Here is a 142,941-nt window from a genome sequence, read left to right as displayed (position 1 = left end):
GAGACCATCACACATGGAATCTTCCAGAAACACGATGCCGTCCTCCTTCCTCATCGCTGTTTCTCTGCCCAATTCTCTTTCTCTGTGTGAATGTTACTCTGGTCACCAGAAAGGCAGGCTTTCTACAAATTCCAGCTTGCTGCTTTGTCATTCAAATAACCCCAAAGTACACTCCACCTTCTCTCCTTATATCGACCAAGCACAACCTAGCCACCTCCAATGAATACCCAATGACATGGCCAGATTCTGTCAGATTAAAACATGAGGAAAATTAACTCGCCTTAGGTGATGGCACCTGCCCCCTTGTCTGCCAGCAGTGGGCCAGCAGCTGGCCGTCCCAGGCCCAGGGGTCCAGTCATTAACCTCCCGCTGGGCCCCTCAGAGCAGGTAGGGAAGGCAAGGTGGGCGGTTTCTCTATTCTAAGTGTATTTGCATCGTAAACTCAGGGAAATTTGATTTGATTTATTGTTATTTTTTAAAATGTATTTTTATTGATTTCAGATAGGAAAGGAGAGGGAGAGAGAGATAGAAACCACTCGCCTCCCCAAATCCCACGCCCCAGGTTCACGTCTCCACGTCAAACCAGAGCTGGCTTGACTTTCACAAAATGTATTTCAGAGGAGGAAGGAGTCTTTCCTCATCATAGTGCTTCCTGCCAGCCAGCCTGTGATTTAGGGCCGCAGGCTGGAGCTCCATTTAAAGGCTCTGATTACCTAAGCCTCCACTGGACATCTAAGATCTCAGCACATACCTTGTCATTTTAAGTAAAACTAGAGGCCCAGTGCATGAAATCCATGCATGGGAGGGTCCCTAGGCCTGGCTGGCCATCAGGGCCGATCAGGGCCTTCTGGTTGCCAGCAGGGGCCTTCCTTCGTTCCGCGCCGCCCCCTGGTGCTGGTCAGAGCACGTACATCATAGGGAGCAGTCGAACTCCCGAGGGGACAACTTGCACATTAGCCTTTTATTATATAGGGTCCCCTTATTTTCCTTCTGCGCATCCCAACACACTGAAGCTGCCCCCCAAAGACAGCCACATGAGCACTGGGCACATGGCTACCTACGTGCTGTGCCGACGAGGGGCCTCTCTGAGTCGGAACAAAATAAAAGAACCCAAATGCATGTGAACTGTTTTCTGGGTTTCAGTGTTCCAGTTCCTCCTCCCCTTGCTCCCCAGCGACAGCCCCTGCACAAACCTAATATGCCTTCCCGGAGCCTGGACCACTTGCTTTATTGTCTGAAGGTCAATACCGTGATAAACGTGCCTGTGACGGGCTTTGCTCAGATAACTGGAGGGCACTTCTTCTTCGAAAGCAATAAAATCAGCCTTCCTGGGATGCTTCCGGGATGAAAGTAATTACGAAGGCCCGAGCAGAGTGCCTGGGAAGCCGGCGTCCCTTATTATTGTTTAATTCTTTGAACAGGAGGACCTGGCTGCCTTCAGTCTCATGCCTGCCTTCACGTCCAAGACCACAAGAAATGACACTTGGGCCAAAACCGGTTTGGCTCAGTGGATAGGCCGCAGGAGCGGGCGGCGGCGACAGGCGGGCCGGGGTTCTGACTGGTGGCGGAGCTGGGACAGTGGAGCTGGATTTATGGTCATTGCGTCCTACGGAGCCTCACGCCGAAGCGACGGCGCCTGGAAGCAAATGTCACTATGACAACCATTTATGTGGCTGAAATGGAGAAGCGAGATTTGATGGGAGGAAAAACGCAGGCACCTATAACGAAAATATATGGCGAGTTTTATGTGTGCGCTTTCCAAGGCTCTCCCAGCACCTGCTCCTCCCCTCCGCCGCCCTGGATGTGTGTGGGAATAAAAGGGGCCATAATGAAGCCATGAATAATAAGTGAGGGGTTTCGGAATAATACCGCGGAGCCTCCAAATATTCTCATTTACATCCATAAGCAACGCACACATGTCCTAACTGGCCATCCTTCACAGGAAATGCATCTCTCCTCCCCGCTGTCGGCCCCTCCCTCTGACGTGCCCTGCCAGACCCCCTCGGCAAGCGATGCCAAGCGTCTCGATGCTGCTTTTCAAAAACAACAGGTAGAACAAGTCGTGGGCTCTTCCGGCGTGTGCTGACGACTCACCCGACCGCCTCGGGGAGCTGAGAGGCCGAAGCTCCTGACCGGTTGGCCGCGGCCTCTGGGACCCGGCAAAGGTGTCCCCCGCAGTGACCGCGGGCCCAGGCTTTCTGGGTCACTCCCTCGGCCTGAGTGTCACAGGCCAGAGTCCGCGGGAGGAGCAGAGTCTGCCGCTGGCCGATGGTGCGGAATACCAGTGTTGCTCTTAAATAAAAGTTTCGGCAGCTTTCAATGTAAACTGAGCAGCCCAGACCTTGCCAGCATGAGCACCAGAGAAATCGCCGACATCAGAAGTGCTCACGGTTTAGCCCTGGCCGGGCGGCTCGGTGGGTTGGAGCATCGTCCTCTGCACCAAAAGGTGGCGGGTTCGATTCCTGGTCAGGGCACATCCCTAGGTTGTGGGTTCAATCCCTGTTTGGGGCACGTCTGAGACGCCAATTGAGGTTTCTCTCTCTCTCTCTCCCTCCCCCTCTCTGTAAAATCAATAAAACCATATCCTTGGGTGAGGGGAAAAGAAAAAGTGCTCACTGTTCAGCAAAGTCCTTTTCATGTATCTTTCTGCTCTGATGTCCTGGCTGGCACCCCACGTGGAGGAGCCCCACCTGTCCCCACTGCATCCCCACTGCTGTCGGGCCAGCTGGCTCCCTGCCTCGGGGCAGTGCCCTCTGTGCTGCCAAAGATGAAAAGAACCAATGGACACAGACAATAGTGCAGGGAAGGCCTGGGGTAGGGCAGACGCTGGGAGGGGGGGAAGGAGAGAGGAAATTGGGGGGCATCTGTAAGACTGGCAATAAAATAAAATTTAAAAATAAATATATATACTTTTTCTAAAAAGATGAAAGCGCCTCACAGAGGAGGAGCTGCAGAACCCCGAGCTCCTCGGTCCTGGCTGCTCAGAGCCACACGGCCTTCCGGGCCCAGGAGGAAGAAGGTCCCTGTCGCCGGGTGCAGGCAGCCAGCCTGGGTCCCGAACCTCAACAGCCCCCAGACGAGGGCTTTGGGCAGCTGCGGCGAACAGTCCGATGTTGCTTCAGAGACTGAGCTGGAGAAGAACGCCTCTCGCTTCCTCCCCAAGGTCACTGGGCAGGGTCCATGCCACACACATCGTCAGGAGATCACAATCAGAATGCTGGCTGTGCCCTCTGCTGTGGGAACAGCCGTCCATGCGGCAGCCACATCCCCAGCGCATGGCCTCTCCTGCCCGGCCACAGCCCATGGCTCTGGGGAACATGTCCGCTGGGCTTGGTCATCTCTCCTCTCACACACAACTAGAGGCCTGGTGCATGATATTCGTGTACTGGGCGGGGGGGGGGGGGGGGGTGTCCCTCAGCCCAGCCTGCGCCCCTTTGCAGTCCTTAGCACTGCTGCTGCGCTCACCAGCCATGAGCCTGGCTTCTGGCTGAGCAGCGCTCCCCTGTGGAAGCGCACTGACCACCAGGGAGTGCATCATAGTGACTGGTCATTCCACCGTTTGGTTGATTTGCATTTAGGGTTTTATTATATAGGATGTGCTACAGTCTCTCCTCAAAGGCTTATTCCTCCCCAACTGGACTGCGGTTATAGACGATGTTGCGTATGGTCAGTGCAAGTGGAGTAGAGATATCAGAACCTTCTCTGTTATTTTGTACCTTTTCTGTAAATCTAAAATACGTTCAAAAAATAAACGTGTGTACGTGTGTATTTAAAACCACAGATTCATTTACACGGGCTGGAGTCCCACGGGGCTTCTAGCCGTCGTCATCATCACGAGGCAGGTTGGTACACAGACGACTCCAAGGAGCCTTTTCTGGGAAAACAAAGGCGGGAGGCCTGCCGCCTGGACACGCCAGACAGGGAGGCTGTTGTGAGGGCCGCGCACGGGGCAGGAGCGCTTCACAATGGGGCCCAGTGACAGGGAGGTGAGGGCTCCCGGAGACCAACACTGCGGGCTTCCCAGTGCCGCAGGGACCAGCCGTGTCCCACGATGGAACAATAGCCTCGTCCAGCCACCCACCTGGAGCCAGCTCCCAGCACCAGCCCCTCCGTCATCCCGCCTCCGCCCTCACCTGCCTGTAAATCAGTCATCGGGTCTGCCGCTCCGTCCTCACATTCTCCCACCCTCCTCCGCCTCTTCCCGGGCCTCCCCTCCACCGGTGCCTGTTGCTCTCCTGTGGTTAGAGCCGCCCGGCTGGCCATGAACGGTTGCCAAGTGCTGTTAGTCAGGATGGGAACTTGCGGTGCTTCCAGGGGACCGAGAGCCCCGCTCCCCCCCAGGTGGCTTGTCCCAGGTGCCCCCGTCTCAGGCTGGATCCCACACATGCCAGCAGGGCGTGGGGAGCCACTCCAGCTGCCTACACCGCGCCCCTGCTCCCAGGCGGCGGGGACCGTCAGAAAGCACTTGCTGTGGAAGAGTCGCCGAGGTTCACGCCACGGGGTTCTGAGGGCAGGTCCACCTCCCACGAGGGACACTTAGGCATGGGAGTCCTGGCTTAAGCAGAGGCACGGGGACCCTTTGGACTTCCCCACCTACATCACTGGGTCTTTCCACCCAGACTAAGACTTGCCTGACCAAACTCTAGTCGGGCTCCGGACCTCCCTCCGTGCCCCTCGGTCAGGGCCCTTTTGGGTAAAATCCTTTCACCAAGAACCCCGAGGGGTCAGTTTAATCAGAAGCGCCTCCCCCTAGGACAGAGCGCAGCACACGGGGCGGCTCCGTAAACACCCGGCGACAGGGACCTCTGTGGTCCCAGAGGGCAGACGCGGGTTCGAAGGAGGTGGACTCCCAGCACCACCACCGGGCACGCTGCCCACCCATCCTCCTCGGGCCTCAGTGTGTCTTTCGAAAATGGGGATATTATGGCCGCCTGCAGAGACTTCTGGGAGGATTCACAGGAAATGAGATGAGAGATTCCCACGCCCTCCGGAGTAAGCACTCCGTGAAGTTTAAGTTACGCTTGAACAAGGCTTTGCTTTCTTACCCAATCGGAGACGCATCATGCCCAAAGCCCAGCACACAATGAGCGGTTCTTCCTCCCACAGGCCTCTAGAATAACAAGGGCTAGCTGAGCTGACGCCACCGCGGGCGGTGTGAGCGGGGGAGCCTGCCTGTGATTCCCAGGCCTGCGCCGGAGAATTCCCGGGCGTGTGAGGCCGTGCGGCAGGTGGAACCCACGCGGATGCCTGGGAAGTTTTGGTCTCTGGCCCTCTGTTGACGAGGCTTGTTTTCCCAGCTCCAGGGACTGACCCCAGATCATCTTCAACTCACACCAAGTTCCACGTCATCTTCCCAGCATCGGGCGTCTGCAGGCCACACCTCAGCGCAGCTAATTAGGAATCTGTTTGCGTTCATCACCTGCCCTCGAGGTATACGCTCCCGGTCCTACAAGTAGGTCTCACTCCACATGGAACGAGTCAGGAGCAGGCCTTGCACTTCAGACCCCTGTAATACAAGGCAGCAGCGAAGGCAGTGGCCCTCTCAGAAGTCCATTTCTAACTTTTTTTTTAAAGCTCTCTGTTTATTATTATTTTTAAATATATTTTTATTGATTTCAGAGAGGAAGGGAGAGGGAGAGAGAGAGAGAGAAACATCAGCGATGAGAGGGAATCATGGATGGGCTGCCTCCCACGCCCCTTACTGGGGACCGAGCCCACAACCTGGACATGTGCCTTGACTGGGAATCAAACCGGGGCCTCCTGGTTCATAGGTCGATGCTCAGCCACTGAGCCACGCCGGCTGGTTAATTTTTAACATTACAGCAACTGGTGCCAACTATGAGCATCAGAAGCAATAATAAGCGCCCACGATGGAAAATGAAAACCTCATGCGCTGCCTGCAATACAAAAAGGAGGAGAAACAGTCATTCGATGTACAAAATAATCAGTAATGACATCTCTTACCAAAAAAAGAGAGAAAGATCTGGTGTAAAATTTGAGTCCAATAGCCTTCCTGGCAGAGAAATTGCCTGTGACTATTTAAATGTAAGTGAGTCATGAAGGTTGTGTGACAAATATTTAAGTCAACACCAGACCCAATGCAGCAAGAGAGAGGACAAAGCCCAACCAAGCCAGTGGAAATAAAAATGTTTGCGTCTCCAGGTTCGGATAACTTTATGCACCTAGAAAGAGAGGGCAGTGACAGATGGGTACAATTAAGACGCGCCGCGTGCCATTTATTCAACACTGTGCGGCGTGCGACTCTATGGATTTCTAGCTTAACCGATCACAGACTTAATCAGAACATTTAACACTTTGTCCTGATGGCGCTTTGGGAAAATTCAACGATCGGTTCAGACATTTACGTGTCCTTTCACAACGATACGTTGGAAGAGACTTCGATTTTTTTTTTTCCTCCAAAGAAGAAGGGGGAGAAAGGATGTTTAATTGTGACCTCGACGTCTTAAGGAGAAACAGAAGCTTGAAATCACCTCTCTGCTCGATCCAGTGGAGCACACATGCAATTTAGAAGAAGGGAGCAGAATTAATCACAGCTCTGAGAATGTGGTCTGCGGAGGCTTTTATTTAACCCAATATCCATGCTATTTACTCAGCTAATTCTACGCGTTCGGCAGGAAAATGTCCGCATAGACCTGCAACGGAAGATAAGCACTAGAATTTGTTCAAAAATAAAAACAGCAATAGCGGCGGCCGTTTATCGCACACCGCCGGGACGCCGGGCCCCCGTGCTGAGAGCTTCCCTGCGGATCCTGTCCTGTGGCTGTGTAGGTGTTGTGGGCCGTCGGATTACCATCACTGCCCTCCTTTTCCACGCAACTTTCCATGCCTCCCGCCTCCGAGGACAGAGGACATATAGGGTCCTGCCTACTGGGGGCTCCCAGGCCTGAGGCCCTGAAAGGCTCTCCGTGAGCGGCGGTGTTTGCTTGGGCTCCTCCCCTGCCTCTTCGGGCGGGTGGGGGCGGGGGACGACACACGCCCCAGGGAGCTGCCAGTGCCAGTCACGGGCACAAAGAGAAGATGGGAACCCAACCGGCCCAGAGTCTGGGTAACGGCAGCAAACCCACAGGCCCTGAGCAGGCGAAGAAATAAACAGTTCACGGTGCCCGCAGGCTGGCACGTTTCTGCCCAATGCATGGCCGGGGATGGGCCGAGGGGGAGGGGAACGGGTGGCCCACCCCGGGCCAGTCAAGAAGAAAAGGGGGCATTTTCTCTAAAAAACGATCCGAGTTAGATACGCTCAGCACCCCAGCACCCATGTCTGCTCTGACGCAGCGATTCTCAGCTCCAGGGCAGGGAGAAGCCAGAGACAATCCTTCCTCTGCAGCAGCCCCAGTCGCCCCCAGTCCTTCCCAACGGCGCGTCCGTCACAGCGTTTCCACAAGTCGGCTCTGACACTCCATGAGCTCCGGGCGAGAAGGGCTGCCCAGCGCTCTGCTCTCCCGAGAAAATCCCACAGCGAATGCCCTCCACGTCCACTGTCCCTGAGGCCACGACGGTGGAGGGGGCCTGGGCCAGCCTCTCCCACGCCGCCCCTCTTCCCGCTGCTGGACCCAGCCCGACAGCCAGGCCCCTGCACGCGAGCTCGGCTCCCACGACGGCGCCAGGGCTGGTCTCCATCCAGCTTCCTCACTAACTGTGCCCAAGGCAGCCTGCCTGGGTCCCTCCTAATTTCCCGAGGGCCTGGGACCCAGTAAAGCCCAGTTTGTGAGCCAGACACCAGGCAGAGAAACTGACCACATACTGTTCAGCCCCGTGTCTCAGACCCACGGGAAAAGGAGGGCAATTAAAGGCCACGGCAACTCTTTGGGGAGACGTTTCCTTTACTGGCCATTCCTGCCGAACGAGGCGGCTGTAGCCCAGCTCGGCTGCTCGGACGCCGTGTGTGCCCGAGACTTCCTTTCCCTTCTCCGCCTGTTCTGCTCCGTGGTTCTCTGGTCATTAGGAAAATCAGGAGTGGCTTGGAACCAAGAAATCCAATTTAAGTAAAGCTCATTCCACATGTATAAATATGAGCAAATGACATTTAAAACAGACAAACCAACGGGGGCAGCTCTCAGTGTGAAATTGCTGCTCGGCATAACGCACGGCCGGAAGGAGGGAGAGGTGCGATGTGTGGGCTCGCTAACAAGCTCGGGGCGCTCGGTGCGATCCGCGCAGGGCCGCGTGCGGATGCGGCACGGCATTTATAAACGAGGGAAATGCAATTCTTTTACGCGCCAGTGTAATAAAGCGTAACTAGTGGTTAGGGTGGCGGAGATGATGGCACCAAATGCAAAAGAGTGAAAAAAAGCGGAAATCAAAACGAAAGAGCCACCGCTAATGCGGCAGTCAAATTGGATTTTGAAGTATGATCGGAGAAGAGGCGATACCGCCGGGGAGCAGAGCCTGTCACTGGAGAGGCCGTCCTGGAGGCGGGCCCCCCAGCTCCATCGAGGCAGCGGACGATGGTCCATGAGTCAGACTCAAACTGCCACCAAGTCCTTCCCAAATTCCTGCTCCGAAAAATAAAAGCAACATAAGGTAGTGATTTTAAGCTACAGATTGGATAGCTCTGTCTGCAGCGATAGAAAACCAGAACGTTAACCTTCCGTGTTGAACTTCACCTAGAAGATATGTACTTTGCTCACGCTGAATTCTGTGGTTGGCACCATTCTCTGGAACACGGAGCCAGGCTCTTCAATGTTTCTTCAGGAATCTCAATGCCGCCGGTTCATTCACTATTCAGTTTTCTTTTTGTTAATGAATTGTGGCGGCGGTGGCGGGGGTGGGGGGGGGCGGGGGTGGTGTGTGTGTCAGTTTCTCAAGCTGCATTCTGAGGACCACCGTCATCTCAACAACTGGGGTAGTTTGTTTCGTACGCAGATGCCTGGGTCTCACCTCTACCGCCCTGAACACTGATCTGTGCAGGTGGGGCCGGACACAGGTGTCTTTCAACATCCCCACCCCCCTCCATCCTGGTTTCATGACCCTCTTCAATTCTAACCCTGCTATTTTCAAGGCAATTTCCAACATCATCCTAGAGGCGTTCTGGCAGCTGTGGTAGGAAGACATTTGGACCTGTCAGTGCCCTGATGTTGTCCACTGGGCCGTGCTCTTTGGTAAATCAGATATTTCATAAGATGCACGCCTTGTACACACTCTCTGGAATTAAACAACCAATTTATCTGCAAAATACACGAATACCAACAGCTCATAAGTCTCCCAGCCATTCTTTCTGGAGCCGCCCAGTCAGTAGTAAAATTCAATTCAAACCCGCTGCGTTGGGTAATTACAATTTGCGAGATATCTTGCCAGGGGGTGTTGGTGATGCCTCAACGTAGAGAGGGGCCCTGGCCCCACACCTGGCAGGGGAAGCAGCCAGTTACACAAACAGCTACAGAAGGAGCCTTCTGCTCCCCTGGGCACCTGGACCTACAGGCCTTGAGCAAGGGAGGGACTGCATTTGCAAAGCAGGTGAGAGAGGAGCTTTTATTCTCAGCAAGAAGAACTCCCCCCGCAGGGCAGAAACCCCCAGAGTCATCCACCCTTCCACAGCAGACCAGAAAGAACAGCGATGGACTGACTGACGTGCCCAGGGCCACCCATCAGCCGAAGCAGCAAGGCTGGTAGCCAACTATTAATGACACAGGGGCATTGTTCAGTGACTTCTGTCAACAGATGACAGGCCAGACTCCTGTGTAGGAGTCAAATCCCCATGAGGCAGGAGAGCGTCCCAGGCCACATGCCAACAAATAGCCCATCCGTGCCTGGAAGGCCTGGTGTGATGTCACGCTGTTTGTGGAGGCTCTCACGACTAGACAAGGTGAAGTAGACGATGCCTGGAGTTCGAGGCAAGCAGAGCAGATCCTAGCAATTAAGACGGTTTACACTTGACCCTCCGGTGCCCATAACTCACCACAGGCTCCCAGCATTTCCCGCTAATCCTCATGGATCCGTGATGGCGACCCAGCAAGTGGTTTTGATTTTTAAAATTCAAGTTCAAGGGAGGTCAGGTGACTTGTCCAAAAGCACATAAGGATGGCGGCTCAAAAACCGGATCCCGGGTGTTGACAGTCCCCTGCTCTGTCCCCAGGACCCAAGGAGCCACAGCTGGGCCGAGAGCAAAGAGCGGAAGTTCACTGCCCATTTGGGTCAGGGTGGTTCTGACTGACGGAGAGGCACTCACACACGCTGGACTCTGGCCGCCAGAACCTGGCCCAGGCCAGCCTCTATGAGTGCGATTCTGTCCACATCCCTTCGTCTCCCAGGCCTCGGTCTCCCATCCAGAGCATCCGCCTGCCACACCGGAATCGGGGCTACAGATGTGTTTTTGAGTTTTCCCCGCTCCCCGCTCCTGGGAGGTAGGCAGGCTCCTTTCAAACTGCTTCGGGAACTTTTGGGGGGAGAGCAGACGCAGGCTGATGTCTCCACTTCCCTTTGTTTTGCAAAAGCCCCACTCCATGGAGCCCTGTGAGCCAGGGAGCCGGCCCTTTGAGGGAAAGGAGAGGGACGAGGGACTCCCCAGCCTGGGAAGGGCGCCGGGCCTTCAGGTCCTAGGATCAGTCACAGTCTCCATCGCAGAGAGGAGAACCTGCTCCCAGAGGAGTCCAGTCACCTCTTGCTTCCTGAGACCCCAATCAGCATCAGCTGCCGAAAAGTCTAATTCCTGCTGCCCTGGCAAGGGAGGAGAGCGGGTCCTAGCTGTTTCGCTAGGACCACCAAAGAATTTTTATACTATATTTTTATTGATTTCAGAGAGGAAAGGAGAGGGAGAGAGAATCATTGAAGGGTTGCCTCCTGCACACCCCTCCTGGGGATCGAGCCCACAACCTGAGCATGTGCCCTTGACTGGAATTGAACCTGGGACCCTTCAGTCTCCAGGCCAATGCTCTATCCACTGAGCCACACCGGCTATGGCAGGACCACCAAAGATTTTTATTAGCGGCTCCATTACGTTTAACCAGCTCCTATAGCGACATAAAGAACATCTACGTCAGGGATTGTCAGCCCTGGTGGATGGTTCATTCCTGCCGTGTTATTGGTACGCTCCTTGCACGGCTCGGCCGCAGGGGCTGAGCCTATGAGACCCACGCACCACCCAGCACTGTGCCCTGCAGCTAGAACCAACCCGCTTCGCGTCACACGCCCACTGAGCACAAAGCCGGAGACAGTCACAGGCAATCCCGAGCTGCTCGCCGCAGGTCTGCACTCCCAGGAGGACAGAGAAGCATCCACGGGGTTGGCCAGCCAGGCGCTGAGCCTTGCTCTGTCCCGAACGGCCTGGCTCCCTTCTCATCAAGGCTCCGAGAGGCTCGGGGATTCGGGCGAAGAAACACACCGTATACTGTCGTCTCTGGTCCTAAGGTTCTGCACAAGGTCCTTTCTATCACAGTTGCTTTGCTGTTAATTTTAATTTTTATTAAAGCAACATGTTCTCTTTGGGAACATCAGGAGGGCACATCATGTATGTGAGAAAGGCGATAGGTGTCAGGCTGAGCCTCTGTGTCAGTGTGTGTTTTCTAAAGGTGGCCACACAAACACACACACCACACACACAATACAACACATATACACTCACCCACAGCACATCACACACTCACAACACACACATAACCCACACACACTCACACACTCACCAACACACAATACAACACATACACACTCACCCACAGCACACCACACACTCACACACACAACATAACACACATACACTCACACCCACAGCACACTACACAATCACACAACACAACACATACACACTCATCCACAGCACATCACACACTCACACAACACAACACATACACACTCACCCACAGCACACCACACACTCACACACACAACCTAACACACATACACTCACACCCACAGCACACTACACAATCACACACACAACACATACACACTCATCCACAGCACACCACACACTCACACACACAACACATACACACTCACCCACAGCACACCACACACTCACACACACAACATAACACACATACACTCACACCCACAGCACACTACACAATCACACAACACAACACATACACACTCACCCACAGCACATCACACACTCACACAACACAACACATACACACTCACCCACAGCACACCACACACACACACACACAACACACACATACTCACAGCACAACACACACACAACACGCACAATACACACTCACACACACAACATAACATAGTCACACACACAATACGTACAATACACATCATATACACAACACAACACACACTCACACACACAAAACACATACACACTCACCCACAGCACACCACACACTCACACACACAACACACACACACAGCACAACACACACACAACATTACAGTCACACAAACAACACACACAATACACACTCACATACACAACACAACACACACTCACCCACAACACATACAACACACCGCACAAACCGCACAGACACACACAACGCACGTGACATTGACACCTGGTATGGAGAGCCCCGTTTGGGGCTTTGAAACTGCAGTGACCTAGAATTCAGAGGATGTGCTGCTGTGTGATCCCCGGGACAGGTCACCCAAGGCCATGGCCCCGCCCCGCCCCCTGTCCTGCCTTCTCCCCTCCCCCCTCAGCCTCCCTGGGGAGCCCTGAGCTGCCTGCAGGAGCCTCCATTCGGGAGGGAGAGACAAACAGGAGACCGAGAGGCTGAAGCCAGCGGTGCAGTCCGGGCTGTGGTCTCCCAGCTCAGGAGCCAGACACGAGTGACCCTGCCGATGAGGACAGCTGTCCGCCCACCGATGGCGCACAGAACGAGCCGCCCCACCCAGCACCCCGCACTCACGAGTCAAATAAACACCATTTTTAAAAAAGGCGCCGAGGTTTGGGGGCGGCTTCTTGCACCGCGTTGGGTACCCACAAAGCCTCACCTGCTACAGAAGAATCAGTTACCACGTTGGCTGACGTTTCTCCCAAACGATAAGCAAAGAAAACACTTCTGCAGCCAGAGCTTTGGCTCCAGATGACTGGCTTCACCGAGTTCCATTTTTAACTGGAACAATTGCCCCCAACCGGCTGGTGCCGCCAGGGCCGGCCTCGGAGGCCGCAGTGTGGGCTCAGCACCCGTCCTCCGACGCGGGAAACGTCCCTTTCTCTTGTGTTTCAAGGATGGGCTTTGCCTCAGGACGTTTCAGTGTCTGTGCGTTTCACCCTCACAAACAACGGGGTGTTCAGTGAGCGCCAGGCCACAGTGGAGCCGAGCGGAGCTGCTGGGAAAGTTTCCTGCAAGTCAGGACGTGGGCTCCCTGGGAAGAGAGGCCGATAGGAGAGCCTGGGCCACTCTTTCCCTCCCGGCCCGATCATCACCCCGCTGGTTCCCACCCTGAAATGTTACCGGAGACCCAGTTACTCCAAGTGCGGTGCACAGACCACGGCGTCCCGGGAGCACAGACCATAGCTCATCAGACATGAGAACTGCTTGCTCCAGAATGAAAACAAGAGCAGGAAGCAAACAAAGCAAAACCCGTGAGTGAGCCATGGCCGCAGATCTGAGGGGACTGGAGAGAGGTGTCACCCAGCGGCTGGCACGGGCACAGCAGGAATGACAGCTCAGGGGACAAGGACAAGGAGCTGCACCTGAGACATGTCATCCAAAGACCCTGTGCCTGTTGGGTAGCTGAGGAGGGAATGGCTCCTTCAAAGTCCTGCTTTTCAAGGTGGTGATCATGTGTGCAGAGCTGGGACTGGATTCATGGCCGTGGCCACAGGCCTACATCCGGCCCTCGCTAAGGATGCTCAATGCAGCAACGCCGTTTTCGCTGGGACATTCTGGGCACCATTGAGAGAACGAACGCTCAAGGTCTGAAGACACGGTGGGGAGGAGAGAGGCGTTCACCCCGCAGGTGAGGTGCGCCGGGGTTTTTCTCAAGTGTGTTGCCAACAGTCTCTTCCCCAGAGGTACCACGTGGCAGGGAGAGAAACGGGCACAGAGCAGGTTGGCACTAGGCATGTGAGTCAGCACCTACCACTGCCCAGGCTGCTGTACTATGGCCGCCGATGCTGCAGGTTAGGGGTCGGACGCATTACAGTCGCCCTCATCCATCAGCCCCCAAATTTAAAGCCCATCACTGGGATGAAGAGGAATTTGCATGCGCCCTCTCTGGTTTCCAATGAACGTGCGGCTCCTTCGGGAGCAAAACCAGTTTGTCTTCTCTTACTATTAACCAGTCATCTTGTAAGGAAATACCATTTCTAGAAATTTCTTTTCATCAGATGCCTAGGCCATCAAGTCAGGCAGCATTTTAAAATTCACTAGAATCGTGTGTGAAACATATGTCTTTGAGTTCTCAAAGCTCCCACAAGCAACTAGACATTTGAATTTTGAAGAAAAATAGAAACACCTGTATCTGGTGAAGAAAATGGCTGGAAATTCTATTGAAAAACCTTTATTTCAATTGCATTATGATCACATCAATATGCATCTGTATCTTGGGTTTTTATTTATTGCAACTGTCTTCTACTAAGGTTAGTATAATACAATAGATTCAAAACAAAGGTGAAAAATAATGCATGGACGTGGAAAACAAAGCCAAATCTTGACAATCAGATTGTAGCCAATATGAAACAAATGTACCTACTATTCTACCTGATACTAAGAAGTGAAAGTTCTACACGTTGATGAATAATTAAACTAACTCAAAATCAAGCCAGAGGGGGTGAGGGCAGCGTTGCTTTAAAAACATCCCAGAGACTTCAAGGCATAAATCATGATTTATAACCCATCCCAACTTTGACCTCATAGAAAGCAGGGAAGGTCAAAGGTGATGCTTCATTATGTATTTATTGCTTGGCCCAACCATTATTCATCGGTCTTCGTTTTGAAGGATATATATGGAGTGTGTACAAATTCTCTCAGATAGGACCCTTGCAGGGGGTTTTTTATGTGCAGGATTTATCACGAAATCTGCAGCTAATCGCGCAATATGCCTAATTTGTAATTTGCCTGTCTCTTTCCAGATTTACGGCATCACGGTTTTATAGCCAAAAGATGCAGGCTGCCATGTATCACGGGAAGACGGCTGATGGTTCACATATAATCCCGGCAATTCTGTGGAGGCCCGATTCCTTAATTCTCTCGATGACGAAGATGCCAGGAAAGCCCACCAACGCCACCACCCCGAACACAGCCACCTCCCCTAACACACGGGCAGCCAGAAAACGCCACCTGGATGACTGTGCTCATTTCTAAAATGAGGTCAAGTTCTAGAACCCTCTCTCCTAAGTGCCGTTGTCAGGAGAGCCTAGATGGCATCCGGAGTTTGCTTCTAAGCCCAGGATTCATTCATCTATTAACTAAACAATGAAGCCAGCGCTGACCCCAAAGGTAGTTTTAAAATACCCAGGTGACCTCTCGCCACCACAGCCGGTGTCTAACCGTCCCCACGTCTATTTTATCTCAAGTGGGACGCACTTGCTGCATTTAGCATTTCTACAGTCCACGCAAAATCTCCCAGAAGTGCTGGAAGCCAAGGAGGACAGGCAGGCCTTTCCCGCCTCATCAGAAGGGGCATGTTTCCGAGAGGCTGTGTCATCTGCAATGAGGATTTCCTCAACCACATTCAATGCTCATTGTTTCTCCAGGGGAATTTCTGACAAGACTGCCCTGCAAAGGGACCGTCTCCTAATGGGATTAGCCGCTCACGCGTGCTGTGCGGCAGCCCTTGCAGGAGAAAACGCAGCCAGGAGACGCAGCAGGGGACGCCCTGGCCAGCACAGCCCGGGCCTGGGTAACGCTATTTCTGCCTCGGGCTCAAGGGAGAGGCCTGTACGCTGGTTCTGAAAGAACCCGAGTTAGAGAGACGTGCAACCTCGATACAGACAGACCAGGTACTTCTCTGTCCCGGGGTCACAGGGCATTCCAGCTGTGGTGACACCCGTGGCCTGCCATCTCCCGGGAGCCACCCCGGCTCCTGCTCTGAGCTGGGCAGTGGGCTCACAGGCAGACCTGGGGTGTCCCCCACCAGGAACCCTCCTCCAGGAGCAGCCAGAGGGTGGGGAAAGAGAATCACGAAATGGATTAGAAATAGCTCAAAGCACCTGAAGCCAAAGCAGTCCTGGGAGCGGGGACCTGGGGGTTGAGGGGGTGTGGCTCTCCCCACCGCAGGAGAAAAAGCCGGGCAGTGGTATGGCAGATTTTCAAACAACAATCGAACTGCCTAGTCATCAGGCTCCATCTGATAACCGCCCTGAGCCGACATTTCTAAAAGAGGGCGAATGAAGACAATTACTCCTCAGAAAAACCAAACAAATAAACAAAAAAAACCAATAACTCTTTCATTGGCCCAAGTTCTAAACAATTGCTCTGGTTCCTCAGTGCAGTTGCAGTGATATATACGTAAGCTCCCAATTAGCACGGCTTTGCTATGTGTCCTGTAAGAAAGGTTGTATTCTACACGAGAGCAGATTCTGAGACCTAATTACACGGTCGGCCCTCCTCCCAAACACAGGGCCCCGACTGCACGTGCTGGTTCCAGGGTAAGTTCCTGGTGGTGTGAGCCTGCCTGGGGCCCCGTTCGTGTTTCCAGCTCCCGCCGTACAACATGTTTCTGTGTTTAAACAGGAGGGTCAGAGACCAAGAAACAGAATGTGAGTTACTTCGCTTGCCTCATTTGGTGTGACCCCTGGGGTGTTTGTGTTTATATTTCTACAACTTCAGGGACGTTCGAAAGCCCCTAGAATCCATCCTGGGGAAGAAAAGAAAAAAAAAAAGAAATGAAGACCTGGGCAGTGTTGTGAGTTCTAGAATTTGTGGTGAAATAAGAATTTTATGGACCCCTGCCAGTTTAGCCTCCTGCTTAAGGCTTTCCCCAAATATTTATGCATCCGTCACTTCATGCGAAAGAAACATTTTAAAATTATATTTAAAAATGTGCTTTGAGCCACCACAGGCAAAGACAAATTCGCAAAACCGACCACAACCATCTGTTGAACGGGAACGTGTTGGAATTTGTTGAATTGGCAAGTTTGCAGAAGCCTTGAAAACAAAACTATGTATTACTGCAAGATAACAGAAGGATTCCCCCTTTTGTAAATACAAGACGACACCACAGTGATACAAGGTAAGGTTTTCCTCCCTTACCTTCCCCCTCTTTGGGACGGTAATATTTCTTTTTCTTTCTCAATAGGATGATTACATCGCAGGTGAATAGAAGAAAAGCTGGTCTGTATCCCTTCTCTGTCGGTTGCACTTCTTGGTTTCATTTCATAGTTGTTCCTGAGAATGATGCTGCGTGGAGAAGGGGGTGCAGACACAGACAAGGGGGCTCTGCGTCTTTCGTGGGGAGGAGGGTGGTTCCCTTTATTCCACCCTCAGCCTCCAAACAGCCTGAACGAGAGCTTGGGTTCTTGGTGGTTGTTGTTTTCTCATGAAACTGAATTTGACCAAAAGCGAACTCGGGTCCGGCAGGTTCTGCGGGCTGCCTGAGGGACCACATTCGGGTATCCACGTCCCCCCTCCCGGGATGGACTCCCCAGACTCCGGGCTACACCTCCGCCTCCGTCACCTAAAGACCTTCGCTCTTTCCAGGCGGGAAAAGGACCCGATCGCGTATCAGCAGCTCATGCCGTGGCCGCGATGTCCTCGGCAGACCGGCGTTTGCGCGGCATGCCCTGTCTCGGCCTCGTGATGAGCCAGTCAGATTTCCTGAGGACGGGACAGGGAGCCCGTTGGCTCAGGTGGCAGCAAGAGCCTCGGGCAACATTGAAGAGGCCAGCGCCTGGGGCGTGAACCTGAAGTCGGGAATGCCCTGGGGGAGAGGCAGGCAGGCCCTTTAGTGACTCCGTCAGGACCTGTGACAGCCCTGGCAGGCTTTTAAAAAAATATACTTTCATTGATTTCAGAGAAAAAGGGAGAGGGAGAGAGAGTTAGAAACATCAATGATGGGAGAACCATTGATCGGCTGCCTCCTGCATGCCCCCCACGGGGATCGAGCCTGCAACCCAGGCATATGCCCTTGACCAGAATTGAACCTGGGACCCTTCATGCCACAGGCTGACGCTCTGTCCACTGAGACAAACCGCTAGGGGCTGGCAGGCTTTTCATTGCCCAGAACCTCCCAGCAGAACCAAGTCCTGCTGCTCTGTGAAGTCCCTCCTCTGGCGGACATCTCAGTGCCATTCTAGAAAGTTCCTTCAGTTGACGGAAGACCGTTTGATTCATTCACTGACTTCAACCTCCAAGAAACCAGCTAGGTTGGAACCCTCGCTCCGCCACCTCAAAGCAAGTTCCTTAATCCCTCTGAGCCTCGCTTGTCAAGTCACGATGCCACCACTGGCCTGGCAGAGGGGCGGGAGGGTTAGGTGAGGGAACGTGCTGTAGCCGCTGCCCCTGTGCCTGGCCCACCGTCAACGCTCAGTAGCTGATGGATCCGTGCCGCTGTGAGCATCTGTGCAGAGGTTGTGACTGAGAGAAGATAAATGCGCTGCACAGGATAAAGATCAGTCATGTGACAAAGGATGTCAAATAAATGTCATTTAACCAGAAGAAAACATGTGGTGGCTATTGGCATGGCAAGTATCAAATTACAACAGTCACAACCCAAAGTCTACATCTGTGCTGTGTCCTGTGGGTATTGATCAAAAAGACCCCATGGGAAGGTCTGTGTGTTCACCCAGAATAGAAACAGCAGAGGAAAAGAAGTGAGGGGCAGAGGGAGATGAGGAGGTGAAAGTAGAGAGAGAGAAACTTCCTTCACTCGTCCCCAAACTGGATCTCATAAACACCCAAGAGGACCCGGAGGGAGGACCGGTTTGAAAGGCGCCAAGAGCAGATGGTTGTGGGTCGTGTGAGGCACCTCCAAGAACCATGCTGGGCTCTCCACAAGGCATGGCTCCAGAAGAAATGTGGGCGTACAGATGAGATGTTTCTAGTAACTTCCTACGACAGGGTACTGGAGAGTTTCAACCCTGAACAAAATCTAGATCTGAAAGACTCCAAGCCAACTTGGCCAAAATAGTAACCAACCTATGTCAGGGTAGTAGAATTGAACAATTTTTTTCTCTCCTTTGACCTTTTTATACCTTTTAAGGATTGAAAATGTGTTACTATTTGAATCAAAACTTGAGCCTCAATTTGTGAGCTGATAAGTAGAATATAAGATTTACGATATTTATCACAATATAAGATCAGTGATCCTCTTGGGTTACATATTGTGGACCCATTTCTCCAATGGGGAAAAATGAGACGATGTCATGGAACCTGGAGTTGAAGTGAAGAAGAAAATGTTTTGGCTTTGTAACCAGATAATTTGAAAATAAATAAGACATTACGGAACATCAAGAATCTAGAAACAGGGTGGGGGGCACAGTGGAACAAAGTGTAGGGCAAAGGATTTAAACGCTAAATCCCAATTAAAGTGATTAATCCTATATAATAAAAGCCTCATATGCTAAGTGTCCGGTCATCCGGTCATCTGTTCAACCAATCAAAGCATAATATGCTAATGATATGCGTAGGCCGCTCAACCACTCACTACGACATGCACTAACCACCAGGGGGCAGACGATCTGACTGGTAGGTTAGCTTGCTGCTGGGGTCCAGATGATTGGGACTGAGCGAGACGGGCCGGACATGCCCTGGAGTCCTCCCGAGGACCCTCCCTGGCTGGCCAACCTCCCGCATCCCTCCCTGGCCCCAATAGTGGGGTCCCTCGGCCTGGCCTGTGCCCTTTTGCAATCTGGGACCCCTTGGGGAATTCAGAGAGCCGGTTTCAGCCTGATCCCACATGCTAGGCTGAGAGACCCCACTGGTGCACGAATTCATGCACCGGGCCTCTAGTCAAATATCATTGTAGAAACAGGACTGACAAAAATATTACTGGAAGAGCTTATTAATTAGGATTTTGGAGCTGGGAGTGCACTCTTTCTTTGGAACTATGCTCTGGATTCTCTGGGACCACCTCCCCTCCCTTAATTTGAACTGGTGCTATGAAAATAGATAGAGATACAGTTATATACTCAATTCATGAGCCAATTTTTGCAAATAATTGCCATTTTCTAGAGTGATCTTGGGGCTACTAGAATTTGAAGATTATAGCACATTGGATGGCCAAGGAAAGAGCAAAAGGTAGACCTTCTCTATATAAGCAATCTTTACAATTTTTAGCTTGAAATTTAGGTCCCTTTGGTTAGGAACTGAGTAAAATTAAGAACGTTTATGTAACAAGAACAAAAAAAAGAAAGAAGAAGAAAGAGACAGTTTCAAGCAGAATGTTTAAACTACCAAAAGAGGCAGCGAGTGTTTTGCAAACACGGTGTGTGCGTGGGGTCCTTGTTAGTAAAGACCCTGGACTCAGCCCAAACCTGCTGAGTCCCCGTCTCCCAGAGGGGCCCAGACCTTCTGCCACCTTTTCTAGGCAGTCCTTAGGCACACTCCGGTCTGCAACCTCCGACTAGGAAATTCCCCAGAGACCATTCTGTGGTTTACTCGAGATCTGAACAGCTCTTCCCTTTCTCATTTGCAGGACTGAACCTACTGCCTCTGAGGTTGTCTGGTTGGCCTTTTGCGAACCAGGTGTCAGCAACAAGTGAGTTTGTAAAACCAAGTGAGTTTCTGTAGGGAGCAGCTCTAGAGTTAAGCCTCCGATTGACTTGTGGCAGAGCCACAAACAAGTCCCAGCTTAGAGGGCAGAGCCCTCCTAGCATAATTAAGCTTGACCTTATGGCCGCCCCCAAGTGCTGCCAAAACAAGTGAAACTCACAAGAACATTGTAACTATGGTGACCACTACCTTGTTTTGCTCTGACTATAAAATAAAGCCTCAGCTTGCTGGCTGGATCCTTCTCTGTGGCCTCATCCAGGCACAGGAGATCCACCGAGCCCCAGCTATATTCTCTTTGTCTGTCTTTTCTTTAATCCGTTGCCGCCCCTCCTCAGGCTCACCGAACCCTTGGCAGTGCTGGCACAGCACAAATCTCTCTCTCCCTCTCTCTCTGTTAAACAGTTACTCTTGAAAAAAACATTTTTATTGATTTCTGAGAGGAAGGGAGAGGAAGAGAGATAGAAACATCAATGATGAGAGAGAATCATGGATGGGCTGCCTCCTGCATGCCCCACACTGGGGATCAAGCCCACAACCCGGGCATGTGCCCTGACCGGGAATCGAACCGTGAACTCCTGGTTCATAGGTCAACGCTCAACCACTGAGCCACGCCAGCTAGGCTGAATCTCTTAACACCACACACACACACACACACACACACACAACGAGAACCCACAGCACCCTCCCTGAGGCAGGTTCCCTCTGGATGTCCCCCTAAATTCAAGGACCATTTCTCTGGCGAAGGACGTGTCTCTGGCAGACCGAGAAATTAATTAGCAGCCACCAAATGAACCACTATTTCATTCCCTGCATGAATTTCTATTTTTCTTTTACCACAACCCTTCCTCCCCCCAAAACACGGAGAAAATCTCTGCGAAGATTAGTTATGCTGCCTGGTTTCTGGTGGCTCTGCAGGGACTACCCCTTGGGCTGTGACTCACAGTATTTACTCCTTTTTTTCACTGAATTATCAAGTGAAAATCCAATTGCTCCTAATGGCATGCACTCTGGGCTCCCCATCCTCGTGTATGAGGAAGGGTTTATTACCCATTTGTAGTAATTAAGACACTGATGTGATGGAGACCCATAAAAATCCTTCATTAAGCCAGTAAAGAGCTTTTCATCACAATCCCCGTCGCTAAATATTTATTTAAAAATAAAAACTACATGAAATCGAAGAACTCCACTGGCCACAAACAAAGAAAAACGAAAAGCTCCGAGAGAGTTCGCCAGGGGCGGTGGGCTCCCCGGCCCGTTTCTGGTCCCGTCGCCGTGTTTTCTAACGGCAGGAACGAGCCTCGCCGGCAATCAGACCCGGGCAGCTATAAAGAAATGAAGTAATTAACCATAAGGAAATAATTCAGCAACATGCGAACAGTCTAATAAGACGTAAGCATTTGCATTTAGGCACGATTGTTTTCAAATGGTCTCCTAATCGTCTTCGATTTGCAGAAGGTGTGAACGTGTGAGCACACGCGCAGGGCAGGGTGTTGAGATCGATGCGGTCGCGGGTGAGCGGCAGGACGGGTGGGATGGGGAACGCGAGCCCCGTGCAGAGCAGGTCTGCGCAGTGCACCCTCCCCAGCCCTCGGAAGCTCACACACGCCCCCAGCCGGGGACTGGGGGGGGGGGGGGGGGGCGGATCCGGCCAACCTCATCCCGAAGAGAAAACCATCCCGTGCCGTCCTCACGTCGCCAGAGAAGAGAGCCACGCCGAAGGGTGGTGACCAGACTGCGTGAGAGCCCCTACCGTGCAGCGGGGGGCGGGGGTGCGTTTGCTGGAAAGGCCGTCCTTTATCTTAGGAGTGTGGCCGTCAGCACACCCCTCTGCCCGGTGGGAGCTTTCTGCGTCTCCCTCGCGAGTCTGGGAGGAAGCAGGGTCTGTTCCCATGAGAGACCAGAATACGCTCCTCGCCCAGGACAGAGGCACAGGGCCCACAGGTTCTCTGTAAGCACGTGATGTTACTCTCGCCTTAAATTCTATGACATCTTAAAAACTACCCGAGGACCGAGCACTGACACGGGGTCCCCCTGCGCTAGTAAGCGTGTGAACATATTGGCACCAGTCAGCGTAGCTTCAATGCACCCGGGTTAGTGAGAAAGCGTCATGGTAGATTCCAGATGAAAACTGTTGGTGCCAAATAAAGGCCCACGCGAACCCTGGGCCCCCGTGGGGCAGAGGCCGCCTGGTGGTGAGCAGAGCATGGCTGAGGGGTGGAGTGCCCGGCTCAGGGCCCAGAGCCACCAAACCGACCCTCGCACTCAGAGCCCAGGTCAATTTCGGCAAAAACAACGCAGCCTCAACTTCCCATTGAACGGCTCCTTTTAATTCCCTTGGTCTGACGGTTTGATTTCAATGCGGTTTGTCAAGTTGTGTTGACTTTACAGTGAGTTGTAAGCAGACGTGAGCGTTCACACCTGGAGCGGGGCTTGCCATCCTGGCCCACGAGTGAGGCTGTCCCGGCCTCGTGGGGGCTGAGCAGCAGCTCTGGACTCCGCCCACCAGATCCCAATAGCAGCCCCCAAGAGGTGGGAGTTCACGGCCAGTATCAGACATGACCCTCCCGTCTACCGGGGAGCCCGAGATGGGCATGAATGGAGAGGGATCTCCCGACATCACCTGCCTGAGGACAGGGTCACCCCATAACCGCGATGCCAGGGGCTCCCTCCACGCTGCTCCTGCAGGCCCTACGGTGTCTCTGCTCCTGTGTCTGGGGTTAGCGGCTGCCGCCTTAAACACCGTGGCCTGGTGCCTCTCTCTGTCCTCCTATTTCCACGGGGCCCCCCTTCCTGGTCCCTGGAACGCGGCAGCAGCACATGAGCTCCCCCAGCGCCTCTAGAGGCCGCCCCTGTGACTGAGAGGGGCCACGTGGCCCGGGGCTGGGCCGCTGCTGGGACAGGACAGCGAGGGCCACCTCTTCTGTCACACCACCGCCTATGAGGTCCAGGTGTGCTTGTGGTGGCAGCGATGGGAGGAGTCTCCTTACCCCTCCAAGCTCAGCTCTGAGGGACAGCCAAGCGCTGGTGGAGAACCACTGTTCCCGTGGGACATGTTCTCTGCTCACCGAGGCCAGCAAGGAGCCGTGACCTGGAGCGACAGGAATCAGGACTCTGTCTGGCCACCGAGCCCCTCACTTCATCAGGACCCACTGTCCCCCAGGAGGGCCTCAGCTGCAGGCCGATTGGCCTCCCAGGGCGCCCCTCCATCAGCACAGACAAGGGCAGACCTTCTGAACTCCTCTGATTCCATGGAGGAGCTCCACCCCATCGGTGAAATAGTGGAGAATTCCGACTCTCCCAGGTTGTCCCTGTAACACAGGGACCCGGAGTCGGCATCTAAATTTGGGTTCCCACAGAAAGCTGACCGTGGCTTCTCTGCAGAGCAGGGTCAGCAGCTCCAATGGCTCCAGGCGGGGGTGAGAGGCCCAATATTTAACAGCTGGTACCGCCGGGCACCAGTGGGTTCAGAGGAGGCCCTGGCCGCACAGACCAGGCAGGCGAGCAGCTGGGGCTTCCTGGTGGGGCCAGCACTGTCCCCTGCAGACCATGGGGCCTGGGGACCTGAGCCCAGGAGAGGGGATGCAGTGGAGAAGCAGTTAGACAACGAACAAAGCCAATTTATAAGAGAGAAAAGCTACTCTGATGAATATACTAAAATGCCTCCAGAAAACACACAGGGGCAGTATGATAACAAACTATAAAAACAAGACCTAAGACTAAAATGGAAAAAGCCCACGTGGAGAGAGATGGTTACACGCTTGGTTACCAACAACGCCTTCATTCTTGGAAATCCATAAAAAAGCCAGATGACCTCGAAGGACAATGCCAGGTCCATAAGAACACGAAAGGTATTTAAATGGAATAACTCGGAACCACTCATTAGCAAAGGAAAACAAATTGATCCAACACGTGTCAGTGACAGCCTAGCAGGTGTGAAAGGCCGGGCTGGGAGGACGTGCATGTGGGCCATGTGTGGGAAAGACAGAAAGGTTAACCTGATTGGTTCAAGCAGATAGATTAGCTTTACCCATTTTAAACACCGATAATCTGCAAGTCGGAAGCGCTGCTCCCCACGTGCACGTGCATTGACGGCAGGCTTGCTGATGGCGGCCGCACAGGTGAAACCACTTACGGGTGTCCTGCTTTGCATCCACTGTCTCCATGTCTGGAGGTGGGGCAGGAGGTGACCAAGGTTAAGTGGGGTCACAAGGTGGGCCCTCAGCCCCATAGGACGGTGTCCTGGCTGGAAGAGGAAGAGACTGCAGGGTTCTGCCTGCCCACGGCACCGAGGGAAGGCCGGGTGAGGACACAGCGAGAAGGCAGCCAGCTGCCTGCAGACAGGAAGAGGGCTCCCCACCCCCAGGTCTGCCGGCACCTGCATCTCGACTTCCAGCCTCCAGAACTGGGAGCAAATGATGTGTTTTAAGCCCCTCCTGCCCCTCCATGCTGTTGTGTTAAGGCATCTATCAGCCAATATTTGGTTACATAAATGACAGCAAATGCATGAAACTGGAGAGCTATGGAGACTTTGAGGAGAAACGGGGAAGAGCCATGCGTGGTGCCGTGGAAAGATGTCCCAACTTTATTGTGAAATTAAAAAATAAACCAAGTGGTCAGTGCCCGGGCAGCAAGATCTGAAGAGATCACAGTTACCATGAGGGACAGGTGGATCATTGGAAGAAAGAGTTACGTTCTAGGGCCGTGGTTCTCAACCTTGGCTGCACATTAGAATCTCCTGGGAATCTTTTTAAAATCCTGATTTCTGGGCCTCATCCTCTGGGAATTCTGTTTCTTTGTTATGGGGTGAGGCCACAACATTAGTAACAAAGAAACAGAATTTCCGGAGGATGAGGCCCAGAAATCAGGATTTTAAAAAGCTTCGCAGGTGATTCTCATGTGCAGCCAAGGTTGAGAACCATTGTTCTAGGGGGAAGTTTCTTTTTTCTTTTTTTTCTAAATGTTGTACATGTATATAATTTTTATGTTTTAAAAAAGAGCAGGGCTTGTAGATTTGTAAATATACAAATTAAAGACCCAAGAAAAACAAACCCATGTTTACTGGGACTTCCCCAGTCTTCAGAGGCAATTAGCACCCCCATGTTTGCCTGTAAATCAGAACTTTTATAGTGTGAAGAGCCTGGGTTTCATCCGAGTAAGAAACCTACGTGACAGAGACCTGCCTTTCCCCTCCCCGTATTTTACTGTACACATTCTCAGACACACATAAAAGTGAATCCCTGAATGCCCACCACGTAGCGTCCACCATTAACATCGTGCTAGTCTTGCTTTATCACGTGTGTATCCACTGCTCCACTCATCAATTTTTTTTAATATACTTCAATGTAAATTGCTGGCACCAGTCTACTTCCCCCTAAATATTTCCATATGCATCACATGCAAACTGCGTTTGAATATATAAATAATGAAAAAAAACTTTCACAACCAGAAGAGACCACACACTTCATGTTAGACTAGGAAGCGGGGGTTGGGGGCGTGTGCTTAGAAAGAACTGGGGTTTGGGGGAACTTCAAAAGGGCTAATTAGATTTTGTTTGCCGCCTCGGTCCAGACTTCACGGAGAAAGAACGGGGAAGCACCCAAACATCAATATGTTTGTCATTAATCAAAACTGCAGTTTTAAAAAAATCAAAGCGAAAGCAGTACCTGGACACGCTCGCTGCTGTGAGCGTTTTCCAAGAGCCGTGAGGTGGGGGCCTCAGACGGGAGGTGCTGGCCTGGGGCTCCCCGCCGCTCCCTTCGGGGACGGGAACGCCCGTCACGCACGCAGCCTTTCAAGTCTTCAGGTCCAGCCGTGGCTGTTTTCCCACAAATATTTGCGTGTGGATTTCCTTGAACGTTCTCGATTTCCTCTCAAGCGTTGTTTTAACTACAGACACATCTCCCCGAGCAGCCGACAAGGCTTTCATGTCACTGCCAGCCTACCACGTGTCCACCGGGCCTGAGAGGGCTATCGCTTCATCTCCCAGGCCGTCCTAACAGGGTTTGAAAGCCCTGCCAACACCTTCCCGGGCAGATGGGCCCGCCCGCCGGGTGGCTTATGGGAAAGTACAGCGTTTTTCTCTGAAACCAGGGAGAACACGTGCCCGCTCCTGGATGACGGTGCCCAGCGGGCACTGCCCGGATCGCACTGAGGAACTTAACTACCGATACCTGACGTAGCCCAGGTTCCTCGCTGTGGAGGCCCCATTCCAGGGTCCCAGTGAACTGCAGCTGCTGGGTGCCTGGCCCTCACTTGGGAGCGTGGCGCTTACACAATCCTCCACAGTGGTCCTGGGAACATCCAAAATTCTAAAGGTTAAAACTGCCCAAGAAATCTGGAATAAATGACTATGGTGTAGAGTGAAAAACAAACAAACAAACAAACAAACAAACATCATCACAACACCTGCCACAAAGATGAGAAGATTTCGTTATTTTCCCACCTGGCCAGGATGTCCCCGCCCCTACTGAACACTACAGGAGGTACCTGGGTGTCTGCAGGTCGGGTGTACTTATGAAAAATGAGAATCAAAGAGGAAAACAGTTTGCATGTCTTTTAAAGCACATCTGTTCTAACTCCCATGCTCGTATTTTTTTCCTATTTAAAATCCAAGAATAAGTGAAAACCTAAATCCACCTAGACACCAGTGCTGGCTGGGTCATGGGATGGAGTCCCCGCACTGGGCACGGGATAAACCTCTCCACCCCCAGCACTCCAACCCCTCCTCGCCATTCACCAGTTTAAATGGCGCGGGAGTCAGCTTTCCCGAATAAGTTCAGAATGACCGTCACGTCGGCCTACCAGGAGCGGGGCTGCGCAGAACCCAGGAGCCCGCACCCCGGGCACCGCTCACCTGGCACCGCTTGCATCCGGACACCTGCCGGAGGCCACCAGCTCACAGCACCTCAGCTCTCAGGCTGCGTTAGCCCTGGGGGACCAGTGAAAGGCCCCGCGGGGGGAGCTGGGTGATTCTCTGGTTAATTCTGTTTCCAGGTGAAACTCCTCCCAGCCCCATTTAAACAAAAAGTAGCAGGAATTCTTAATCTAAGACCATAACAGGCAGACTTTTTCCAGCAAACAAACCAACAATCAGAAAATATGTATATCGTTCTGAGCAGATTCTCAGAGATTCCTGATCCCCAACATTTCAGTATCGTTGCTCTGGAGGCTGTGCCCCATCTGGTCCTGCGGCTGCCCACCCAGGGCACCTGCAGCGCTTCTTAAGCCTCACACCCTACCCTGCGGACCCCTCCCCCACAAATATCTGCAGGCAACGCCTCGGCATCGCCCTGGGAGACAGTGTGAGTGCCCAGCTGGCCCACGGCTGAGTCTCGGCCAGGAGCAGCAAGCGTTCAGGCGCTTCCATGTCCCGGCTGCCGTGAATAACACAGCAGTGTTGTGAGAAGGGCGGATAAACCAAAGGTGGTTTACGCACTCGATGGCAAAGGGTTCAGTCTTCATAAAGAAGGAGGTTCTGCCATTTGAAACAACATGGACGAACGTTGAGGACGTGATGCTGAGTGAGATAAGCCAGACACAGGAAGGTGAATACAGTATGATCTTGTTCCTATGTGGAATCTGAAAAAAAGTTCAAATCATAGAAGCAGAGAGTAGAAAGGAGGCTGCCAGGGGCTGGAGGGTGGAGTGGAGAGAGTTGGTCAGAGGCTCAGTTATGTGATGTGAGTACATTGTGAGGGTCTGATGTACAGTGTGGTGACTCTAATTAATAATTCTGAGCTGTATATTTGAAATTTGCTAAGAGAGTTATTACTACACACACACACACACACACACACACAGTGGGACCGATGTGAGGTGACGGATGTGTTAATTTGATTGTGTGATCATTTCACAATGTATGTGGATAGCAAATCATCATGTTGTACACCTTGAATATATACAATTTGTATCGGTCAAGTACACCTCAATACTGCTGGGAAATAAAATTAAAGAGAAAAAAGAAGAAATGTTCAGAAACCACAGCATTTTCTGCGGGTAAACTATTTATAGTCTCTTTAGAAAACTCTCTGTGGTGGGGATGGGGGTGAAGAATGAAACAAAAGTCTCCCAAGAAAGGAACAAAGAAACTATTTGTTTGAAACTTTTTTTCCTCTTAAACATCAGTGTCTGGGAGTCAGGTTTTAGATAACACCAAAATTGTAATAGGTTTTTAAATGTCGTGTTCCAAGGGCAGCCGTATTCTCTAACTTTATCCACCCTTATTTGAAAACCATGCCTGACATGTATAAAGATTAAAAGGAAGTCTGATTTCTGTTTATTGATCATTCACTTAATTACTGTTATACAGTAAGTTTAAACCCAGGTCTCCAGAGAAGTCTAACAGTTTGCATTCTCATTTATTAAGAGTGTAAACCTAATACTAGCTCATGTCCAACCCGATACTGTGATACCTTCATGTTATACTGTTTTCACAGCTTTTTTAATTCCAACAACACGTCTCCTGACTGAACCTCCTCATTTGATCCAGAGGGTTTCCCCCAAGTTTCCTCTCACGGCTAAAGATCTGTCCACGTGAATTCCTTTTATATCGGTGTTTTAATTGAACACTAAAAAAGTAACAGTTCGTGGAATACAAGATTTAGTGTGGCACATAAAATCATAAAATGACAATAATAAAGAAATCTCTCACTCACATAAATTAAGCCAAAGCCCTAAAAATTCAGCTTATGAAGATCATATATCCTGCAGTTGATTTTCCATTTTCAGCCCCAAAATGCAATAAATTACAAAGTATGAGCCTGGGCATGGTGCCGCTCAGACACATTCATTCTCCCCCTGAAACATCTCGGCCGTTTCTTATCATATTTGTCTTTCCAAATCTTTATTAACTCCACCAAAAGAGCTTATTGAAGGCCTACCTTCACTGTGACCCCAGGGGCTTGCAGCCAGTAAAAAACAAAACAAATTAGAACTCTGCTATTCACATACATTCGGGGAAAATCAATAGTTTTAATTTTCACATTGAGGCCCACAATTTTCCACTGACGGCCTCAGCAGGTTTTAATGGACACAAACAATTTACTTTTACTGTTTTAATTGTTCTTAGTCAATCGCTTTTTATTGCCCTTTACATCTGACTAAACAAATGAATCGAGCTGGATTCATAAATGATGACTTGGTAACATGGCCGGTTCTGTGTATTTCACTATTTGAGTCTCAGTTGCAGGCGGCGTTAGGAAAGAGCGGGCCCCAGAGGTGGCTGCTGGGCATTAAAGCAGAAAACAGGAACCAGTCAGGAGTGAAATGGCCGAACAGTGACTCCGGAAGGTGAGGGAAGCGGCAGGGGGTTCCGGAACCTTCTCCTACCTGAATCCCAAGTGCCACACAGCGGTCCCCTGGGGCGAGGTGAGAGTTTCCGGTTGCTGGGAGCCTGGAGGAGGTGCGGTGAGCTAACCGGGTGCACAGGCTGATGGGACGTGACCCGCTGTGTCTGGAATCAGGAAGACCCTCTCCAGCGGCAAGCTGGCACCGCCAACGGGCATTTGGGGCACCTCTACGTCTAGCAGACAGACCCTTCTCACCGAGCTGCCCCCAAAGTGCCTTCTCGCTGTGGAAAGCCACAGCTTCCTGGTGTCTCACTGGAGTCTGGCTGGATCCCAGGGGGTTTGACTTTTGCAAGTTCAATTCCATGCAACGGAAATAAACAAGAGGGAGGATGGACGGGTGGGAAGGGGCATCAGAGAAACAGCGCGGATGGCTGTGCCTGTGTCCCCGGGATGAGCACGTGTCCTCCAGGGACCGAGACTGGAAATGGGACTCGGCTGCCCCCACAGTGGCTCTGAGCCGAACGGACTCGCAACCACGCCAGGTGCTCAGTGAAGCAGCACAGGCCACAGCGGAATTAGATCAAGAGAAGGGTCCTGCTGTCCCAGGTTAAAGAAGTAACTTTTCTTCTCCGGAGACCTGGGTTCAAACCTCCCTGAGGCCACAAGAGAAACAGGTGTTGTGGCTGAGTCCCTCCCACAACTGTCAACATCGGCAGGAGTGGGATGCTTCTTAGGCCATTAATTAAAGACAGTGGAGAACTGATGGGAGGCGGGAGGCCAGGCTGCAGGGGACACTGGTTAGGAGCGGCTTTCTCTCCAATCCTGGGGGCTCATTAATGAGCCACATTTCTTCACTCCTTGAGTTTCCTGTTATTCATAAAATGATGATTTCTGAGGTCTCTTCCTATTTCTTTCAGGAGTTGATTTGCTAAATTAGATTGGGGGGGGGCCTCGAATTGCATTGCAAATTATGACCAAACGTTAGTTACATGACAAAGGGATTTAAAAACAAGTTGTCCTGGGAGGATCTGGCCTTGGACTGACACGTATGTTAGTTTTATCTCCCTCCATCCCGTCATGAGGGGCACAGGGGACCCCTTCATCCAGAGGCTCACGGGGAGCACTGGTGAGCAGCCCCTCTGCTTGACCCTGAAGCTGCCTGCTCGTGAGGTGGGAGCTGTGTTCTTCCAGCCCTGTACCCCTCCCCCATCTTTAATGCGAGCAGGAGGGGAGCAAAGCTATTTCCCTAAAGACCCGCTATGTGCCTGGCAGCGCTTTATCGTTCATCCGAGGGGTGTCTGTTCCCTGGGAGACAGGGCATGAGCCGAGAGGCTGGGAGGGCGCTGCTGCTGGAAGTTCAACTGGAGACGCGGAAACCAGGCCCGGCACTCCAGCTGCGGGAGCTGCTCTCTGGAGGGCAGAGCAGGTAATGGATTACCTCTGCAGGGCCGGTTCTGGAAGAAGTGATGGGCAGAGGGCTTAACTGTGAGCTTGAGTATTCCAGTGCCTTATCTTCACCAAGTGGTTCTATTGCCAGTGTGACGACGAGGCTCCTTGGCCCCAAAGGAGAGGAGTTTGGGTTGGAATAGGAGTTTGGGAGGAATCTATGCCGGAGATGTGTGGCATCATGGCAAAGGACGCCCCTCCTCACCCAGTCTCTATTTTTTGTCTTCTCAGTAGGTGCCACAGCTGGAATTGTGGTGAGCATTGCAGCCAGGGAGAAGGCATAGCTCATTGATGATGTAGGAACCTGAAAGATAGCGGTGTTGCAGCCCACCCACTTTGGTGACCCTGCCCTCCTATGGAAATGTTGTGTGATTTTCAGATGCACCTTAGAAATGGGAAGGGGGCCCTCCTTGCCGCCAATGTGAACGACCACCACCAGGCAGGGATGGTGGCAGTCCACCAGAGGTTTCATCGTGAGCATGACCCTGACCGCTAAACACGTTCATAGTTATTCCTGTTTGTAGGAGACAGGGCCAGGTGGAGGCTTTCCGCGAGACAGACTGCCGGCAAGCAGGGTTACACCGTGAGTTTGACTCCTTACTCTTCGCCGACCGACCTTGGTTTTATATCGGCCTTTTGGTTCCAGGCAGAAGGAAGGGTTTAATGGTCTGAGTAGCAGCAGGGAATACAATGAAGGGAAAAAAAATCAACACTGCAAAGGGCTTTTATTTTAGAGGCACCACTTCAAAAATGAGAAATCACTTCAAAACATATCAAATAGAAAATAATTTATTTCAACTTCATTTTCCTTGATGTTTGTGAGTAGTAATCATGACTTTGTGAACGTGCCTGTAAAAAGAGTCTGTCCCTTCAAATCTACACAGAAAAAGGTCTGCCAGGAGAGCATTTAAAAAGTCCAGACACCGTCTCCATCGGCGACCCCCTGTGGGCGCACATTCTCCCCACCGGCTGCAGTATTTGCAAACATGCTCTCACCTTCCCTAAAGCCGCACGATACTTAGCTTTCTGCTTACACCTTTACGCTCGCTTGGGAACTTTAACCAGAAACATGTTTACAGTTGAAACATACATTTAAACACGGCTGGTTTGGTTATGTGTATTCAATCGTGAACCGGTTTGGTGGTTCTGAGCTGAAGCCCTGACCTAAATAATATATTAATGGTCACTCATAGGAAACACGTCCAGGAAAGTAACATTATAAAATAGGGATCCATTAGAAATACATAATGGCAGTTGTATTTTCGGCAGGAAAGAAAGCACGTGTAACTTTTTCCGTATGAATATAGTTTAAACACATTATCCTGTGAAAGTATGCTTAAAAAGATCTTTTTGAAATTTAAACACTTTACGTAAAAGGTAACAAAGTAAAAAAAAGTACCCTTGCTATTTGAGAAAGGCCCTGGTTGTCAATGCTGCCTCCCAAGATAGTCCCCACTTAAAATAGAGCCCTGCCCCCGGAAGTGCAGAGTGGACTATAAACACGACCTTGTTATCTTACATAGAGACTTGCCGCATTGAACGAGGCAGGGTTTTCTACCCCAACGGTAGTGCTGTCTATATACAGGACGCTCAGACGGTAGTCACTGAGAGGAAGGAATTGTACACTCTAGTGCCATCCGGGGACTTGGTGCCGTGGGTCAGGAGCTCCTGGATCGTCATCCAGTTATCCAGAATCTTCTTGTTCCTCTTCTTCATCATCTTCTTGTGGCTCAGCTCAAGGATGCTCACCTCCCTCCTGTCCTCGTCGGCGGGCTGCTCCCGGGGGCCGTCCAGCCGGCTCTGCAGCAGGAGCGCGCGCCGCCGCCTCTGCTCCCTGGCGCGGGCCACGTGCTGCTTGCGCTCCTCGCGGCTCCAGTAGCGGCCCAGCTTCATGTCGCTGGCTGCATCGTCGTCCGTGGTGACCCCACTGCGCTCCTCGCGGATCCGCAGCGCGCGCTCCCGCAGCAGGCGGTCGCGCACTGGCCTCTTGGTGATGTAGCGAGAGCCATCGCTGCGCACCTTCACCTTCCACTCTGTGCGGGGCTCGGGCGGGCCGGCGGGGCCCAGGTCCTTGCACACCCCCAGCAGGCTCACCTGGCTGTGCGCGTACTCCACAGCCGACTTCTGCTGCACCAGCTGCATGTAGCTGCGGTAGCGCCGCGCGTGCGCCGGGATGTGAGCCAGCTTGTGGGGCGCGTGCGCGTGCGCCGGGGGTGCGGGGCTGGGGCCATCCCCTGGGCTGCGCTCAGGGCTCTGCGAGGCCCCACGCAGGTCTGCCTCCTCCGTGATGCAGAGTGGACTCTCTGGCGAGGGCCCGCAGGCCCCTGTGGTCGCCTCGGCCCCTCTTCTCAAGGAGCTGTCGGGGGACATGTCCAGGGCGAGCGGGGTGCTCCGGCAGCTCTCCCCGGTGTTGTAGGCGCTTGAGCTGTCCTTGTCCGACTTCTCGGGGAGCTCGGTGATGTCAGAGAGTTCGTGACGGCGTCCGTCCGCCTCCGTGTCGCAGCCGCGGAAGCCACCGGGGTGCAGCGTCCAGGCCTCACGCAGCTGCCGAGCCCGGTGCGCGCGCACGACGCTCAGACATTCGAGCTCGATGCTGCGCAGCTCGGCGTTGAGCAGCTCCAGCTCCCTGTCCACGCTCTCGGGGGCGCCCCTGTCCGCGCCCCGCGCCGGGCACCGGAGCTCCAGCAGCTCCGTGTCCAGCAGCCCCAGCTCCCCGTCGGTGCTCTCGGCGGCGCCGAGCCCCGGGCACTTGAGCTCCAGCAGCTGCCGGAAGCTCTCACACTCCGCGTCATCTGCGTCTGCGCAGTCGGCCCAGAGCAAGGACTCTCCGCTGAAGGGCAGGTCGCCGCTGCCCAGTGTGTCCTGGCTGCCCGTGCGTGTCCTCTGCCCGGCCAGCGCGGCCGCCTCGTCGCCGTTGTTCTCCTGCTCCGAGCTCTCGTCGTTGCGCGTGCTCTCGTCCGTGCGGCCCACACCGCTGTCCTTCTCGTGCTGGTTGGACAGGATGGTGGCGGTGTCCGTGGTCCCCCCGTCTTCCTCATGCTTCTTCTGCACAAAACAAGAACTTCCGGTCACGGCGAGGGGCCTGGTGCCGCTACCTGTGACCTCTTCCTGCAGGACAAGGCTCTTCGGCGGGGGCGGGCCTCCACCACTCGGCACAGGTGAGGACTAGGACGGGGCCTGGGCATTAGCCAGACCCGCCTGGGCGACCACTGATGCCACCGGAAAAGTGAGGTGACCGTCGCCTGGCCTGGATGCATGACCCAGAGCACAGGGCCACCTCTAGCTTCCCGGTCAGTGGGGCGTGGAGGACAGTGGTGGTGGCAATGACGGGACAGGAGCAGCTCAGGGTAAACGGGGAAGGGCTGCATTTTTGAAAACGTGACCATGTCTCTGCTCTACATCAAGCCGCCCCCACAGGTGTTTTCCCCGCAACGTGGAAGGTCAGCGGTCCCTCCCCAGTTCCCTGAGTGCAGGGCAGCGCTTCCCTCAGGCCAGAAGGACAAGCACGTGTCCCTGCTGCCTTCCAGGTGGGGCCTCCCATGGTCCTTAGTAGCTTCTAAGGGAGACAGGGAGCGGTTTCCTGCAGCTGGGCCGCCCGCAAGGCTGGCGAGGGCTGGGCTAGGCTGTGATGGCTGGGCGTGGCCTGGCGAGGGCTGGGCGTGGCCTGGCGAGGACTGGGTGTGGCCTGGCAAGGACTGGGCTAGGGGGGATGGATGGGCGTGGCCTGGCGAGGGCTGGGCGTGGCCTGGCAAGGACAGTGCGGGCAGCGGGGCCTTACCTGCTGCAGCGCGTTGGCGGTGAACTGCATGGCCTGGTGGTGCTGCTCCTCCAGCATGTCCATGTGCAGGTCGTCCAGAAAGTCGTTGCGGTCGTCGTCCATCCAGCCCTCGTCCAGCTGGGGAAAAGCGGCAGCCAGCACACGCCTCAGAGGAGAGTGCTTTTGCTCTCACGTAACTCATTCATATTTTTAAAGAAAAGACATTTCCTTGGGGAAAAACATTCCCAGGGCAGTCTGCCTGTTGTTTGCTATATTCTAGGAAATGCCCCGCCTCACCCCATGTCTGGGGGGTTGGGGGGTCCCCAGTGTCTGCCGTTTCATTTTGCAGGGTGGAACCCCTTCTCTCACTCAGCTACTTTCAGGCTGAGGTGCAGGGCCGGCCCCACACAAGCAGCAGGGCCCCCTCTTTCTTGTCCAGGAAGAGCAGACTCTCCAGGGGCCTTGATCGCCAACCCATGTGCCAAATCTGGCCTTTTATATTTGTCTTAATAAAAAGTCTGTTGACCAATGTATCTCTCTCTCTCTCTCTCTCTCTCTCTCTCTCTCTCTATTTTACATGTAGGCAGCCAAAGGAAGGCAAAGGAATTTAAGCATCACCTTCTCTACTGACACCCTGAAGCCAGAGTTTATTCCAATTTGCTCCTTCCCTAAAGAGGCCACATTAAGCCCCTTGGACAAGGAATCACCTTGGTGTGGTGAGTCATTAAAAAATAAAATAAAATAAAAATTGTTCTGTTTAAGGTAGACATCATGATTTGATAAACGTAGTAAAATCCTTACAATAGTCAAGCTAATTAATGTCACCTCACAGTCACTTTTTTGCGTGATAAGAGCACCTGCAATTGACTCTCTCGGCCAATTTCCAGGCGTCAGGGCAGTATCACACATCCAGGCCCATGCGGTGCTCCCCCTGCAGGTGTGAGTGAGACACAGCGCTAGGCTGGGACCTTGGTCAGGTCTTGACCTCTAACATCTTGAAGGTCGTGACCGTGGTGTTTTCCATTCCACGTTTTCCTCTTCTCCCTCTTCCAATCCCTGCGTTAAGGCGCCTGCCGGGCCCGCAGTGGAACTGCCAGGTGGCTGCCAGCACCCTCTTTCAGCGGCGGACACGTCAAACAGATCCTGATCTCAGTGAGACTACCTTTCCAGGGCACAGGGTCTTTCACGCTCGGACCCGATACCGGGGCCGTGTTCTGCAGGGACAGGGACTCCGGGTTTTGGTTTAGAAATACAGGCCCAGCCTTGTGCTCAGGAAGCGGACCCACCTGGAGCTCGGGCCTCGCGATGAGCAAGGAGAAGTTCTTGTTTTCTTCACTGGTTAGAAGGGCCACAGCCTCTTCGTGGTTCCGTACCTCTATTCCGTTAATCTTAAAAAAAAAAAATGAATAAAAGAAGGTGGAGGGTGGACAAACGCAGAAGTGGATCACGCAGAATCACGCTGCGCTGCTCCATCTGTTACCCACTTGGGGCGAGGACAGGGAAGGTCCGCGGAGCTCGGAGAGAATGCTCATTCTCAGGGGGCCCTGCCTGGACGCATGCAGCGCTGGCCTGGGACGGAGCCCCGGTGTCCAAGGCCAGGGCACCATGGAGGCCGTGTGAACGGAGCGTGTGAAGAGGAAACAGGTGAGCAACTCACTCAGACGTGAGACTCGGGCAAGAGTACAAGGGGAAGCATGAAGGTGTTTCAGGGTAACACGGGAGAAGCAGCAGTGGCAGGTCTGATGGGAACATTATGGAAGCTGAGGGCAGAGAAGGAAATGGGATTGTAAAGGGGGTCTGGGTCCCAGCCTCAGGCAGGACAGACGGTCAGTGGGAGGGGCTCTCTCACCATCACCCCTGGTAACCCTCCCGCAAGAGTTCGGCTTCTTGTCCTGAGAATTTGGGGTCTGGAGGTGTCAGCCCCAGGGTGGGCGATTCCTCCAGGGGACATGGCTGGTCCCACTGAGCCTCCCACCAACTCCTTACGCCTGTGCCCAACAGGCCCGTGGAGGGCTGACTGGGGTGATAGATCTCGGTTACCAAGGAGAAATGGGGTGGCTGAGAGGAGGGGGCCATGCCGAGTGGTAGACGCTGTTGGTAACCCACAGCAACCACAGGAAGGCTGAGCCGTCCTGAAGGTCTGGGGGCACTCCACCAGATGGGGTCCCTGAGCAGCCGAGGTTTGGGTTGAAGTCTTGGGTTGAAGGAATGCCGAATAAGCAGTGGAAAATGACAAAATCACTCACGGTGAGGAATGTCACAACCGTTCTAAACACAGTAGCTCAGAGCACGAGGTGAGCTGGCTCCTGCTGGGGTGTGGGGCGCTGCCCTCTCGACGGGGTGCCCTGTCCCCACTGTCTCTGTCCTCACCACTCCCTGTGCATTTACTGTCCAGGGCTGGGCTTCACCCACTAAGTTAACTCGTCTGGCCTCCCTACACCCCTGGTTTGTGGGCCTCGTTCTTTAACCCTGAGCTGTCACTACAACCAGTTTGATCTTCACAGACAGGCAGGGGCGAGGCCGACCTACCTGGATGATGCGGTCGCCTTCTCGGATGCGCCCGTCCTGGGCCGCGATGCTGTTGGGGTCGATCTGGAAAAAACAGTGACTGTCTCAGCACCGGGCGGATGGTTCAATGCGCGTAGACACAACGGCCCTTCCCAAAGGCGGGCGCTGACACAGCCAGGCTCGTGCCTACACAGGACCCGAGTGATGCAAGGAAGCAAACATGGGTCGGTTCACGTCTCCAAGCAGTTTCCAGGGCGTGTCCTCCGGTCCCTGCCTGGCAACCCTGTCCCACAGCCCCATGTCCTGGCCCTGCCGGCCTCGGGGACGTGAGGCCCAGCGGACTCTTGCTGCAGAGAAATGAAAATCACTATGGTGACAAGCAACCGTGCCTCGATTATTTTACCAAATGTTTCTAATAAATTTTAAAAAATAACTTTAAAACTGAAGTGGTTTGGCTCAGTGGATAGAGCATCGGCCTGTGGACTGAAGGGTCCCGGGTTCAATTCCGGTCAAGGGCACATGCCCGGGTTGCAGGCTCCATCCCTGGTGGGGGGCGTGCAGGAGGCAGCCGATCCATGATTCTCTCTCATCATTGGTGTTTCTATCTCTCTCTCCCTCTCCCCTCCTCTCTGAAATCAATAAAAATATATTAAAAACAAAACAAAAAGCCCCCACAAAACAAAACAAAAAAACCCTGAAGTATACTTGAGACACGAGGACTGACTGTGGGAAAGAGACCCTGACGGCAGTGCTGACGGGCCCACTGGAGTGTGGTGGATGGAGAACATTAACTCAGAGTAAGGTTACTGAGCTGGACCGACACACGCATGTCCATCCCATCGAGACAAGTTCCGTTCCCGACAGAACGGTTTCCGTGCTTGCAGACGTGAGCGCCCAGCTTCGAGAGCTGGGGTCACTGGCTGTGCAGTCTTCTCTAGAAGATCAGACGACAACTGCCTACCTGCTCTGAAGTCCATGCAACTTCTAGGACTTCAACTACACACATTCCACCAAAAGGAAGGAGAGAGACAGAGAAACACGTGGGAGGGCGTGGGAGGGATCCCACCGGCCCAGAACATGAGACTGGAAATGAGCGTCGGCCGCTCCCTTGGGGCGGAGCACACACAACCATCTTATGGCCGGTCTGCAGGCTTCCCCGGGGCAATGTCACCATCTGTGCCGACATTAGAACATAACCCCAGGAAAGATGGGGCTCCATGGGGTGTGATGAAAGGGGCAGAGAAGTGTGTCTGTGTCTTTCCAAGGGACTCAGTGAGGCAGAGTTAGGCTTAGTTAACACATAAAAGGAAGAAAAACCCCCTCTCTTGGTCCCGATGTGGTCGCTGTGAAGAGCTGCCCTCCTACCTCGCTGATATAGATGCCCAGGTCGTCCTCGTCGTCCGTGCGGTAGCACACGGTGAGGCCCAGCTTGTCCTGGCTGTTGGCTCGGTACAGGTCCACCTCCTGCAGAGAGAGGCCCCGTGAGACCCCCGCCCGCGGGGCGGCCGCCGGGGCCTCAGGTGCTTTAAAAATAGTTCGTTTAAATGATGAACTGGTTTTCTTTGCAGCCGACTATGAGAGGAGTTAACTTACCAAACCCAAAGTGATTATGGACTCAGGATCAATGCACACGGCATTTTTGACCTTTCAGTCAATAGAAAGTCATTTTGGAAATAGTTATTCTATTGATCCCCCCCAAAGAAAAATTACCCATATTTCACTCGACATCAAGACGTCGGGGGTAGGGTTTTAAAAAGCATTCCTTCCACGTCTGCCACAAACAAGAATATTTCCACGTTCACGTCCCAATGCGTTTAATTCGATGACTGTAGGTTGTGTTGCCTTACTATTCACAGGGACAGAACTCTCGAACAGATCACACAGAAAGTGATCCGAGAAAGGAGGGTAACGCGATCGCAGCAATGCCTGCTCCCCACAGCAGCTGTCATAGTCATAGTCCAGAAATTACTTTCAGCCGCTAGTCCTGCAAATTAAATGAGGTGAGAGCCCGACTGTGAGACACCTGAGCACAGGGGACGCAGCCGTAGCTGCCAGTTAGTCCTGCCGCAGAGCGAAGTCAGCTCTGGTGACTGCCGGGGCCTGGGAGGAAGTACTGGGGCCCTGAGCGAGCTGGCCGGCCTCGCTGCCCTCTCCTGGGTGCAGCCTGCACCAGGCACGATTCTGCAGCCGCAGCCGCTGCCCACGGCAAGGGCTGCCTGGGGTGCTCTCCCTGCAGCAGGCCCCTGGGTCTGGATTTAGTGTTATCTGCTCAACAACCCGCGAGGAGGGGCTCTGAGTTGGGGTCTCTGAGCCACTGTCTTTGGGGACAAATTCTTCCTTCCAGGCTCTTGGTGGAGGGGGGTGAGGAGGGTTCTGTCTTTGGGGTGAAGCTCAAAGTGGTTGTGTAGCAGCTACTTCCTAACCCTCCCTGGGAAAGGCAGGGTGCCCACCACCGTGAGGCAGAACAGCAGGCACCGAGGTCCCGACGCTCTGTGTGCCAGGACCAGGGGCGGGCTGAGTGTGACGGATGGTAAGGCTGGACCAGCGAGGGCCCCGTGAAAATTCACGTTTTATTGGGGCATCATGGGAAACCATGACAAGTTCTATGAGCACTGCCACGACCTGACTATCGGACAATTTCTAACCAGACGCGGTATCGGGGGACAACTCCCCGAAGTTATCGGGGGTTTTGCACATTCCCAATGTTTCCTTCTGACGGTGAGCATGGAGGTGGTCACACATCTGTTGGTGACGACGGAGACACGCTTCCCAAGACCGTGAATCGAATGGGATGAATAATGCACGGCCCGCGCTGGGTTACAGCCCCCCCGCCCCTCGGGTCCTGTTGCTTATCGGTAGATGGATCCCTGGATAACAAGGAGCGGCTCCGCCTGACATTTCAGATGCGACTGAAATGTTGGTACAATTAAGAGAGTGAAGAGGGCCCTTCCCCCGCGGGAGCCATGCTCTCTGCGTCCCTGTCAGGCACTTTCCTGGGAGGCCCCAAGGACCAGCGTGACGGCTGATCTACCTGTAGGAAGGCGGGTCACCTTGGCACAACCCTTCCCTATTGGTCCAGGACACTGCTGTGCACGTTTCTTGAAATTATCTCAACACTTTCTCTCGGCAGGTGCTAGCTGGGATGTAGAGCTGCCTCTAAAAAGCTGCATTTTCCTTCACCTTACATTCACCTTCAATTGACCTTCCATTCACCTTCAATTGACCTTCAATTGACCTTCCATTGACCTTCCATTCACCTTCCATTCGGGATAGGGAACCACGGCCCTGATGCCTCCAATCAGCAAGTACTTGCTGGTGCCCACGCCAGGCCAGGGTGGCCCAGGCAGGAGGAGTGTGAGTGAGTCGGACCAGAGCCCAGCTCTCCTGGGCCTGGATTCCGGGGGAGCCAGAAGCAGGCAGGAGGTGGTGCCGTGGGGCCGGGGAAGGGGGCTTTGCATGGAGGGGTCGCCTCCTCGGGGACGTGCCGTGCAGGCTGTGCAGCAGCTGGGAGGGCTTGGGGCAGGTGGTGGTGCAAAGTCCCCCTGACACTGGGAGGGCACTGAGGAGGTGACGGGGTTGGTGGGGGGCGCACAGGGCTGACCAGGGAAGGGTCTGGAGGAGCCCGTGCTGTGCCTGGGAGGCTGAGGCTGGGCATCCTGTGTCCGCCCAGGATACCCCAGTGCCCTGTCACCTACTCCAGGGACCCGTGAGGAGTGCCCCCCAGGCCGTGGGGGAAGCAGCGCCCCCTGGCTGCTGTCAGAATCACGTCAGCGGAGCCCAGGTGACGGGAGGAGCCACTGATGCACCAAGTGGGGAACTGAAACAGTAGATGAAGGACAAAGCCTCCTCAGACGCCTGCTTTCTCTCGGGATTGCCGACAGGAATGTCTAGAGCAGGTGTTCAGCCCAAGAAAACTTACGGGTGAGTTTGGCAGCTCAACCCTGGGTGTGCGCGAGCATCGCCCTTTTACCCGGAAGCGGTTCCCCAAGAGCAGGGACCTGACACTGACGTGAGTAGGACATCCTGCCTGCTTTCTGAGAGAACACCCGCCCTCCTGTGCGCCTGCCCCCAGGACGCCCCCATGCGCTCCTCATGGTCCTCCTGTGGGACACCCGCGGGGCTCGTTCCCGCTGGACGCCTGGACGTGGAGCAGGCTTTTCTCCCTCCACAACGGAGCCCGGCCACCAGGCCCCAGAGCAGCATTTACGTGTGTTTTTTAATTACTTGAAGTATTCAAAAGACAGGGCAGCCAGTCCTGCTCCGGGCGTGGGAAGTGACATAATCGACCGCCTGGCTCTCGCGCACCCTCGGGCACTGCCGTGAGCGCCTCCCTTGTCCTTAGTCGCCACTCCTCACGCTCACGCTCGAGCACAGGTGACCGAGTGCAGGGGCCCGCCACGCCCCACAACAGGGCTGCCCACGGACTCGTGGGCCGGAGGTTTTCCAACACGGATCTCGCAGAAATTTGGCAGATCCACAGCTCTGCCCTTATGTGTTATCTGAGGCCAAAGAGGACGGAAGATTCTAGACGCCGTGTAATGCCAACTGGCCTCTGTGTGGCAGGTACTGAGAGGACCCCAGGCCCCGGGGTCTGCTTCTCAGATGCCTCTGGAACAGCGAGCAGTTGTTCTTCAGAAGGAAATTCGCCAGGAGCCCCGGTCTGTGCGTCTGGAGAACTGACTAGTGTTCCCGTGGCCCCCAAACCAGCGCCCTCACCTCCAGCTCCAGCTCCTCCCTGTCCAGGTCCTGGTGGGCGCCACCCAGGTAGTCGCTGGGATCGTAGTACTCGTGGGCCGAGGGGTGCCTGCAGGGAGAGGAGCAGCTGTGAGGTGCCCCTGCGGTCACCGGCCCACCGGGCAGGCAGCAGGTCCGGCCCGTCACCCACACCTCGCGCTGTTTCCCAGCTTGGGGGGCGCGTGGGTAAGCCTCTGGGGCCTCTCACTTTGTGTCTATCAGAAGCACCGCCCGCATCCCATCCCGCCGCCACTTGCAGTGATTAAATCTTATCCCGAAACAACTTTTACGACATTAGTAAGTAATTTTGCTCTTAGGATATAATTTGAATAACTCTGCTCCAGGCTTATAATAAAGTAATTAATATGTCACAGGATTCAATTTATCGCCTCCATAAACAAGAGAGTGCAGCATGGGAGCCCTGAGGGAGGCACGGGGTGCGACTTACTCCTCGGGCAGGAGGTAGGGCCCCAGCGCGGGCGGGCTGGGCGGGGACAGCTTGGAGAGGGCCATGATGTGCTCGAAGGTGATGTCGGTCTGGGTGCCCGCGTCCACCAGCTGCGCCTCCGACGGCGCCGGGAAGGCCCTGGCCCGGGGCGTCCGCCGCAGCACCTGCACCACGATCGGCTCCTTGGCCGTCCGGAACGCCTCCACGGCCTGGTCATGCGTCGCTCGGGATAAGTCTTTGCCGTTGACCTGTCGAAATATTGAGGGGGGACATGTTGCTCAGTAAGCAGAACCTGAAAGACGGTTTTCACGTGCAAGCGGCCAGCGGGAGGGCACGTGGGGGTGTCGGTCCCCCACGCTCGCTCTCCATCTCAGGTCCCCGGGGAAGAAGGCCTGGTGGGAGGGGCGGGTTGGCAGGTCTGCGGATGTGGCATCAATACCAGACCCACAGCGGACGCCCTGACTTCCTACTGGAATGTCTGTAACACCAGCGCGTCATCTCTCCCGAGAGAAGGGCCCGGTCGCAGGCTCAGCGCCGTCATCAGGAGTGACAGCGACTAGAATCAATCACACTGTCACGCGGTAATGGCGCGCGTTTCCCCAGCTTGTGCCAGGTGGCGTGACTGCTCCTTTCCTGCGAGCGACAGAGAGCTTCCTTTTGAAATGAATCCCTTTTGTTTCTCTTTAAAAGGCCAGTTGGAAATATGAAGGGACTCACAGGCCACAGGTGGATACGGCGGGTAACTCCAAGGAGCTCGGATGGCCCACATTTTGGCCGACGCTTGGGAGGCCCAGCAGCCAGTGTAGTTGCTGGGTGTTTCCGAGTGTGCGCAGCCCTGGCATCTGCCCTTCTCGCCCCAGTCCTCACCGCCCTCCCCCAGAGCAGCCGGTACCCACAGGAGGCCGCCTGATGGTTAGAACGTCGGTGCTGCGCCCCGGATCCTCTCCAGTGGCACCCTCAGAACTCACTCACCCCGGCTACGTCCAGAACAACTCACACGAGAGGACACACCGCCAGAACCGTTTCTAGAAAATGAAGTCGCTGCCAGCAACACGGAAGTCCAGCCGCTTACTTTCCCCCCACGTACCCCCCACGGCGGAGCAACACGACATCATGTCCCGTAGTTTGGTTACATCTAGTGACGGCACCGCACGGACACCACCAGGCCCCGAACTACTTCCATATCTTCCCCGAGTGGTTGGTTTGCTTCTTAAAGGCAAGTATAGGATTGTGGTATAGGGACCGTGCTGCGGAATAGCTACCTCCCCAAGTCCCCCCGCTTCTCAAACCTTCCCTGCGGAGAAACTGGCAAATTCATGTGGCTCGCACAGCAATTTAATCCTGAGTTTAAACCCCTTAGATGTCCACTACCTTCTCCCAGTAGGCATGCCGTTAGTGTTTACTCGTAAGTGCCAGGACGAACACGGACCCGTTTCCTGCCTGGCATGCACATCTCCCCCTCAGTATCTCTGACTTCAAGGCGCACACACTAGGTCCCTCCTCCACGTGCACATCTCCCCTCAGTATCTCCGACTTCAAGGCACACACACTAGGTCCCTCCTCCACGTGCACATCTCCCCCTCAGTATCTCCGACTTCAAGGTGCACACACTAGGTCCCTCCTCCACGGGACAGACAATTTCCGCTTCTCTTGGTCCGAGCAGAACCGACCTCGGATACATTTCTGCTGCTCGTGCCCTACTTTTTCCTAAGCCCCATCAGCTCCCTCCGGGGACAAGAACCCCGAGGCGGGGCCGCCTTGTAAACAGCCTGGGGTTGAGGAACGAGGAACAGACACCGGGTTCGTCCCCTGTAACGAAGCCCAGATGAACCAGGCCGGCGGGATCATGGATGATTCGGATTCAGTCTATTTAAGTAATTTCCTTACGTCACAAGGGAGTTACTCGGGCCACACGAAGATCAGGGCACCAGTGAATAGGGGAATGGCGGGGCCACCGCCTCTTAAGGCCTCCACCCTGGAGGGTGGGAACACGGGGCTTAACACACAACGGTCTTCGCTGTTCTTCCTTGAAGAAAAGAATGAAAGGACGTAAAGGAATTCTTCCTAGTTTTCTGAACCAGCGGACCATCCCGACCCCGTCCCTGCTGAATAGGGCTGAACCCTTTAGCTGGATCCTCAGAATCCCATTACTGACCACTGTGCCTGAGGGAGCAATGTCACAGCTGGAGGCCACACACCCATTCACCTCACACATTCCGATAAGCCCCTCCACACACAGGGGACCCCCTCCTTCCTCCCGGCTCTGGTGGCTGCACAGGGACCCACCTCTGGGATCGGGCCACGGCCGGCACCCTCATGGGGGCTTTGGGCAATGAAACTGTCCTCTCTCTGTCGCCCTGTCTCATCGACAACATGAATGTCACTGAAGGGTTGGGGGCTTTATGAAGCTTCATGGAATAATCTGGGTATAACGTCTAAGCCAGCGGTTCTCAACCTGTGGGTCGCGACCCCTTTGGCGGTCGAACGACCCTTTCACAGGGGTCACCTAAGACCATCCTGCATATCAGATATTTACATGACGATTCATAACAGTAGCAACATCACAATTATGAAGTAGCAACGAAAATAATTTTATGGTTGGGTCACCACATGAGGAACTGTATTTAAAGGGCCAGAAGGTTGAGAACCACTGGTCTAAGGGATAAGAATTTACTAAGAAACCAGGGGGCCGATGGGGACCCGTTACCAGGATAGTCACCTTTTCCCAGCGGGCAATCATCTATAAATCAAAGGAGCAAAATGCAGCCTCGTCCAGGGGCCTGAATAGCTTCTGTACAGGGAGAGGCTCCCTCCCTGCCCAGCTCACGTCCCCGGCCACCGACACCCACATTAACGCCTCCAGTCCTCGACTTTCTAGGGACTCGTTAGGGGCGCGGCAGATAAATGGCACCGGACTCGCCGCTTGCCGCACAAGCTCTTGACAAGGCGTCGCGGGATCATTACGCTCTCCTAACAGCCGATGAGACGAGGCAGCAGTCACTAACCCAGACGATCCATTCTTGCAGCCAAATTTGTTTTGAATTACCTTGTGCACATAACACTTATTACACTGTCATCTCGGAATCGCATCCCTGGGAGACTCGGCGAGGTGATGACTCACGCCGCCAGCCAACCGAGAAGGACAGCCTCTACTCCCGGGATGAGCACCGCGGCCTCGTTAGGGGGAGGCGGCGGCCTCCATCGCAGGAGGAAGGCTCGTCCAGGCGCGGCGGGCGGTCAGGTGCTATATCGCCCAGTGGAACAGACGGCTTTTACAACAGTTTACGCGGCTCTACGACCTAGTAAGTGGAGTGTTTTGGAACAAGAAATGCTGATTGCCAAGTTTATCTTTATTATAAATTAAAAGCTTAAGTTATTCACCGCAGGCTCTGGAATGCAGGTGCAATTACGGTGGAAATCCAATCAGCCTGTCTCTGGGCTCACATCACAGCTGCAAATACGACGCGACACTAAGGGACTCCAGTGTCCTTTAGCGGAAGGCCTCCCGAGACGAGAGGAGACCAGACGATCGGGCTGAGGGCGGGGGGCGATTCCTTCCCGGTCCCCCTGACGCCCGGGTCACGTGCACGCTGCCCCTTCCCACGGGCTGAGGACTAACGCGGAGCTGGGGGCTTGCCCATTTGGGGGTACATTTTACTGACAGCCCACCTGTCCGTCACTCGCTCCCAGAAAGCACCTGCTGTGGTTCCTGAGACGTGTCCCCTCCTGGCGTGCCCCGCGGGAGAGCTCCTCGGGCAGAAGGGAGGCCGCAGCGCGTGCGAGGCGCATGCGAGGCGCGTCCGAAGCGGTCAGACGGCAGGCACGGTGGGCAGCATTTCACTACAACAGCCAGACCACGCCTCGCCGCACTCGCTGGAACACCAGCCGAGCCCGAGCCCAGACACAGGCTCCACTCTCACCGTCTCCCGAGAAAGCCCGCGGGGAGAGGCCCTCACACACCCGGCTCACCTTTCCGAACAGGAGCCGCAACCTTGCGAAGGTCTCCAGAGCCGGAGGGCAAGCAGGGCAGGGTATGTGTAAATATGGTATTTGGGAAGGACGGTCTACTCTCTCCAAATTAAAAAATCAGTGTCTTTTTATGGGAAGACATTGGTTTCTGAGGACCCGCGCCCCGTGGTCACCATCTATTTCTATCTCACGTGCTAATGACCCAGGGTAAGTGCTAATGCAATTTCAAATCCAGCCTATTGTCAATTACGCCCCTGGATAAAACCCAACTTTTATGGGGTTCATTTAATTAAATACAGGGGCAGCGATCTCATTCTGTAAAATATCACACCTATGTTTCCAAACTAATTAAAACGTAGATTCCATTGGAAGCCAGAGATGACAATAAACCATACACTGAAAGTAAAAGGTTTTAAGGCCTGATATAGCTGGGGTTACAAAGATTCTTGGAGTGATAGCACCCCTGTGGTGACATAGGATGGGGTACCATGGGGAGACGCATGGAACTCGGGGTGAGCCTGGAGCGCCTCCTGCACCGACAGCTGCACTGGACGGGCCAGAGAAGTGCTGACCTAGAACGCACTGCCCCTCCCCTGGCGAGATGTACCGCGGGGGTCAGGTATCCCCTGAGCCTCTGGTTCCTCCTTTGGGGAAAGAGAACCCAGGGGGACAACCAGCACCCCCAGCACTGAGGGTCACTTGGTGGGAGCCCCCACTCGGATTTCAAGCCACAGGGAGTCCGTGGGCTCAGCCACTGGGAATCTGACTGAGGAGAAGGTGAAGGGACCTGCAGTGGCCACACGGGGACCTGGCAGACTGGGCGCACGCCCGCAGTGCCAGGCAGCACCCCAACCCGAGGCTCTGCTCACCTGCAGAGCCAGGTGTGCTGAACTCTTACCAGGGCCCTCGGTGGGTGCAGACCTGCCTGGTTCAGAGCCTCAAACGAGCCAGCCGTTTGGCGGCCCCGATCCCGGTGGGTCCTGCCCGCAGGGAGCCGAGGACCAGCACCACCTGTTCTAGGGAGCGCCCTGGTCCCCTTCGAACAGAAAGGCTGCTGAGCACTTGAGACCCAAGAATGAGATAGGACACTCTTGTCAGAAGAAACCACGGATCCGTCTGGCCTCAGTTTCCTCATCTGTAAATTGGGGGCGCACTCTAGACACTGAAGATGGACGGTGACTTTTAATGTGGGAATGTCACCGCGTGGTTCCCAGGGCCTTTCACCCGCTATGGAGACCCGGGTTAAAACATCTCGACTTCAGTTTCTGGCCCTCAGTTTAGTCACATGGGAGCATCACATCGGGCAGTGGGTCCTGCAGACACGCCCCTCCCCCCTCAGTCTCAGCCTCTAGCCACCGGGAGACACTTTGTTTCTGTACCTGAGCGCGTGCCAGCGCGCTGGGCCACAGAACACCCCGGCGGAAGGCTGGCCAGCGCCCAATTCTGAACGCTCTCGCTGCCGGACTGTCAGGGAGGCTCAGGGAGGAAGCTAAAGGGCCTGCTTTGCTGTCGGCAGGGGCCCGGGAATGAGCGGGTGGACGCCAGTCCCCGTGACGGAGAAGGACCGGCAGCGTTTCCTACGATGATTTATGAGACGTGGGTAGGATTTGCTAGAAACCAACCAGAAGCCGGTCCTCTGGGAAGGAATTAATGGGCCAAACACTTGGTAATGCAATTAGAAGATGAGGAGAGGTAGGGGTTTCCAGAGGGGGTGGCGGGGAGCGGGATGTGTGTGGGGTTCTGGTGATGTCACACTTAAGGCCGGGGCAAGGAGGCAGCCCGCTGTGGAAAGAGTGGAGCGTTCAGAGGGGAGAGGGCTGACCCTGGAGCTATTTGTGTTCGATGCTTCCGGAGATGGGCCGCTGGGGGGATGGGCACCGGTGGCTGTGTTTCAGCTAAACGTGTGGGTCTGAGACAAGGAACCAGGTCCCTGGCGGCAAAACCATACTTAACAAATAAAGTCAGATCCAGCCGTACATCCTATCCTATTAGAAAACAGCTGCGAAAGGCGACAGCCATGTAACACTTTTAGAACAAATGAAGGCCGAGAGCGCATGTCCTCACACTAGGAGCGCACACCGTGAGAAAGGACGGATATCTCGGACTCCAGTCAGTGACGGGACTCGGGTCCGTGGGAGACGTCATGAAGAGAAGGCAAACGCAAGCCACACACGGGGAGGGAATGTTGGCCACTCAGATCCGACGGACGACGAGAGTCCAGGCTGGAGCGTTTAAGGTCCTGCCACCAAGAGATGGAGACAAAAACCCCAACGGAGAACCGGTGGGGCCTGAACAGGTGCTGCCCCACTCGGAGGCGGCCGACGTACCGCTGGGACATGAAACAGGCACCTTCATGAGCAGTCAGGGGAAAGCCAGTGTAACCGGCGTGAGCCGCCTCTTCAGAGTCATGACGTTGGAAATGTGGAGAGCAGGACAATTCCAAGTGTTGGCAGGATGCACAGCCACAAGAACGGCTCGACCAGGACGATGAGTAAGTTGGCATGAGGAAGGCCGAAGCGGCCTGTGCTCTAGGTGCCCTCCCGTCCTCTCTCCTCCTCCCTCCTGTCCTCCCCTCCATCCACCCCCTGTCTGTGCACAGGTAACCCTCCGTGTATCTCCTAGAGCAGAGGGTGGTTCCCGCACCAGCAGCACCTGAAATCCTGGTGGAGCACAGGCTCGGGTACTGACAAGCCCTCCAGGTGTCTGCGATGCGTGTTCATGTTTGAGAACGGCTGCCCTGGAGGAATTTCTGTACCTTGAGACAGAACGCAAGTAAAAATGAGATTCCATCCCTCCACCCCCTTTTGCAATGAAAGAGGGGGAAAACGTGAGAATACCCTTAAGGCCCAATGACTCTGGGAGTGGGGGTGAGGAGAGGCGAGGTGGAGACTCATACACTGGTGGGCGCCTAGGGCATCACGGGAAGGCTCAGTGTCCAGACACAGCAGCACCCAGGGCATCATGGGAGGGCTCAGTGCTGGGATAGGAGGGCATGGGGCATCATGGGAGGGCTCAGTGCTGGGATAGGAGGGCATGGGGCATCATGGGAGGGCTCAGTGCTGGGATAGAAGGGCATGGGGCATCATGGGAGGGCTCAATGCTGGGATAGAAGGGCATGGGGCATCATGGGAGGGCTCAGTGCTGGGATAGGAGCGCGTGGGGCATCATGGAAGGGCTCAGTGCTGGGATAGGAGGGCATGGGGCATCATGGGAGGGCTCAATGCTGGGATAGAAGGGCATGGGGCATCATGGGAGGGCTCAATGCTGGGATAGAAGGGCATGGGGCATCATGGGAGGGCCCAGTGTTGGGATAGAAGGGCATGGGGCATCATAGGAGGGCCCAGTGCTGGGATAGGAGCGCCTGGGGCATCATGGGAGGGCTCAGTGCTGGGATAGGAGCTCCTGGGGCATCATGGGAGGGCTCAGTGCTGGGATAGGAGCGCCTGGGGCATCATGGGAGGGCTCAGTGCTGGGATAGGAGCGCCTGGGGCATCATGGGAGGGCTCAGTGCTGGGATAAGAGCGCCTGGGGCATCATGGGAGGGCTCAATGCTGGGATAGAAGGGCATGGGGCATCATGGGAGGGCCCAGTGCTGGGATAGGAGCGCCCGGGGCATCATGGGAGGGCTCAGTGCTGGGATAGGAGCGCCTGGGGCATCATGGGAGGGCTCAGTGCTGGGATAGGAGCGCATGGGGCATCATGGGAGAGCCCAGTGCTGGGATAGGAGGGCATGGGGCATCATGGGAGGGCTCAGTGCTGGGATAGAAGGGCATGGGGCATCATGGGAGGGCTCAGTGCTGGGATAGAAGGGCATGGGGCATCATGGGAGAACCCAGTGCTGGGATAGGAGTGCATGGGGCTTCATGGGAGGGCCAGTGCTGGGATAGAAGGGCATGGGGCATCATGGGAGGGCTCAGTGCTGGGATAGGAGGGCATGGGGCATCATGGGAGAACCCAGTGCTGGGATAGAAGGGCATGGGGCATCATGGGAGGGCTCAGTGCTGGGATAGAAGGGCATGGGGCATCATGGGAGAACCCAGTGCTGGGATAGGAGTGCATGGGGCATCATGGGAGGGCCAGTGCTGGGATAGAAGGGCATGGGGCATCATGGGAGGGCTCAATGCTGGGATAGAAGGGCATAGGGCATCATGGGAGGGCTCAGTGCTGGGATAGGAGCGCGTGGGGCATCATGGAAGGGCTCAGTGCTGGGATACGAGGGCATGGGGCATCATGGGAGGGCTCAGTGCTGGGATAGAAGGGCATGGGGCATCATGGGAGGGCTCAATGCTGGGATAGAAGGGCATGGGGCATCATGGGAGGGCCCAGTGTTGGGATAGAAGGGCATGGGGCATCATAGGAGGGCCCAGTGCTGGGATAGGAGCGCCTGGGGCATCATGGGAGGGCTCAGTGCTGGGATAGGAGCGCCTGGGGCATCATGGGAGGGCTCAGTGCTGGGATAGGAGCACATGGGGCATCATGGGAGGGCTCAGTGCTGGGATAGGAGCGCATGGGGCATCATGGGAGGGCTCAGTGCTGGGATAGGAGCGCCTGGGGCATCATGGGAGGGCTCAGTGCTGGGATAGGAGCGCCTGGGACATCATGGGAGGGCTCAATGCTGGGATAGAAGGGCATGGGGCATCATGGGAGGGCTCAGTGCTGGGATAGGAGTGCGTGGGGCATCATGGGAGGGCTCAGTGCTGGGATAGAAGGGCATGGGGCATCATGGGAGGGCTCAGTGCTGGGATAGAAGGGCATGGGGCATCATGGGAAGGCTCAGTGCTCAGAAGGGCACCTGAGCTGGTGTGGTGGCTCACAGGCCTCCATCCTAAGGGAAAAGCGGAACTCCTCTTGGTCTCCAAAGCTTCCTACCTGAAGAAGCGACAGGTAGACAGAGGGCAGCAAGCCCTGGTCTAACCCTCCTTCAGCATAAGAGTGGCCTGTCTCCCACTGTTCACTTTGTTCACTGAAGAGCAAGCAATAGGTGGTGACAGAGAAGCGTCCACATTGAAAACAGCGACTTTCTCGGCCACAGACGGGCGCCAGGCTCAGGAATAAGGGCCCCCGGGTTGTCAGGGCGGGAGGAGGCACCTGCTCGGCCTGACCTAATTCGGGACGCAGAGCGGCTCTAAAACAAAGCTTTCAGAGTGGACAGGCTGTTTACACAAACACACTCCTCCTTGCAAGCGCACTAAACCAGGTTTGACACTGCTGTCTGGAGGTCAAGTTTAGGTCCATCCAATTACCCACCGTCCCTCTGCCCACGCGAACCGGGCCACACGCTGCTGCATCTCCGCAGCCGCACAGCCGCTCGGCTCGCAGGCAGACACGCATCTAGCATTGCATGGCGCTAATTGAATACGAAAATAGGGTTGTATACAGTCAGGCTTCCAGAACCTTCCTTAAACTTGATTACCATTTTAGGAAGCTGTGTTTTCCTGACCAACTGGCTAACGGATAGAGCAAGGGTCACAAATACACACATCTTCGTTTCTGGCAAGTTACAGTTATTGGGCAACGTTTTTTTGTTTTTTTTTTAAACCAACATTAAGTGGCATGCGAGACACAGATTACTCGTAGCTGCTGTGCTAGTTACTATCAATAGGCATAAGAATGTGAGCTTTCTCAAGTCATGTGGTCGTCACACAGCCTGGGAGGCCAGCGGGGCTCTGTGCTCCCGGGAGCGCACATCTGTTTGCCACCACCCTGTCCCCCGACTGAGGGCAGAGGCTCCGCGGGAACCCCTCGCATTGGTCGGGGAGCAGACCCATGTCCTCTCAGGCTGATGGAGGTGCCAGCAAATTTTTTTAAAAATTTTAATCCGTGTTCCCCATAATGTCGGTGATCTATTCACTGGCTTTGATGGAAATGAAGAATTCTCCAGACATGGGCATCATAGCACAGACAGCATCCCAGCCCCATTTAGCATTCCTTTGTGCCTTCGTTTCTTCATCTTTGAAATGGGGATAACCTCACCTCCCTCTTGGTGCTACTGTGAGGGGACGCGTGTGGTAGGCACTCAGCACAGTGCGAAATGCAGCAGGTGCTCAATTCACATTGTGGTTGCTGCTATGAATGTCACGGAAGTCGAATCAATATGTTTTCCTTGCCTGCAGACTTTGGGGAACATGTTTTTTACCACAGTTTCGAATCTGAAGCCTCCATCCCAACCAGAATGACTTCCCTGTGGCCAAGTCAAACCAGGGAAGTCACCCTTGTTCTCCAAGAGTCTCTGGCTGACCTAGAGGAGGTGGAGGGAATGAATGATACTGACCAGCGTGTCGCTTCTTTCCCCCACCCAGGCCTCCATCGGAAGACCCTCCTCACAGCCCCCACAGATCGGCCTTGTCCCTGTTCTGCGGGAGGGAGGGCTGGAGAGCTGGAGAGCTGGGCCTGCATCGAGGCACCAAGCCAGCGGAGCCACAGCCACCCCCATCCCTGAAAACCCGTCCTCCCTCCCCTCCCCACAGCCAGGTGACCAGCCTTAGCCGGTTCCAGCCCAGCCCTGGAGCCTCGCAGCTCTCCCTGCCCCCTGAACACCAGGTCGGGGCCAGCTACCTTATCCGAGCGGAAGGTGCACCCCTCGACGGCCTCAAAGCATCGTCCTTCCTACCTCCTCGTCCTTTTGCGTTAACAGGGCTGAGCCAAGTCACAAGACAGGCTGGAGCTCAGAGCGAGAAGCCGCTGCTCACTTAACGTTTAAATTTCCAATGGGCACAGACCCTGTCTCAATGTCTCCCAGGACCCTCGCCCCCCCAGTTCCCATAAAAGCACAAACAAGGGCTGTCGCTCCACTGACCTCCCAACCCCCCTGGGCAGGCAGGAGGCCAACACCCCCAAACCCTCCGGGCATTGTTCGCCCGGCGCAGATCGCTGGTATGCGCGCACTCTTTGCAGCTCCCTCTAAGCGCCGGGCGACTTCACGTGCAGTTGTTTTTCTAATGTGATTAAAGGTACAATAAGGTGTGTGCACAGCAGAGGCACGGTCATTGTTCGGCATCATTAGGCTCACAGCGGCCCCCCAAAGAAGCGGCGGGCAGCCTGCCAGAGGCCCTAATGAAGAGCGTCTCTTTGAATTATCTCGGGATGCGGAGAGGATCAAGCCTGAGCCCCAGAATATTTGATCCTCTTTGTGCTGCGCGGGGAGGGCGTACGGGAGGGAGCCAGACACGCCGGACCTTCCGGAACCGTAATTTATGGAAACCTCCGTTTCTCTGCTCTAATAAGGCTTCGCATCACAAGAGCGGGGATGCGAGGATTAATTCCTGCAAGTGTTTTGGTGAATTCCTTTATGCTACGGTTCAGGACCCCCAAACAATAGGAGAAGGGGACTCTACTTAGTTGGCACAAAGGTAACGAGTCTGAAAAGCGGTTGGCATTTCCCGTAAAGTCCATCTGGACGGCTTCCTAAATTGCTGACACTGTGCACTCCACATGGAAGTCATTTGTCAGCCGTTCGCTACAGGATGCTTGGGCTAGAGATATTCCCACATATATTCACCTCGTGGAAAACAAACAGAGTCCAGACCCCCTCTCTTTGGGGCTGGGCAGGAGGAGCCCACATAACACAGGAATAAGCCGCTGGTTAGCACAGATTTGTGGGGGGGGGGGGGGGTAGGCGAGGGGGACCCCCTTGGAGGCGGCCAGGGTAACTAATACACGCACAGCAACGGCCGGTAAAGAATGTTTTTGTGCATCGATGGTTAAAAGGGAAAAACCGAGTTAGGAAAACGACATGCTGGGCACTGTATGTATCCTACGTTCGTGGTGTAAGTCTGCACACATTGGTGATGCCCTGTTCTTCTTGCTTCACTCCTGAGTGACCGGCTCGAGGAGCTCTGGGCTCACCGCTCACGGCACACGGTAACTCGGCAAATTTAGGATTTCAGCTTCGCCACCGGGTCGCAGAGGGACGGGGAAGACTCCCACGTGCCCCGGACTGAAGTCTTGAGGTGAACTGCGTGTCCAAAGCTTGTTTAAGATGCCCGTGTCTGGTCAGATATGGCGGGGGGTGGGGGTGGGGTGTCAAGCCCCAAATGGTCTGTTTTGGCCGTCTCTGTGCCTCGCTGTGGAAAAGACACACAAACACCCCTTTATTCCCCCAGGGTGAGAGCATCATTAGGCAGCGGCAGCCAGCTGGGTCTCAGGGTCTTTTTAATGCCATGCGCCCTCTGGTGGTGCTTGCAAAACTGACACCCGATGGACCGCTAATCAAATTATGTTTTCCACTCAAGTCCACTTAAAAGAATATATTAATATATACTATTGATCGTGATAAATGAAGAAACAAGAACATTTTCTCACTGTAACAACCTTATTCTAACATTCTATGTCAAAAAACCTTTTTAACAGGATTATGATTTTTTTGAAGCCTGAAGAAAAATTTGAAGGTGTTAGAAGAGTTTAAGGCAGCGGTTCTCAACCTGTGGGTTGCGACCCCTTTGGGGTCGAACGAGGAAAACACATATATAATTACCTATTGTTTCTGTGATGAATCACTGTGCTTTAATTACGTTCAATTTGTAACAATGAAAATACATCCTGCATATCAGATATTTACATGACGATTCATAACAGTAGCAAAATTACAGTGATGAAGTAGCAACGAAAGTAATTTTATGGTTGGGGGGGTCACCACAACATGAGGAACTGTATGATTAAAGGGTCGCGGCATTAGGAAGGTTGAAAACCACTGGTTTAAGGGGAAAATGCTTAGGTACCAACTTAGGTTACTAGTAGCAGTGTGGAGAGCTCCCAGCCCAGGATAAGACTTGCATGTGCACAAAGAAAACACAGAGGGGAATAAATGGTGATGGAAGGAGACTTGACTTGGGGTGGTAAACACACATACAAGATACAGATGATCTTTTATAGAATTGTACACCTGAGACCTATATAACTTAATTACCCAATGTCACCCCCGATCAATTCAATAAAAGACCAAAGATAAGAAGAAAACACTCAACCCGAATGTGAGAGAAGTGATCTGGGTTCTACTTTCTCCCTTTCACTCTCCGCTGCAGTTTCATGTTGTTAGTAATGGCACAGAAGTCACCTGCTGTGGGTGACAGCCCCAAGATCAGCCACCTGCCACTGAAGTTGCTAAAATTCTCCCAGAGGGAGGGGCAGCCGTGGTGAGAGCGGAGCGCGGGTCTGAGCCACAGGTCCCTCCAGGAGAAGCTGCCGAGAGGACGTGCCGTAGACGCTGCTCACCGAGTCCCGCCTGGGGCTCGGAGCACGGGCAGGTGTAGAGGCGCTTTGGGGCACGGCTCTGTGACACCTGCTTGCATATTCAGATGTCTGTGCAGGAAGCACAGACCAAACAACCACATCCCGTGATCCCAGCTCGTCCCAGCTCGTCCCAGCTCCCGGTGACAGACACCTGAGTGCCCCAGTGACGGAAAGTACGAGACTTAATAGGAAATATGCAGAAAAGTCCAGCTGTCTCGTTCAGAACACAAATAGACACCAGGATCTCTGATTCCTTCCCCAGAAGGTGCCCTCTGCCAGGAGAACGCCCGTCCACTGCGCAGAGGACGAGGCCACGGTTACCTGACAAACTTCGTAGAGTAGCCGGTACTGCTCCTCTGGCTTCCGCAGGCTGCACAGGCTGCATCCCATGTTGAGAGACGCGTCCACGGCCGGCTCCGACGCCAGCCCCCGGGAGGGAGAGCAGCCCTCCGTGCCCGGGGCCTCAGGCAGCTGCCGCGCTGGACACGGGCCGCGAGCACCCTCCCCGCCCTCCCCTCCCTCGCCTCCCTCGCAGCCTGCACAGACGCGCACTCCGCTCCCTCCTCCTCCTCCGACTGGCAGCTGCATTGTGCTCCGGCGCACACGTGTATATATACTGCTGCTCATGCATATTAATCAGCTCTCATTGACTATTCATAACAGACACCGCCACAGAAGCTGTAATTGCCAACGAGGACAGTTGAAATTTCTCTAATTAACAAGCGAGCGCTCCGGTGGTGGGGAATAATAAAGGACACTGACAGTTGCGCAAGCCCTTTGCCGGCGCGACAGATGAACAGGACTGCGTTCCCAGCGAGGTCTCTCAGGAGAACCCCGGACGCACTGACGCTGAGCACAGATTCCGTTTAAATATGTCGTAAAACGGACCTAATGCTGCAGGTAATGATGGCCCATCAGCGGGTTTTATGGCGTGGACACGTTTTGAATAACGTTCATACAATGCTTAGTGCTTTCCTCAGTGGCGGGAAAGATCCTCCACATGTGAATATATGAGAAACTGTGAGACACACCTGTGCACCTGCAGGGTGACCAGGGCGTAGGGACGGAGGGGAGCAAGCAGGTGATTCAGGTCCCCGGGCAGAATGTCACCTGCTAACCATCCCCACGGCCACGCAGCCCAGCTGACCATCCCCACGGCCACCCAGGTGCTGGCTGGTCTCAAGGCCACGGCGCCGAGGGCACTGTGGCGGGCATCAGGCTTGGAGGTCTGGGGGTGCCAGCGCGGCTGCTGGGCTCCGCAGCTGTGCCCGCCTGCTGGGCCAGGAAAGCAGGGAGACGCCTGCAGGTGGAGGTGGCACGGGTCCCCCACGCTCACGCCTCTGCCCACGGTGTTCCACGGTTTTAAAAAAAAACCCTTTTGTTTCTTGAGCTCAGGGTACGGGTTTATTCTCCACAAAGAGTTGGCACTGAAGGTGGAGGGAACCTTCTCCATAGATGTCGCCCCACGGCCTGCAGGACACGGATGCCAGCACCCCTCCTCGGGCAGCGGCTGGTGTTTAAAACGCTCACGGTGCTTCCACAGCCTTCGCCCCTTCCCCGCACAAAGAGCGAACTGTCTCCGGAGGCCTCCCACGTCCCCGCAGGAGGCGTCCCGGGGCCCGGGGAATAAAGCCACCTTTCAGTCCAAGGCCGGGCCCCCGGCGTGACCAAACTGGCCCCAGTAAACCGTGTGGGCTGGCGGCCAGCGGACATGCCTGGTCCCGATTCTCAGGCCCTGTCGTTGAGGCGAGGACACTGTGCCGGGTAGCGGGAGGGGGGGGGGGCAGTGTCAGGTCCGGCGGTCACCTGCGGTCACCTGGGCAGCAGCAGAGGACGCAGGCTGTGCAGGGGAGGAGGCCAGGCCACGGTTGGACAGTGGCGCTGACCTCCGTTTGCTGGACGCTGTGAAGGGCCCTGTGGGTCCATGAGCCGGTCACCGGCTCTCAGTGTCCCAGGATCCAAGGAGGGTCACACTAGCTGCCAGGGCTGAGCCGTGACCACGGGCACTGCAGCTGCTCACGCCACCAGGAGCCAGGCTGCTCCCCACCGCCTCAGCCACAGCCCGTCCCAGAACATCTGCGCGGCTCTGTGACCCCAACATCTCCGACCTGTCACCGAGGACGTGGCTGCTGCCCGCAGGGGTGCCCTGCCCAGCTCCCTCCACACACCAGCCCGCCGGTCGGCACAAGAAAGGAACACGCTCACTTCCTTCCTCCTTAACCTTCCCAAGGATGTCTCATCACCGATCGAAACGGAATTCTCCGTCAGGATCTCTAATGCCCGGAGCTCTGGCCCCAGCCCACCAGCTTCTGCTCAGGCCTGACCTTGCTCCCTGTCCTCGAGCCCTGTCCTCGTGCCCACATGCCTGCCCACCAGGCCCGTCCTGGGCTCACTGTGCCCCCCGTGGGACCGTCCCCTTCTCCTGACCACCCAGCACCCACCTCCGCGCAACAAGCCTCCTGAGAAAGCCTTGGCCGGGCCCTTGTGCGAATTTAGTTCTCAACCCTTGGACGCTCGGCGTCGCATCCCCTGCCTACTTCAGGATGAGTGGTGCAGTCCCTGCGAGGGACCCCACTTCCTGAGGGCGGGGTGGGCCTGGCCGTCACCTGTCCAGCCCGGGGCGGGGCCACGTGGCTGAGTGAACAGCAGAGGTGGCCCAGGGCCTCACAAACCCGGCCCTGCCTCCCCCCCCACCCCCCCACCCCCGCCCCGTCCTGGGATCCCAGCTCGTTCCAGCTCCCGGTGACAGAACAGCGGACGGGAGGACTCAGGCCGGCGCTCACCTGCCCTGCCTCCCGCCGACCTTGGAAACACACTGTTCCATCCACAGTACTGCCCCCCCCACAATCCCCCCTACACAGGCGCCTGCATTGGTGGGGACACAGGTGTGCACCGCCTGCCGGGACGAAGGCCAATCCTCCTCAGGGCGTCTGACAGGCGGCACTTGGACAGTGAACCCCGGTCTGAACCCCGCTTCCCTTCCCCGAATTACGCTGCCCTACGGACCCATAAAATGAAACTTTGCAGAGAGCAATATCATGGCAAGAACACCCCACCCCCAATCCTTAGAACAGAATTACTCAAGCTTTGGGGGCATTTTGGCTTCGGCAGGAAAAGGCTGCCTCTGGCAAACATCATGGTTTGGTAAACAGTCACCTGCTCTGACGGTTCTCCCCACAGAACGGTTTGGGGGGTTGGAGTCGAGGCTGCCTCGTCCCTCGAAAAGCAGTTCACGCTTCCTGCTTAGTCCGGCCACCAGTGGAGGGCGGGAAGCACAGACACAACAACCGGGGGCACCCCCAGCGGGTACCCCCACACCTGCAGTCAGGATGCCCTGCAAACACCTGGGGGCAGGCCCACACCTGCGGCTCAGGTGGGCACAGGTGCCTTCAGGTTTAAAGCCGTCACCATGACGACCGGCCGCCAGCGCGATGAAGAACCTGCGTTCTCGCGCCGTGTGTGGGGGCGCGGGGTCAGAGGCTGCTTTCCACGGGCCTTTGAAAACCCAGGTCTCCTGAGTCCCTTTGAGTTTCGTTTGAAGCCTGGCCTTTGAGAAGCAGGGGAGACATCGCAGTAAGGAAAGCCGAGACACGTCCACTTCCTGGCGGGGCTAACGAGGGGAACCGCGAGTAATGATGTCATCCCACTTGTCAATCGGACACGGGAAGCGAGACGGAAGGCGGCCAGGGCCTCGGGACCCGCGTGCCAAGTCGTCTCCTAATTAACGAACGAACGGCCCTTTAAGCTGTCAGGCTCGCGAGGAGCCCCGGCCGAGCGTCTGATTAAAATTCACATCTGGGCACTGGGCGCGGAGGCTGCACTCCGGGTTGTGGTTGAACATCCGTCTTTAAAAATCGGAGAAATAACCACCGCCCGGCAGCCTGCGTCTCGGGGGCTCCATCCCAGGGCGGTGCGGCGGCCGCCCCGAGGCCCGCGGTCCACGCGAGACACGGCCTCCACGGAGCCACCGACTCGCATCAGGACGAGGGTCGCACGGTGAGAGGTGCTTGTTTTCCCTCTTCCTGCCGCAGCCACACCGGCCTCACTTTACAGACGGGAACGGCGCCTCAGAAAGCAAGTGACTGTGTACCCAGTGCCAGCGCGCTGGACGGACCCCTCGGCGTGGGAACCCGAACTTTCATTCTTGGGCTCAGGCTGCGGAGATGCTCCCCTCCCGCCCCCCCTTCCCTGAGGGAAACCGGTCGGTCCAGGCGAAAGAGGAACCTGCTCTTACTACACTCACTTTGGCTCACTTTGTGGAAAAGGCCGTCGCTAAACAAACCAAAAGCAGCCTACCGCCCCCCGAATCTCTTTCCCCCTCCTTCCCTCCTCCCCCCGCCTTCCCCTCCCCTGCCCCAGTGGACACCCAACACCAAGCGGCCCACACTGTGGCTGCTCCTGAAGCGGGGGCGTGAGGGAGGGCCCCTCAGAGGCAGGGATGGACGGACGGACCACGCCTTCTTCACCCTCGGTTCACGTTGACTAAGACAGCACCTGAAAGGGAGGGGCTAACGCAGCCCAGCTCCCCCTCGAGTCCCAACGGCATTGGATTCAGAAAACCTTCCACCAGTGACCCCTCAGCCTTGGCTCTTGGGGTGCGGTCCCCCACAAGACTCTCTGCTGGACCAACCGAGGGCCGTGGGTCCCCCAGTTCTTCTCCCAGCATTTCCTCTGCATCCTGTGGAGCAAGGGAACCTTCTCCAGCCCTTGCTCAACGTACCCCGAAGCTATTCCGACCAATCCTGAAAACAGATGACAGTTCAGTGACACAGCGTTTGGGGTCCCAGCTCACACGCCTGCTGAGGGTCTCCGGCTGAGGGTTCAACAGCAGCTGGGGGGCCTGCCAGGTGTCAGGCACCAGTCACATAGCTCACGTTCCTCTGGGGGAGCGGGGCGAGGACATGCCACACGCACAGCCCGTGCCTTTTAATAAAGGAGCAGCCAGCCCAGTCCTGATCCATGTGACTGTCGGGTTTCCCAGCCTGAGCAGGAACGCACAGCCAAGCTGGCTCGGGCACGTGTTCGAATCCCAGAAGGCATTTCTGCATTTCTGACAACCGGAAGGGTGAAAACGATCGAGACTGTCCCGCGTAAGACACGGACTCAGCAGGTAAAGGGGAAGCTGGGGGACGCCCCTCAGCTCCTTCCGCCCCTGGGGGAGACCATCACCGTTAGTGGCCAGACGTATCCCCAGATGATTATTTCTAGGATGACGTGGGACATGCCTCACGCTCCCTGAAAAAAAGCTGACACGCTCCAAATTCACACGCCCACCTGACTCTGGAGCTGAGCCTGCCCGGAGCCCCGTCACGGCCAAGCCCGCCCGGCTTCCCTGCGTCGGGAGGAGGCCAGGTCCACGGCCGGGGAGGCTTGGAGTCCCACGGCACACGCCACCCTGTGCTGTCCCCGGGACTGCAAACACTTCGGGCTCCTGGGTCACCGAAACTGGCTCCGACCCACAGGCAGTAAAGTAGCTAATGGTATCTTTCAGGGCAAGCGCAGTAAAAATATAATTGCTCCCAAATTTTTACAGGTAACGAATGACCGGGACCGTCAATATTTGTGTTGTTGGGAGTGGATATGTGTGTGTGTGTGTGTGTATGAGAGAGAGAGAGAGAGAGAGAGAGAGAGAGAGAGAGAGAGAGAGAGAGAGACACCAGTCTTTGGGAAGCAAATACCCAAACCCGTCCATCAGGCCGGTTAACAACGCTGAACCACTGAGCACAAATGAATGTGTTGACTTTAAATGTGTGCGGGGAGCATGTGTCGTGGATCAAAGAACACACTGATTAACCCACAGAGACCAGAGCCTGTCACTTTGCTCAGGGTGCGAGCCTGGCCACACAGGGTCATGAAGGAGGGAAAGTAAGTGGGAGGAGAAAACCAGAGCAAATGGTTTCAGGGGGCGCTGAGCTGCCCGCTCCCCGTCTGAGTGCGACTTGTCAGGTGTGCGTCTTCCTTCCCCAAACCACCAGCTTGCTGACGCCAGGTAATCTCGCTGACACATAATCACTTAATGTTGCATGAGGTCATCAGCTCCCCCACTGAGTCCCACAGACACCCCGCTCCGGTCACACAGGCCCTAACGCGGCACAGATGGAGAGATAAGCCGCTCCGATTGTCGGCTGGGAAGTCAGTTCTCATGTAAGTCACAGGACTCCTGCTGGCAGGACCGGGGGACCCAGGGAGAGCCAGGCGGCCGAACAATCAGCTCAGACATGCACGTGTAAGAAATAAGCTGCCCAGGTTGTCCGACTGGTGAGCGCACAGATGGATGCAGCGTGGGCACCGGGCCCCGGCCGGAGCCCGGTGCCCACGCAGGGAGGGCAAGTGGCCGCATGGCTACAGAGCGAACCCTGATCCCCGCCCCCTGTTCCACAAATGTGGCCTCCAGGTGGCGGAGGGGACAGGACTAGACAAACACGGTCAATACGGCAGCTGAGCGGGCGGGTCCAGGTGAGCAGGCGAGTGGAGGGTCGCGAGAGGAGTTGTGTGTGTGTGTGGGGGTGAGTTTGCGCTTGAGGAACAAACACTGTTCTCTGGCACCAACATGACCACAACCATTTGTTATTCCCCCCAAGAAACCATGAACCACCCGCCACTCCCCGTAGGGGAACCCACTCTGGTGATTCTATTCAACTGTCTTCCTCTCATTTCACTGAGGGCACAGCCTGCGCCAGGCATGCCCAGCTCACAGGAAACCAACGGCTGGGCCGGTCCTTCCAGTCCGCCCCCCACCAGCCAGTGTTGCCCGACACGCCCACGTGCGATGGGAATTCCAAGCACCGAGCATCCCGTGGGCCCTGCAGGGAACGCCGTCGCACTTGGCCGAGTTCTAGCCACTCCAGTGTGCCCCTGCCCGTCGCGCTAACACCTTCCTAGGACGATGCGGCTGGAACCTTTGATAAGCTGTTCATGAGCTGACAGTGCTGCCCACAAGGCCAGCCTCCACGCACTCTCCCTGGCTGCACATCCACCTCTCAACGTCCTATGCACTGTCCTCCTCCTTCCACGGATTTGCTGGGCGGCTGTCAGACATGCCCCGCCCCCGTCTCGTCTGTGACATCTGTGCAGCGAGAAATGACCTGGGAAACGGACTATGAGCAGTGGACACTGAGGCTGGATATAGGACAGGGGTGCCGTGGGGAGGGGACAGCTGGGGAAAGGGGGGTCCCCCGTTCCCCGCAGGCTCGGGTGACGCGCCGGGTCCGGCAGCGTCCACAGGAACGGACTCCTTCAAGGACACTTACTTCACAGCCCGACCCTGTGCTGCTTTCTTTCAAAACAGCACAATGACCTCAATGCACAGTGCGTTCACTACACAGACGTCCACGTGTAATTTTAAATATGTCTCATTTATTTGTTTACTTTTTTAGAGAGGAAGGGAGAGGGGGAGAGAGAGTGAAACATCAGTGATGAGAGAGAATCATCCATCGGCTGCCTCCTGCACGCCCCACACTGGGGATCGAGCCCCAAACCCTGACTGGGAATCGAACCCTGGACCGCTTGGTTCACGGGTCGATGCTCAACCACGGAGCCACACTGGCGGGGCTGCATGCAACTTTATAGAATCTGCAATGATTTTATAAAGCCGACCATGTTGCTATTATATTAAGAGCACGTACTTTGAAAAACCCTCTGAAATGTTCCTGAAGGGAATGCCTAATCCCTGCACGTGGGCCGAACGAACCTGGCACTTCTGTGGACCTCTCAGGCGACGTAGCCTGCAGGTGAGCCCGCGGACTCCGCTACTGAAGCAAACTCGGACTTTTTGCTGACCTCGTCCCGCTTCCTGCACTGACCTGCGCCTCTCATCCCCGGCCGACGCCAACAGGTCACCCTCGGAGGGTCCGCGCCGGCCAACGTCAAGAACCATTATAAAGCCTCCAGCGTGTTCTAAACCAACAACCCAGTGGCCCCCACTGTTTGAAGAATAAATCCCAAATGCTTTCATGGCAGAGGGTAGGCGAGGCCTGTGGGGAGCACGGGTACAGATTCCCATTCAATCATCAGACCCTGGCGAGCTGCTCTTGCACCGGGCTCCCTCCTCCGAAACCAGCTCGAACACAAGCGCAGACGGCAGTGCCTGGGGCAGGGCAGTGGGCCGGGCTTCGCAGCCCAGGCAGGTGCGTCTCAGGGGAGTGTCATGCCCTCGGCGGAAACCACCACCACGTGGACACACACCAGGGGCCTCGGCAAATCCGCAGGAGCCGGTGAATCGGAGGGAGGTGCTCGGAGCAGGAGGAGAGAGCACAGACCCTCTTAGTTCAGCTGCGCCCCTACCCTGCAGCCCATTAGCAATGACCCCCGACCCTCACCTGAGCGGGGAGACGCATCCCAGCATCTCCGTGTCTCCAAACAAACATCCCCTGGGAAGAGGTCATAGAAGGGGCCTCGGGACACCCCCGGGGTCGCTGATACGGAGCTCTGAGAAGGTCTGTGCGGCTCGGACTCCAGACGCACCTGTTCTGTTTGCTTTGCCCAGGCTGCTGTTTGAATTAATCTGCATAACCGAGAGGGCTGTCATTAAGCTGGGTGGAGTGGTATCACCTATAAATGCCGAGGACCAAGCGGCCAAGAATAACACTGCCCAGGACCGGGGTGGAGATCTGCAGCCACTGCGGGAGAGGCGGCTGGAGCGTGGCTCCATCGCACAGACAACCACAGAGGTGGATACACGCACGGATAAACACACGAACACGTAACACCCGTGGCTGTTCACTAGAATCGCACCTCTGATGCCGGGTGTCAGCCGCTTCAGGTCACTTCGTCATTATCATCACTAAGTGTGGTGATTATTATTTTTTTCCTATTGATGTTAAGTTCTGAGTGAGGGACATATGTCTCGAACGTCTACACTGGCGGTGCCCTGGCTGATTTCTGCTAGAGGTCCATCCACGTGGGCGCCTCCCGCTCCAAACTGTTCGGGAAAACCCACATCTCATCTCCTGCTGAGCCGAACCCTGTCATCCGGGATTTCCACTCCTCGTCTTCACGGTAGGCTTACGTTGTGATCACCGGGACAGAAGCTGTTGGGGGGGGGGGGGGGAGGTTATCCCTGAATCCTGGCAGTGACCCTGGGAGGGACAGCCTCTTGCCTCATCTTCCCAGGGTGTAGGCAAGAAAGGCGAGGCCGGGAAGGTTGGGTAAACCACCGAGACTCACACAGTAGGTGCTGGAAACAGGATTCAACCTCGGCTCCTAGTGGTGATGCGATACTGTGTGGACACGAGAAACGGCCACGCCACTGCCCCACCCTCGCCAGGGCAGACGGACCCAGGGCCTCGGGACCTGGCCCCGCGGGCCCCACAGACACCCCTCCCAGCCGCCAGGCATGGGGCCCCTAAGCGCCCCCGTCTCTCCCCTGCAACACACATTTAATAAGCCTGGTTCTGAGGATGAAAAAAACCCCATTTGCTTCCAAACTCCTGAGAGGCCGGGATGTAATAAGCCCGTGGAAGCGACGGCGGTCGCTCTTCTCCAGCAAAGAGCGAAGGACAAGCATGAATCTGCATCTAGGTTTCCAAACACAGAATCAGAGGAGTCAAAGGTACGGCTTCTTCACTCTCTTCGCCAGGCCCACGGTGCACCCGCCCCTGCGAATTCCCCGATGCGGCTGATCAGAACGTGCTGCTCCGGGACTTCCCCGGCCGGGCTCAGAAATCCCCGCTGACATCAGCAGAGTCGTGGGAATTAGACTTATTAGTTAATTACGGAGCCAGCAGAGGGAGCACAGGCCCAGCTGAAACAGCCCCGTCTCCGGGCTCAGAAAACAGTGATGGCCGGAGGGCGGGACGCACGAAACCTGAGTCACCAGCAGTCAGTCGACAGTGTCTTCGATTTTGGGGGATAGTGTTAGGGTAAACATACAATACTGGGCATGGTCCTTACCCTCTAAGCATACCTGTGGGCTTCCTGGGTGGCCAAGGAGCCGGCAGCTGTGTGTGTGCATGTGTGTGTGTGTGCATGCATGCGTGTGTGTGTGTGTGTGTGTGTGTGTGCAAACGTGTGTTTCCCTTGGTATTGTGGCGACACCTCCCGTTGGTTGGATAACCCAGCTCAGATGGTGAGACCTGCCTGGAGCGAGCCTTCTGACTCGATCAGGAACAAGACACACATCAGCAATGCATTTTCACCCGGCAAATGAACTTAGCCCAGCGCGCGTGCGGAACAGGCACGGATGCAGGCAATCGGGTTATGTTTACGATTACTCATTACAATTTGTGTCGACGGGTCTTAGGATGAGCGAATGGACAAAGACCAGCCCTGGGTCTCGCCTGGCCACGCTGGGAAGCGGCTGAACGTTGAAACCCTCTCATTTGTCTCCGTGAAAACAGGCACCATCCCTCAGGCCATGCTGCATGTACGCTTTTACTTTCAGAACCTCACAGCCCTCCTTAGCCACCTGGGTAGACAAGACCGGAAGCTGTGTCATCTTCGGGTCGGCGGTGTGAACCTGGGAGACCCCGTTTCACTGAGTAAACATCGGAAATATCCGTGTTAGTGGGTGTCACGGTGCCGAGAGGAAGCCAAGCCCGTGTGTGGCCTCCTGCCCGTGCTCTCAGGGGCAAAGCGGAGACGCCACCATGGGAGACCAGGGACCACACTGAGCACCCGGTGCAGGCTGTCACATTTAACTTTTCGGTTATTCCTTCTTTAATGACAAACATTTCTGATTTTCCATTTCCAGAGGTTAGAGAAAATTTTAATTTCAAGTATAGTTAAGTGAAATAAGCCAGTCCCAGGCTGGGGAGGAGCCTGCAACCGAGGTACATGCTCTTGACTGGAATCGAACCTGGGACCCTTCGGTCTACAGGCCGACACTCTATCCACTGAACCAAACCGGTGTGGGCAAGGGTGCATTTTAAAAAAAAATCTGGAATCTAGATTCTCCTCTGCTAGGTGTCGGACACCCAGGCTGGGTGTGTTCTGAGTGTTAATTCCGCGGCTGAGATGTACCCTCCTCCCCAGCAGAGAGCACAGGCTCACAGGTTGGGGGGGTCGGGCGGGGGTGGGGCAGCACCTATCGGGCTCACTCGGGACCTGGTGCGTGATGGGCGTGTCTCTGTGTGTTTCAGTGCAGCCTTCCCGGTTTCTAAGGACACTCTCCGAAGGGACCGGGTGATGAGGACACACAGATGACACGCGGCCGGTCTGCGGGTCACGGCCGGCGGCTGGGACCTCACGATTATGGCTGCACATTACTTGTGTTTAGTGCCTGAGAAACGAGTTCCTTCTGCAATACCTCGTCCCAATAAAATGAAGAGCTCGGAGTAAGACCCAAATCCCCCCCAGAGGAGTCGGCTTTAAAAACTCGGTCGTTTTCCTGCCACGGGGATTTATGGGTCCCTGTGACCGTCACCACCTGACTCCGGCGTTTCCCTGGTCGCCGGGGGTCCTTGCTGGCCTCCAATCAACTGAACTTCACGCCAGGGCAAGGGCTGTAAACGCTTCGGGACATGTCCCCACACAAGACGACTCTAAAATAAAACTCACGCTGAAGACTGTCTTCTCCTGATTGCCAGGCGGGCTAATTGCGCGTTGCCGACACCGCCTGTCAGGCTGGGACGGGGACGTGACACGTTTAGCCGCAGCAGGAGGCGGCGGTAATTGGCAGCTCCGTTTTCCCTCCTGGAGGGCAATTCTCCGCGAAGAAAACACAGTGTTAACAAGATTTTACGAATCTGACATACGGCATCCTCTCCGAGACGGCCAGCAAAGCGCCTCTCTCCCCAAGCACTTACCACCGGAAGGACCTCGCGAGCGTGAGGGACAAGCAGGGGACGGGCCCCAGAGTCCTCCTGGGGAAGTAAAGCGGCGATCACAGTAGAGGCCAGTTCCTCATGACAAAAGGGGAGATACTGAGGGTGGATGTGTGTCCCGGAGAACGAAGCGGTGACAACAGAACCTCACCCGGAACCCGGCTTCATGAGTGACACCTGATCACGCCCAGGCCTTTGCGGGAGGGAGGGTGCAGACCCCGGGGAGGCGTCCGTGAGGGTGAGTGAAGGCGGGGTCGGCACAGACACCGAGGACCTAGAACTGCTGGCCCCACGCACAGACACTCCTGAATGAATTGTCGGGATGGTGACATTGCTTTGATGTGAATCCTAGAACTTCATCACAGCATCATTCTTGTTTAAGACCAGACACCCCCAGCCCGGCCAGCGTGGCTCAGTGGTTCAGCGTCGACCTATGAACCAGGAGGTCACGGTTCAATTCCCGGTCAGGGCACATGCCTGGGTTGCGGGCCTGATCCCCAGTGTGGGGGTGCGGGAGGCAGCTGGTCCATGATTCTCTCTCATCATTGATGTTTCTCTCTCTCTCTCTTCTCTCTCTGTCTCTCTCTCTCTCTCTCTCTCTCTTCCCCTGTGAAATCAATAAAAATATATTTTTAAACAATAAATAAATAAGATAAAACCAGACACCCGCAGTGAGGCCTCTGGATTCTGTGTTAAGCAGCAAAGGAAGGGAAGAAGGACTATGCCAGCGCATAAAACGCCAGACCCTCCGGGAACAGAACAACACGGATCCCCCTTCCTCCTGCCGGGTGGGGGCGCTCCCTTCATCCTGCCTCCGTGGGCACTGTGCAGACAGACGCCGAGGGGGGCAGAAGGGGTCCCCAGGAACTTACCCGGGATTCGCTGAGACCCCCCATGTTTATGGCCCCCAGCTTAACCGGGGCTGTCCCCAGCCCCCAGCAGCCGTCTCATCGAGTCCAGCTGCCAGAAGGCGACGGGCTGAAGTTCCCGCTAAGGCTGTGATCTCCAGGGGGTTACCGGGCGGGATTACCAGCAGCTTCCCAACACCAGGTCCTCCTGGGAAAGGCAGGGTCGGGTCACGCCCTATTGTCAGGGGAATGAAGCAGCCCTTGGTTACCACCTGGCGACGCATAATTGAAGACCACCTGGAACGTGCCAGGGGAAGGAGGGAGGGTGGGATGTACGTGTACCCATGAACCCAGTGGCACAGACACCCCACTTTCCTCAGGGGCAGGGCCTGCTTTTCCCCAAGACGAGCTGCTGCTTCGCTGTCCCGCCCGCCCGCTCAGCAGTGCTGACCCCCGGACACCTGGCCAGCTCAGCCTTGAATCAACCTGGAGCCACAGTGGAGTTTGCTCCCAAGGACGTCTCGCTGTCCTCAGACTGTGGGAAATCGAGTCAATAAACCTGCGTTGTTTTAAGGGCCCCGTCTCTCCCCTCACCCCCAAAATAGCCAATTAAAACATATTCGGAAGTGGTGGTGACAAGGTACCTGTCTATGGCAGACCTGTGGGATGTCTGTGAACACCTGAGGTCTGGCAAGCACACAGCCCAACTCCGGGGCTGTGAAAGGCAGACCCAGTGTCCCAGCACCTGGCACACAGAAGAGGCACCACGGCCACAGGACAGACAGCAAGCAGATGTCCGACACACTCTACCTCCGCTCAACTGCAGGCCACTCTCTTTGATGATGAGAACAGCCCTCCCCCAATCTCCGTCTCCATGTTGCAAATATGATCCCGGAGTTCAGCTGGGATCCGGAGGCAGCGTCCTGGATCTAACCCTGGCCCTGCCACGGCCAGCTGCACCCGCGCCGGCTTGTCGCGCACTCTCAGAGCCTCAGTTTCTGCAGCTGTGAAATGGGATGATGGACACTCCCCTCCCACGAGCTGCTGTGAGGACTGGGTGAGAAGAGCATTTCCGCTGTGGCTCCGGCCCGACTCCTGTTGCTAGGATTCTGCCAAATAGTCCCCGGGACCTCGAATCCCACCCCACTTCGCAGGGCAGGCATGCTCTTGGGGTGGCCTTGCAACTTGGCGGGCTCTGAGTGACATCACGGGTGCCGTGTGCCCTCACTGTGCCGCCGCCGAGGCTGCGGGCGCCAGGTTCATCCGCCTGCCATTTATCAGCAACACGACCCCTGAGACGCGAATTCATCAAATGCTTATTGACTTGAGCTGCAGGGTTGTTTTTTTTTCCCCTTTCATAACATTAGAAAATATTGCTTCTGATTGAAATCGTTTTCTCTGCAGGATGGAAATAAAAAGCAAAGTGCTACTTACGGCGCCCATTTTCTGATGGGATGCATTGATCAAAGGGGAGCACTTATGAGAAAGCCCCTGGACTTGAGGCAGGTTTCCTGGGCTTGGCTGCGTGGCGTCCTGTGCGTAGGGCGGCCGTGGCTTTGTGGGGTGTAGAGGGCATCTCTGTCTCTTATACTTGGTGTCAGGGATACACCCCACCCCAGCTGAGACAACCAACAAGTCTTACCACATCTCTAAGCTTCCCGGGTACGAACCCCTGCCCTGGAGTGTGCTGACTCCCTGATGGCCAAGCACGGCTGTTTGCTAAAAAGATAATTAAAATACTCAACACAGAAAGAGTCACCATTATGGCCCCCAGTTGTGGATAATTTAAAAGAAACATTTTTGCCTGTCTGGCGTGGCTCGATGGTTGAACGTCGACCTATGAACCTGGAGGTCACAGTCGGATTCTCAGTCAGGGCATGTGCCAGGGATGCAGGCTTGATCTCCAGTGGGGGCGTGCAGGAGGCAACCGATCAGTAATTCTCTCTCATCATTGATGTTTCTATCTCTCTCTCCCTCTCCCTTCCTCTCCGAAATCAATAACAAAAATGCATTAATAAATAAATTAATAAATAAAAGAGAAACATTTTTATATTTTTAATAGCGTCCGTCCATCCAATAAAGTTAAATGTAACGGTAAGTAACTGTAAATGTACAAAGTTAAGGACTTAAAATTATGCTGCACTCTGGGGCCGGGCAGAGCGTGGGGTGCGTGGGGGTACCTGGGCCTCGCTGTGTGCTCGGGTCTGTGTTCGCCACCTCGTCTGAACTTCACCCTCTGGTTTTCACGCTGAGGGATGAAGGCTCAGGAAAGCTGAGTGTGGGATCAAGGTCAGAACCAGCACAGCACGGAGGTCACCCTGAGGCGGTGGTGGCAGGACCTGAATCGGGGTCTCTGACTCCCCACCTGTGTGGACGCCGCTCTGCAGTGGGCAGGGGACGCACACCTGCTCCTGGTCGAGCCTTTCTGGAAACAAGGCTCAGATGCCCCGGGCAGCCGGCCGGCCGCAGTGAGGTCCTCGCCGGGCGCTGAAGCCATTCAAATGGTGAACTTGAGCCTAAATCAGGACCTGAGAGCCACCGGCCAGTCACTCAAACCACAGCTACACACTGACCTGCCTGGGGTCGCTGGTGAGTGCCGGCTACTCCTTCTTCTCAACGCCCAGCAAATGGGCTTCCATGGGAATATCTGGGGGAGACACGCTCCACCCCGACCTCGGTAACAAAAAGGAATTTAGATTCTGTTTTGCAATTTTAAACTTAGTCTCGGAAATGGGTTGAAAAGATTGTGTTTAAGTCCTAATCCCAGGTCCCTTGGAATGTGGGCTCATTTGAGAAGAGGGTCTTCCCAGAGGGAGGCAAGTGAGGATGAGGTCATCGGCGTGGGCCCCAGCACGGTCTGACTGCTGTGGACGCAGAGGGAAGGCGACGAGGAGACAAGGAGATGCCACGTGACGTCAGAGAGCTGCGTCCATACGCCACGCGACGCCAGATTGCGGGCCAACCACCAGAAACTGGGCAGGCAGGGATGGTTGCCACAGCTCAGAGGGACCACTTGGTCCCTGATCTCCAGCCCACAGAACTCTGAGACAATACATTCTATTTTTTAAAAATATATTTTTATTGATTTCAGAGAGGAAGGCAGAGGGAGAGAGAGAGATAGAAACAGCAATAAGAGAGAATCATTGATTGGCTGCCTCCTGCACTGGGGATCGAGCCTGCATCCCTAGCACATGCACTGACCAAGAACTAAACCGTGACCTCCAGGTTCAAAGGTCAATGCTCAACCACTGAGCCACGCCAGCGGGGCAATAAATCCTATTTTTAAATCCCTCTGTCGGTGACTACGGATGAGGGACTCGACCCCTGTGGCAGCCCCAGGGAGCTAACACGGTATCTGTGCCCCACAAGAAGACCTGGGGACACGCATGTGGTGTTTTCAGGGTTTCTAGAACGCCATGTCCAAGTGTGACCTCACCCGCCCCCTGGCAGCAGGGCCGTCAGTCTGTCTGCTGTCCTACCCTGGGTGCCGGGTCACTCCGGACGCTTCTGTCCTCACCCCCAGGACCTGCCTCTCTAGGTCCCAGGCAGAGTGGCCCGGCTTTGCCCCTAAGGTTGGAATGTTCATTCACACAGATCCTGGCGGGTGTGTAAAGATGACATCTCAGGTTAAATGTCTATCATATGACAACTCTATTGAGAGGTTCCGAATAAAAGGAAGACTACTGACTAAGCAGAGAGCCACGCAGCTTGGCGGCCACCTGGGGATGGTGGGCTAAGACGGGACTGGCCGGTGGGCCACCGGGAAACGGACAGCAAATCTCCTCTCAACATTGTTCGAACGGAAGTGTAGCTGATCTGCCGTCTTTAAGGCACTGCTGTGGAGAAAAGCCTACCTGGAAACTTAAAACATCTACGTGGCAGTGAGGCCGGCTGTCACCTGCTGACTTCGGTTCGGACTGTCATTCTCAGACATCCTTTCTGCCCGCAGGGACTCACCCCGCCACCTGTCCGGGGGACACAACCCCAGGCCGAGGAGACCTCCCCTCGCACAACCCTCACTCCCCTAAGAAGGCCTCGGGGTTTCGCCCGACTGCTCTGTGACGGGACCAGCACTCTGTGTTTCTTTTAATCCACTCACCGCAACCTCGCTGCTCAAAACCGAGGTAACCCGCACGTGCCCTCGGCCTGGAGCTCCCGTGACCTTTCCCCGGCCCTCGACACATGTGGCTGAGACAGTGCAAACATCATTTGGAAGATGAGTAAATTCAGTAACTCAATTACAGCTGCTCCGAAGCCCCATTCGTCAAGCCGGGACCGGGCACTTGTCTCTCCGAGGCCCCTGTTTTCCACGGCCAGGCACTGGGGGAGAGCCGCTAATCCACTTAGGAATGATTAAATTGGAATTTGTAACACTTCCCATTATTAAACCTTCAATCTTCATTACGGCAACTTAATGATTACATCATGGCCAAGGAAAACAGATTACGGGTCACTGCGCCGCTCCGAAAGCTGGAGTCCAAGGAAATCGTCAAAACACCACAGGCCTCGTGCCTGTGGCTCAGGGATGGCTGGTGTGTCCAGAGGGACACGGAGTCACTAAGCCTTCAGAGAAAAAGGTGCAGTGGGACCTGGCCTTTACTGCATCCCTGCCTTTTACGTGGCTGCAGGTGAGTGAGCGGGTGGGAGCTTGGACCCTTCACAATCTGAGCAAACCTGGAGCGAGCACCTGAGCTCTGACCTGGAGGCAGGTTCCAACTCTAATCACGTCCTTACAGGAAGTGGAGTGGGGGCGCGGCCAGGATGGAGCCTGGCCAGGGCGGGGAGGAGTGAGGGTTGGGGCGGGGCTATGGAGGGGCGGAGCCAGGGTGGGGGGGAGTGAGGGTTGGGGCGGGGCTATGGAGGGGCGGAGCCAGGGCGGGGAGGAGTGAGGGTTGGGGCGGGGCTATGGAGGGGCGGAGCCAGGGCGGGGAGGCGAGGGTTGGGGCGGGGCTATGGAGGGGCGGAGCCAGGGTGGGGGGAGTGAGGTTTGGGGCGTGGCTATGGAGGGGCAGAGCCAGGGCGGGGAGGAGTGAGGGTTGGGGCGGGGTTATGGAGGGGCGGAGCCAGGGCGGGGAGAAGCGAGGATTGGGGCGGGGCTATTGAGGGGCGGGGCCAGGGCAGGGAGGAGTGAGGGTTGGGGCGGGGCTATGAGGGGCGGAGCCAGGATGGGGGGAGTGAGGGTTGGGGCGGGGCTATGAGGGGCGGAGCCAGGGTGGGGGGAGTGAGGGTTGGGGCGGGGCCAGGGGCGGCTGGTGCCCCGCAGAGAAGGCCCTTCTCTCTAGGCCAGTGATGGCGAAACTCTAGGCCCTGGTCCTCCTTCTCTGAGAGGAAGTAACTTTTGCAGAGACGTTTTCTCACTTAGTGGCATAACCCACGTGCACGTTCTCCGCACACCCTGCCCTCGGCCATCTCCCGTGTCCTGGCAGCGGAGACAGGCCAGGGCTCGGCCTCTCCTGCTGACATTCTTATGGTTCTCGCTGAGCGCAGCCAAGAAAGAGGGAGAAGTTCAAGGAGGCGGGAGGGATATGGTGCAAAGGGAGAACAGCGGGACGTGGAGACATTACAGTGACCATAACTCTCCACGTTCACGAAAACCAGGCTTCCCCAGACCTCTGAAGTGAGCAAGTCCCCCTCACTGTTCACATGGAGAAATGGGGGCGCAGAGACGTTACCTAATGCGCCTGGCGGGGAGGCCAGACTCGGGACGCCCCAGAGCCTGCCTGGTGCTGGGCCTGCAGCCCCTCCCACAGGGACCAGGTGCCCCCAGTCTCCGAGAGCACAAGGCAGACCTGACTCATGTCAGTTCTGAGGTTAGGGTGTAAGATGCTAAGGCTTCCGGCCTGGGCGCTCTCTCCCCTCCCCATCTCTGGGTGCCTGCTCTCCCCCCTCCCGATCTCAGGGTGCCTGCTCTCTGGGTGCCTGCTCTCTGGGTGCCTGCTCTGGGTGCCTGCTCTCTGGGTGCCTGCTCTCAGGATGCCTGCTCTCAGGGTGCCTGCTCTCTGGGTGCCTGCTCTGGGTGCCTGCTCTCTGGGTGCCTGCTCTCCCCCCTCCCGATCTCAGGGTGCCTGCTCTCAGGGTGACTGCTCTCTGGGTGCCTGCTCCGGGGCTGCCAGCTGTAAGGTCGGAGCAGACCCACGTGGTGCGGACACCTGCCCAGGGCCGGGAGGGACTCAGAGCTGGACCTCCAGGCCCCTGATGCTGAGCAGAGCCAGTCTGGCTCCGACAAAACACTTTTATTGTCTCCAGCTCCCAGGGTTTGGGGCTGTCGCAGGTGATTCCGTAGCTATGGTAACGGATGACTTGTCACACAGCATCTGTGCAGTGGGGCCTGGCCTGGAACCCACTGGCCTCGCTCTGGACGGTCCGGACCCCTCCGGATCCGTGTCCCAGGGTTTGTAAATGGCTCCATCACGCAGCCAGGACCTGGTTCAGGGAAAAAACTTCACTTCTGCCCCCCCTGTAGCGTTGGTGCGCTGTTTTAGAAGTCGCTGTGGTCTCCCCTGCCTGTCAGTCACCAAACAGAAAGGTCAAAGGCACAGGCCCGCACACAGGCAGATGGACAGGCCTCTGTCCTGGAGGCTCGCTTCACACGGGCTTCGGAAGCCAACCGCGCTCCCTGGCGTCCGGGAGAACCGATCACCTCTCCTAATCACCTCGCTTATTCAGCTCACCAGGCACCTCCTTCCCCCTCGGGGCTCACCTATGAGAGCAAATTTACAGAACGGGGTCACCCTCTGTTCTATCTTCATTTAAAAACTGACCTGGTGAGAGGTATGGGGACGTTCAAACACCGCAGGTGCACGGTGTCCCTACCAGAACCTCCTTCCCGGGGAGCAGGGCTGAGGCTGGAGACCAGAGGCTTAGACACCAGGGCCGACCGAGGCCTGTCCATGCCTATCCGGCCCAGGAAGGTCCTCCGCCAAGCGAAGGGGAGTGAGGGTGAGAAGGGACCAGCTGTGAGGTGCCGAGGGCAGGAGGAGGGGTTCATGACATGACCCGCAGCCTCAGGACAGCCCCACGGTGTCGGGGTCCCCACTACGAGGGGTGGGGGGCCAGGGCGGAGATGGGAGGGAGCTGGCGATGCTGCCAGTCTTTCTGCTCCGAGCGGGCAGAGGGGTGGTGAGGCTCTGCTTTGCTAAGTTCACGTTTCCCCATGATGTCATCAGAGCGAGCAAACCCAGGCCCGGCCCCAGGGCTCTGCTCTCCCAAACCAGAAGGGAGCTCGCCAGCCATGGAGGGACTGAGACAGGCCTGCCGGGCGAGGCCAGGCTTGGGGCTCTGAGGAGACAGGGGCCTCTCATTGCTTCTGTTTCCATTCAAAAGGCCCCTCTCGCCGAGCGGACCCTGTGAAGCCCCACGGAAAGCTCGCACCCCCGCCCGTCCTCCCCAAGCCTCACAAGCAGCCGCCATGGCCAACGCGGCTCCCGCTCGGCCTGCGAATCAAGGCCGGGAACCTCTCTGCCCTCCTGTGTGCCACCGCTCCTCTCCCACAAATGAAAACGAATGATCCCGCCGCCTGGCAGCCAATTCCAGACCCACAGGGCTCCCCCCACCAACCCATCTTATTCTGTTGCATAAAACTCATCTCATCAAATCAACCTCTCCAAGTTGTAAATTAAAAAATAAACATTCTTGAGAAAATGTCAAATGCAGGCCCGAGAGAAAGGCCACGAAATCCATTTAAGGGAGATTGCGGCGAATCTGTCCCCAGAAGATTGGGAGATGCGGAGTGGCCACTGAATATAAATTCCCTGCCTTGGGCGGGTGCGGGGTGAAATGAGCCCTCGCCAGGGGTGGGCACCTTGGAACCGCTCAGAGCGCCGGCCCCAGCAGCGCAGGGCGACCCCAAGTGCGCACAGAATATCAAGAGCGAGGCTGAGGGGGCGTGGCCGAGGGCAGTGCAGGCGTCTGACCCCCTCGTTGGGGATTCACATACAGTCATGGAACTGCCCCCACCCTCACCCTCTCCCCCACCCCAGGGCTGCTCCTGCTGGCGGGCAAGTCCTTACTGCAGGGACCTTCTCCGGGTCCCGGGCAGCTCCCCGCCTCCACATGGTCGTCTCTCACCCACAGATCTGTTCTGAGACCCTCGTGGATGCCCGAGACCTCAGAGCCACCGAACCCTGCACCCACGGCGTTGCTCCGAACATACACACCGATGATACAGCTTAGCTCAGTGGTTCTCAACCTTCTGGCCCTTTAAATACAGTTCCTCATGTTGTGGTGACCCAACCATAAAATTAGTTCCGTTGCTACTTCATAACTGTAATGTTGCTACTGTTATGAATCATAATGTAAATATCTGATATGCAGGATGGTCTTAGGCGACCCCTGTGAAAGGGTTGTTCAACCGACAAAGGGGTCGCGACCCACAGGTTGAGAACCGTTGGCTTAGCCTATCGATTAGCACCGTGAGCTATTAAATAACTAATCACAAAGTAGAAAAATTATAACAGTACGCTGTAGTAAAAGTTATGTGAGCCCACGCGGTGTGGCTCAGTGGTTGAGCATCGACTTATGAACCAGGAGGTCACCGTTTGATTCCCAGTCAGGGCACATGCCGGGGTTTCGGGCTCCATCCCCAGTGGGGGGCGTGCAGGAGGCAACCGATCAATGATTCTCTCTCATCATTGATGTTTCTATCTTCTCTCCCTCTTCCTTCCTCTCTGAAATCAATAAAAATATATCTTTAAAAAAGTTACATGAAGGTGATCTCTCTCTCTCTCTCTCTCAAAATATCTGGAATTTTCCATTTGGTATTTTTGGACCTCGGTGATCTTGCAAAAGCACAGGAAGGGACGCTGCTGTGTTAGATGTGCAGCCCCAAGCACTTGGCCTCCACGTGCCCCAGGTCCCCCCAGAGCTGTTCTGTGTGGCTAACAGGGATGGACGGGAGGGTGTGTTCTGTCTCTGGCTGCCTGTCCCTGTGCCCGCCCATCTGATCCGCGCTCTGGGGAAGTGGTGGCACCCGCTGAGTGCCCTTCGGAGAGGCCGTGTGGTGTAAAGACCTGAGGAGGCCTTGCCCGTTGTCTTTGGAAAAACTTACAGGCAGGGCAAGGATGATAAAAACCTATAATTACACCCAAAGGCGGCCACAGCATCTCATCCAGTCATTAGCGGCCCGTCTGGCAGCGGCGGCACGTGACTCCCTGTTTCCAATTTCTCTAAGTGAATTTAAGGCTGTTACCAACGTCCGTGCCCACACAGCGTGGTCACGGCCAAGGACTTTATCTTCATCACGGGCGGCAAGTGGGTCAGGCTGAGGGGAGTGGGAGGAGCAGGAGCTGTGGGCCAGAAGGTGCTGTGGCCTGGAGATGCCATGAGCCGGGGATGCCGGTGGCCAGGGATGCTGGTGGCCAGCGATGCCATGGGCTGGGGATGCCGTGGGCCAGGGATGCCATGGGCTGGGGACACCATGGACCGGGGATGCCATGGGCCTGGGATGCCGTGGGCCAGCGATGCCATGGGCTGGGGACACCATGGACCGGGGATGCCATGGGCTGGGGATGCTGGTGGCCAGGGATACCAGTGGCCAGGGATGCCGTGGGCCGGGGATACCATGGGCCAGGGATGCTGTGGGCTGGAGATGCTGGTGGCTGGGCTGCTGCTTTCGGTCAGCAGCTTGAGTCCGAGTCCGCTGGGCAATCACCTTGGCCTGTACAGGAGCCCAGGTTGGATGCTGGGGGGACTCGGACTGCAGGGGGGCAGCAGTGGGAGGATTTTTAGAAAACTCAAAACAACCCACAGGAAGCTAGACATTTGCTAGTGGTTAGAGCTCCTGTTTGGGGCGATGAGGGTTTTGGAAGTAGATGATGACCTGGTACAGCATTCTGAGTATAAAATCGTGAAGGTGGTAAATGTTGTAGATTTTGCCACAATAAAAGAAGAAAGAAGGAAAGCCATCCTCTAGCTGGGGCGGCGCAGGCTCGTGTCTCCGCAGGGGGAGCTCTCGGGGGGTCGGCTCTGATTATCTGTGAAGCTGCCGCAGGCAGTCGGCACCTGATCATCAGGCGGGTCACAGGTCAGGAGTCTTATTTCATTTCGGGTAAATTTTGAAGGCATTGGAAATATAGGAATAAATCAACCTAAGAAACAGCCTCAGTCCCCGTCTCTTAGCAGCTGGTGCGCTTCTCTCGTTAACATCTTCTGCCCCGAAGCGGAGGTGGCTGCATGTCATCCGGCCCCCGACACCGATAACCCAGCTAAAGCACATCCGTATCCCAATGTCCCGTCTACACCGGAATCAGCCTCGACGTCTCTAAGTTTATAGATATATTTCCTAAAGTGACAGCTCCGGGTTTTGAAATTCAAGGCATTTTCTCAAAAACAATTTGTTACTGAATTACAGTAGCATTTGATTCTGTATCTTAGTATTAGAACATCATATTCTTCAAAAAGAATACAAATGATTTTTTCCCACTGGGAAAAGCCACCAATAGAATAGGTACGTACATAACACGGAGCACAGGCACCTCGACTTGCTCGGCTCTGGGCCACACGACCCCGAGAAGGCTGTCCCCTCCCTGCATTTTCCTAGGGACTCGCCAGCCCATCACGACACGCAGATGAAGATGTCACAGTTACCTGCTCCCAGCTGATTACCGCTGACACCAGACCGCCAGGGCCGCGGGAGCTTTGACGATGACAGAGTAACGATCGGTCTTGTGAGTCGCTTTGGGAATCAGCCCCCTTCCTCCCGATCCCATCTCTTCACCCGTGAACCTGTGGGTCCGCTGAAACCCTTTGGGGACCTGACTTTAACGGCGTTGCCTGCTCTGCAGAACATGACACACAGCATTTTTCCTAAACAAGGGACTCCGCGCTCAGGCCCCAGCGCACCTGCGGGCCCCGGGGACCCTCCTCCGGTCACAGGGAGGCCCTGCCGCCATCCCCGCCTGACGACGACGGTGTCAGGTCCAGCCCGTGTCACCACCCACTGAGGGTGTGGGTTCCCTCCCACACCAGCACTGGGCATGTCCTCAGAGGGAACTGCGGGACAAACCCTGGCAGGAGACTTGTCCCAGTGGCCACAATGGCCCGGCGAAGGGGTTTCTCCTTCTCCGAGTCTCTATCTATAGAGTCACTCGGAGCAACGTCAGCAAACAATACTCTTCTTTACAGTTGAGTCAGCATGAAATCCCACAGAGGGGGGCAAAGGCCCACGTGCAGACCCAAATGACTTCCCGGTTCCGTGGCCCATCCATCCCGCCTCCAGTGCACCGTCAATTCCAGGGACCGGCCCGTCACCTCGCCTGTGGCTGGAGAAGACCCAGCCCCTCCCACTAAGCACCTCGCAGCGGCCCACTCAGCAAACTCTCCGGGCTCCTACCACGTGCAAAGCCTAACCAGCGACGCTGGAAAGAGAGGAGGCGGCAGCCGAGGCTCTCGGGGTCAAAGGGAAGCCTCCTCCAGTTTCACCCGCTGGCTCCACACTTCCCAGGAACAGGTGGGTGGCTGTCCCCTGAGTTCTGAGAGGAGCCGTCGGAAGATGGGCTTCTGTGAACCGCCTCCGCTTTTACCCAAAGGAGACCCTTTCTTTGCTTAGCGTTGTCATTAGGCCAAGGGGAAACCGACAGCCGGGGCCGCCGGGCCCGCCATGCACGGTCAGGTGTCACTAACGGCCTTTGTCTGAGGTAATGATCATGTTTTCAGCCAAATTATAACTTGGTCGCAGCCCCAGTGGCAGGTTGTTAGCGGGAGGCACCCACTTCACAATGGGATTCCTTAGCGTCTAAGCCAGAGGTTCTCAACCTGTGGGTCGCGACCCCTTTGGCAGTCGAGCGACCCTTTCACCGGGGTCGCCGAAGACCATCTTGCCTATCAGATATTTACATGACGATTCATAACAGTAGCAACATTACAGTTATGAAGTAGCAACGAAAATAATTTTATGGTTGGGGGTCACCACAACATGAGGAACTGTATTAAAGGGTCGAGGCATTAGGAAGGTTGAGAACCACTGGGTAAGCGAACGGCTTCTCCTATTGGGGACTGACTGCAGGTGGATTCGAGAAAGGAGGGGAAGGGACTTTGTTTTCCAAGCGATTAGGCCACTAACAAGTAAAATCATTTTCTTCAATATCTGTTCATTCTATTTGACATTCCTCTAATTATAGCGCCCTTCCGCCCAACACACAGGCACAGGTGGGCGGTTTTGTGGGCTGTTGTGTCTGGACTTGGCCTCAGGGAACCCCAGGCGACAACCCCAGGGTCAACTACAGAGAAGAGGGCGTAAGCCCACAGCCAGCCCACTCAGCTAGAAGCAGTGAGACACGTGTGATGCCGGAGCGCCACCTGCTGGCAGAGCCGTGTTTTACACACAACACCTTTTTCTATTGGAGTCACGTTGATGCTGTTTAAATAAACATGGAAAATTAAGTTCTCCCCACGAGCAAAAAGACGCAAACGCTCTACGAGATGGTTTTGAACCGTTGGGGCTGGTGTGGGGGCCCGTGGACAGAGGCCATCACACTGGCAGGCTCGGGGTGCCCCTGTTTTAGATACGGCAATTTTATCTTAACGTTTTCTTGATCTCAACTTTAAAACTATAATTGTTTTAAAATAAACATAAAAAAACTCTTCACAAAGTATTTTGGTAACTCAGTCTTTTTAGAAGAAACCAACCAAGTTTTAGAGAGCTGTGTTGCCTCTGTAGGCTCAATCTAGACTTATTTTAATGGTTCCCTCAGAAGTTTTTCTACTTTCACGAGCAAAAGTGTTAAGTGGTCCTTTATTTACCCGGAAGATTCCACTGATGTCATGAATCTGGTGAGAGTTCCAGTCACAAATGACAGGCATGTGCAACCAAGTGCTGACATCACACAGGAACAACTCTTCATGTTTAGTCTTTAAGGACGTAGGGTTTCATAGTTTAAAAAAATAATAAATTTTTCAGGCTTCAAAAAAAAATAATTTCTTCATTTTTAAACCAATTCTTTACCCATTATGCTTCATTTCAAACATCGTTCCCATCACTGTGTCCTCAGCCTCAGCTAATGGACCATGAAAAAAAAAATCCTTCTTTTGCTTCGTTTGGTAGTTTTTGATTACAGACAACATCATCTAATGCTTCTCCCCATCCGCTTTGCAAAAGTCTTAAATGACAGAATACAAGTGCCTTTCCAAAAATAGAACACCGCGTTTACTGTGTCTGAGCTCGACTGTCTCAGCGAGACCGTAAATGTGTCTCAAGAAACTCGGTCATACCTCTGAACTTCTCTGGGGCAGAAGGCACCACAGATTGAAAGAAAAAACCTACAATTAAAGCTTTTATACAAAATTTATACACAGATCAAGCGCTGCTCCCCGACACACAGGCAGGGGGAGCAGGGGCAGGGAGAGGCCGCGGACAGATGCGGCTCGTAGCAGGAGACGACCTCCAGGTCTGAACACAGCCCAGGGAGACAGACATCGGCTGGCTAGTCCTTTCCAGACCAGAACAGAGACGTGGATACGGTAACCTAACGTTGCAGTGCACACGCAGACGACGTCTTTACTCACACTCCCGGCTTCCGTACTACACAGAACCTAAGTTACACTCTTGGCTGTGTGTGTGGCATTATTACTCTCTCCAGATGACCACCCAATGCACCCCGTTCGCACCCTTAATTAAAACAGTATATGGTTAAACACACAGGAACATAGGGTTAGTTGGCGAGGGCTGTATAACATGGCTTTAATTGGCTGATAATGGGCCATTAACTGGGGGACGAAAGAGAGGAAACGTATTCTTTTGTGCACAGAAAGGCGCCTTTCAGGAAGAACAAATTTGTTCTGCCTCAGCCCTTCCTGCTAGAGCCACCTGAACAAATACGGCGCCATCTGATGACAAGCAGGGGTTTGTGGCACCAGGAAGGTTTCCATCTCCATGACGACGTTCCCAGCTCCAAACAGCGGAGGCTGGTTTCCCGGGTCAGCCTCCCGGCCACCAGCAGGCGCACCCGGGCCTGGGCTGCCTCTGGGCGCTCTTTCTCGGCTGTTTTTCTCCCAAATCGTCGGCGGTCGGTGATCACAGACCTGACCCGTGTTCCGGTGCCTCCACCGCCCAGGGCTTCATTTTCCAGGAACGGAGCACGTCACATTCTGACTCAACTCCCTACAGCCACAGAGCGCGTCCCCGGAGCCGCAAAGCGCGTCCGGCCCCAGGTGGACACTGCGGAAGTCACTGGACCTTCCGCCTGGAGATCACCGCTTCAGGGTGACGTACGGGCACGCGTGTGATCTAACACGAACAGCAGGACTGTGCAGGTGTGGGGAAACCCACCAAAAGGCTTTCTGGGAACGTCTCTCAAAATAAATAGCGAACAACGCAGCAGCGACGTTTGTGACGACAGCAGCGCTGCTAACGGGTGCTCCTGGCCCTTTGGGACAGGGCTCTATCAGGGTTTTTATTTGCAGCAAATCCCTTGTTTATTTTTTAAAATCAGGACAGAGGCTGCTGTTCACGGTGCTGCTGAGTAAAACAGGCCATAGCACACCAGGAAAGAGATGTCTCTACAAATCCTGTGTGTGTGTGTGTGTGTGTGTGTGTGTGTGTATGTATGCATTTCCGTTCTCATCTTCTCGAATGCCCTCAGTCACACTCATGCATGCATATACACACACGTGCACACACAAGTGCCACACACATACCCTCCACCTACACCTACACAAACACACACACATACACACACGCACACACACACACACACACACGCACACACTCCCCGTAAAGCACACATAGGGACGCACTGATAGGTTTTGTCTGCATCCGGAGATGGAGGTGACTTCTCCCTCTGGGTTCTCGGCGCATTTAGACCCGAAACGGCATCACTTTGGTCACTGGGAGGAGGTGTGGGGGGGGGTCAGGTCTGATTGGAATAAGCCACACGAGGAGTCAGCACTGGCAGCTGAGCACCTGGCAAAGGAGAGAGGACGCGAGAGCAGCATTAACCGGGCAGCGTGTGTGGGACGCGTGCTCGGGCACCAGCACTCACGGTCAGACTCCTGAAATGTGGTGGCAGCTAATGCCGTCCTGCTGTCTGTCCAGGATGTCCTGCTGGACGTGTGGGCAGAGCCGAGCGAGTCGAGGTGCCTGTGCTCCGTGTTATGTACGTACCTATTCTATTGGTGGCTTTTCCCAGTGGGAAAAAATCATTTGTCTGTCTGTCCAGTCCTCAGGACGGGCTCGGCTGCTTGAAAAACGCCCCCCACAGTGGCTGAGCTGCACACACCTGCACGAACCCCCACCAAGCCGCCCGGACGCGGTGGCAGCCATCAGAGGCCTGTGCACAAAACCCGCCCTGAGTCACCGCTAGAACTCAGGACACAGCAGAGGAGCAAAAAAAAAAAAACAAGATAGGAAATAAGAAAAGCCGAGCAAGGGGCCTCCACTCAGAGTCCACGGTCCTGGTCCCACTGACCTGGGAGCAACCTGAGGCCCAGGTGGTGCTTCCCAGACACCACAGTGTCCTGCACGGCCACCAGGGGGCGCTGCAGGCACAAGGTTTTCTATCCTTCCGCCCAACGCAAGGCCAGATTCCCCACCTGAGTCACTGGGGGGCCAGCTCCCAGGTAAGGCCTGGTGTACCGGTAACTGTAACATATAAATGTCACGTCTCCGAACATTTTGGTGTATGGAAGCATAAAGGGCTCTCTGCCAGAGACTGGAGAAGGGGAGGGCCGGGCCCACCCATAACCAGGGCTTCCTCCCCCAAAGACAAAATAAATGAAAACTGCGGGCAACAGAGGCACCCGGGTCCCTTTGAGGTTCCATTTATCTGTGAGCCTCAGGCCCGAACCCCGGCAGCAGCAGACGACCTCGGCGCCCGGAGCCGCGCAGGCAGGGTGCTCCCCGCGGCCTCCCTCCTAAGCCGCCGCAAATCCTTTGTGGAAGGAGGCAAGATGTAAACAACAATTTTAAAAACACAGAGGCTTCCTCTGCTGTTTATATTTCTCACGTGTTCGGCTTTTCCCTTCTTATTTTCCAAGACCCCTCGAGGAAGTGACTTTGCCTTCACAGTCGTGTTGGCAACCGGCCACCTGGGGACGGATGAGCGAGAGGGGGGCTGGCACCCGTGGGTGCTGCGGTGGATCCAGGCTTGGTCTCTGCCTGAAAGGCGGACGAAGTGACCTCTGCCTTCTGTCTGTCCCTCCCGTCTCCACCGAGCAGGAACGAGGCTGCTCACCTCATTCCCTGCCTCAGTTTCCCCCATCGATAAAAGACGAGGCCTCGGCGGCGGAGATGAGGGCTCCCGGCCCTGAGCGCCCCCCGGCGCCACGGCTCAGGGGCCAGGCTGTCAGGATCCACCAACTCCCTACCCTGGGCCTTTGAGTGTCTCATCAGGAAAGTCACACACAGACTTCATTTTAAACTGGGGTCTCGGCCTCTCCCCTAACCGCCTGAAGCAATTCGGCTCCGTTTGAAAAATCAATTCTGGGCAGAAAACTCCGGAGCAAACACCAAGCAGACAACTTCCTGCGGGAGTCCCGGCGTGGGCGCGCCTCTGGAAACCCGGGGACCCGGGCCTCCCGCCACCTTTCCTTGAAAGCAAGAGTCGCAAATGTTTTGAAAACAACAGATTATCTTTGAAGCAGCAGCAACAACAAAGAGCCATTTGTCTCTCCCCCAGCCCGGTGGCTCACTTGCCGTCCAGTGGGGTGGGCGGGGACAGGCCCTGGGACAAACCGTTTCCTACCGGGGCCAGCATTGCGACAGTCAGGGAAACCCCACACCCGGGCAACTGGCTCAGTAAAGGCTCAGCCGCTGCTGCGAGAGGGGGGGGGGGGGGGGGGGGGAGGGGGGCTGCCTCCTCCCTGTCCTGTCTCCTCTGCCCCTTCCCCTGGCGATGGATCCACCGGCCGGAAATCAAGCGCGGTTGTCACGCACGTGCCCGGTGGGTCCCTGTAGGAAGTGGGGCTCACACACAGCCCGGGAAGTTCCATCCCTGGGCCTCTCCTGGACACACCAGCACAGACGCACACGGGAAACCGAGCAAGGTGGCTCATGGCAGCCCTGCTGGGAACGCAAAACAGCCGTCCAACAGCCTAATATGCAAACGAAGGGGACTGGGCAGCGTGCTCTGTGCCGGAGAGGAGGCCGGACCACACACAGAAAATGCACACAAAGGACACATGGAATTCACAGGAGGAGCTGACCTCCGCGGTGGGAGGCATCGAGCTTGTGCGTGTGCATGTGCGTGTGCATGTGCGTGTGCATGTGTGCGTGCGTGTGCGTGTGCATGTGTGATCTGAGAGTTTCAGGGCTGTGGACTCTGAGAAAGAAGACACCTAACAAGAAGGGCACCTGGAGGCACCCTGAGCTCAAATTAAAAATCAGAGCTGAGCAGCCATTTCTTCACAGGGGCCTTTCAAGCAAACAGCACTTTAGGGAGAAGGCTGCCCTGAACTGCAGGCCTGCACTGTGTTCCTGCCCCTGAGCAGCCCTTATAAAGGGGCCCCTGGAATCCTATTTCAACCAATAGGACTGAGGCTTTCCCGCCCAATCAGAGCTGCACAGCTATACCCGAATCTTTATGTGCATGGGGATGGACCAATCAGGGGCGAGGGGCGGGGACTTCTGTCTATATAAGCCAGCTCCCCTCAGCTCCCTAGGCCCACTTTCCTTCCTACCAAAGCCTGTTCCCAGGCTGGAGCCGGAGCCGGAGCTGGAGCAGAAACACCAGAGACACCTCAGCCCAGGCCACCTCACCTCCGAGCTGCCCCACGGCCAACCCCAGTCACAACCAAATACAGTTTCCATCCTCACCACCCCCAGACTGGGGGTTCCTGTTGGCGTGGGCTGGTGCCAGGGACCATCGGTTGGCAGTTACATATGTAACGCTCCCCAATTCTAGTGTCAAATACGAAGGAACGGTGTTCAGGTGCCACTTTCCAATAGATGAACGGCGCTCGAAACGTGCGGTGGCTGTGGCTGCTTTTAAGCGGCAGGAGAACGAGAGAGGTTCTCGTCGGTGCTTTTTCTCTGTTTCTCGCCATCCCTCACCCCAGGGAGAAAGCACATGGGCAGCCTTCCTCCTATGGGGTCTCCCGGATGCCCACCGTTGGGGAGAACACATCTCTAGCCACTGCCAAAAGGAGGGGCCTGAGCAGGAAACCTGCCACGGAGCCTGGGGCCTCGCCCCTCCCCAGCCAGCCCCTGAGCTGGCAGCGTTCGGGGTTTGGGGGGGGAGGGGGGGAGTGGTGGCCTGGCTTGTGCCCTCGGACGTTCCTGACGGGCCAGCTTCTCCCTGCCCGTGGGCACCGGCTCCTGGAGGAAGCGGCCTGGCTGCAGGTCTCACCCGAAACCGTCGGGGCGGTGGACCAGGGCGGGCCCAGGGACGGAGGCGGAAACGGAGACCGCTCCCGGCCCTGCGGCCCCTCGGCCCAGCAGACAAAGCAGGGCGTGTGGAGAGGCAGTTCCGCTGGCAAACAGAACACAACCCCTGTGTTGGGACCAGGCTCCGGGGCCACAGGGGAACAGACACCTCATTGTGCCGGGCCTGAAAGAAACCCGTCCAAGGCCAGCCTCGCGGCTGCCGGGGAAGTCGCAGGGGCTGGTGTTTACACGAGCGGCCTCCGCCGTCTGGACGAACACACGGGGTCTGTTCCAGAGAAACCAGGCGGGAGGCAGTGGGAGCCGGGGAGGAAGGGGAGGATGGGGAGCCCGGGGTGCTGAGGCCCCCACGGCAGCACCCAGAAGTTCATCGCTCACTCTGTAAGGAGGTTTGCTTTTGCAAATTTAGCAACAATGTAATCGATCAGAACATACGTATCTCCTGGGTCAGGCGTGTCACCGTGGGCCTGGCTGGAGCGCCAGCAGGGAAGCCGGAGGGAAGCCGGAGTCCACGGCAGATGAGCCCCTGGGACCGACCCCTCGGACGCCCCTCACATTCAAACACAGGACTCGGAATGGTTTGCACATATTTGTCTCATTTCAACGAAATGCGCTTTCACCAGTTTCATACCCCTGGGTTCAGAGGGTCACACACAGGCCTCTAGCCCACATGTAACACGTGTGCGTTACATAAAACACGTCCAGGAACCCCCGCAAAGGGAGGCATTCCATAGCATCACGAGGGAGGTTCTCTTTCTTCGGGGGATAACTCCCTCCCTCCATAAATAAAGCCAGAAGCGCGCTTGTTCTGTAAAAGGAAATGTTAAAAATACTGAATTCAAGTATCAATTAAGCCCAAGATCCCCTAACGTGCCAAGTACAGCAAACAACACCCAGACGAGCCCTCGTGGAGAAAAAGTCCCCGGGGTCGACGATCAGACCTCCAGCCACAGGGCCTGTCACCCAGAGGCCTTGCAGCCAAACACACCCGAACATGTGGCGACGTTACATGTTTTAAAATGCCGTTTTCATGAACTGAAATGAAAATTCGTCAGCTGGCATGTTGCAAATTAGGTTTTTTAAAAAAATCTTCACCAGAGGATATGTGGGTTTTTAAAAACTGATTTCTAGAGCGAGAGGGGGGGGGGGGGGGAGAGAGAGAGAGAGAGAGAGAGAGAGAGAGAGAAAAACGTCGATGTGAGAGAGGTACATCCATTGGTTGCCTCCCGTATATGCCTCGACCAGATGGAACCCGCCACCTTTTTGTGTACAGGATGATGCTCCAAGTACCTGGGCCACCGGGCCAGGGCACACATTAGAGTTTTAAAAGCTGTTGTCTTCGTCTGTTCCAGATCTCCCACCACAGACACCTGCTGCCTGCATTCACTCTGGCGTGCCCTGAGACATCCGGAAAGGAAAGTGCCTCACTCAGAGGGAAGGAGGGGGGAGGGAAAGGCTGGGCCCGGTCGGAGCAGTTCGGGGCGCTGAGGGGCAGAGAGGGGGCTCCAACCCACCTGCCTGCCTGGCGCCCCGACCACCCGTGACCCGGTTCCTCCCGAGTCAGGAACAACAAGGAGAGACCCAGGGCCAGCGGGAGGTCCGAGGGGAAACGGGTCACGAGCACATGAGCGTCCTGCCCGCCCACAGGCTGCGGTCCGGGGCCTGCGGGTCTCTGTGTCTAAGCAGGTGTGATGAAAACCTGGTCAGTTGAGCATCAAGTGCTTACTGTGCCCCCTGAGCAATGACAGCTCCCCGCCCCCCAGGCAGGGCCGACCGGGGCGGTGGTGAGAAGAGATTTCATAGCAGCTCCGCAGAACTGAAAGGCAGCGGGGACTCTAAACACGGGCGGCCGCCGACGGCCCCGTTAACGACCAGCGTGCTGGACTCCGCCAGTTAAGCTGTTTAACCAGCGCCCGCCAGTTAAGCTGTTTAACCAGCGCCCCTGAGAAGCAAACCTGTGAGCACCCCCATGTCCGAAGGTACAGCACGGCTGTTCCCCGACATCCACCCGGCACAGAACCCCACTCCCTGCCTCAAACCAGACCTCTGACAGCCAGACGCTGGACTGAGCCAGGACGACAGCGGCTGAGCCTTTACGGGAACAATCGGCCAAAGACACACGGGTCCTCCACCCCCCCCCTCACTCCCCCCACCGCCCCACCACCAAACGTTCCAACCCACAGTTACAGGGCAACTGTAATGGCTTCGTTTGTTGTTCTTAGCTGGTATATTCCAGGGTCAGGCTGCCTGTGTCAAACACAAGGGAACCAGGAGGGGCGAGTCATCTAATTTCAGGAACAACGCTGCTGGGGAGGCGATCAGAGTGACATGAAACACTGGGCCTGGGTTAAGCAGACAAAGGGTTCTCTGAGCTGGGAGTCCTCAGGGTGGGGAACCTTTGATCGCCCTGAAAGGCGGGTTCACAAAGACTGAACAGCTAGGTCTCCGGGTCTGTGTATCCTGCTTAGTTCAAGTGGGAATTGCTGCACTTAAAGGTTGGGGTGACCTTCCATACCCTTCCTGGGGCAGGCCTGAGCCAGACGGCTCATGTAAGCAAATGGATTCTAACCTAACGGGTGTGTGTGCCTGTGCGTGTGCCTGTGTGTAAGAATAAATTAGGGTTTCATCAAGATTTTGGTTGAAAAGAGACTTCACAGAGGGGTGGGTGTGAGAGGGTGGAGGCTGGTACGTCTGAGTTTACTTTGGTCTTTTCTATCTGGGCAAGCTCTCTGGTCTTGGTTTGGGCTCCGAGAGCCAGGGATACAGAGATCCTTGCATTCCTAGACGCCCAGGAAACAGCCGGCCTAAGAACCCTCCGCCAGCAGGCCCGTGTCTTGCGTCTTCTGCTCATCTCTTTGGGAAAGGAGTCAAAGGTTCTGAGTTCTGACCCTCTGGCCTGCTTTGCTGGTTGACCGGTGCTGGTTCTGGAACCCGATTAACTAACTGTCAGAACCCCAGGCCACGCCCTCCCTGAGCTGGTGGGGTGCAGGCAGGAGTGCAATGTTAACATAAAAAAACACCCCGTAGGATTTTTGTGAGTTTCTTTGGGCCAAACTGTGGACAATTGTCGGGAAGCAGGATCTCAACCTAACGGGATAATGCTCCGGAGAACGGCGGTTTCTCACCTTGTTTTATACAAAAGAGGAGAGGTAAGTGGTTACATGGCCTCCATTGGTGATAGATTAGGGAGGCGGGAGAAGGCAAAGCGGGGAAACCTCTGGGATTGGATAGAAAGTGAAATGATAGACACACACTTCTTTTACTTAGGTGGGTGCTGGATAGTTCACAGTCGACGATGAACTCAGTAACAATGAGGGGACTGTGGTCTCCGCAGAGCCGTGCCTGTGCTCTGAGGGGTCTGGAAAAAGGAAAATTACTTTGACTTCCCAGCGATATGTTATTGCAGATGCAAAAAGACCACAGACAGGCTCAGCTGAGGTAAAGACTGACCTTTGTCAGGGAAGATACCGGCTTAGGACATGACTACCCACCATCACTGCTTTTAGCTAAAATTTTCATTTCAGACCATCCTTGGCGGTTGCTTTAGGTCTCTGAGTTTGCAAGGCCGCCACACAGGCCTCCCCTGAGCTGTCAGGTGAGCATGCGGCCCCCCACCCCCCGCTTTTCGTCCACAGCGCTGACCCCTGGCCTGAGGTGGCTCAGTTGTGGTTCAGCAATAATGCCAGGTACCAACCACCTTTGCCTGGTGCCAGGTGTGAGGAAAGTGTTTCCCTGTCTTCCCTCGTTTACCCTTTAGCAACTGCCTGTAAGCAAGCTACTCTGCTCATCAGCCCATTTTCCCGGCACGGTAACGAGCCACGCTAGATCGCCACGTGAGGAGGCGAAGGAAGCCGCGTTTCAGTCTAGTCTCTGGTTGCAAAGCGAAGTCCCTCTCTGTTTCCCAGCGTGAAAAGCCGCCCCTGAAACCAGAGTCCGCCCTTCCAGCAACTGTCGACAGTTTGGCTCGTTGGTGGTTGGGCACTGACAGCTCCAAAAGACACAAAAGCCTGGGTGCTCCTTTCTGACACGGGCGAGCCTCCCGTCCCCACACCTGCACCCAACGGACCCCTCCCCCCCGTCCTGTGAGCAAGGAAGTGAGCTCACCTACACGCTCGCGTCCACCCAAGACTTTAAAAGATGGATTTCCACAGATATGTCCCCAGAGCCCTGGATACACGCGGTTCATTACTCTGGCGAGCGGCTCTCAGCCCCGACACTGAGCCCTGTGCCCTCCCCTCCGAAGCGCAGCTCAGGACAGCGGCTCGGCCAGATCTGGATTCAGAGCGAAACCTCGGTGGGCAACTCTCAGAACGGCCTCCTAATAGACTGTGGTCACCCTTTAATTATTTTAAATAAACTGAATGCATTGGGTGGGGGGGAGTTGTTTAAAAAAAGTATAAAATAGCCCAGCCGGTGTGGCTCAGTGGTTGAGCATCAACCTATGAACCAGGAGGTCACCAGTTCAATTCCCAGTCAGGGCACATGCCCGGGTTGTGGGCTTGATCTCCAGTAGGGGGCGTGCAGGAGGCAGATCATCAATGATTCTCTCTCATCAATGCTTCTCTTTCTCTCTATTCCTCTCCCTCCCTCCCTCTCTAAAATCAATAAAAGCATATATTTTTTAAAAAGTGTAGAGTAAAAATTAAAAAACCCCAAAGCTTCCCCACACCCCTAACAGCAGTCCCCAAATTTTAACCCCTGCTCACAATCTCCGGGGAACCCAGTTGCTGTTCCCACAAGGAGGCCTGAGCTCTGACCCCTGAGGCCTGCAGCCCTGCTTCATGCCCTCTGTTCCGGCGGCACCAGGCTTGCGTCTGACTTGGGGGGAGGGGGGCCTGTGGCTGGGCTCCCACCGCACCGGGCAGAGCAGCCTCTGCCTCGTGGGCACACGCATTCCCTGGCACCCACGTGCAGAGGCCTAACGGTGGAATGCATGAGCCAGACGGAACGGGCGTCTTCACAGATATCGCCAACGGCCGCCCCGATTTACACGCCCACCAACCGTTTACGGGGGCGCTTATGTCAACAGGCTCATCAATGCTGCATGTTATCAGGCGGGCGCACCGCTGCCAACACCATCTCATCTGCGTGTCCTTAATTATGGCTGAGGCCGAGCACGTTTTATACGTCTGCGGGTGGCATTCTTGGCTCGCTTTCTCCTGGGTAGCTTGTCTTTTCCCCTGACGTGTGGGAGCACATTCGGAAAGCAGGGAATCCGCCCCCTGTCCGCTCTTGCCAGCTTACTTCTTATTTTATTGTATCTGTGCCTCCACATTCAGTCCTGAGCTTTACATATGTAGGCCGACTATCAATCCTTTTCATTGTGGCTTCTGGGTAGACTGGGTGAAAACACAGAGAGTCAGACCTATGAATAGGGCCCGGTGAAAAATGGAGCCCTGGCCCCGGCCCCTGTCACCCCGAGCTCCGACGTGAAACAAACCCTGGAGAGAGGTCTGCCCTCGTCAGGGTGCTGAGCGCCGGCAGCTGCCCAGAGCGAGCCGCAGGCCGTGTACAGGCGACAGGGCAGAAGTAGAATATTGGGGGACCAGCTATCATTGTAAGAAATGTTAATCCTGCTCTGTAACCGGGATTATTTTGCTCTGATTACAGAAGGCACATTCTAACCGGGCTGGGAGTTGGATGCGGGACCTGGGAGCTCACCTGGAAATGCAGCCCATCCTCCCCCTCAGGGAGCTGCCTATGGTCATGGGAAGATCAACAACCTGTTGCAGAAATCAGAGCTGCCAGCCCTTTGAAGACCCCCGGCCTTGCACACCCACAGGCCTGTGCAAATCTCCAGCCCCCATCCCCTGTAAACTGCCCATTCGGCCTACCCTTTGCCTCCTTCCCCATGGAATCTCTGTCCTTCTATCCAACATAAGCAGCTGACTTACGGGGAGGGGGACAGAGCAGATTCTGTGGATGACGCTGCCGGCAGGATGGGAATACACGCTCACGTAGGATTCAACCCTCTCTCTGCTGAACCGGCTCCAGTTGTGGCAGGCAGCCCGGACCCCTCGGTGGTCTGGTTACACTGTGGTGATCAGCGGCCCAGCCCACTATGCTCTCTGGCTCAGGATTCTTTCAGGTCAAAGCAAACTCTACAAACAATGCGCACAGTTCCCGGGGCTGAGCTGGGCTGGGCCGTTACCACAGCTGCGAGTTCTGGTGGGTCTTCCATCCCTGCTGGTTCCCCAAATTCTGCCTCCCCGGGGAGAAGACAAGGTGCTTATTTTATTTAGTGTCTGAGGCATGTGCACTGGCCAGCACAGAGCCGGTGCTGACGTCCAAATGTCTGAAGGAGGGGGCATGTCTGTCCCATCACCGGGGCTCCACAGGGGATGTGGGGAGACCAGAGCTTAACTCTGTACGTCCATGTGCAGCTCTGTGACCTCGGGGAACTGACTCACCCTCTCTGGATCTCCAATCCCCATCCGGTAAACGAAGAGGGTCATTTCATGATCTTCCAGAGTTATGAAAGGAATAGGGTCAAATGTGGACCTAACTGCTAAGTGCTTGGGCTACATAAGTATGTCATAAATGTTACTTGTTATTATGTTAAATGATTCACACATGACTCACTGTTGGGAAAGTTATAAGACAATGCCAAGCAAATGACAGTTTCTTTTAAATTTATAATCCTAGGTTTTCCAAACAGTCTCCTTCCAACATGAAAATGTGACCGCAGTATAACCTGCTGTTGCTTTAGGGGCCTAGGATCTAGTCACAGAAGAAGGTATGTCATTAGATAAACACCCCAGCCCCCATATAACATCACTAAGTCATTAGATAAACACCCCAGCTCCCACACGTAACATCACTGCTAGTCCAGGCCCCAAAGGACGCTCAGGGGCTCTGACAGGTTGGGCGGCTGCAGTGTCTACAAGAGGTGCTCCCACAGCGACAGGAGGAGACTCAGAGAGCACATGGGTCATGGGAAAGTGGCACCTGACAAGTCACATGGCAGATGGCAGCATGGACCAACCCCGTTCCTGTGGGTCCACCCACAATCGGAGCAGTTGCGCCTCACACCTGCGCTCCCTCTGCGGCCGTTCTCACCATCTGCGGTGACTTGGAGAGAGGCCCTGTAAGGAACATGCACTCGGGGGGTGGGGGGGGCAACGTGTACCCAGCACCCACACAGGACACGCACCCACATGGGACACGCACCCACACGGGACACACACACACCCACAGGGGACATACACCCACATGAGACACACACCCACACAGGACACACACCCACACGGGACACACACACACCCACAGGGGACATACACCCACATGGGATACGCACCTTCATGGGACACACACCCACACAGGACACACACCCACACGAGACACGCACCCACACGGGACATGCACCCACACGGGACATGCACCCACACGGGACACACACCAACACAGGACACACACCCACACAGGACACACATCCACCCACAGGGGACATACACCCACATGGTACACACACCCGCATGGGACACACACCCACCCGCAGGGGACATACACCCACATGGTACACACACCCACATGGTACACACACCCACATGGTACACACACCCACACAGGACACGCACCCACACGGGACACACCCACACCCACAGGGGGCATACACCCACATGGTACACACAACCACATGCGACATACAACCACACAGGACACATAACCACACGCACCCCACATGGGACATGCACCCACACGGGACATGCACCCACACGGGACACACACCAACACAGGACACACACCCATACAGGACACACATCCACCCACAGGGGACATACACCCACATGGTACACACACCCGCATGGGACACACACCCACCCGCAGGGGACATACACCCACATGGTACACACACCCACATGGTACACACACCCACACAGGACACGCACCCACACGGGACACACCCACACCCACAGGGGACATACACCCACATGGTACACACACCCACATGGTACACACAACCACATGCGACATACAACCACACAGGACACATAACCACACAGGACACATAACCACACGCACCCCACATGGGACATGCACCCACATGGGACATGCATTCACACGGGACACACACCCACACAGGACACATAACCACACGCACCCCACATGGGACACACACCCACATGGGACATGCATTCACACGGACACACACCACCGGGGACACACGCCCACCAGTTGCAGATGCCAGCCATGCCCCCCGCAACCAGCTGAGGGCTCCCTGCAGGGGAGGGTGAGGCCCAGGCTGAGGCCTCGGGCTTGTGGGTAATTACAGGCTGTGGGACATCAAGGTAAACAGTGCGATACCATCTGGACAGGCACCTTAAACACACATTACTAAAGGGACTGAGATAGGGAAGCCACAAGCTGTCTGATGCTACATTGGGTCCAAACAACCCCACGCATGTTCCTGTAATTTCCTTCTCCGGCCCAAACGCTGCACCGAGGCGGCGCGGCCCCTGCACCCGAGACTCACAGGTGGGAGCGCACACCCGGGACTCAGTGCATCACCTCGAACCCGCTGACCAGGCCTCGGGTTCCTGCTCCACGTCGCGTCTCCCACATCCTCTCGACTCGCGGGGGCCGGCCAGATGGGAACGGAGGAGGGGTTCCCACAGCTGGATCCCCGGCAGGAGACGCGGGGGAGGGCCACCCAAACCGCCGGCAGACATCGATGCTGTGGCTCGGCCGGCACGCCAGGTATGTGTGTCATTCGGGAGCATCTGCCGCGGCCGCCGGAGACACACGCAGACGCAGACGCAGACGCAGACGCAGACGCAGATCTGAAACCTCTGCCCGTCCCCAGACGCCCAGCTGCTTCCAATCCTGAGCATCGAGAACTTATTTTAAGACAAAGGTTTCTTCAAACCAACACCCATAACTCAGGGGCGGAGGGGTCCCCTCGTGAACGCCACATGTGCGCTTCAGCGGCCGCCGTCCTTAGCTCCCCGCGCAGGTTCCACCGGGGACGCCTCTCCCACGCTCACCGCCTCTCCCACGCTCATCACTTCGAGAGGAGAGGGAAAAGGGACCCAAAAGACTGGGGCTCAAGTCTCTACTCTGCCAGGGGGGAGTGGGCTGGGACTAGGTGGCCCAGGAGGTGCCTCAGGCTCCGGGAGAACCTGTCCTGCAGCCCAGGACTCGCTCTGACCGCCATCCCCGCCCCCGCCCCCCCCCAGGGGACTGGAGACGCCGAGTAGCCAAGTCGCTGTCGAGAGTAGCCAAGTCGCTGTCGAGACGTAGGAGCCCAGGTGCGTCACCTGCCCGTCCCTCAACAGAAAACCGAGGCCCAAGCCGGCGCTCACTGCGCTTGCCGCCTTGTCTGGTGTCTGTGGTCTCAGAGGTAAAAGCTGTGCAGCCCTAAGGGCAGTCGCTACTTTTCCTTGGAGCTCACCAGCCTTTCTGACGAAGGAAGAGTAATCGCCAGAAGGTCATGAACTGACGGCCCAGCCTGGCCCAGAGCCCTGGGTGCCCCTGGCACCGTCCCAGCAGACAGACAGTCGTCCCTGGTGGGGTCAGGAGGGTCTCAGAGAGGTAACCAGTGACTGGAAGGCGGTGGGGGGGAGACACACCTCCGGCCGGAGGGAGCAGTGCGTGGAGCAGCAGCTGTGCGCTGGTGAAGGGTGTCAGCGCCCCGCCCATGGAGCCACGGCGGGTGGGAGCACACAGCGTGGCCCCAGCCTTGATTTCATTTTCTCTTGGCAAGTCCCAGCTTCCTGGTTGGGGGGTGGTGGGTGGTGGTTAAAAGTCTCATAAAAAGGCTCCAACTGCTGCTTGGACACCAAAGAGCTCTCACCAAACTGCATTTTGATGAGCTACATGCAAATGAATTAGAAACACATGGGCCTCGCTTCCTTTGTGATCCGCGGGGGCCGGGAAGGCAGAGGCGGGCGCCGGCCTGGACGGCTGGGCTGGCGAGAACGCTGCGGGCCTTGGACGCGTGTCCACCGGAACGCAGGCTGGCACGCACCCCCGCCCCCCCCCCCCCCCCCCCCCGCCTTGTGCGTCTCCAGTATCCACCCGCACCTTAGATGCTAGCGAGAGAGAAAATTTTACCCCACACTGACAACTGCGGGCGTGGGCTTTCTCTGAGACTGGGGACTTGAGCCAAAAAAAAAAGTAAATAAATAAAATAAAATGGACATTTTGGAGCTGCTGGGACTCATGAAACATAATATACAAACTTGTACATCCCTAGGACCCCACCCTCGCGGCTCAGTTAGAGGTGGGTCCCCAACGGGCCGCAGCGCAAGGGGCTCACTCGGCGGCGATCCCGACTTGCGGTGCCATGGGGAGCTGGACGCCCCCGGCCCTGGGGGCCAGAGGGGCGGAGCCCACCCCGCAGAGCCTCTGGCACGTGCTCTCATTAAGAGGGTGATGAGGGTCATAAAGCAGCGGAGTTGCTGAGGATGTGACAGGGTCGCTCACACAACCCCTGTTGTGGCTAAAAATTAAACAGACTTTTAATTTCACGTGCCGGGAAGCCAGTGTGTCCGAGCCCAGAAAAGCAATTCTCACCGAAGAAGAAGAAAACAAAACCTAAACCAGGGAAGCGAATGCTGGCGAAGGAAAACCCAGGAGACGTGGCCACAGGGAAATGCCTGAACCAGCGGGAAAGGGAGCGGCCAGATAGGCACCTGCCCCTCTCCCCCTGCCCCTCCCCGCAAGCCGCTGTCGAGGACACCCCCCCCCCCCCCACCCGCCCCCAGAGCCCGGCTCCTGCTGGCAGGGCCTGTGTCACAAGTGCGTCCCGTTTGCCAGACCGTGAGGTTTGCCCGAGCGCAGAGGCTGCCCTCGACAGCTCCGTCCCGCACTGAAGGGTGCCATTGTTTCCATTTCGCCGCAGAAGAAGGGGCGCTGTGTGCGGGACGCCGGGGCTGCGGCAGGACAATGGTGAATGCCACGGCCGTGCGCGACGCCCGTCTTCATCTGCTATTAACTGAGGGTCTGTCTACAGACAGAATGGGCTCCTTTCTTCTCGGTCCCAGCACAGGGCATGTCCCCTGAGAGATGTCACACGGCAGGAAGGCCGAGTCACTCGGGTTCAAAGCCCAACCCCGAAGCCCAGAGTTGGGCGAGGGCAGCTACTTGTCCAAGTTCAGGCTTCCCTGCACGTCAGGAGGGACCAGGGGTGACGGGCGCCTGGACGTGGCTGAGCTTGCACCCAGGACGCCCACCTCAGGGTGGTGTTGCTGACAGACACATACATGTACACACACATGTGCACAGACATGCATGTGCACACACACATACGAACACACATATACGGAGATACACATACTGGTACATATGTGCATACACGCACACGGAGACACATACATATGCGCTTTGCAATTCACATATTTTCCCCATAAAGAAACCCCCAATGTACAGGGCCATGAGGAACACTGCCCGGGGAGCCTGCTGTGTGGACCCCGTTACCAGGAGGTGCCGTCGCGTGGAGAAGCGTAATTGATCGGAATGGGAAGATACTCCGACATGGTGTCTGGAATTGAGGTAAATGTTTCCGTTCGGGGATACACAGAGCCCAGCCCCGCAGCCGATGCCCACGCTCTGGGCAGCACGTCCCGGACACACACGGACTGTGCGCCCACCCCTGTGCTCCGTCTCTGACGCTCCGGCCCCGACAAATTAAAGAGGCAACGTTATCGCGTAAAACAGAACAGTTAGATGACTTCTGGGACTGTGAATCGGAGTAAAAGATACCTGACCTTCTTTACACACTCCGCTCATTTTCCTTCACGGCCCTCTGAGTAAGACTGACCCCGTGTGACAGGCGAGGGTGCAAAGGTCGGCCAAGCTGAGTCACGCAGGCCTCGTATCTGCACCCGGGCCGACTCTCCCGCTCAGCCCGCGCCGCGAGTCCTGACGCTGTACCACCAGCAGCTGCCCGCTGGGCGGGAGGCGAGGGCCCAGGGCCGGGCAGAGGAGCGGCAGCACATGACTGCGGAGAAGGACCTGGACAGGTGGGCACCGAGGCTGAAACACGCATGGCACACACATGGCATCCTGATGGGGCCACGGGGCGGAAGGGAAACACGGGTGGGAAAGAACAGGGTTGGGGAGCAAGAAGCCGACACCCCTGGCAGCCGTCCCGTTGGCAGAGCCTGGAGCTTGGGGTCCCCTCCACCCCCCTGCACAGGGCACTAGCTGGGGGGTGTGAGGTCTGAGCCTGAGACTCGGCCTCCATGAGGGCCCCAGATGGAGCGGGAAGAGGAGCGTGTGTGGTGACAGGTGTATATAGACCCACAGGTTCTCTCTGCACTCAAGTCCCAGCTGTGACACTTACGGGCTCTGTCACCTCCGTCAAGTTACAGCACTTCTGTGGCCCTCCCTCTATTCAAATATGAAACGGGGACAACAACCAGAATAGTGTCTCACGGGACCGCTGTGAGGATTCTCCCTCTCTCTCTCTCTCTCTCTCTCTCTCTCGCACACGCACACACGGCAGTGGTAACACCGCCAGGCACACGGTATGCGCTCTGTGTCTGCGACACCGTCAGTAGCGGCATCACCATCCACGGAGCAGGGTTTGTAACAGTGACAACTCAGAAACACCCTGAACGCAGCCTCAGAGACACGCGGTCCCACAGAACGCCAGCCCGTCCCCACCGGGAAAAGCCTCCGAGAAATGGGCTCCCACCCACCGCACTCCCTGTGACACGGCCCTGTCTGGTGCCTGGGACACCTCGAGGCCCCACAACATCCCTGGCTGCCAGGGAGACCAGCTCCCAGCACATGCCTGCCTGGCTGTGCCTGCTTTAACCACCGGGCGAAGCCGATACGGTGCCGGGCGAGGAAATGAAACAAGCCGGTTTCTGCATTTCAGAGCAATCAGGGTCGCAGAGGAGTGCGGTTTCTCGACCAGGAAGACATCCTTCAGGAACATCTGGAGCCACTGCTCGTCCCCTGGAAGGAGCCCTCGTGACTCAAAGGGGCAGGAAGAGAGTGGACTGTGGGCCTGAGCGGCCCCGGGGGGAGGGGAAGGCTCGCCTCCGTTCTCGGGGGACGCGGGGGCACCCAGACCAAACAGCCAGCTACACCCCCGCCCCCCCCGAGGTCCAGCCCTGCAGACCCCCGCAGCTCAGGACGTTCAGGAACAACTCCGTCCTCGGGGTCACTGAGGATTGCCATCTTGGGATAGGCGCCCGTCCTTAAAGCCAGGGCGGCTTCGGACCGGCTGCGGCTGAGCCTCCAGCTCCCCGGCACGCGGCCTGGGTCAGGGTGCGTCTCAAAGCCCTGAACTCGGCAAAGCCCTGATGGCTCCCGGCAGGAGGAGGGAACCTGGGAGAAAACAACGTCCAGGAGATGGAGAGGGGCCTGGGGGGCCGAGCGGAACCGGGGTTCTCTTTCTGAAGGTCAGGCAACTATTGCTTAAAACGTAGGAAAATGGAAAGACCAGGCGTAACCAGGGACTGCTGACAGCTGGAGGCACGTCCTCCTTCCACGTCCTCCCGCATAGCTAAGTGCTCACGTAAACGCAGCCGCAGGCCGGCATGTGAGACACGCAGGGTGTGTGCTCAGCTCCTGGGGAAGGCGGCAGGGGATTCAGAAAGGGCCCTCGGTACGAACACGCCCACGGACCGGGAGGAAAAACCATCCTGACGATGGCCCCACCGCCTGCCTCGGGCTGAGGAATCCGCGCCAGGTCCTCACCGTAACATGAGCAACCATTACACACTCGCTCTCTCATCGCTGAAATCTGGCGAGTGGCTGAAACACCTAGGAAATCGCAAAGATAAGCTCTCATCATTCAGAAGCGATGAATGTTTTCACTTAAGAAAAGAATCTGAGCAAAAAGTAAAGACTCTGCCAACAATAATGGGCTCAGACATTAATGCTACAAAAACGGACATAAAATAACATGTATAACAATAAAAGCATAATATGCTAATTAGGCTGGACAGCCGAACGACCTTCTGGACGACCTTCTGGACGAAGCCGGGGCTGCGAGGGCCGAGCCCCTTGCATGAATTTTGTGCACTGGGCCTCTAGTATTTTAATAATATAAAAGTATCGTAAATAGGCATCATGAAGAATACCATCACTGCAACTTTTTCCTTTTGGCAAATGACGTTAATGTTTTTACCAGGAGATGTTGGGTCCCTAAACAAAGCTGAGAGATGAAGCCCTGCAGTAGTGGGGGACGGTCTCCTGAGGCTTCCTGTGGGGAGGTAGGCAGGTGCCTGGTGCCGGGAACAGACAGGGAGGCACAGACATTCATCAATCATTACGTGGCCTACGGACAGTGACTCCAGCCCAGGAGAGAAGATGCCCCGGGGGGCACAGCTCCGCCCCGGGAACCCGAGGGAACCCGAGGGAACCCTCAGAAAAGCCACCCGAGGGGCCCTGAGGATGCGGGTCTCACGGGGAATCTGCAGAAACAGCCCAGGACCTGGGTGCCTTCTGGCCCCAGGGTCTCCCTGTCCCCACAGAGACGGCTGGTCAGGGACCCGAGCGGCCCTGTGGATCCCACCGTCCCCGCCCTCTGCTGCCCCAGCCTCTGCCTCCCGGGCGGCTCCACAGGGCAGGGCTGTGATGACGACACAGCCGGGCTGGTGTTGGGGTTCCCTGTCCCGGCCCCCGCACCCCCACGCCGGGCTGGGCCTGCACAGGACGGGCCAGGGCTGCCCCTCCTTCCCCCTCCAGCCCCTGCACAGGGAAAACCTCCAGAGCCTGTTTTTGAACCAAAAAAAAAAAAGCCAGCTCAAGGATGCAAAGCCAGCTGCTTTCAAAAAGAAACAACACAGGCATTCTTCATGAGACCTTTTCCATTTCCGGGGAAAAAGGGCCCCATTCAAGGCAACAGCTGCTCCAGCCGCACAGAATGAGTTATCTGTGCTTGGACGCTGCTCACCAGTCTTCAGTGAGGAAGCTGGGCTCCCGGGACTGTGTCTCATCTGATGATCAGAATCTTTCATGTTTGTGGTGATAAAAAAAAAAAAAAAAAGAAAGAAAAAGAGTGTGTGGTGTGGCTATTCTTTATTCCTAATTTAGATGCATTTTAAATCCAAGGCCTCCGATTAGAAACTATGTAATCAAACTAGGGGCTGCAAAGAGAAGTCATCACAAGTCTAGAATGTTTCTCCCCCCTTTTAACCAACTAACCTCATTACCTTCCATTTAATATGTCAATGTCTCATGTCTGAGGATGAACAGTGTGTCGGGAGGAATATGGAAAGACAGGGGAGATGATGTTGTTTGTCATCGTGTCTCAAAAAGGCAGGCGATTCAATAAGGTTTTAAAACATTGTTTCAAACCATGGAATCGACTCTAATCAGTGAGCTGCAGAACAGTGGACGCCCTTTAGTTCCATTTGTGTCTTACAGGCAAGGAGAGAAAAGCAGAAATAAGAAAAGTCACAGAGTAAGTTAAATGGCTGACTCTCAGTATATTTTTTTTCTGTGTACGAAAATGAAAAGTAGGAGAAACACCAAAGTGTTCGGGGGTTTTCTCTCATTGGTGGGACTTCACTGTCACCGGCTTTTCTGTATGTTTTTTTTCTATAAAAACCAAAAACGTATTACTTTAAGTCTGAAAAAAAACTGTCTTTCGTGTGTGTTTTTTTCTGAAATGTGAAAAAAAAAAGAAATATAAAACTGTTTCCAAAATTAGGCCTCTGCAGTGGAACCAGTGCTTTTTATAAAATGAAACTGAATCCCAGGTTTGCTCTGTGCTAGGGGGGAAGCTGCTTGGGGGTGGGGTGTCCCAGGGGCTCATCGGGAAGCTGGTGGGCAGACAATTTTTTAAAAAGTACAAAATGTTCATTATAACAACAAAAGGTAGAGGAGCTGGCTAAATCAAAAGCATCATTTGGGCCCTGGCCAGTGTGCTCAGTGGTTAGAGTGCCGGCCCACACATGGAAGGTTCCTGGGTTCCATTCCCAGTCAAGAGCATGAACTTCGGTTGCAGGTTCGATCCCTAGCCCGGCCGGGGCGTGCAGGAGGCAACCCATCGATGTGTCTCACATCGATCTCTCTCTCCCCTCCATCCTTCCCTTCCACTCTCTTTAGGAATCAATGGAAAAAATAGCCTCAGGTGAGGATTCAACAAAAAAATATATAAAAAAGCAGTGTTTGGGAGAAAGAACATGCCTCTTACAATCACACTTACACAGACTAAAACCCTGTCTTTAAAAATAGTTCCCTATTCTTTGCATTTGGCTGTGTTCTCAATTTGGCGTCCCAGGTCTAACAGCTACCTTTCATGCACTTCCATTTGAAAGCCAGGGGCCACTCACCTACGTGGGCTTGTCTGCAAATTCTCTACAACAAACAATAATTCTCAAATGCTTGGATTTCCCCCCACGTTGCAGCCAGAACAAAGACCACCTGGCCCCAAACGCCAACAACACCTACCACCTGGCCCGTTAAAGCAGAGGTGAGCGGCCTACTCTCAGTGCCTGCTGAACTGTGACAACTTCCCGAGTGCTATCGCCACCCCACCTGCGCAGAGAAGGCAACGGAGGTACCCAGAGAGGGAGAGCAATCCGCTGGAAGCCACACAGCAGGAGCCTGGGCCTGAAGGGACAGAGAAGGCCCCGAGGAAAAGCAGAAGGAAGTATCTAGTCGTTCACCAGACTCGCCCTGGAGGGGACGCCCAGAACCGGGTGTGCGCCTCGTCCAGGTGGCAGGACATTGGGGCCCGAGCTCTCAGAACCTGGCAGGTGAGCCGCAGGGACACCGTCACCCAGGGAGCTCTTCCCGCTCACCTGGGACCTGGATGCCCACCCCCCGATCCGGTGGGTGACACCTTTGTCCTCCTCAGCCTGTAAAATGGGGACTCGTAACCCACGCACCTGTGCCAACGATCAAAGAAGGCAGGGCCCGCAGTCTGCACACTAAAGAAATGAAAGCTCAAAGCCACAGCCTGGGTTCCCGAGGTTGAAAGCTTCCTCGAGGGCTCAAAGCAACATGGATGATTAACAGATTTTATCAGCTCGACGGGGTGGAGCAAGCCCCGAGCCTGCTTCTCATTCAACATCCTCTGCATTAAACCCCATGGGGAGCCCTGCTTCCCGCCAGGCGTCATTCAGGAAACTGCGCCCACCCAAGGCCAAGCCGGCGCGTTTCGGAGAAACGTGTTTTCACGGCAACCTTCACACCTCAGTCACCTTCCTCCTCTCTGCCCTCCGCCTTCCTCAGTCACCTTCCTCCTTTCTGCCCTCCGCCTCTGAACATAAACATTCATGTGCAGCTGCACCTTTAAAGCTCCAGCTCTCACCTACACATTAACGAAGGGCCCGGGTATTTTGGGGCCACACAGGGAGGGGGACTGGCCTTCGTGGAGGGGACGTCCTGACGGTGGAGACAGACCAGTAAGTAAAATGGAATAATAAATGCCCTTAATAAAAACAATAGAAGTAGAGCTTGTGACTAAGACCCCGGGCCACCTTGCTGCCTCTTCAACAGCGAGCCTCAGTTTCCTCATCTGTCTCAGGGCTGCTGTCAGGGTAACAGGCCCAGGGGCCCTGTCTCAGCCTCCGCCCCGTCCTGCCCCCCACCCGCCTCCTCCTCCTCCTGGCACTTGCTCTCCACCGGACACAGGACCCAGGATACGCCCGTCTGGCTCACGGGCTCTGCCCTCCCTCCGAGGACCTGAGCCACCGGACTCCTGTCCTCTCTCAGCTCTGGCCTGGCACCGGGGACGGGAATCGGCAGGTAGAGGGCTTGGGTACCTCTCGGATGGATGAATGAGTGAACGCACAGCGGGATGAATGAGTGAAGAAGCGAGTACAGACGGCCAGCTCTGGGCACACAGTCCCGGAGCCGCACGATGGGCATTGCGAGACGGGAGACGTGAACGGTAGGTGATGACAGTAATTATAGGGATCCTTCGTCTTTACATGAGTCACAAGGTAAAGGCTGCTCATAAATAACACTCTCAGGATGAACTCACCTGGAGGCAGGGGAGTCCTCGCCCGCCCTCACCCGCCCCCTCACCCACCCCGCACCTGCTCCCCGCCGGCCCCAGCCTCCCCCTGTGACCTCAGTGATGGACAGTGGGTCCCCAGAACCATCTAGAAAGTGATGTGTCCCCTGTGAGGAAATTGGCCACTCCAGCCGACTGGCTGCCGCCTCAGGCTAGTCCCAGAGGCCAGAGGAGCCTCCAGCTGTCACATGTGACGCCTCCAGTCCCCAGGGCACGGGGGTTGGGTGCCCAGGAGAGAGGACCCCGAGCTCCATCAGGTGGTCACCCTGAGCGTCCGGTCCTTGAACTTGCCCGTGCTTCTTCCTGGTCACCTGGCTGTGGGCGCGAACACCTGTGCGGCAGCCCTACAAAGGCCCCGGTCTTCGTCATCACAGTCACCTGCTTCGACGAGCATGCAAACCCTCAAGAAAAAAGCCTCGTTTCACTCCGTCCCGTGTGTGGACTGAGCCCTTAGGATTCCCTTTCATAAGCGTCCACCTTACCCATGACTTTCCTCATGAAGAAATGAAAACGTCACTTCAACAACACGCAGACGCCCCCCCCCCCCCCCCCCCCCCCCCCCACGAACCACTGAGGGAGTCGGCTCCCAAGGGAGAGGCTCCGGGTGCCTGTGCTTCTCCCTTTAAAGGGTCTCTATCCCTTTCTTCTCCACACGCAGGGGTGGGCAGCTCTACCCCCTGCCCACAGCTGTTCCACCATAAACCCTGCCTTCGTGGCAAAACCCGGATCTGAGAAAACTGATAGCATCGGCCACCACTGCTCTTGCATCACGCCTTTTGGGTCAGAAGGGCTCCATTTGGGCATAAATCCGTAGTGAGTTCATTTGAAGCCACGCTCCCTGGAGGGCGGAATTCCTAGGTAAACAGGTCTGGGCCCAGGGACACTTTTCAAAGACCATGGCACCGGGTTGAAGTCGGCTCCAGGCCACACACCTTTCAATCAAATCAAAGCCACAGCTGCCTGAGGGGCAGCCCGGAGAGTCACCTGGTCCCACCTTGGAGCAGGTGGGTCCCTGAGCTCTGTCCCCAGGGCCCACTCAGACCCAGAGAGCAGAGCCGAGAGCTGGTGTCTGAATGCACCGCCCCCCACCCCCTCGCAGGGCCAGCGTCCTCGGGCTGGAGACAGGCTTAGATTTGGGGGTGAATGTCTCAGGCAATTTCGGACTTCACTTGAGTGAGGGACAACAGGATAGCTGTCCAGAAATCAATTAGGTTGTGTCCATGGAATTCGACTCACACAGAAAACAAGGTTAAAAATCACTTATGTAGCACCTTCCTTCTGCAGATACCCAAGCTCGGGTCTCTAAAGCCTTTCAAAGACAATAATAATAATTAAAAAAAAAAATCAAGCCCGGCCAGCATGGCTCAGTGGTTGAACGTCGACCTATGAACCAGGAGGTCACAGTTCAATTCCCGGTCAGGGCACATGCCTGGGTTGCAGGCTCGATCCCCAGTAGGGGGCATGCAGGAGGCAGCCGATCCATGATTCTCTCTCATCAGTGATGTTTCTCTCTCTCTCTCTCCCTCTCCCTTCCTCTCTGGAATCAATAAAAATATCTTAAAGATAAATAAATCAATCTCAGCAGATCCTGATGGTGTTCCCGCCCCGAGGACAGACTGTTCCGTCTCAGCCACAGTGCAGGTTTCCTGGCTCCTGGCTCCTGGCACCGGGAAGGCCATCAGCACGTCTCGGTGCTGCGAGGCCGGGAGGCTGACATTAACGGGGCAAACACCCTTTATTCCAACATCACAGAGCAGGGACAGTTGTCAGGATTAACGAGCCGGTCGGGCCCTCCGATATTTGACACTCGCCTCAAAAGGAAAGAATGTCCAACATTGAGTACCTCCCGGGGCCGAAGCGCACGCTAACCCCTCTCTCGGAGCCTCTCAACCACTAATCCCTCAGCACCGAGACCACGGCCCGGACAGACGTGCCTTCTTGGCTGAGACGGTGGGAGCTCCCACCGCCAAGCCGAGCACTTGACCGGACTGATTGGGGGGGCAGGGGGGGGCGGTGGCTGCTCGGCTTCCCCAACACGTCTGAGAAAACAGATGAAGTCACCAGTTCAGTCCAACAAGCACATTTATTCCCACAAAACAGCCAAAGGCCGTGGCCAATACTGACTCAACCCAGAAGACATGAAGGTCATTTTTCAACCGAATCCACGTTTCCCCCTCGTCGCGCCCGTTTCTGTCCAGACCGGCGCTAAACAATCACGTACAACACAATCCCAACTGCAGTGTGAGGTCGAGTGCGACCGGTCCACCCCGCCAGCTCTCGAGGCTGCGAGGAGAGGAGACCAGGAGACCTCGCTGCTCCGAAGTGTGGTCCTGGAAACGCTCGCTCCCTAACGCACAGGAAACCTCCAAGCTGGGCAGGCTCCATCCCTGTGGCAAACACTCGGACTTGTGTAACTCGATAGGATGGCCTGAAAGACTGTGAACACATCGGATCATTTCTAGTTCCTTTCCTGTGCGCGAGGAGACAGAGCAACAAAAACATTCACGAGAGAACGGCCGGCCACGTCACTGCCTGTGATTTCTTCTAAGACTTCTATGGTCGGAATTGACAAACGGGGCTACGTCTGACTATGACGATTCTGCTCAGCAGAGGAAACCATCAACCAATGAAAAGACGACCCACGGAACGGGAGAAAATGTTCACCGATGATCCAACGGGTACAGGGCGAATATCCAAAACGTATAGAGAACTCATACAACTCAACACCAAACAAACAATCCAGTAAAAAGCAGGCAAGGGCCTGAATAGACACGGCTCTGAGGGGACGTGCAGGTGGCCCAGAGGCATAAGAAAAGATGCTCGATGTCACTGATGATCAGAGATGCAAATTAAAACCACAGCAAGCTGTCCCCTCACCCCTGTCACAATGGCTGCCGTCAGGGTGTGGAGAACAGGGAGCCCTCGTGCACTGCGGGCGGAATGCAGACTGGCGCAGCCGCGGTGGGAAGCAGGATGGTGTTTCCTCAAAAAATTAAAAGAACTCCCATTTGACCCTCGTCACATCCCCTCCGGAGAGGCCCTCCCGGTCCCACCGGGATCAGCGCTTCCCTGACAACTTGCCTGAATGAAGCCAGTGTTTCCTGGGTGTGTGTGTGTGTGTGTGTGTGTGTGTCTGTGTGTGTGAAACTTCCACCGCAGATAATGGCACCTTCAAAACACAAGCGGGAGAAGGAACCTTCCGGAACTCAGCTACACCGATTTCACCCAAGCCACCGAGACGGCGGAGCACAGGGGACCCACGCAAAGTATTTCCCAAGGCGCACCTGCCGGGGGCAACTCGCTGCGGGGAAGCGCGTGGAGCCCAGAGCACGCGGCTCCGGGGCCTGCCGCTGCGCAGAAAGCGTGGTCTTCACTGAGACACGAAGCCTGGGCGTCGGAAGTGCAGCCGCTTGTCCCGGGTCGTTCATAAAACCCAGAGCGGCTTCTCCAATACGGATCCCCTCATCTTCGTATCACACCTTTAGATTTGTCTTAAAAAAAAAAAGCACAGCCTGGCCAGCATGGCTCAGTGGTTGAGCATCGACCTATGAAACAGGAGGTCAGGGTCTAGGGCACAGGCCTGGGTTGCAGGCTCGATCCCCAGTGTGGGGCGTGGCGTGCAGGAGACACCCAATCAGTGATTCTCTCTCATCACTGAGGTTTCTCTCTCTCTCCCTCTCCCTTCCCTTCCTGAAATCAATTTTAAAAACTCTTTTAAAAAAAAGCAATAACAGGGCTTCCACACTCCTCCTCGCCGGCAGCTACAGTCACTCACTTGCTTCCAAATAAAGCAGCTGCCTGCTCCTAACCCCCCAGCCCCACCCCCCACCCCGCCCCGCCTGGCACCGGGGACGAGGCTATTTAAAGCCGCTGCTATGCCCCGTGTGGACAGCTGGCAGACTCCACCTGTCGCTGTCAGAGGTCCGATGTCCCGAGACCTGGGGACACACAGTCACCTGCCCCTCCTGCTCTAACGTCTGACCTCCTGCAGTGTGACCCTCAGAAGCTGGCTGTGTGACCAGGAAATCTATGGCCAAGTCAGGCGACAGATGTTTCCGGGCGAATCCCCTGCACACGGCAGACACAGAGCTCGGTCACGTGACCTGCTCCAGAGCGTCCCCAGAGCAGCACCCGCCTCGGCCCCACCCCCCCGACCTGCCAACCTCAGGGCCACCCCTGCCCGCCGGGCCCAGGGGTGCAGGGAGCAGAGGCCGGATGATATTCCAATATCAGAGCTGACTGCTGTCTGCCAGCGGGCGAGGACCCAGATGGGCCCCCGGCAGGTGTGAGACGCGGGGGTAAATGTCAGGAAGGACGCCGGGGGTCAGCACAGAAGGTACAGCTCGGCCTCCACAGCAGGGTCTCAGCCTGCGGCCCGGCCCCTTAGGGAGCCAGGAGAGCACTGGGTGGCACTCGGTGCAGCGGGGCCCAGGGACACCAGTCATCACAGAGGCGCCTGAGCTCTGCAGCGCCCCCTGTCGTCGGTCCCAGGGACGGGCATCCCTGCAGGTCAGGGCTCGCTGCTGCCAGTCGGCCAGCGTGTCTGCCCGCCACCCCCAGCGCCGGCCTCTGACCCCACCTCCCGGCACCTGGTGGACAGCCCCACTGTCCCTCTCCCTTCCAGACCCTCATCCACCTGCCAGAAGGTCCCCACGCGCCTCTCCAGAAAGCACGTTTACAGTTCGCGCCGGACCATCCCACACCCCTTCCAGGTGCGATGCACGTGCAGCCAGCTCCGTCTGACTCTTAGCCACGGGCAGAAAGTAAAAATTGTAATTAAAAAAAATAAGACACGGTGACTGTCCCCCAAACCCTGTAACTCCCCGCTGAGTGTCTGGCGGCCACGTGCAGCCGGTGACGGCATGTGATGTGTACCTTCCCCAGGGCTTCACGCTCTGTCCTGTCCTCGGAAAAGTACCAAAGACCTCACTTTTAACCGAATCTTCGTGTGAAAATCTCAATGGGACACCGTCACTCCTGATTTATTCTTCATCGCTATGTGCTTGCTCTGAAGGGGTAAGTGGGAGCCACAGACAAAGCTCCTGTGGAGCCAGAACCACCATGGAAGCTGGGAGTCCACGGGAGGAGCACGTGCCCCCACGTGGGCAGAGAGGGGCTTGGCAGCGACGGGTTCGGGCCCCGCCCCAGCCCCCACCCCTGGGCCAAGTGCTGGGCCCGTGGCTGATGTCACAGTCAGACGTCAGGGCGCCAGGGACGGGTGTTACTTCTCTCGTGGACAATTTCACAGAGCCCTTCACCCCATTAGGCACAGTCGGGGGTGGGGGTCGAGCATGGCAGAGAAACGGAGGCTCCCTTGGGGATGGCACGCTGTCAGGGTTCTGCAAAACGCCACCCAGCGGCGGGGTCGTCCGTCACAGACACGGGTGGAATCCACGCTGAGGGAAGCGGGCTGCTCCCCGGCCCCTCGGCAACGGGAGCTGCTCGCATCTTTCCGAAGAGTGGTCTCCAGAGGTGCCCGCTCTCCCGGGAACAAGACAGTTCCCGGCCACGTGCACTCCCACCCACGGCACAAGGAGCCCAGGTTTAAGAACCCTCAGAAAGTCACAGGCTGCGGCGATACTGACAGTGTCCTCGACACAAAACCCAGCCTCCTCCTCACAGCCTGTGAGCCCCTCCCCTGCCGTCTCCTGGTGGGACGGCCGTCCCCCTCCCCGAGGGAGAGCCCCCAGCCATGGCCTCGCACAGGGTCGCACCTGAGGGAGACGGGAGAGCAGCTTGTCCGGCCCCAAGTGTCCCACCGGCTCAGCTCACGGCTCGGCACACACTTTGGAAACGGGCCAGGAAAGCACCCAGAAACCCCGAGGCCGCGTGCCTGTGCGCAGAACGTGATCACCAGGTGGCTGCGCCGTTTGCCGGTGTCCCCCTAACGCACCAGCTCCTGTGGGCCCTGCACAGCACCGTGGGCCCACAGTCCACGCGTCCGCCAGCAGAGCCCACAGATGGAGCCCATGTGTCCACGCACCGGAAGGGCCACCCAATGTCAAAAACTCCTGCAAAAATGCTCCCCTGTACGAACTTGGAGACAAGAGCCCGCGCAAGGAGGATGAGCAGGTCCCCCCTCGGAGGCAGCCGGGCGCCCGGGACACCACGCGCTGTGGGGCGAGGCTCCCACCGCGTAAACGCACAAACCTGGTCCTCGGCAAGGAAAGCAGGAAGCCGGCCGGGTGGGGAAGCGTGACATCCTCAACACCAGCCGCCTGCTCGCCCCCGACAACCAGCCTCTACAACCACAGGCGGCGAAGACAAACAAGAAAAGACTCAGAAACGCCCGAGCTGTGAGCCCGGGGACGGCAGAACCTCTCAGCGCCTACACAGCTCTTCCCTGGGGACCGACGTCTACAGTCCCGTGTGCACCGGGGCCACGCAGCGCGCCCAGGCTTCCGCATAGAGCTCCACGCGGCACAGAACCCACGCACGGCCGCGAGCAAAGACCACGCGGTGACCACGCCACTCGCGATCGGCTCCTCGGTAAGTCACACACACAGCACCGGCACCGGGCAGCCCACGTCCCCGTCCCACACAGCCGGACACGGTGCCTGCCGCGCACCCACCGCCAGGCCCCACGGCCGCTGGCCGCGCCCACGTACCTCCACGATGCGGTCGTGGATCTGCAGGCCCCCGTCCTTGGCCGCCGGCCCGCTGTCCACAATCCTGGACACGAAGATTCCTTCACTGGACGAGCCATCCTGGTGGTCCTGGGATTAAAAACACACACGGTGAGCGCAGACGCCAGTGGGCAGGCAACGCAGATCACACTCCAGAAACAGCCCAAGCGGCAACGCAGTGAACGCGGTCTGCTCCCCCAGTTTCTGTTCTAAACTGAAAGGAACACAGACGATGGCAAAACAATTCAAACCACACCAGACGGTACAGAATAAATCCGGCCACCGCCAGCCCAGGCACCTCGGTCAGCGTTCACACTTGCTCTACACACCACGGCATGTGCCACCTCTCCACTGCATCTGCCCCCCTCGCCTAACACCATCCTGCATATCAGATATGTACATGACGATTCATAACAGTAGCAACATTACAGTTATGAAGTAGCAACGAAAATAATTTTATGGTTGGGTCACAACATGAGGAACTGTATTTAAAGGGCCAGAAGGTTGAGAACCACTGCACTATGTAATCATCTCACTGTGACAATAGTGTTTTATTTTTGCTCTGGTTTGCATCAGGAAAGCCATCACCACCCCCGCGCGCCCCCCGCCCCCCCCATCCTAGTAATTTCTGATCCCCACTCTCCTCAAATCCCTGCAGATCTTCCCGCGCCCGGACAGAAACTTCCAGGGACAGGCGCAAGCTCCCTGCCCACACGCCTTCCTTTTCTCAAAGTCAAAACGCACCCCCACGCTCATAAAACGCGCGCTCACGGCCTGGTCACGGCCGTCTTCCCAAGCAGCACCGCCATGGACTCTCCCAAGCCTGGCACCGAGCGCCAGCGACTTGTAAACTGAACGCCCAGCAGTGTGGGTTCCAGACACAACGCCTGGGAGGGCTCAGGCCGCTCCACACAAACTCCAAGTCCAGGTGGCGGAGACGCCCACCTCCCTGCCAATCTGCACGAAAACTCGGAACTCCGCTTGTTAAAAAATAACTATGGCCCTCGCCAGTGTCGCTCAGTGGTTGAGCACCGGCCTGCAGACTGAAGGGTCCCAGATTCGACTCTCAGTCAGGGCACAGGCCCGAGGTACGGGCTCGATCCCAGTGTGGGGTGTGCAGGAGGCAGCCGATCAGTGATCCTCTCTCATCATTGATCCTCTCTCTCTCTTCCTCTCCCTACCTCTCTGAAATCAACAAAAAAAATATGAATTTTAAAAATAACTATGAAAAGACCACATTTTTCTCTTTGAACAGCCACAAAGCCCCTGTGATCCCCCAGGGGAGGGAGGACTCTGGAGGTGGTTCCATCCACCTGTTCAAGTGCCACAGCAGAGACTAAGGGGGATCCCACGCTCCCCAAATCAGTGGTTAGCAAACTGTGGCTCAAGAGCCACATGCAGCTCTTTGGTCCCTTGAGTGTGGCTCTTCCACAAAATACCGACTTCTGCGCATGGGCCACGAAGTTTCAATCGCACTGTACGTGTGCGCCCGCACGTGGTATTTTGTGGAAGAGCCACTCTCAAGGGGCCAAAGAGCCACATGTGGCTCTCCAGCCGCAGTTTGGCAACCAGTGCCCCAGATGATGGAACGCAGATGACGTTCACAGACACACGGAGCTATAACTGAGATTCACAGAAACCCAAGTCACAGCCTAAACCGAGCAGTCAGTGTTTCTCCCAATATCTACCCCCCTGCCCACCATGTAATGCACACGACGGCCACAAGTGGCACTATTCGTATTCATTCCACACATGGAAAACCTGGGACAGAGAGGTTAAGTAACTTGCCCAAGGTCACACAGCTAAAAGGTAGCATAGGTTAGGTTCAAACTCAGGATAGTTTGAATGCGCCACTATTCGAGCGCACACTCTGAGTGCAATACTGTCTCCCACTGAGAAACGTCTAAAACACACACACGGATGCAGAAGACCAGCATTTCAGGGGGCGGAACATTCCACCAGAGACGCTGGGGCGTCTCCGTGGACCACAAAGGATTTATGGACAAGCCCGAGCTCTCCCTTGGAGGTGATGTCAGCAGAGCGAGTGAAAGAGATCTGTGTTCACTCTGTTCTAACGGCTGTGCATTTCTTGGCTGAAAGGAAGAGGGAGATGGGATGGGGTTTTGGCTTGGGTTCCTCTTGCAGAAAACGGCAGCCAACACGAGTCACTGTTCTCTAGGAGCATCTGAACGTCCCAGCAAAACCCAGAGAGAAGGGGCAACAGCAAACACCAGTTTAGGTTAAAGCAAGACCGTGTAGGCCCAATGCGAAATCTGCCTGTGCTCTATAAATGCAACAACCAAGCTGGGGGACAGCACCTCTGTGCACAACACAGTTTCGACACCATTCAGGTGACCCCACCTGGAGCTGACACCCTGACCGCAGGTTTGCCTCCTCCCCGGAGCCCGGTACCGACACACCCTGGCAGTTACCCTGATGGATGGGAACTTGGCCCCTTCTCTCCAGACAAGGGGGTGGACCAGGCCATGGGGGGAGGAAAGAAGCTTACAGACCCACAACAAGGGCCCATCCCCGACTTGTGGCGATGACCCGGAGCGGAGCCCACACTCCAGTTCAGTGCCACCTGCACGCACCCCACCACCTGGGCAGCTCGACTGCCCCACACGCAGACGTCACCCCCGATCCGAGCAGCGTGAACAAGCCACATATTACCAGGACGATGCCACCGTAGGAGACAACCAGAGTCCGCGAGTGCGGGGACGAGACATAAATAACGAAGTCTCCAACTACAGGAGTGAGCGAAGGACGCGATGGAGGTTCCGCCCTCCCTCCCCAGACCCGTCCCTCTCCCAGCCGCCCAGGGAAGGAAAACCACTGAGGAAGGAAGGGACCTACCGCACACGGCCGTCCCCCGATGATGTTGAAGCCGAGGGAGCCAGCGTCGCGGTGCAGGACCAGGGTCAGGCTTTTGGTCTCTTCGCCCTGCAGGGAACAGAGGAGGTCACAATTACTCACCAACAGAAAGCAGGTGGCAGGGACTCGCTCCTTCTAAGTGGACTCATGGATCACCAGCTGACATCACTCTTGGGGACTGTAAGCAAGGGAACTGCTGGGCCAAGCGGAAGCCATGCCCTGTGTTTAGGTTGCGAACACCTTGAGGCCCTGGTGTGACCATGGGAGACTCCTGGTGAGCGCCTTCCATCAGACCCTGATCTGCAAGTGCGTCTTCCCATGATGCACCCAGGTACTCAGGCTGTCAGCACCATTGTCTGTCTGCTCCCCACCTGAGCACCCCCATTAGGTCAGGAACGGTACCCACAGTCTGCCCGGCTGTCTGAGCACATGTACGGCCGTCCAGTCCTCTCTGCTGGGGTGACGTTGCGGACAGCACATGGAAAGTCAGGTGCAGCCCCCCAGTGTGGCTCAGTGGTTGAGCAGCAAGCTATGAACCAGGAAGTCATGATCAATTCCTGGTCAGGGCACAGGCCCAGGTTGTGGGCTGGAGCCCCAGTAGGGGGTGTGCAGGAGGCAGTTGATCAATGATTCTCTCTCATCATTGATGTTTCTCTCTCTCTCCCTCTCCCTTCCTCTCTGAACTCAATAAAAATATTAAAACAAACAAACAAACAAAAAAAGTCAGGTGCAAACCCAAGGGAACCTGAGGAATCCTGATCTAGTGAAAGAGCGGGCGTTGTCACAGGTAACACGGCGACCACAGGAGGTGCAGCGCGGAGTGACTGACAGCACTCGGCTCAAGGTGGGCGGGTCAACTCGAAGCCTCACAACAAACACGCGGAGTCGCCCGGCAGGTCTCACGGCCATGGGCGCCTGTCCCGGGACGGAGAAGCCAGGGCCGCCGAGCAAACTCGCTCACGGGACAGACCGATGAACACGAACAGAGGAGCCCCCGTGCGTGCGAACTGTGACCTGACGGGTGTGGCGTTAACCCCACGCTTGCTGACACACGGCTGACATGTTACCGGTTCGCACATCACGTGTGTGCACTGACTGTAGGCTCGCAATTGCTTTGCTCACGTATCCTGTTTCAACACGGGCTTATTTAAATGCGGCATTTTAAAACATGAAGCCCTTCAGTATAAGCTTTCTTGGAAACACTGACAGCTTATCGCACGAGAGACTTTATCCTGATATTTACTGTTTCCTGATCAAACCTTTGCTTTCTGCTCTTTCTGGGAATAAATGCAGCACCTGCGTGGCCTGGGCTCAGCTCTGACTGACCACTGTGCCCCGGCCTGGGGTCTGGGTGGGGCTCCATCACCCATGCTGTGCACAGCCCGCTTCACACGGGCCGGACAGCTGTGCCAGAGGAGCCGAACACACAGAACACAGACACAGACACAGACACACACACACACACACACACACACGCACAGATCCTCTCCCACACACATATACACACATTGCCCTCCACACACACACACACACACACACACACACATTGCCCTCCACACACACACACACACACACACACACACATCCTCTCCCACACACAAAGCGTGCGCACACACACACACACATTGCCCTCCACACACACACACACACACACACATTGCCATCTACACACAGAACACACACACACACATACACACATCCTCTCCCCCCCCCACACACACACACACACAGATCCTCATACACACATATCACACACACACACACACAGGCACAAACAGACACACACATAAGACTAATGGAGAATGCGCGATCACATCACTAAAAACATCAGCTTCAAATCTCTCTTCCCAGATGGCACGTGTCTCCGGGAGCCAGAACCCAGGGGAGCAAGGAGCTTCCACCGAGAACCTGGGGTCGGGGGAAAAGAAAGACGCCTGCCAGCCTGGGGTCCAGCGACATCCCTGCCTCCTTGTGGGGAGGGGCAGGGGGCTCTAGCAGATCCTCAGCACCCCAGCGTCCAGCCAGGACCCCGCCCAGGGGCAGTTGGGCCTCAGAACACTGCAGGGTCTCGTTGGACGGTCACATCGTGTCCGCCTGTAAGTGCCAGCAGAAATGGAAGCTCGGTGTGCTCAGCCTCACGGTGATTCACTAAGAAGATGACACGCTAGAGCAGGGGTGGGTAACGTCCGGCCCGCGGGCCATAGAAGGCCTACAAAATCATTTGGTCCGGCCTGGCCAAGGCATGAGGGGCGAGTTAATTAAATGTTTGACCGAATAGAGCAGGCTACTTTTTTTTTAAGTTGAATTTTGTCTGGGCCGGGAATGATGTTATAAATATCCAAACGGCCCCTGCACTAGATCGATGTTAAGACTGCCCAGATCACAGTCTGCCCAGCTTTCAGCTCAAGGTCTCACTGGATAGGAGTTGTGGGGGGAACAGAAGTCACAGAGGACAAGGAAAAATCCAATGTCCTTTGTCAAAAGACACCTTCTGGCGGCTGTTTATTTTTATAGAATGCAAACTGCCTTCTATGGGCAAAGTCCCGCTTCTATGGCACTGTTCTCCAAAAGGCCCAGCTGGGGCGCTTGGACGCACGCCACCTCCTGTGGGTGTGGCGGTCCCCGGCGTCCGTCCACGCCTGTCAGTGCGGTCTCTCTCCTCCCTAGGACGGGTGTCCCTGGTTCCCGCAGCTGTGGGACTCGCCGCCCGGCGGGTTCTGAGAACTGTAATTGACTGACCGCCCGTCTGTGTATCTGGGGGACCCGACACCTCAGCCTCGGATTATGCGAAGCTCCCAGAGACTGCACAGCTGGGACGCGGCTCTGTCTGCGGCCGGTGACGGGAAAGCGCAGAAATGTGCAGGGTGGGAGCGGGGGCGGGGGGAGCGGAGCTGGTGCCAGACATTCCATGTAAAGAAGGCGGTGTCTCACTCCCTACACAAGACGTCTGGGTCCTGTCCTTCAAACTGATCCTAACGGTCAGTGGCATGGACCACCCCACCCCCTGCCACGCGCCTCCCTTCCAGGGAAAGAATTCTCGGACAAAGGACAGAGAGGAAGCGCTCAGGCCTGAGGGTGAGTCACTGGGACGATGCTCGGAAGTGAATTCAAAGAGCCCTGGCGGGTGTGGCTCAATGGCTAGAGCGTCGGCCTGAGGACTGAAGGGTCCCAAGTTCTATTCCAGTCAAGGGTATGTACTTGGGTTCCAGGTACCCCGGTCTTGGTCAAGGTGCACGCGGTAGGCAATCAATTGATGTGTCTCTCTCACATCCGTGTTTCTCTCGTCTCTCCCTTCCACTCTCTCTAAAAATCAATAGAAAAATATCCTAGGTGAGGATGAACAAAAGGGAAAAAACCAAAAACACAAAACAACAAAGTGGATGAGAGTCAACCGAACTGCTATCGACTCGTATCTGTCCCCAAAGTGAGTGCGGAGAGGGGGAGAGGGACACCGGGGACAGGGGACATGGACGGGGAACAGAAATCGCTTGTTCAGACACAAAATGGTCATCCATAAGCCAAACAGACTTTTAAAAAATAATGTGAGAGAAATACGTGAAGAGTCTCAGTGCTTCCCTGGCCAAATACACATGTCCGTCTGCTGTTATAGTGAAATAACCTGCGGATGCCCGAACATCCACGTCCCTGGCCCCGGAGTCTGACGTCAGGTGCACCCCCGGTCTCACGCGGGGCTCGCCCGAGTTCCTGGTGAAATCCGGGCGTCTGCCCACGCGTCCTGGGAACCAACGCCCCGTCCAAGGCGCCACCGCCGCTCACGCTCCCACGCGGTGGACGGCAGACGGTGGCTCCGTGCCTGAAGGTAGCCCCCCAGCTCCCCATCCTGAAGCATTCCTTCCCCAAATCAGAGGAAGGCACAGGCTGCCCAGGGCGACAAGCCTCTCACAGGACGGCAGGGGCCATGGGGCGGACCCCCCCAGCTGTGATTCCGCGGGACGAACACGTCACACGGCAACCTGTGGCCTCACCCAGTCACCAGCCTCCCCTCCTTCATGTCTCAGCCCGGAGCAGAGGCCAGGGATGCTGCTCAGCAGCCTTCAAGGCCCTGCACGCCCACCCCCGACACACAGGCCACGAGAGCGCAGGGCCGAGATCCAGAGGCCCCGGTGTGGGCAAAGGTGGACATCCGATGGGGCTGAGACCAGTGCCCACCTTCAAGGCACAGGCATGTGTGGGGGTAAACTCGACAGGATTTAAGGACAGACGGTGTGGGGGGTGGGGCACAGCAGAGGGGTCAGGAGGAGCCCACGTTAACAATTCCGGGGACGCTGTGCCCAGGAATCCCAAGATGCTTTGCTGTGGAGTGCCTATTCTCAGAATCAGGTGGGTATGTCAGGGAGGGAAACTGAGGCTGGGAATGGAGCCCTTTCGCTCGCTCGAGCCCAGCATCGCCAAGGCTGTGGCAGCCACACGGGGCTTCACGTCGGTTAAAGCGAGGCCGCCTAACGGACCGCGTCGTGCAGGCGGTCAGGGGGTTCCGGAACTCGCCCTGGTGTTCCCCAGAGCGTTCAGGAGGGCCGTGTAGACAACGATTGGGAAGTAAGTCCGCAGAGGAGCCCAGCGCATGCTTCTCTGCACGGAGCCGAACCTCTGTCGAGCTGAGAAGCTACGAAGCGTGACAGGTGGCCCGCCTGGCTCGGAGCGTGTCACCAACGCGGACCCCACGCCCGTCGTGGGTCAGAACCTCGGAGTAAGACGCGGGAATCTGTGTGAACCAGCTCTCCTGGTGATTCCGATCGTGCGTGGGGTGTTCGAGAAGCGAACCTGAGAACAGCACCAGCACACCCTGAGCACTCGGCCGGCGAAGACACATTAGACGACGCCAGGGCGTTTTATGGGACAAGGGCGAGACCCTGAAGCGCTGGTGCCGAAAGCTCCTGGCCGCGTCCGTCTCCTTCAGCTGCCACAGGTGCAGACATGAGGGCGCATGAAAAAGCAACGCTGCTGTGCAGGCAGGAGCTTCCTTGGGACACCGACCCGCCTGCCTTTGGAGAATAAACAGTGTCCGTCCGGCGGGGCAGAGTTCACCCGATGTAATAAGCCAGTTCTCACACAGCCTGCGGAGCAGCAAGGGCCCCGAGGGGGCACCTGGGGCCGGAGGAGCATCCGGGAGCCCTGGCTGAGGCGGGGCTGGGGCCGGAGAGGAACCAGCGCAGCCCTCCGGCCGCTACTCTTGGGGCTCGGCTGGCCCCAGGGAGCAGTCGGGGCTCCGACGCCGGGAGACTTGCTCTGTACACTCCACAGGCAACATCTGGGCCCCCAGCTGAAGGCCCCCGATCACCCTCCCCCTCAGAGCTTCACCAGCGTCCAGTGTTCATCCAAGTTCCGTATTTTTGATTCTGAGAGAAATTTACCCAAACACTCCAGAAAGGAAACAGAAAGGCAAGAGAAATAATAAACTCGCCTAACAATGAATGACGTGCCAACCCTGGGGAGCGAAGGGCTTATTTATAAACAAGTATCACTTAAAACTACGCAGGGCGTCCAGAGGACAGCACGGCCAGCAGGACCCCGAGCCCCTCCGCCCGGGCCCGGCGCCTGCCTCGGACCAGGCTGGGCCCCGCTGGGGTGACTCCTGGCCTCTGCAGTCCTTTGTAGCCTGTGCGGTCCCCGGTGAGCTCCGAGCTGTAAATATTTGCCCTGAGCTCAGCGAGGCCAGCTGCTCAGGCTGCAGCTGACAGGCAGGCGGGGGCCGGGCGGAGGGGGGTCGGAAAACTTGCGGCCTGGTGTGCGCTGGGGGGAGGGGGCTGGGCCAGTGGGAAGGAAAGCAGACGCAGGCCTGGGGCCCTGGGGCAGAAATGTCTCCTCCTCAGAGCCATATGGACAGGCAACCAGAGGGGCAGCGGCTGGAGTCCCGCCCCTGTAGTTGAAAACGTGGCCTTTTCAACCAGGAAACCCCAGTTCTCAGGGGGTGATTTCCCCACCCCTTCCCCCAGCCCCTCCCCTGTCCCAGAGAACACTGGACAATATCTGGAGACATTTTGGGTTGTGGAAACATGGGGGCTGGTGCTACTAGGATCTCGTGGGTCGAGGCAGGGATGCGGCCAGCCATCCCACAACGGAGGATTACGGGCCATCGTGCCCGTGGGTCCGGAGGTTGAGCTGAGGCAGAAGGCGATTCCCACTCTGCCCTGAGTTGCTGTCTGACTTTGTGCGGCTCTGGGACCTCTGTGAGCCCGCCCGCTCCCCTCAGCGGACTGAGCAGTGACGCATAGCAAGTGCGGCCCTGGTTGCCCGGCGCACAGTCTGCGCTCAGTAAATGGCACCCGTGGCTTCAACCGGTGGCAACACAGCAGGGGCCAGGAGTTTGGGCGGGAGACACGGGCACGTGTGGGTGCAGAACCCAACCCCCACCTAACAGCTGGGACCCAGGCCCACGACTGCCCGTCCCCGGCCTCCGTTCCTTCATCTGCAAACGAGAGGCGTCCCCGGTGACCTGTGAGCAGCAGGCAAACAGCTGAGAAGGGCTCAGCGCTGGGCCCAGAGCAAAGTCGCCCTCAGACGGTGTGAGACACCGCCTCCCAGCAAGCACCGGGGAGGCCTCGGGCCTGAAGATAATTGCAGGCACAGTTGTTGGGCACTTACCCCCACCCCACCCCCACCCCACCCAGGCACAGCGCCAGGGCCTCCTCACGGGGCCCTCTCTCCTTGAAGGCTGACAGCAACCACTTCACATGTAGAGGCACCGGCGCAACTGGGTCACATCACGAGGTCACCCAGCCGGTCAGCAAAGCGCCCAGATACTGCGACAGCTCACATTCACGGGACTCGGTCTCAATGACTGCTTCACGCCTGGTGTCGGTTCCTTTCATTCCTCCCGGGATCCCGGGTGAAAGGCACAGAGGGTGCCCGGCTGTGTTCATCCCTGTCCGGGCAGCTTGCTCAAGGTCAGCAGTCACAGCCAGCACGTCCGCGCCTGAGCCTGCCTGCCCTGAGGCAGCCTCTCTGGCCTCCTTCTTCCATACCCTGGACTGGCCCCGGGGAAGCCTGGACATAGTTCACCCTGCGTGCCAACATCTTACTCTGTGTCACTATGTAGGGACCACGGTTTCCCACCGAGATACCCTAGCAGGTCTGAGCAATGAAACTAGAAGCCCGTCCTGGTTCTTCCCCAGCTGTGGGTTCCTCTCTGTCTCTCCAGGCCCTTTAAGCTGCCGGACCCTATCCACCCCGGGCGCCTGGTCCTCTACAGGGACCAGAGTTGCCAAGCTTGGGTGGACTCAGCGCCCAGCTCCTGGTGATCCGGCTGCAAGCAGCGGAAAGAGGAGGGGCAGGGATGTGCCCAGGGAGCCCCAGGCATCCCAGTGCCCTGGGACGGGGAGGTGCCCTGCGTACTGGGCATGGCAGGGGTCGGGCGGGCGCCTACCTTGCCGCCAGCTGGCGCGGCCACGCAGCGACTGAGCGAGTCCAGGCGTGCGCTGTACTCGGTGAACTTCTTCTGGTAGCGCAGGGCGGTCATCTGCAGCTCCAGCTGCGCCGCGGCCAGCTGCGCCACCAGCGACTTCTCCCGCTTGCCCGCGCGCAGCGCCTCCTTCTTGAGGGCCTTGTGCAGCGCGGCGAGCCGGGCCTGCAGCGCGCCGTTGTGCGCCCGCAGGGCCCGCGCGCAGCAGTGGCCGCCCGTGCGCAGCTCCCCGCGCGTCAGGGGCAGCCCGCAGCCCTCCTGGCAGCGGCCCACGGGCCTCGCGTCGCACGCGTCCCGCATGTGCGCCTCCAGGTCTCGGCGTGGCAGCACCTGGGCGCACCCCGCATGGCGGCAGCGCGCTGGCGCGAAGTCGCAGCGCTCCAGGTGCGCGGGCAGCGCCTGCAGCTGGACCACCCGGCCGCAGCCCCGCGCCGCGTGCGTGCACTTGATGTCCAGCTTGAGGATGAGACGCTTGAGTGGCAGCACGTGGTTGAGCTCCTTGGCGGACAGGCGGCCACGGCAGCGCGCGGGGCAGCTACCCTCCTGCACCACCCAGGGCAGCACGCAGCCTGCGCAGAAGACGTGGCCGCACGGCGTGGTCAGCGGGTCCTCCAGCACCTTCCCGCACAGCGCGCACTTCAGGTCCGGGTCCACGTCGCCATCGAAGCGGTCCAGCTCGAAGCCCATGGTGGGGCCGGGCCGGGGTCGCCGCCGGGGCGCGGCGCCCTCCCTCCCGCCCGCCCTGCGAGGAGCGCAGACCCGGCCGCGCGCGCGCTCGCCCCGGACTGAGCCCAACTCGGCCGACGTCTCGGAAAAGGCCCCGAGCTCCTCCGCCGTATTTGCGCGAGCGCGAGCGCACACACATCCCGCCCGGCCCGCCCGCGGCTCCGGGGAGGCGGCGGGGAGGCCGAGGGGGCGGGGAGGCCTTGGGGTCGCCGAGAGGCCGGGCCCCCAGGACGCAGCCGCACCCTCCTCTCCGGGGACTCTTCGCCCCCTCTCCAGCAGTTTTCGCTTCTGAAGGCAAATTCCAGCCGAGAAAAGCTCCCCGAGTCTGGAGCCTGGGCTGCTGTGGCCCCGCCCGGGTCGCCAAGCCCCTTCCGGGACCACCGCCCCCTGGGCAGTCCGGGCCCCGCCCCTCCCCGCCCCCTTCGCTTTTCTGGCGGCGCCGGCGGAACTTGCTGGGCCGCTATGCCGGCACTTACGGCCGCTGCCGAATTCGTGCAGGACTGCGGGGAGCCCGGGCTCCGAGGCCGGCTCTGCGCGCGCGTGGGCGGCCGGGTCCCCGCGTCGCCTCCAGCGGGCAGCTCAGGCCGCTAGAGTCCTGCAGGGCCGCGTGGAGCGGTGATTCCCAGAAGTTATCTCGGATGCGGGTTCTGACCCGGGGTCTGGAGAGTCCCCAGGTGACCAGCTTACAGGTGACCCTGACAACGTGGTCCAGGTTCCATCCAGGTGGCAAGTGGCAGTCCATGAATCTGGGCCTTTCGCACCAGGACGGGGAGCCTGGGGCCGGTTTCAGCCGCGCCTCTGCGTGTGGAAGGGAGCCCTGGGGGTTCTCAGCATCACCATGGACTGGGGACTCTCCCCCGAGGCTGAGAAAACGCTCCAGTTTCTGAAGCTGGACCCCTGGCTGGGCTCAGGGCGGCTGTGGGCCTGGGAGGCCGGGTGACAGCGTCCATTCGCCCATGGCTTCTGCTTCTCCTTCTCCCTCTGTGGCTGCTGCTGCGACCTCTGACCTTCGCTACTTAACTGCTTCATCGAGTGCAAGGATCGCCGTGGTGTCAGAGGGGCTACTTGCTGGAACTGACCCTTCAGAAGCCGCCACTGGGCAGTGACCTTTAATCGGGGCTTAAACGGGCGTTTGTTGCTCTAATCGGTGCCCTTCTTTGGTGGCCGTGGGGTCACTGGATCGGCTTTTGTCCAGGTGAGCACGTGCGGGGTCCCCCCTCCCAGTGTTAGCTGCTCACAGTTTCTCAGCGACTGGGCAAGAAACGGGTTCTTGCAACAGAGCCGTGTGGGCTTCTCACTGTCCCAGGGTGGGCGCATGTCAACAGGGTGATAATCTTCAAACCGAACTGGTTCTGAGGCCCAGGCCCAGCTCTCATCTCAGACACCGTCAACAGGAGATCAGTGCTTGCTCTGGGCGTAGCTTCTCTGAGACCCGCGGCCCCCACAGCCGACCGGGGGCTGATGAAACGCTGCAGCTGAGGCCAGGGGTGGGGTTGGGTTGGGTGCTGTGGGGTGGGGGCCTCGCCTCTTTAGGCAAAGGAGAGTCTTTGTGAGCCAGCAGCGCCTGCCTCCGGGTTAATTTTAGCCTCAGGGAAAGAAATCCCCTGCCTGTCAGGCTGGTGGCCAGGCATGTGTTTCAGGGCTGAAATGAACAGAGTGGGGACTCGGAAACTAGAGGAGCCTGTTCCTGGCGGGGGGGTGGGGTGGGGGGGTGGGGGGTGGTATCTGATGGGAGGGGTGTGAGCTGTCCCTTGAAGGGTGAGAAGGAGCCAGCGGTGACTGCTGGACATTCTGGGCAGAGGGGACAGGACTGCGGAGGTGCTGAGGGACTGAGGTAGAGCTGGCCCAGAACTGAACGCCGGGGAGAGAGGGGAGAACAGAGGCAGGTAAAGGCAGAGAAGTGGGCCGGACCCCATCTCCAGGGGCCCAATAGGGCACACGTGGTGAGGACTTTGAACGGATTGGGGGTTGCCCTAGAGTGGGGCGGGGCTTTGGGCAGTGGGGGGCACAGCTGATCAGGTCTGGTTCCTTCAGAGGGGGGCATCCTGTCCAGGTGCCCCCTCATGTCGGACAAGGATGGGCTCCCTCTCCTGCTCCAGGTGAGCGCTGCTCTCAGACCTCCTCACAGGTGACGCCACCGCACAGGGAGCCGAACACAGGGTGGCTGTTTGGGGACCACACCCGCACTTAGGACACCACTCCCGTCATAACATCTCTCCTGCATCCTGAACAGCCAGCTGCCGCGGGACCTGCTGGGTCACCGAGCCGCTGGGAAGCGGCGGGCTTCCCACGGGCATCGCTGCACACCCCCTCGGCTGGAGACCGTCAGAGGACAGGCGGTGAAAGGCGGGCAAGGACAGGGAGACCTCGGAACCTCCCCACGTGGCTGGTGGGCCGGCAGCTGGGGCAGCCTCCTTGTAAAACGGTCTGGACATTCCTCAGAATGTCCCACATGGAGTGACCGTGTGGCCCAGCAATCCCACTCTTCGGTGTGGACCCACGAGAACAGAACGAACATCCACACAAATGCGCAGACTCGAATGCTCACGGCAGCGTGGATGTTCACAGCAGAAGCTGAGACAGCCGCTGAGCCTGCTGGGCCCTCCTCTGGGGGCGGGGGCGGGGGGGCCTTCCCCGGAGGTTCCCATGGTGGCACACACAGCCCCTGCATCCCGCAGGCTCACCACGCCCACCCGAAGAGCATCCTTCTCCCAATAGTTCCAGTGAAGGCCCAGCACACCAGTCACCCTCCCAGCCATCACCAGGACCCCTGCCTAGAGCAGTCATCTGGGAAGGGAAGTTGCATGTAGAAGGTGATTCAATGCTCCTTTTAATAAATTCATTCAAAATGACTTATGCACCCACAGACCCTACTCCTTCAGCTAAATCACATGACAGGGCCAGTTTCTAAAATCAAATTCAACTTTTAAGTCTCGAAGAAAGCTGCCACGCTGGGCACTGGCTCACAGTGGACACTCACCGAACGCAATTTACCCAAATATTCCCGGGTCCAAATGCATTTTTCAGGTTCCTAAAACATCAGAGACCCTGGGTTATTCCTAAGAAGGAAAAAAATAAACAAATGAGGAACTCGATCTGAAGAGTGAAGACCCTTGATAACACGGAATCTCCCATCAAACACCAGTGACCGGCCCTCCCAGATGTATAGGAAGGTATGAAATAACAAAACCTAGCAGCTTCCAGTCATAAATGAAAAACAGAATCCCAGCGCTAGTTCCATGAATGCATCGGACAGTTTTAATTCGGAAAGTCTGTTTTGCAATATTCAAGTTCCCCTTTTGCAGCATGCTTTTTTTTTTTTTTTTAACAAGCAAGCTCTTTAAAGTCCTTGCAGCTCAGGCCTATGATCTAGGAACTCGTTAATTTTAATTTTTCTCCTGGCACCTCCACCACTCTCATTTTCTCTGTAAAATTAGGATAATAACAACCCCCGCTTGCCTAACGTACGGTAATCATTGCTAATTGTCTAATTTTTATGTGTAGAAAGCCCTGAAGACTTCACACAGGTGCTCTGAGGTGTCATTTCGGGCGGGTGGGGAGGGCCAGGCTGTTGCCTGTGTGGGTGGGGCCCGCCGAGGCTGCCCCTCCGCGGGTGGAAGGGGATCAACTGCTTCCCGGTGTCACCAGGCTGGCTGATGTGACCAGCAGACCCTGAGCGTGGCATCAGTCTCTTGTCCACTTGGGCCTCAGTAGCCAGAGGGGAGCTCAGCGGCTCATCCGAGGGCCTCTGCAGCTCAGTGTGGCCTCGGGCAGCAACACACACACACACACACACACACACACACACACACATACACACACATACACACACACATACACACATACACACACCCATACACACACACATACACACACATACACACACACATACACACACACTCACACACATACACACACACATACACACACATACACACACATACACACATACACACACACATACACACACACTCACACACATACACACACACTCTCACACACACATACACACACTCACACACATACACACACACATACACACACACATACACACACTCACACACACACACACACACACACATACACACACGTACACACACACATACACATACACACACATACACATACACACACACATACACACACTCACACACATACCACATACACCGGTCTGAGCTCAGACTTGGGGTTTCCCGAGGGCCCCTCCCTCTGGCGTTTAACACACAATTATTTTCATTTAAGTACCATTTGACAGTCTTAAAGAAGAGGATTGCCCATTATGTTTTCTTCCCTTTTTATCATTTTTATGACCAAAGAATGCCTTTTTATCTTCTGGGAGGGCTTTAGGCAAAACATTATATATATATATAATTGATTTCAGAGAGGAAGGGAGAGAGAGATAGAAACATCAATGATGAAAGAGAAGAGAGAGATCATCAATTGGCTGCCTCCTGCACGCCCCACACTGGGGATCAAGGCCACAACCAAGACATGTGCCCTGACTGGGAATCAAGCCTTGACCTCCTGGTTCCTAGGTCGACACTCAACCACTGAGCCACACCGGCAGGGCTGGGCAAACCATTCCTGAGATGCCAGCCAATCCGGAGAGCTGTGCCATCGCCCTTCTTTGGAATCTTGTCCTGACACTGTGGCTTTGGTACCCAGATCTAGTGCACGCTCAGCAGTGAAAAGCTAGCACACACCATTAAGGAAGAGAGTCCTACAGGGGGGCGGGTTTCTCTTTCTCCTGTAACTGTTGCAAAGTTAAAGACCAGAGCCGACTGAGCCCTCCCTGCTGTTTCCTAGGCTGTGCAGGAACAGACACGAAGCACACCTCCCAGCTGGCCCTGCTGCTTGTCACAGGGCAGCGCAATCATGGAAAAACTTCAGCGACGGTAACACGTTTCTGTGCAGGTCCAATGGAAAGTGTGTCCAACTGCTGGCAGACACGCCCTGGCAAACAGCAACCGCATCCCGACAGCGCCGAGGGCCTCAGGAGTGGGATCCCACAGATGAAAGCGCCCGAGGCCCGAGAGCCGGCTGTCCCGGTGGGAATCTCTGCGTAACCTGTAATTTCCCTGTGGGCGGGGCCAGGGTGGAGTGCAGATAACGCTGGAATCCAGTGCTCCTCCGGGTTGGTTCTGTGCAGAACCACAGAGGCTCTGATGTCCCTTTAACCTGTGGGGGTAAGTGAGCGTGTGGGGACCCTGTCCTCGGGGCTTTTTTTTTTTTTTTTTAAATACACGTTTTTATTGATTTTTATAGAGAGAAAAAGGGAGAGGCAGAGAGAGACAGAAACATCAATGATGAGAGAGAACCATTGATCGGCTGCCTCCTGCATGGCCCCTACTGGGGATCAAGCCCGCAACCCAGGCATGTACCCTAACCAGGAATCGAACGGTGACCTCTTGGTTCACTGGTCGATGCTCAACCTCTGAGCCACGCCAGCTGGGCTGTGCTTTGTTTTTGTTTCCCAGGCAACCAGAACCCCCCAGCCAGTTTGTAAATAGAATCAGGAAGCCTTATAGGAACTGAAGACACCCTGGGCGGGGGGGGGGGGGGGGGGGGGGGGGGTGGCAAAACCCAGGGAGCCTCTGGGGAAAGTAGCAGGCGGTCTCACACACATCACATGTTACTTGGGAGATGGCTGCATATTCTTCTCCGTGCAGAAATCCCCCCCAAATCATGGGCATCTGGCCTTTTTTTTGGGGGGGGGGGGTAGCGTTTAATAAAAATGTATTAAATTGAACAAATAATATGGACATTTAATTTAACCGTGGAAATGACCCTGAGCCATCGAATATCCCTAGAAAGAGTTTCATCCCAGAAACAACATGGGTGATTGTCCATATTAGGGTTTGGCAAACCTTTTTGTAAAGAACCCGATAGTCCATGTTTTTGGCTTAGAGGGCCATGTCATCCCTATTCTGCAGAAAACTGCCGCAGACAATTTGTAAACCAACAGCTAAGGCTGCTCCTGAGAAAACGTTGGCAGGAGGGCAGGATTTGGCCCACCGAGGGCTCTGTTATAAGTGAATAATACACTGCAGTTTTTGAAAAACAAAATCAGCTCAACTTGAGACTATTCAGACTGCGACAGTGAGGCTGAGTGGCCTGGACTTTTCCATAGAGAGATGCTCAGTAAAGGCTGTACTTTGGACTCAGGGGACATGGAGTGTCATGAGCTTGGAGTCAGGACCGCCTCCCTGCACATCCTGGTTCTGGCTCGTCTTGGCCACAGGACATTTGCACGTCCTGCTTTTCACTGTTCACCGCAGTTTCTTCATCTGTAAAAGTGCTCAACCTCCCCTGCATTTGAAAAGTCCACCCACGGCATTTTAAAGGACTGAGAATTCCCATGGACATGCCTGACACAAGCACCAGAGAAACAGCTTTCGGTTGCTGAGGTCGGTGCCTGACGTGTCTCCCTGGAAGCCGTCTCCGCTCTCCTCCCCGACGTGCACCGTGTCCCTCGGTGCGGATGCCGACGTGGCACCCAGGCCCCGTGGCTGGCTTTCTGCCTGTATGTGACAGGCAGGGCAGGGACAATGGCTCATGCACGAACCCTAGGACTCCGTGCCCCTGGCGAGCTGCACCGGAGCCCCTGTGTCAATCAGACGGGGGCCGTGGCTGCAGGGCTCAGGTGCTGGGAGAAGGAGAGGTTGAGAGTGTGGCCACCTGGTCTCTCTCCCTTTCCACTGCTTCTCCCTGTGACTCACGGAGGGAGAGCCGAGAGCCGGCTGGGTCGGATGACACGCGAACCATAAAAAGGTATATTTTCAAGGGCAAGGGGTTAAATAAAGGGGAGAGGTTCGCTGGTTTTATAGCCACAAGTGGTTTCTCCTCTTCAGTGAGTCAGACCCGGAGAAGACACGGCCGAGTGCGCCAGGAGCCCCCAGGGAGAAGCAGGCCTCCGCTGCTGCTGGCATGGGGTGAGGCGGAAAAGCTGGGCCAGCCTCAAGGCTGTTCCCCTCTCATGAGCCTGGCGAGGCCGTTCCGTTTCCTAGGACCGCCCTCCATAGAATACAGTGTTGCTGTCACCGTGACGCCTCCCGGCTGAGATGCAGGGCCTGGCCGGCTCAGGGTTCCTCTCCTTCTCTTTCCATCCACTGGGATCTCCAGCTTCTCCGTCATCCGAGGACCAGGGGCTGCCACGGGCAGGGGGAGCTGTCACTAGAGTGGCCCTGGCTGGTCCCCGCAGGGAATGGGCAATGCCATCTCATGAGAATACAGTGTCAGAGGACAAAGACATGACTAAGCTGTGTCCTCGGTGTGTCCTTGGGTGCGGGCAGCAGCGTTTTATACCATTTCCGGTGCCACGACACACATCTGTGTCCTCCCACTGACCTGTCACATGGACGTGCCTGTTGACATACTGTTCTGTCCAAAACGGGCATTTTCAGCTGTTACCGAGCTCAGCTCCCCAACCCAACCACCAGAAGGCCTGCTGCGAGCCTTCGAGAGCGATCCAGGCCTTCGCCCCTACCAGCCCGCTGTCCTGCAAGGACGATTATGACATCACTGCGCTTTGGTGGCACGGGTCGAGGGAACAGCTGGATGTGGGGGTGAGCAGGTGGGAGGCGGAGGGGGGGACGAGCACTGGCCGTCATCAAACATTCCTCTCTCCTGAGGGTCCCTGTCCAGCTCTTCTTCTGTCCCAGCCCTGGAGGCTCTGGCCTCCTCTCTCCTCCTGGTCCCCATCCGTGCTCAGCGGGGTGAGAGCATCCCCGGTGTAGACCATGCGCCCCAGCCCAGGGCCGGGCGGAGCGTGTCTGCGGAGCGTGGCAGCGAGGGACCCTACGGAGGCCTGTGAGGGGCTGTCCTCGGTGGAGGGACGTGGTGGTTTCCACTCAGCCTCCGCCCCTCACACGTGGAGGATGCCACGTCTTCCCCGAGCGCCCAGGCCCTGACTGCTGACTGGGTATGGAAACCTGGCCACACTTCTCTCTCTCTCTCTTTCTCTCTCTCTCTCATTGCGTTTGCGTGAGCCCTGGCCTCGCACGACCAGCCGGCTCTCTGCTGTGAGGTCCTCTCCATGGCGTTGTTTCTGCTCCTGCCTCCACGTTACTGTTGCACATCCGGGGCCAGATTCCATCACGTCATCTAACCCTCCCCACGTCACCCGGCGGATGATGGTTCCAGCCAACTGGCCCGCAGCTGCCCTTGCACTTTGTTACGAGTAAGAGGCGATCAAAACGTGCCCACAGCCGGGCCGGCGTGGCTCAGTGGCTGAGCATCGACCTATGAACCTGGAGGTCATGGTTTGATTCCCAGTCAGGGCACATGCCCAGGTTGCGGGCTCGATCCTCAGTGTGGGGCGTGCAGGAGGCAGCTGGTCCATGATTCTCTCTCATCACTGATGTTTCTATGTCTCTCTCCCTCCCCTTTCCTCTCTGAAGTCAATAAAGATATATTAAATAAAAATAATGTTTCCCCAACGATGAGACGCGGTGACCCTACGAGGCGGGTACCTAGCATTGAAACAGGATGCAGCGCCCCTAACACCGGGTCCCCTCGGGATGTGGAGAGTAAAGATGGCTGGAATTCAGGACGCAGCACGAACGAGGTGGCGGTCACGGCCACGTCCACGGTGAGGCCTGTTGACGCTGGTTGATCGGCAGGGCCCTTGGAGTGGCAGCTCGGGACGCGGTCCAAGGGCCTCTGACTTACGCTCTGAAGTGATGGAGTTGGAGATGTTTCCTGCTGAGGAAGAGCAGGTCCTAGGTGAATGGTAGGAGAGTGGAAGCAAAAGGACCAGAGTGGCGGTCGCTTGCATGTCCAGGTGAAGGGGCGACAGTGGGTGCGGATGGGGGAGCAGAGGGGACACCCTCAGGCCTCCGGAGGGACACCACTGACATACCGTTTTGGTGGCAGAGCCAATGAGGCTACAGTTTAACAACACCATCATGTGTGGAAGTTATATACTCTCATCGGCGAGACAGCATCTGGCTGAGCTGGGGGCGGGGGGTGGGGTGGGAGGGGATGCTCTACCGACCAGTGCGAGTGACTTTACACAGTTCCTGGCCACGACCCTGACAGCTTTTGGGCCTGGCGTCCAATGGCCAGGCCGAGGGACCTCCACAGAGCAGGTTTCAGGCTGCCCGGGGGCACGCAGCTCCCACCGTGTGGACGGGGTCTGCGCGCAGCCTGGCTGGCAGCTGGGGCCCAGAGCCGCCCCTGCCAGCCGTTATGGATGGCTGTGCTTTGTCCCAACCTGGAGGCAGTTGGGTGACGAAGAGCAGAAGCAGAAGGCAGAGGCTCACTTTGGACTGGATACGGGAGTCCAAGCTCATTAAGAGAAAACAGCGGGAGAACTCCCCCCCCGCCCCCACCCGCCCCCCCCACACACACACTGGCTACATGGATCTTTTGAGAGCCACTCTGAGGTCTAGACGAGAGAGGGCAACCCGCAAATATTTACAATGGTTCTTGTTGACATTTTCTTGTTGGGCCTTTGGAAATTCTGACAAAGATGAACGTCATGGTCATGTCTCTGGTGATTAAATTCCATAATTAATTTTAAACTCAGCATGACCTATTGCTGTTGCTTTAATCTAACTAACGAGCCTACGAATCTAACTTGAGATTCGTAGGAGCCAGTGAATCTGCTTGACTATGGGGGGGGGGGGGTGCGAGGTGGGGGGAGCTCTTAGCAGCAAAGTCCTTTGGAACTGAACGCTTAGAGACCCACCTGACCCATCCCACCTGCCTGGCTCTCATCACGTGTGTATCGGGCACTGGCTGCGTTGTCGCTCTTTAATTTCTGTGGCTCAGGGCTGGTTCTGGAGTGGAGGGCATGGTCTGGAGGTGATGGTAGGCCTGGGGCTTGCTCCGCAGAAATGGGAAAAGACCACTCACTAGGCTGGCCATCCTGAAATGACAATGATTCTCCAGTCCTGTGTGAAATGAAAATGGAACCCTAAGAATGCTCACTGCCCACCCATGCCCGTTCTGCCAGAGATCACCCCAGGACAACGTGATGGTTTTCCAGTCACTTCCCCCGCGCGCCTGGTTTTGCTGTGGGGGGTTTGGGTCCTGCGAGTATCACTTCACTGGTGAAGTGACGGTGGGAGGAAGGAGCGTGAATTCCTGCCAACGCGAGGCGACACAACCCCACGGACTGTCTCTCCTCAGAAGTGAGCCTGAGCCTGTGCTGCTGTGTGAGGCATGCGGGGCCCCAGGAAGGCACTGGCCGGAGGCAGCGTGTTTGTTTTCATCTGTGTGTGCAATGGGGCTTAGAATCCACTCCAACGATATATAAACATTTTCCTTGGGAACGCACATCCTTCCTGCCTTCATGACGGAAAAACAAACGAAAGCTCTGTGTCTTTGGATGGCCCTGTGGGGGGAGGAGAGGAACTGGCCGCCGGGCCCTCCATCCCCGCTGTGGCCTGGGGCGCATCATGCCCCCCTCGCCCCCCCCTCGCCCCCGCACCTCTAGTGTCAATGGTGAAATAGCAATAAAATGGTGACGTGAATGCTAAGGGTTCTGCTAGTTCTACCATTTCTCACTACTAGGGGCCACTTCCTTTTCTCCTTTCATTTCTCATTTTCAATAATTCAATGCAATTTTGGCAGTCATTTGAAACTCCCCTCAGAATTTTTCCCATACTGTCTCACTTTCCCCCACTGTGATATAGTGATTTAATAAATATATATATATATATATTTGCCCGGCCAGTGTGGCTCAGTGGTTGAGTGTCAACCTATGAACCAGGAGGTTTCAGTTTGATTCCCGCCAGGGCACATGCCTGAGTTACGTGCTTGATCCCCAGTAGGGGGCATGCAGGAGGCAGCTGATCAACGATTCTCTCTCATCATTGATGTTTCTATCTCTCTCTCCCTCTCCCTTCCTCTCTGAAATCAATAAAAAATATTTTTAAAAAAAATATATATATGTATCATCGTTCAGAGGACCTAAAGATATTGCTCTGGTGTATTTGGTCTTCGTCCACAGGGGCCCTTTCCTGGTTCATGAATCCCAAGCCCCTTGGCATCTGCTAAGTGATGACAGCAACACAGTGTCCCTTGTTGTGCCGATGAGCTGGCTTTTGGACCCCACCCCAGGGGGCCGCTGGTGGCCAACAGTAGCCAATGCTCCTGTGGTTGGAGGGTTGTAACATCCAGTCCCCTCCCCCACCCAGGATTTCTGGGGACTCCGGGGGGTGGGGGGCGGCTGGAGGTTGACTCAGCCTCAGTGGCCAATGAGAGTGCAGCAGGAGGCCCCATAAAACCCACAGGGACAGCTTCTTGTCCCTGTTCCGAGAGCTCCTCTGCTGGCGAGCCAGGCCGCTCTCCGGGGTCTCTGTGGGGCTCCCAGCTCCAGGAAGACAGAGCTCCTTCTTCAGGCCCGCACCCTGTGTCTCTTCATTGAGCTGTCCTTTCCTACCCTTTTGTTAGTTGTTTTTTAATATATTTTTATTGATTTCAAAGAGGAAAGGAGAGGGAGAGAGAGAAACATCAATGATGAGGGAGAATCATGGATCAGCTGCCTCCTGCACTCCCCACACTGGGGATGGAGCCCACAACCCGGGCATGTGCCCTGACAGGGAATCGAACTCTGACCTCCTGCTCTAACCATTGAGCAACACCAGCCAGGCGTTTCTTATCCTTTAATTAACAGCCTTTGTAACAGTGAGGAAATGGGTTTCCCTTGGTCCTGTGAGTAGTTCTCACACCCCCTGGGCCTGTGGCTGCCTCTGAGGTGCAGGGGGTCTGCAGGCCGAGCCGAGGGCCTGAGTCCGTCTCCAGGGGGACGGTCAGGACAGAGCCGGCTCCTCAGATCCCTGCTCTCCAGGCAACTGCCTGCTGGTGGGAGGAGCCTCCAGGCACTCGGCAGAGCGGGGTCTGAGCACCCCTCTCAGGAAACCCCACTTACAACGTGTCTTCTCCCCGCTGGGGAGCCTCCGCGGAGAGCCAGATGTCTGCCCAGGGGGATTTAATTAGGGGTTTATTGACTTTCCTCACATCGGTCCATTGTCCTTTCGATTTTCGGTTGTTTATAAACACAGGACCTTGCATTTAAGTGTTTACAGGCACAGATTATGTAAACAATTATTGTAGCATCAAGAAAACATATAATCACAGCGTGCGTTGGTGATTGAAACATTTTAAAATATTTGACTTTTCTCCTGGGGAAAAAAAGGGTGAAGACATGTGAGCAGCCGCCGCCTCCACGTACAGCATGTAAACCCAGATGCAACCTAAGCCGTCCACCCGCCATCTCTCCTCCCAGCAGAAGCCACAAGGCAGGAGGCCCAAGGACACCCTGAGCTCCAGGTGCCGCGCCTGTCAGGGTCCCGTCCACCCGCTGAGCGAGGCCACTGTCCCCTCTGGGGCTGACGCACATGGCCCAACGCAGACCCCGCGGGGAAAGGCCGGTAAGGGACGCGCTTTAGAGGTTTCCCGAGTCTCAGGAATGAGTTCCTCAAGGACCTCGTGGGTCACGTCCAGCTGAAATTCTTCTTTGACAAACACAGAAAGTTAGAAATATGCCCCCAAATTTAATTTTAAAAGTTTGATTTGACACTTCCTAGGGAATGTGGAAGTTCTTTAAGACAAAACATACCCCGAGCACTCACTGGGCTGTGTCTCTTGTATCGTACAACGCACTGAAAGCTACAAAGTGCTTGGGAAGTTTGCCATGTTTGAATCCCTGGATCTTTGCTGTTGTTAGAAAAGTTTTACAATCTATGGTCGATTGTTTTCTGGCTCCATTGAAGATCTACCCCCCTCGCCCCGCCACACCCCCATGGATTTTCGTCTTTCCTCATGATTTCCTAGCAGTGTTCATAATGGGATTACTTCCTTTACCATGTCTCTGTCTCTGAAATAGTTTTCTCCTCTTGTGCAAGAACCCAAGCTGTTTATAACTGGCCCACATCACAAGACCACATCCTGCTAGAACACATTTTGAATTTGTTTGTTGGGTATTTAATTTGGATTTAGGGTAACTTTGACTTTTGAGCAGAAACGCATTACCGATATTATTGAATACTATTTTGTAATGGACGTTGGCAGAATGCACAAATAAATCTTAGGCTTGATCATTCTTTTTTTAAATCCTCACCCAAGGATATTTTCCCATTGATTTTTAGAGAGAGGGAAAGACAGAGATAAATATTGATGTGAGAGAAACACATCGATTGGTTGCCTCCTGCACGCGCCAGGACCAGGGCCTGGGCCAGAGAGAAGCCTACAACCAAGGTACATGCCCTTGACCGGAGTCGGCCCTAGGACCCTTCAGTCCGCAGGCTGACACTCTATCGACTGAGCCAAACCAGATAGGGCTCGATCAGTCTTAACTATCAGTACGGAGATGCTGCTCTGAGCTCAGTGTGAGAAGGATTTAGAACAGGGGTGGGCAAACTTTTTGACTCGAGGGCCACAATGGGTTCTTAAACTGGACCGGAGGGCCAGAACAAAAGCATGGATGGAGTGATTGTGTGAACTAATATAAATTCAAAGTAAACATCATTACATAAAAGGGTACGGTCTTTTTTTTTTTTTTTTTTTTTTAGTTTTATTCATTTCAAACAGGCCGGATCCGGCCCGCGGACCATAGTTTGCCCACGGCTGGTCTAGAAGCTCATTCCAGGCTTCACAGTAACGGTCCTGGAGGAAGCCTGGATTTGTAGTGATTGCTGATTTCCATAAATTTAAATATTCCAATTATGGCCAAGTTCAAGCTGCCACCCTGAAATCCCCCCAACACATAGTTAGAGAGAGACATGCGGGGGCCACCATTACATAATATTTCCATCATCTAGGTCTTAGGACACGCCTAAATAGCCTCATAGATAGTAATACACTATGGTCAAAGCATTAGGAAATACATTCTCTTGTAAAAAATATAATTTGTCGAATTCCAAGTTTAAGTGATTTGGCTTTTTTAAATGACTGTGTTTAACAACTGGCTTAGAAAGTTCCCGGAAGTCTGACGATTGCTCCTCTCGCTGGATGCTATTTGGGGGTCCCAGGCCAGAAGGAGGCCTCGAGCTGAGCCTCGAAGCACAGGTAGGACTGGACCGTGGGACCCTGGGGGAGGGAGGCACCGACCTGAGAGAGGAATCCCGGGACAAAAAGCTTGGATGGAAAAAGCGAGTAAATTGTTTCTTTAATCCCACTCAGTCGCTGACCCAACTCTGCCCACTCATTCCCATCTCCAGCTCCACCCTCTGGAGCCAGCGACAATAACAATGGTGACAGTGGCAGGTGCTGTTTGCAGAATGGTTGCCCGGTGCCAGGTGATGTTATAACCAGGAACAAAGCCTCCTGTTTCCTTATGTACCTGGTTGCTCAGCAGCCCGTTTCCCCGGGGCCGGGCTGCTCCATGCCGCGCTCACCTCGGAGCCCACCCGGGACTCTGCCTCTTCCCACGGCCGGGCCCCTCTGCTGCGGGTCACTGCGCTCACGCAAACATTACCCAGAGAGAGAGCACTTCCTGCCGGTGATTCAGAGATGTGGGGACAACGTGCAGACAGCCACATCTTTCAAGAGAGGCGGGAAAGAGCGCATGTCTTTGTTGAACGTGCTCCTGTGGGCATTTGACGTTGAGGTCCTGTGTCTATGGGTGAGACAGTCCATCAAGAAACAGTGAAATAAAAGACGATCAGTTTCCAGTCAAGGGCTTGCCGCCCCAGGATCTCCGTAGATTTCAAATGTGTCCAAAGCCCGGCCGGTGTGGCTCCGTGGTTGAGCGTTGCCCCATGCACCAGGAGGTCACTGGTTTGATTCCAGGTCAGGGCACATGCCAGGGGTTGTGTGCTCCATCCCCAGTAGGGGGCGTGCGGGAGGCAGCTGATCAATGATTCTCTCTCATTGATGTTTCTATTTCTCTCTCCCTCTCCCTTCCTCTATCTGAAATCAATAGAAAAATATTTTTTAAAAATGTGTTAAAAAATATTCAAGTCAGCATGGAATTTGATGCGTGTCAGGGTGGTTGTGAGACAGGCTATGTCGGTGAGTTCTGAGCATCCAGGACTGGGGCGGGGGTGGGGGGTGGGGGGGAGGGTAGGACATGGGTTGGGCTCCTTTGGGCCAGATTCTCGCACTGTCTCTCTCCCCAGAAGCAATCTGACCTCTCACAGTGTCAGGCTCAGAACCTAGAGGAGCACCACACCGCGTCGTCACTCAGGGACCAAATGCACGCCCCACACTGGGGATCGAGCCCGCAAACTGGGCATGTGCCCTGTCTGGGAATCGAACCCTGGCCTCCTGGGTCAAAGGTGGATGCTCAACCGCTGAGCCACTTCGGCCGGGCCTGGAAGTCTGTTCTCAAGGATGGAGGAGATGTGCAGGTGGAGGGAAGCGAGAGGACACTAGTTAGGATGCATCCAGGTCGTCCCGGGCGCTAATGCTGAGCGGGGAGCTGTGCTTTGGACAGTCAGGGGAGGGAACCAGACTTGTTGATGATAAAGCTGAAGAGTGAGTGTGTGAATGTGTATGTGAGTGTGTGTGTGTGTGAGTGTGAGTGTGAGTGTGTGAATGTGAGTGTGAGTGTGTGAGTGTGAGTGTGTGTGAGTGTGAGTGTGCATGTGTGTGAGTGTGTGTGAGTGTGAGTGAGTGTGAGTGTGTGAGTGTGAGTGTGTGTGAGTGTGTGGGTGTGCATGTGTGTGTGAGTGTGTGAGTGTGAGTGTGCGTGTGTGTGTGTGTGCAGGTGCCACGCAGGAAATCATGGTTAATTTGTTAGAATGCGTTACTTGCTTCTACAAGACACTGAAAAGGCGGGTAGTTTTTCTGTCCTCCAACACGACACCCTGAATTCCAGCAACATCTTCTTCACATTAAAGATCAGGCCAACCGCCCACTGAGGGTAATGTGAGGGGTACGGCTTTAGAGTTACTGCCCCACCCCCACCCCTTGCCGTTAAACAACTTTCATGGACTCAATTTTCTCTAATTTATTCTCAGCTGTTTACATCGCTATTACTCCGCCAGGATTATTTCACAGGGATTTAATTGTGCCCGTAAATCTAATTTCTCTCAGACGCGTCTCTTTATTTGCTTTCTGTCCCTCCCCCATGTCTCGTTTCACATGTGCTCCAAACATATCAATAATTTACACTGCAACGCCCGTGCACGCCTTCCTTACCACACACGTGTCCTGCACCGTGCGGTCATGTCAAAGGCCATGGGAACGTTTGGAAAGGTCTGAATTTTTCATGAAGGTTTGTTGGGGCCAAATGGGAGAACAAAAAAACTATTTTTGTTGTTGTTGTTAATCCTCATCTGAGGATGTTTTTCCCTTTGATTTTTTTTTTTTTCCTAGGGACAGGGACTGGAGTGGAGGATGGAGAGAAAAACATCGATAAAAGAGAGACACATCGACTGGTTGCCTCCTGTGTGCATCCAGACGAGGGCCAGGGATTGAGCCTGCAACCCAGGTAGGTGCCCTGGACCAGGAATCAAACCTGAGACCATTTGGTGCACGGGCTGGTGCTCTAACCATCCAGGATACTGGCCAGGGCAACAAACCTATTTTTTGAAAGGTTTCAAAACTGGTTAAAAGCAGTAACAGAATGAGCACTCACAAAGATAGTGTTTGCTAGGCATTTTTTCTCTTTACCGTGAACAAATCTAAGCATTTATACGCACTATCCATCCTTATACCCACAGGCCAGGGAAGCTTTGTGATGTCCATTTTACAGATCAGGAAACTGAGGCTCACAGGAAGTCACTGCTCAGCGTTACACAGCGAGGGAGTGACAGACGAGGGGCGTCGGCTCCGGCCTTTAGGACTCAAAGCCCAAGTAATCTCATAGAACCAGGTAATTTTCTCACGTTTGGGCCATGGCTTTGCTTTAGTTCTGGATCTAAAACTAGAGGGAGGAGCCCCGCTGTGCGGAGGACCCAGGCGGACTGGCTCCCTTCCCGCCTCTGGCTCCGGTAGGAACCTGAGGACAGGCCTTTGCTGTCCCCCCCGTCTCTCCAGGACTCGGACTTGGTTCTCTGAGTCTCATTTCCTATTTTCTAGTTCTGAGTCATCTGCAACCTTTGGAAGCTTACTGAGTCCTCAGTGTGGTGTGTGTTCTCGAACGCCGTCTTCGAACAATCTTGAGGAAGGCAGTCGTGTTTCCGGAGGAGGAGGCTGGCACCCACAGGGGTGAGGGACGTGTCCAAGGTCCCGGGCGTTTGCAGCCAGGACTCCAGCCAGGCCCGTTTGGCTCCAGAGCACGGCCCTCATCCCCCTCCTGTCTGTGGGAACTGACTTCCGCTCCCTTATTCCTTTGCTGTCCCACTTTGAGGTCTGAATCTTGTAACTTTAACATCCATCCCAGGGCTTAGCAAACCTTCTCTGTAAAGGGCCAGACCGTAAACACCACCGGCTTTGTGGGACAATCGAGCTTTGTCACAGCTGGGCCGCTCTGCCACCAACGAGGGCCGAGACAGGCCACGGTTAGTGTGGCCACGGACGAGGGCCGAGACAGGCCACGGTTAGTGTGGCCACTGACATTAGTAGCGGACAGGTGTGGGTCTGTTCAAACAAACCTTACTTGGGTGCTGAAATGTGAATTTTATATAATTTTCACAGGCAACTAATTCTCTTCCTTTCATCCGTAGTGTGTGAACCACACAGAAGTGGGCAGTGGGCCACATCCTGCCCTGGGATGTGGGGCAGTGTGCCATCTGCTGCTGTGTGCCACGCCATCAGGCCTGGGGTTCGTGATCTTCCTGAGAGCCTCACCATTAGCTACCATCCCCGGTGAGCTCACCAGAGGCCGACATTCTAAGCGTCTGTACATACGGGGTGTCCCCTGGAAAATGTACACCCCTTAACAGCTGCTAGCTCAGCTGATGCTTCTTTCTTTCCTGACTTAACCCATCGGAATGACTACTTATTCCAAGTGTGTATACACTGGGGGGCACCCCACTTCTTAACGGATGTCATCTTCAGAGTCACCTCGAGAGGGAGGTGCTTTATCATCTCTGTGTCACAGAAGGAGAAAGTGAGCCGCAGAGCGATGAACTAATTTGCATCGGGTTGTACCTTCAGGGTCCCTGGTGGCATTGGGGGAACCCGGCTGTCCACCCCAGCACCCATGTCTCACGCATGAAACTGCCTCCTCTCCAGTTCCTGTGAGACCACAGACTTGAACATGCTCTGATATCCTATATAATAAAGAGCTAATATGCTAATTAGGCTGAACAGCAGAACGACCGTCCAGATGATCTTCCAGAAGAAGCCCTGGCTGTGAGGGCCAAGCCCCTTGGACGAATTTCATGCATCGGGCCTCTAGTTACATATAAATTCATAACCTCAATGCTTAGTGTGCTGTCCACCCAGGTGTCTGAAGGGTTGGGCAGCCACTAAATCCACGTTCATCGGGACAAAAAGGCCTATCGTGGGGCGTCCGCTTCCTTCCATATCCGCCTTCGGCTTGGTAAGTGTTTCCCCCTCACGTCGGGGGTCGGGGACCTGCTTTGCGCCTGTGGCTGCCGTTTGCTTGCATCTCCCCGAACTGGCCGGTGCCTCGGTTCTGATGAAAACCCGGACGGAGCCGCAGGGACAGAGGGAGCGGCGTATCCACGGGGCTGGGCGACTGTGACTGTGCTGGGTTTTCCACTCTTCCTGGCTCTTCATTAGGGAGCCGCGGAGACAGGGCTTAATTATTGCGAGGGCTCTGGAGCCAAGTGGGAAATTACCTGCTCCTGCCTCCGATGCCAGGTGATTAGAGCCAATTAAGCCTCTCGCTGGCGCTAATGAATGGAGATGGATCTTAGAGAGGGTGTGCCCGTGGCTGCTCTGACTGAGCTGGGAGCTCTGAGCCGCTGAAATGGTCTCCTCTTTCGCTCGCTGAAAGCTCCAAACGAAGGCGACCAGGGATGTGCGTTTAGAGCAGCTTCAGTTTCAAAATTCACGCAGATGCGCAGTCAGGGCTGGAGCCAGGTCCTGGGCGTGGCGCTGCTCCTTCTTCCAGGAGGAGGTTCTGCACGAGGCTCAGGGACCCTGTTCCCGAGATGAGACCAGGCCGGGGCGGCCGGCTCCGCTGCTCCGGGCTGGCCCTGCTGGGGCCGTGATCGCCGATTTGCTGGGCTGCCTCACATCCTCCTGCCTCTCGTGCCCGAGGCAGCCAACGCATTGTGCAAACAACGTGTATTTTCCTGTAAAAATGTAACGGAAAGGGGCGTCTCCTTGATTAAAATGGCAGGTCCCCTCCCTTCACGTGGAGAAGCATTCACAATGTCTTCACTAAACACAAAACATACCAAGAGCTTAAAAAATAGGACATGACGTGGTTCTGTTCCAACTCTGAGAAGCATGTCCGTGCAGACAGAGGAGAGGAGCAGGGCGACTCTGAGGTCAGACGGGAAGGTCAGCTCTGACTCCACACCCCGGCCTTGGACACGCCCCAGCTTTTACACCTTCGTTGCCTCGTCACCAAAATGGGGACAGTTTCAGGTCACTTCCTGGCGGTGTTGCTCTGAGAATGAATCAGGCCTTGCAGGTCAAGGGCGTGGCATGATACCTGCCTCGGAGCATGCTCAGTAACTGAGATCTAGTTATTATAAGATTGACGCGCCCACATGTGGGGAAACCCTGCTGAGTGATGTTTTCCCCAAAGGCACAGGAGGGGGCACATGGGGCTAGAACAGAGGCAGGCACGGGAGGGGGCACACGGGGCTGGGGCAGAGGCAGGCACGGGAGGGGGCACACGGGGTGGGGCAGAGGCTGGCATGGGAGGGGGCACACGGGACTGGGGCAGAGGCAGGCACTGGCTTTTAATGAATCAGTTCAGCCAATGCTGTGGGATTTGCTACGAGGAGACCCACACAAGGCCCGGGAGCCACAGCCTGCCCCACGGAGCTTGCATTCTCAGTAGGAAGCAGATAAGTAGCTAACAAATAAACGGGGAGCGTGTGCCGTGACAAGTGGTGAATCAGGCCCAGGTGGGGCTGGGACAGGGGTTTGTGCCCAGCAGGGTGAGCTCTGGGGGGCAGTGTTAAAAGTGAGGACAAGGATCTCTTCTCTGAACAAAGCCGGTGAGACGCGTGAGCTGTGGGACGTGGATTTCCAGGAGGAGGAAAGAGTGAGTGCAAAGGCCCTGTGGCAGGATGAGCATGGCCGCCGGAGGGTGAGAGAGCAGGGACATGTGCTGGGCGGAGGCCGTGGCCAGGGAGGAGGCCAGGACGCGGAGCGGGCAGGGCGCATGGGCCCATCCAGGTTCCCGGCTTTGGGTTTTCCTCTGGGCCTGTGGTGGAAGGCCCGTCGTGGGTTAGAAGCTGGAGAGACATCGCCCGGTTTGCATTTTTTCAAAGATCACTTTGCCTCCGGGATGGGGGACGGATTCCCTGAGCAGAGAGGAAGCGGGGACCAGGCATTCTCAAAGGTCTTTTGTTGGTGTTTTATCTTAGATCCAGAGTGTTCTAAGAAGTCATCTGTCTGCCATGGCCTGGGGGCGGGGGTGGGGGTTCGTGACCGTGTTCCCTCGGTCCCTCGCTGTTTACACGGCGTGAGTCTCTAATTTATAGGCTCCACAGCACCGGTGAAAGCAGC

General features: G+C 55.9%; 1 protein-coding gene and 1 non-coding gene across 2 annotated transcripts; both read right to left on the bottom strand.

Moving 5' to 3' along the window:
- Positions 1-32,076: 32,076 nt before the first annotated feature.
- On the bottom strand, positions 32,077-122,445 carry PDZRN3 (PDZ domain containing ring finger 3). Its single transcript, XM_070391468.1, has 10 exons — positions 121,684-122,445; positions 114,282-114,368; positions 111,408-111,515; positions 42,751-42,998; positions 42,285-42,372; positions 38,934-39,032; positions 37,590-37,652; positions 36,347-36,448; positions 35,082-35,198; positions 32,077-34,348 (listed from the first exon to the last, which is right to left on the bottom strand). The coding sequence occupies exons 1-10, from the start codon at positions 122,404-122,406 to the stop codon at positions 32,894-32,896; spliced, it is 3,090 nt and encodes a 1,029-aa protein (XP_070247569.1). The 5' UTR covers positions 122,407-122,445; the 3' UTR covers positions 32,077-32,893.
- On the bottom strand, positions 35,636-35,774 carry LOC138992850 (small nucleolar RNA SNORA67). The gene has a single exon (XR_011468176.1). It is a non-coding gene; the product is annotated as a small nucleolar RNA SNORA67 (small nucleolar RNA).
- Positions 122,446-142,941: the final 20,496 nt, after the last annotated feature.

This window comes from Myotis yumanensis, unplaced genomic scaffold, assembly GCF_028538775.1.
Source record: "Myotis yumanensis isolate MYYU_CA2020_CCGP unplaced genomic scaffold, mMyoYum1.0.hap1 SCAF_14, whole genome shotgun sequence".
Lineage (NCBI taxonomy): Eukaryota > Metazoa > Chordata > Mammalia > Chiroptera > Vespertilionidae > Myotis > Myotis yumanensis.
The sequence above is the reverse complement of the archived record's forward strand: the minus strand, read 5'-3'. Positions and strand labels throughout refer to the sequence as shown.

Coding starts and splice junctions, on each gene's coding strand:
- PDZRN3 (XM_070391468.1), bottom strand. CDS start 122,406: ATGGGCTTCGAGCTGGACCGCTTCGATGGCGACGTGGACCCGGACCTG. Junction 114,369..121,683: donor CCGCGCCAGCTGGCGGCAAG/GTAGGCGCCCGC, acceptor TGTTCCCTGCAG/GGCGAAGAGACCAAAAGCCT. Junction 42,999..111,407: donor TCCACGACCGCATCGTGGAG/GTACGTGGGCGC, acceptor ATATTTCGACAG/GTCAACGGCAAAGACTTATC.